General features: G+C 29.7%; 6 protein-coding genes across 8 annotated transcripts; 1 reads left to right on the forward strand and 5 right to left on the reverse strand.

Moving 5' to 3' along the window:
- Nucleotides 1–32,754: 32,754 nt before the first annotated feature.
- On the forward strand, nucleotides 32,755–38,219 carry ppk24 (pickpocket 24). Its single transcript, XM_065501814.1, has 10 exons — nucleotides 32,755–33,083; nucleotides 33,423–33,626; nucleotides 33,714–33,903; nucleotides 36,312–36,439; nucleotides 36,511–36,631; nucleotides 36,692–36,841; nucleotides 36,905–37,109; nucleotides 37,429–37,594; nucleotides 37,875–37,984; nucleotides 38,053–38,219. Exons 1-10 carry the CDS (start codon nucleotides 32,755–32,757, stop codon nucleotides 38,217–38,219), a joined length of 1,770 nt encoding a protein of 589 aa, XP_065357886.1.
- A 3,559-nt stretch (nucleotides 38,220–41,778) lies between these two features.
- On the reverse strand, nucleotides 41,779–46,376 carry LOC135952044 (pickpocket protein 11-like). The gene is made up of 8 exons (XM_065501825.1): nucleotides 46,360–46,376; nucleotides 45,861–46,050; nucleotides 45,660–45,793; nucleotides 45,313–45,580; nucleotides 45,035–45,245; nucleotides 42,278–42,446; nucleotides 42,044–42,156; nucleotides 41,779–41,972 (listed from the first exon to the last, which is right to left on the reverse strand). Exons 1-8 carry the CDS (start codon nucleotides 46,374–46,376, stop codon nucleotides 41,779–41,781), a joined length of 1,296 nt encoding a protein of 431 aa, XP_065357897.1.
- Nucleotides 46,377–46,797: 421 nt separating this feature from the next.
- Nucleotides 46,798–50,224, reverse strand: ppk22 (pickpocket 22). Its single transcript, XM_065515459.1, has 2 exons — nucleotides 50,061–50,224; nucleotides 46,798–47,008 (listed from the first exon to the last, which is right to left on the reverse strand). The coding sequence occupies exons 1-2, from the start codon at nucleotides 50,222–50,224 to the stop codon at nucleotides 46,798–46,800; spliced, it is 375 nt and encodes a 124-aa protein (XP_065371531.1).
- A 3,311-nt stretch (nucleotides 50,225–53,535) lies between these two features.
- gwl (serine/threonine-protein kinase greatwall) lies at nucleotides 53,536–62,771 on the reverse strand. 3 transcript variants are annotated; one of them, XM_065515456.1, is made up of 11 exons: nucleotides 62,316–62,771; nucleotides 60,783–61,269; nucleotides 58,106–58,264; nucleotides 57,888–58,033; nucleotides 57,651–57,815; nucleotides 57,447–57,578; nucleotides 57,039–57,172; nucleotides 55,511–55,606; nucleotides 54,845–55,429; nucleotides 54,652–54,776; nucleotides 53,536–54,448 (listed from the first exon to the last, which is right to left on the reverse strand). In XM_065515456.1, the coding sequence occupies exons 1-11, from the start codon at nucleotides 62,541–62,543 to the stop codon at nucleotides 54,183–54,185; spliced, it is 2,523 nt and encodes an 840-aa protein (XP_065371528.1). In that variant the 5' UTR covers nucleotides 62,544–62,771; the 3' UTR covers nucleotides 53,536–54,182. The 3 variants fall into 3 exon arrangements, with proteins under 3 accessions (XP_065371528.1, XP_065371530.1, XP_065371529.1); XM_065515458.1 differs by lacking the exon at nucleotides 57,447–57,578; XM_065515457.1 differs by lacking the exon at nucleotides 55,511–55,606.
- Nucleotides 62,772–71,209: 8,438 nt separating this feature from the next.
- CREG (Cellular Repressor of E1A-stimulated Genes) lies at nucleotides 71,210–73,896 on the reverse strand. Its single transcript, XM_065505551.1, has 4 exons — nucleotides 73,770–73,896; nucleotides 71,685–72,195; nucleotides 71,528–71,609; nucleotides 71,210–71,436 (listed from the first exon to the last, which is right to left on the reverse strand). The coding sequence occupies exons 2-4, from the start codon at nucleotides 72,171–72,173 to the stop codon at nucleotides 71,327–71,329; spliced, it is 681 nt and encodes a 226-aa protein (XP_065361623.1). The 5' UTR covers nucleotides 72,174–72,195; nucleotides 73,770–73,896; the 3' UTR covers nucleotides 71,210–71,326.
- A 9,489-nt stretch (nucleotides 73,897–83,385) lies between these two features.
- Nucleotides 83,386–100,579, reverse strand: Sur-8. Its single transcript, XM_065515460.1, has 4 exons — nucleotides 100,333–100,579; nucleotides 87,771–88,402; nucleotides 85,607–87,709; nucleotides 83,386–84,297 (listed from the first exon to the last, which is right to left on the reverse strand). Exons 2-3 carry the CDS (start codon nucleotides 88,195–88,197, stop codon nucleotides 86,265–86,267), a joined length of 1,872 nt encoding a protein of 623 aa, XP_065371532.1. The 5' UTR covers nucleotides 88,198–88,402; nucleotides 100,333–100,579; the 3' UTR covers nucleotides 83,386–84,297; nucleotides 85,607–86,264.
- Between the last annotated feature and the right edge of the window lie 10,325 nt (nucleotides 100,580–110,904).

Consider the following 110,904-nt stretch of genomic DNA (forward strand, 5'->3'; position numbering starts at 1 on the left):
CAAAAAATTTAAGTTATATAAGTAATTTTATTTATAGCAAGTAACCCTATTGCCGGCATAGGTCAAAATATTCATATAAAATTAAACTTTTTTAGTTTTATTAATAAGTTTATTTTTAAAAACGAATAACAATTATTAGTTATGAAATGATTTTATTTCATTATTATAAATAATTTAGTTATAATTAAACAATGAAATAAAGAGTAATTAAGCTAACTAACACTTGTTAGAATTTTGTGAATTTTTATTATGAGATTTTTAAAATTTATTTAAATTAGTCGACTTCAGAGTCTGATGAATCACTAGGAAGTAATGGATCCAACAAAAGTTGCCTAACATCTTTCGATAACGGTTCCACTTTTTTATAGCTAGCAGATGAAACTAGAGATGCTAATCGGGACTGATTTTTGAAAATCCCGGGGTTCGGGATTTGGTAAAGAATCCCGAAATCCCGACCCGGGGTTTCGGGATTTTCGGGAAGTCTAAAATCCCGAAAATTATAAGATAGAAACGTACATAATTATGTCTTTACAATTGAAAGAAAATTTTTTATTTAGCAATTAATTTTTATTAGACACCAAAAAGCTTAAAATACTTGCATGAGTACATTATATAAGAACTAACAATAACGATAGGTCTAAAATCAAATCCTATTTTGCGCATTTCGTCTTTTATCCAATGATATTTCAGTATTTTTTTATTGGAAAAAAGGCGAAATACGCAAATGTTATATATTTAATCTAAATAAAGCACTACCATATTTAAAAGGACTCATAATTTTAAGGCAAATTTGGTAGATGGGCATTTGTTTTTAGCAACTTGTAAGTAGTTAGAATTACATAAATTTCATTTTTATATAATGTAATTACCAATAGCACTTCTTATATACAATCTTAAAAAAATAAGGAACAAATTTAGTACGAGATTTTACATCGTCCCAACGAAAATAATTTCTTAAAAAAATTATATAAATTCACCTCGCACTTTTTCGCAGCTAAATTTTTTACCATATGTAGTCTGTAATATGGCCTTGATATTGATAAAAAAAATTAGGACTGCATCTCACAGCATTAGTAACTGGCAACCTTCCGAAAATTCAAAAAGTAACAAAAATAAAATTCTATAAGAATATGGCCATTGGTTATCACAAATAGTGGAAAATATATTTTTATTTTTCTGATTTACCAAGCCTCATATTCTATCTACATAAAAAAATGTAAAAATACAACTTAAAGAAAACCTTGTACTATCCAGCTTAATAACAACTTTGAAACCAATTCTTCATAAAAAAAAATTCTGAAATATTTTTTACATTTAAATAGTTGTCAATACCAAACCACTGAAGTTATTAATAAATGTTAAAAATTTTTAAGTACAGCAACAACTATAGATTGAAACTACATAACAATAAATCAAATATGCGAAAGTTTTTTTTTATTTTGCGCCACTAAATTGTTGATTTCTCCCACAGTGTAACGGCTCAATTCAAAATAATACATTTTTTTTATGAAAATATACGATGTATTTCTGTTTAAATGTTTGTATTAACTCAAAATAATACCTTTTTGTTGATACAAGGTAGTCACTAATTATCACGAAAATGGTCTCAAATGTGCTTTTCAAGATGAAAGAGTAATCGGAATACGTTGAAATTTTTACAGTAGATAGATATTGATGTTGTTAGTTGATTTCTTGCAAAAAGTGAATTTTCAAAAATTTTGAGCTAATACAGTATTGTTGAACGAGTGCGACATGTATAAAATAAAAAATATAATTGGGGGATTCAAACGGTCTCCTATTAGGTCGTATTGTCATAATGTCATAAAATATTTTTGTAGTTTAAACAAATTTTTGTTGAGTTTCAAACAAAAAAGTTATAAACTAATAAGACTTTTTGAACTATGTTTATTGGTTTGTCATAAAGTAACACTTTTTTTGCTTGCAGCACAACAAGAATTTGTTAAAACTAAAAAAATATTTTACGCCATTATGACAATACAGCAGACCGTTTGAATACCTCAAATATATAATATAAAAAATTAAATCAGCCGATTTTGAAATTTGGGCACCTAAACAATGATTTTTTTTTATATGTGGCAGGGATGTTAAATGAAGTTTACAATTTAGTACCACCCTCCAAAAAAAAATTGTACTTTTTGGACCTTCGCGGTACCATTTTTTTTACTTTATTAAAACATCAAAAAAGTGCATACAAATTTAATTGTACACAAAAAAACAAAACTTAACATTAACATACATTAAATTAGCTACTACCGACCAAAAATTGATAACTCTAAAACGGTTACTCCGATATTATCAAAATAAACTTAGAAAAATTTAAATATACATAACCTATATTCCGTTTAATCGGCTCAGTAGTTTCGGATTTATAATAACAAATCGAAGCAGAAAATATATTTTTTACGTGAAAAATCTAAAACGGCAGAAATTGTTCAGATTTAATGCTTTATCACAAAGCCACTTATAATAGCAACAAAATTTTAGTTTTTTGTTTGATATACATAAAATTGAGCAGTTAATATTCTTCTTTCGATTGATTGAATTTTAAAATAATTTTCCCCATGCTATGTACAAATTTTAAGGTATATATTGTGTTTCAATCGGCTCAGTAGTTTCGAAGTTATAATAACAAATTGAAGCAAAAATAAATTTTTTACGTGAAAATAGTAACAAAACACATGTAAAATTTCCACTCAAAGTTTCAATTTGTTTAAAACAAACAAATTTGCTATTTCACGTAAAAAATATATTGTTTGCTTCAATTTGTAAATCTAACATTTTCTAAGTTTATTTTAATAATACCGGACTAACCGTTTTTGAGTTATCATTAAGTATGTGTGGAAACGTCTAACAAAATTTTGTAACTTTACTAAAAAATTTCAAAAAAATCTCTCCACAAAATTGAAATATTTGACAATTTTTGTACTTAGGTAGCCATGGTGCATCAAATCTATATAGTGGTTATTCACGCCTTTTTTGCTGTTGATCTGTGTTATTGATTGAATCAAAATTTGCAATTCCCATTCGGGAACATTTTTACTAGTAGAGGTACAATACTACTTGAAATAACATTTGAAGGAGTAAATTTAAGGAACCACATTAACACTTTTTAAGGTTGACTTTAGTTCTCAAAACTCAAAATTTTATATAAAATTGTTTGTCATTTTCTTTAATTTCTTTGACAATATCAATATTGGTATTATGTTTACAAATTGCTTGTGGTTTTTGTAAAAGTTGTTTATACAAAACATTTCTAAATTGTACCAAATGAGTCGCGGTAGTACCACGGTACTTTAGAAGGTCAAAATGTACCAAAAAAAGTACAATTGTACCAACTTTAACATCCCTGATATGTGGTAGTGGAACTTATTTTCCTCATGCCAAAAGCTATCGAAAAATCGATGACAGAATATCAATTGCCAAATCGACCCACCCTATTACACACACTTAAATACATATGTATGTATGTGTGTATAAATGAGTATGTTATAAAAAGAAAGTTATTTTTTCAAATGCATACTCCCTACTGCAACGGTTCTCAATTGGGTGTCCGCAACCCTATGGGTTTCGTATAAACAGCTTAATATGCTTAATTTGCAAAAAATAATTTACTTATTGCTCTATTTTCATTTAAAATATCATCTTCTTTACATTAATATATTGACAGCACATGATTCTATTCTAGATAACTGGCATAATAATTTACTTCGAAGTCCTTTTATTATGTCTGTATATAAAGATATATTCCAAGAATGAATAATTGCAATAAAATGTAACTTGTGTGATAAACTGATTTTGAATCAGTTGAAATTGAAAATAAAGTTTCCCCGCATGTTGTCTCTGCAGCGTTGAAGCAAACTATTAATACAATGGTCATCGATATATTCTTGTAAAACTAGCTTTTTAGCATTTTTATCAACCAAAACAAAGAATCGATGAACACTGAGAATGATATTATAAGTGCATTATCTGATATATCAGTGGCATGTCACAGTGTCCATGGACATAATGACACTCCAAAAGTGACATTATGTCACTTTTAGTATTGTCATAATGTCCATGAACCCTCTTCACTTTGCGTATGGATATTATGACACTTTTGAAATGTCATAATGTCTCGCATGGTCAATTGTATGTCGCCTGTTCCCGGTCGGAAAACCATCAGAGCATTGCAATGAACGAAATTATGATATCACCGTAAAGCAATCGAAAAAAGTATTTCTTTATTTTAATTGGTTACCTAAACATCAATATTTTAATCAAAGTGTAAATAGAACACCATAAGATTCAGTGTATACATATATTCTCAAATCAAATGTGAACAAAAATTATCATTCAAAAATACGTTTTATTTTCTCTTTTTTACTATTATTACACATTTCAAACAGCTTCTCACTTTTTCACAAATCGAACACAAACATTTTTTCTAATTTGGACAGGGCAACGTCTGACGGCTCAGACTTTCACACATTGCATTTATTTTTACTTACATTTTATAATTACAATTTTCCATTTAATACATTAATGTCATAATACTATGGGCGTCAACAGCGATTAAACACCAGTGAAATATATTATTTTTTTTAAAGATAATGAAAAACATTAAAGTCCAACCCAAACATCAAATTTGCAACAGACAGAATCTATGCATGATTTTCATTATCTTAAAAAAATCAAATAATTAACTGGTGTTTACTCACTTTTGAGGCTTATAGTATGTCTACTTATTTATTTCAAATGTTCATTAATTTATACAGTCAAATTGCTCATCTTCCTGAAAATTGTAGTATTATGTATGGTGTGGTATGTATGCATATTTTAATTAATTTATCAGCAAGTATGTTAAAATATTTTCACTTTTTTTTCACCGATGCAACCAATTTGTATATATGATTATATGACGGAAATTATGCTCTAATTAACACATATGTATATACAGAGCAAATATTCTTTAATAAAATGAATGTTATAATATAATTTGAATAATAAGGACTGAGATCGAAAAAACCTTATCACACGTTTTTCATTATAACTTTTAACCCAAATATTATTTGATTTTTTTTTTTTGTTCAAGTTACTTTTGTAAAGTATGTCAGATTATGTTTAATGTCAATTATGTTCATTTGTTGTTTATCTGATTAAAATGAAGGACGAGAAAAAGTGCGTGTTTTGTTACAAAATGCATGTAATTGCTTGCATATTCTGTAAACTCTTACCATTCACAAAAGCAGCGAATCAATATGAGTGTTTTGAATATACGCAGAGTTTTTTGTGTAAATATTAGGGTATTCAATTAATCGGGTTTCTAGTTTAATCGGTTAACCGACAAATAATTAATCGGGGTTTAGATTTATTCGGTTAATAATCGGTTAATTTAAAATTATTCGATTAACCGAATAATGTCTATTTTAATTTTACATTGAAAATACAACCACGAATTTTGGGTACAAAAACATAAAAAACAAACAAAACCATAACAATTCAACCAAAAAATAATAGCAAATAAGGTATTTTAGATCCTTTTTGTATACAAAAAACTAAATTTTTTTTAGGATTTTAGTGAGATCTTCTGAAATAATGTTTTAAAAAAAAGAATATAATTTAATTTTTTTCCTCTTAAACGATTTTTTTTTAGATTTAATAAAACTTGACTTGGAAAAAACTCTCTGATTGTAGATGTTCGAGAAATCGAAAGCATGATAAAGAATATCCAATATCTCAGCTTTTTTAGTTTTTTCTAAGCATATCAAATATTTCGTTATATCATCGGATTGTTTTAAATATTGAATACTTTTGATAGTTTCGTTAAGTTCTGCCCATTTGAAAGTATTGTAACATGAAATTTATTGAATATTTAAACCTTTTTATACTTAGGTTTATTGTATTACTATGTAATATTATTTTGGACAAATTGGCTTTTTATTACTGAATAAAATAAAAATAAAATAAAAAAAGTAAAAAATAAACATGTAAATGCAAACAAAGTTTCAAATACATGTAAATTAAATATGTCAGTTGTTATTCTCACTAAACATTTTTCTTGGATGTTTGAAAAAATATATAATTTTAATTTGAAATTTGTATTTGAATTGAAATGGAAAAAAGGAATTTCGGTTAATCGACACAAATTAATCGGTTTATTTGTTATTTGAAAATCGGCAATTTTAAATTATTCGAACAGTTAACCGTCCAAAATTAATCGGTTAACCGATTAACGGTTAATCGATTGAATACTCTAGTAAATATACACTTTCCTATATGAGTATGTTTGAATTAATTTAAGACTGTATTTAGAAGCATTTTTCTTGCATAATTAAATTTTTTCAATATTTTTTATTATTTCGCAGTTCATTGTATCAAAATAAGACGAAATTTAGTTCTTGAACCACGCGCGAAAATTTATTTAAAACCAATTAATGCACTGATTTTGTCTTATGCATTCAACTTACCATCGAGCTTTTATGAATCATTTGAATGCTTTGCATACAAATCAAAACACAGTAATCATGTCTGAGAAGTTATTGTTAACGGCATTTAAAAAATGATTCTGTAAATGGCAATCAATTGTGAGAGTGCAAGCACTACAAGCAATATAATTTGCATTGATGATTCAAAACACAACAAATGCAGTGATTTCATTCATATAGAAAAAAAGCGAATCAACTCATGTACAACTCTGGTCCACAGCTCTTTCAAAAGAGCTCCCAACATATCCGGTACACAGAGAAAACAGATTCGTAATGGCAACCGAATTTGTTTCCAATCGAATGATTCGGTTGCATACATAGAATTTTTCGGCTTTAGCAACTGAAAAACAGTTGATAAAGAAGAATTTCGGTTGAAGCAACTAAAATTTTGTATCCACAAGTGTAAAATTCGGTCACAAAGGCAGAACCATTCGATTGGCAACAAATTCGGTTGCTACTATGAGTCTGTTTTCTCTGTTTAGCTCAGTACTCGGACTATTTGGTACGAAAAGTTAAATCCAATGCAAGTTTAGAAACAAACTAGGCTCAAAAAGTTCCTTATAGGAATTTTGCCAAAAACAGAGCACGGAAATTGAAGTCAAATTTTATACAAAAAATATACATATAATGGATGACGAAAAGTACGTATGGAAAATTTTTCGCAGCTTCTGGGTCAATTTTTTTATGTTGTAGATGCTCCAGGGAATGTTGAGAAAAGTTTAGGACCTAAAAGCAGACAATTTTTCCCAAAAAGTTCTTGGTATGGCAAGCAATATGCAGTTGCGTCAAAAAAAACAAACATTTGTCACAAAGGGCTCTATAAATACCGAAATTTACATCAAGGAGTGTTTACAAAAAAGTATGCTTCCATTCATAAGACTTCTTAATGTGTTCACTTATTTTTGTCCTGATTTGGCATATGTCACTATGGTAAGCAAGGTCTTGAGTAGTACAAGAAGAATAATGTGGTATTTATACCAAGAGAGGCAAATCCTCCAAACTGCCTGGAGCTAAGGCCAGTGGAGAGATATTGGGCTCTTGTTAATAACTACCAAAAGTGTGGTAGATTTTAAACGGAGATGGACTTCGTGTGCGAACAAAGTGACAGAAAGCTCTTAAATACCTTAATGGAAGGGTTTTCGGAAAAGGTTCATAAATTCATCACTATTGATTAGAACTATAAAAATAATATTTTTTGTAAATTGTAAAAATAATTTCAATCAAATAAAAACGAAATCAAAACTGTAAGTTTAGTGGTTTAATTTTTTTAACATATACATATATGTGTAACGATTTTTTCGACCTCAGTCCTTAAATACGAAAAAGTACAATTATTTAAGAGACTTTTTTATATAATCATAGTAACCTCATATGGATGCACATATGTATGTGAAACATACATATCCCTACGTACATTTGCCATAAAATGATTAAGTTGAATTATATAAAAAGAGGATTTCTACAAATATACAAAAAAATACACAAAAATTCAAAGAAACTAGAAAAAAAATAAGAAGGAAATAGAATAAAACTAAAATCCTTAGAATGTTGTTGAAATTATTCAACCAAAATAATAATTTACACTCACATGCCACATACACACGACTAATATTTATGTCGACACATACACTAGTACAATATGTCAAATATATTTAGTTATACCATTAGACTGCTACAAAAATATAAATTTTTCATAGAAACTCTGATTTTGTATTTATAGTATCTGAAGTTTGAAAATGCGCTTACATAGGAATAATTTTACTTCGGTAGAATGCTGTAAGCGACAAAATCAACATTTAATGTAACTGCGGACAAAATGGAAAATAATGAATCACAGCATGTCATCGCGAATATTCTAAAAATGCCACGAAATACAATCAGCAATGTTTTGAATAACTACTTTAACATATTCTCAATATAAAGGGGGAAAATCTTAATTAAAATGAGTTCAAGTTGTACTCAAAAACCTGTAAGTCTTGTAAAAAATTCCTCAGCTCAAACCATGTGAAATTTCGTAACAATATCTCCAATAGTTCCCAAGATACCGAATTATTTCCAAAAAAAAAGTTTTTTAACCACTGTGCGATGAGACATTAAGCAGTCAAGAGAGGAAAACTTCCTCCTTGCGTAGCAAATACCTTGTCAGGGAGGCAATTAGTCAGCCGTATGAGCTCCATCAAAGACGACGACCTGTTAGTCGTTTACTGCACATGTAAGATTCGATAACGAACATGAAGTCAAACTTGACCATCTGGTCAAAGTGGACCAATAAAGTGCACGGTCTAAGTATACAAGTTTAGATACAAGGTGTCAAAGTCGACCTCTGGTTAAGAAAACTTTGTTCAGCTTATAACTAGTACAGATGTATCTAATGTATTTTGTTTTTATATTTTTGATATTGTGCTCTTTTACTACATTACCAGGTTAAGTACTATACATTGTGAATACCGCTAATGTTTTTCTTTAATTTCTCTATCATCAATATCTCTTATGTAACAAAAATAAATTTGTAAAGAAAATAAAAATCATTCTTTAGTAATAACACATTCTTTAGTTTCTATAAAATGTATGTCATTTCTTTTACAACTTATAAAGAAAGTGGATAATTCTGCCAGGAAGGGGCATATATTGGGAGAGTTATGTGCAATCTCCATTGGATCGGAGTTCGTATTCGCAGCTTAGAACTTACAAGAACCTACATACATGTGTAGATCATCTTTATTAGTTGAAGAGATATTCAGGATTATTGATTATTTTTCAATTTTACTCGATCTTTTTATGGTTTTTTAGATATGGCGGGCATACGGAGGGTCCAATTTTTTATTTATATATTTCATTTAAAATGTATTACACCAAACTTTCTTTTATGTCAGTATGTGTTTAAATTCAAAAGTTACAATTGATATGTAAGTATACACATTTTGCATGAATTAAGTATATGAAAAAACGTACAAATTTGTCAAGGGTGCCAAGGTTTGTGAAACTTCTGAGGAGTAAATAAAGGCTTTTTATATAAGTATTTGATATTGGTGAAAATCTTAGGACTTGAAGACTGATATTTTAGTAAAATTAAATGATTTTATAAATTTTTGGGACCTTAAAAACTAAAAAAATTATAATATGGTGATTTTCCACGAAGAAAAATATAAAATGGAATTAATGGAAAATTTTAATGGTTAAAGATATCATAAGAAAATTTGGAACTAATATAGACTCAGATGTCCTTAAATAAATGGCATTTTGAAACTTTTTATTTTCAAATACCGAACTTATCTTTCCGGATAATATAAACATTGTATACAGTCCCGAAAATTCTATTCTACAAAAAAAATATATGGGATTTTTCGGGATAAAATGTTAAAAATATGGATTTTTTTACAAGTTTCAACTTTGGATGAGTATAACTATAGGGACGAGATAACTGTTAGCAAGTTTTTTTATTTAATTTAGAATTTTATCGCCATGATATTTTAAAAATAAATTTGGACCCTCCGTAGGGCCGCCATATCTAAAAAAAACATAAAAAAATTGAGCAAAATTAAAAAAAATCAATAAACCTGAATATCTCTTTAAGCGTATTTTTGTAGATCATCTCAAGGACTATTTATATTTAAAATTCCAGCTCATTCGGATTATAAATGAATATTTGGCGATTTTTTTTTTAAAAAAATTTAGACCCGAGCTAAATTTTAGGGGCTACGCACTGGCCCCCATTAGCACTAGGAAGCTGAACAAACGCAAATCAACTCGAAAACACCATGAGAAATTTTGTAACAATATCTCTAATAGTTCCCGAGATGCAGAAAAAGGCTATAGTCCTGCATAAACTTTGCTATCCCCAATTTAAGCACAATATATTATCATGATCCTAATGAGACCCCTACATATTCGATGGCCTAGTCACAAGTCACTTCATCCAATGAATTTTTTAACTAACCCTTGACCTCGATGCAGAACCCCAGATTACAAAATTGTATAGTGCAGCTAAAACTATACAATTTTGTAATCAAAAGAGCATTTTTCATTATTTCCATTCAAAGAAATATTTTCTCTAAAGAAATTATAGTCAACGTGCAAAACATGCTCATTTATGCACAGTTTAGAAAAAAAATATTGTTTTCTAAAAACTTGTTAAACATGCTAAAGCCTACTTTTCAAGATTACCCTGGTTATAACTATATAAGAAAATAATTAAATATTGTTTCTCCAAAACAATTGCCTTTAATGACAACAACAGGAACAATACTAACGGTTTTTTCTATTTCCATACAATTTTGCAGTCGTCTAATACACACTTTAATAATATTTACATCACCATGTAATAATGAATTACATGTGAATCTCTATGTGCTGGTTTGTATAAATGAAAAGAAGCTGCTTGTTACTATGACGGTATGTCAGATTCCTTTTCTTTAATAGATTGTTATTTCTATATACATAGGTATAGAGAAATTATATGCAACCAGGGAATATGAATGAGACACATTCAAGGAAATAGTAATAAGTCAGAAAATGTATTGCACTGGGTCTGCATCGATTATATTTCACACTGCTTTTACCAGAATATTAAAGTTACAGGTCTCTTTTCTATATAAAGAGATAAAAGTGGAAAATGATAGTCTATGATATTTCTCTACTGATTTCAAATGTAATTTTATGATATCAATGTTTTTGTCTCGGGAAGACCAATGTTTTGCTCTAAGCGCCATTGACCTCAAGTATCCCGTTCTAGTATTTAAAAAAATATTTTTTTTTTAATACAAATTTTAAAAAAATATCCTGCAATCATTATTTTTTCTCTTCAAGGCAGACACACCGACGGACATAGCTAGATCATCTTTATGTTTCTAAGGATCCAAAATATATATATTTTGTGAAATTTTATAACAACATTCGATGATTAAATATGAACTTATGATTTATTATCTGGGCCTGTATTTTGGTACTGCTGGTGCCTTGTATGGCTAGGGACTTTTCAATCCAAGTTAATATATGTAAAAGTTTTAGATAATATTCAAAACATTATTTCCTGTTGCAAACAGCATGTTTAACACATTTACTGTGTAGTTAAGTACTTCAAATCGCAGCGAGGAAGTGTAATATAATGTACGATGTGAAATTTATGACATTTATGAAAATTCTTTTGTGGTATAGAAATAACATCAAATTGAATTTGTATAAATATATGGGTTACATGTTGTAGTATGTTGGAATTCTTTAGTACACGAGTGTGACATTCTTAAAAGTCAAACATTGCCGTGATTTATATGGTTCACATGTAATATTATTTTTGATTTAAATAATATTTGCTATTTTTCCTATTTTCTTTGTAGCAAATATAAAAGAGACTTTATTAAAAGTAGTGGCATGTAAATATGAATATTAAAATCGAAAATGTGGTTTAACACATTGACTGCCAAGTCACTAAAATAAGATGCTGGTGCCACAGCAATTTTTGCGTAATCTCTCCGAAAACATCAATATTGGAATTTAGGATATTGTCAGTAATATTTAATGCTTAGAAACATATATTTTTTTTTATAAATAAGAGTGTCTTACGAAATGGCGAAAAGGAATTTTTTATGGGATTACAGAGTTAGAAACAATACTCTGCACAAGTTCAAAAAGTGATGAAGAATGTGAAGATTACAGACAACATCGAAAAAATTCTTAAACCCCAGCACTATTGCGTGACATGGCTAGAGAGAATAAAAGTCGCGTCGGACATATGTGTCTAGCGTGGCGTAAACCGCATAGTGCAGTGTTACACATATATGTCCGACGTGGCAGTCAATGTGTTAACAAAAAAAATTTTACTGCTTATTAAAAATTGGTTGCCAATGAGGTTATATTGTTGAGAATATTACATTGTCGAGCAAGGCAAACCAAATATCTCGAATTCCACCAAAGAATACAAAGAAAACACATACCCTTTGGAATTATTAGGATACTAGCTGACCCGACAGTCCCCGAATTAGAAAACATGTTTGTGTTCGATTTGTGAATTGGTCAAAAGCTTTTTAAAATGTGTAGTTAAATATAGGAAAAAAAACGTATTTTTGAATGAATTTATTCATATACATTTGGTGAACCCCCCAGTTTGGTGAACATTAGTAAAAAAATCATCCTGAAAAAATTTTAGGTAAATCGTTTGGGGTTAAGACGTGCCGCAAGCCCTCTGAAGTTTTGAGATGCATTTACAAGGGGAAAAAATGCATTTTTTCAGTTTTTGTAAAAATGTTGCCATTAAAAAATTACTTTTGTAATTTAATTTAAAAGAATCGAAATGTGTACGTAATTGTCGTTCTAATGAGACATGAAAAACAGAAATTGGTTTCCGATTTTAGTAAAAGTTTCAGAGTATATTTAGAATTATCTGAACTATAATATTCTGAATAAGTTTTGCTTAAAATTCATAAGAGTATAATTGGTTTTTTTCGAAAATTTCAAAATTTAAATCGCAGTTACGGAAAAACTATAAGAGATATTTTCATAATTTTTTCACATTTTTATTTCCTATTATATTCTTAATAAATCCCAATGCGATGATCAAAAAATTCTGAAATTTGTTTAACAAAATTTTAAAAAATTTGAAAATGGAGTTTTGAAACTGCCGTTAAAAAAAAATTATTTTTTTGTTCATACCTAAGAATAGGTTAACGGTATCCTACGAAGACATATACAAGTAGATATGGACATATTTTAAGTAAAAATGAGCTTTTATTTTAATATTTATCAAAATATGTTAATTTTGTTCGTACATTTCTTGTTCTAGTGGCCTGAGACACGTTAATGGCCTGGCGAATTTTTAATAACTTTAACATTTTTTGACCAATTTCTGTTTTTCATGTCTCATTAGAACGACAATTTCTGTTTTTTATGTCTCATTAGAACGATAATTACGTACACATTTCGATTCTTTTAAATTAAATTACAAAAGTAATTTTTTAATGGCAAAATTTTTACAAAAACTGAAAAAATGCATTTTTTCCCCTTGTAAATGCATCACAAAACTTCAGAGGGCTACGTCTTATCCCCAACCGATTTACCTAAAAATTTTTCAGGATAATTTTTTTACTAATCTTCACCAAACTGGAGGGTGAGAATGGCCAAAATCCAACTTTCGTTTATTAAGGGCCACCCTAATATACATATGTATTTGGAGTATGTTTTAATTACATTTGATTTGAAAATATGTACAATAGATCGATGTTCAGGTAACCAATTAAAATAAAGAAATACTTTTTACGATTGCTTTGCTGTGATACCATAATTTCATTCATTGCAATGTTCGGATACACGACAGTTTTTGTTTTGCTGTAGAATTTTTTCATTCAACTCAAGCCATAGTAGAATTATTAAGGTGTCTAACACTACAACTTTTAAAGATATTCATATTTAGCGAAAAAAACAATAATAGTGATTTAAATTTGTTTATCTAAAGTCTGATGTGAAAAATGTTTCTTTCGAAACTAACAACGCTTATTTTACAGATTCAACATATTCGAAATTCTTAATTTTTTTAATTAAACAATAGAATTTATTGATTTTATACTGACTAAAACTACTAGCGTGACAATACCGATCAAATGCAACTATAAAATTAGAAATCCTTAAAAAGGTTGGAACAACATTATACAACCAAATATAGTTAATTTTATACTTCTTTAAAACTTTTTTAAAATTATAAGACAATTTATTCCAAAAAAATATTTACTGGTTTTTGGTTTAATTTAGTATTAAGAAATTCACCGGAATTCCCGAGAATGAAATGATTTTTTAATTTCCTCAGGGAAAGAAAAAAGTCCGGGAAATTGGGAACCCTAACTATAACTAAATTTTGGCCCTAGCACCATACGCGATGGCAAATGTTGTGTTATTTACGGTAACTGCCACAAAACCGATTTTTTAAAGTCAAAATTTTCTAAAATTGTTATTAATTTAAAACAGCGGATTCTTTCCCGCTACCGCAAATTGCAAATATATATTCGATCCTAGCTTATAAAAAAGTTTTTTGGATAAAAAAAATAAAAAACTTCACCGGGTTTTGTGGGTGAACTTTTTTGACAACCGCGAAAAAGTAATACAATTTTATTAAATAACTTTCGATGGTCTATTCGACAATGCTAGGGGCCATTTTGATATTTGCAAAAAATGTAAAAAAGTTATCGCCCTAATGTCTATAGTTATCGTCCAAAATTCGACAAATTTTCAGAAATGGATCTCATTTTGTAAAATGATAGAAACGCGCTGAATAAAACAATAAAACAATTTTACCATTTGCACGTTGAATGCTACACAATAAATGACAGCCAATTCGACAGATGTAACCTCAACAATATGGCCGCTTTCAAAGTTCGGAAGTATTACATGGAAATCAAATTTTTTTCAAATTCTAGAAGTTTGAGTATTTTCTTTTTTGTTTTAAAAGATTTTTAAATTTACTAATTATTTAAAAAATCGTACCTGGCATTTTTCCGCTATTCTCTATTAATAGTCTTTAATTTAAGAATTACACAAAAACATTTAATTAAAACAAACTCTAATTAAAAATCCAAAGCAACTGCGGGGAGTGTTATTAAGAAAAAGAGAAGAATAATATTCCAGACACAACAACCTGATGCTGTTGATACTAAAGACACCGTCATTACAAAAAAAGTAGATGAAAATCCACTGTTGAATTCCGAAAAATGTAAAAGAAAAGAAAACAATAAATTTTATCTTGGCATCCACATAGAATTTTTATTTAACACTCAAGGTAAAAAAGTGAAACTTAAAAAGGAAAAAACAAAAAATACAATACAAAATTAGCCAACGGAATAAGTGTAAAGTGTTTTATAAGGAATGGCTGTAATCTTAGCTATGACTCCCTGGTTGTTGTTTGTATCTTAAATCTTGTTCACTATTTGTTGGAAGTTCCTTAAAGGGACACCATAACTACTTGCTACTTTTAAACTGGTGGTATTAGTATATATTTCAAGTTAAAGATTTGTTGAAATAAGTAACCCAGCAAAAAATATTCTGGATATTCCAATATTTAACATAGAAAAATGTACGTACTGATTCAAATCGTAAAATCTCGAACAAATATCATCAAGATCGGATTAATCTGAAGCATTTGCAAATTTTTGGGATCCACAAAGTTCAACCTAAGTGTTTCTCGGAAATATGACGCAATTATTTTCAGTATTTTAAGCTAAATATTTCATATACTATATACTATGCTGTATCAATTGTTGCTGCTTTCAAATAAGCCACTATGTTTTGCAGGGTAATTTGTTAAAAGAAAGTTATATAGAAATTTACTTGCAGTTACTATTTTGCATAAATATAAGAGCGATAACTTTTTTATTATTATCAAAGTATATTTTTTTAATATTGCAAGGTTATTTATTGATGAAATATGCACATTTTTAAAACTATGTTGAACAAAAATCTAAAAGATAACAAGTAATAAGTAGCACAAGAAATATATGAAAGAATATGATTGATACACAAAACCGAGAAGATGTTGCTTTGCTACTTTGAATTCGATAATTTGGGATATCGCTGCGACAGAATAAAAGCTTTTTTGTTTTGAAAAATATAAAGGATCTTCCAATAGGGACTTTCGAACTTTGTCAATTGATATCGGCCATATTGTTGAAGCTACATTTGTCGAATTATCTGTCATTTATTAAGTTTGTTTTGCCAAATCTCCATGAACGGCGTTCAACAACACGTGCAAATGATAAAATAGTTTTATCAAAATGGGTGTTCTTTCTGTCCTTAATTTTCATCAAAAATTCAGCTCACGCCACATTGGACATTCAAAGCCAACATAATCTTTGTCATCGATCAAATTCAACATGATTTTTTCGCCAGAATCATGGAAAATTGGACATTTCGGATGCAAAATAGCTTAGTGTTAAAGCTAAAGTAGCATACAAAAATAAGTGCATCAACAATGACAAATATTTTGTTTACAATTTTAGTCCGTTTTTCATTAAAACTTTTAACCCAAGTATTATTTTTTTTATCAAGTTACCTTTGATAAGTTTGTAAGTTATTATGTTTAATGTCAATTATGTTCATTTGTTGTTAATCTTATTAAAATGAGTGACGAGAAAAAATTGCGTACTAAAATTATTAAAAATTTTAAACAAAATCCAAATTGGTCCCACAAAAAGTTGGCAAAACAATCAAAGGTTTGCCGACAAACTGATTCCAATGTTATTAAACAGTATCGGGAGAACTTGTCCGTTGATAGAACATTTTTCGCAGCTTCAGATTCAATATTTTTATGTTGCTGATGCTGATGGGAATGTTGTAGAAAAGTTTAGGACCCAAAAGCAGAAAGTTTTCCCAAAAATGTTCTTGGTATGACAAGCAATGCAGTTGCGACAAAAGAAGCCACAAAGGGCTCTATAAATACCGAAATTTACATCAAGGAATGTCCACTTATTTTTGGCTGATTTGGCATCCTGCCACTATGGTAAGCAAGGTCTTAAGTGACACAAGAACAATAATGTGGTATTGTACCAAGAGAGGCAAATCCTCCAAACTGCCTGCAGCTAAAGCCAGTGGAGAGATATTGGGCGAGCACAGATAATTGAAGAGCACAACAAAGGTGTCCAAAAGTGTAGTAGATTTAAAACGGAGATGAACTACCTGTTCGAACAAAGTGACAGAAAGTGCCATAAAAATATTAATGGAGGGATTTCCGGAAATGGTTCATAAATTCATCACTATTGATTAGAACTATAAAAATAATATGTTTTGTAAGTTCAAAACTGTAGGTTTAGTGGTTTCTTTTTTATTAACATTTATGTAGGATAAGATTTTTTCGATCTCACTCCTTATGTAAAGAATAAGTAAAGAAAACTATAACAAAAACGATAAACAAAAACTAACAAATAAACTCAAAATTGTCAATTTTCAAAATTGGATTTTTCAATAGTTCTGCGTTATTATGGTATGATTCATACAAAGTATATGGGCAAATAAACAATGCTCCTGTTTAGGTATCATCAATATCTGATCAATCTGAAGCATTTCCAAATTTTTGGGTTGCACATATGTGTGCAACCCAAATATGTTTAAAACTATTCACGTTTTTTTGTATATTTTTATAACTAATAGTCCAATTTTATAAACTTATCCCCATATGCATAAACAATTTTTTAAATTTATCAAAGGTTTATGAAACAAAATTTCCATACAAAATTTGATTTATAAACCTAAATAAATAAATTTAACAAGTAAGAGAGCTATATTCGGCTGTACCGTCTTATATACCCTTCACCAAATTATACTTCAAAATACAAATTTTAAATATTTTTAGGTAAACAAAATTTTTTTTCCAAAGTTGGTTTTTAATTAGTTGGAAACAAATTTTTTCGAATTGTTATTTAAGTTTTTTTTTTAAATTTTAAAAAAAATATTTTGGTTTTTTAATTTTTTTTTTTGGTGATAAAAAAAATCGGTTTAAAAAATATTTTTTCCGATTTTGACCCATTGTAGGTCCAACTTACTATGGTCTTATATACGTCGTTGCAAATTTGTGGACCATCTTGCTGATTTTAAATAGGAATCTTCTCGAAAGCATGTCTGACAGAATTATTGAAGATTTGGATCCCGAAGATATTTGGGGTCTTCAGAAAATTTATTTCAACAGACAGACAGACGGACATGGCTTAATCGACTCCGCTATCTATAAGGATCCAGAATATATGTATATACTTTATAGGGACGGAAAATTATATTGTGGAAATTACAAACGGAATGACAAACTTATATATACCCTTCTCACGAAGGTGAAGGGTATAAAAATTATTTGTGCATATGGGAGATAGTCTTATATTAATCCTTACACAGACTATAATTAGTACGATAAGGTATCTTGAAGAATAATTCTCAAAATCAATATCCTTAATTCTTGCATTTTGTTTCCACAGAAATTTGGAAAAACATGCCAAAAATTGGAAATGAGATTCTACATAACTAATTTCTAATAAATGCTTACTTATAAGAAGTATATTTTATTCAATTTTTATACTTTTATCAATTTTTCTAAATTACATACATATGTATATCTAAAATATCATCCAATATGATAAAACGTGAAAAAATTATTCTAAAAATGTTTACTTAAAATTTAAAGATGAATAATCCTGTCTACATATCGAGAAAAATGGCTTTTAATTTTAAGTTGAAAAATTCGCTTGAGTGAAATGACTTAAGCCGATGAATATTTCCATTTTGATAGAAAACATACATAACTAAAGACCTTTATAGACGACATTCAAAATAATACAACATTTTTAACCATCCCACTATGGCAGAAATTCCAAATTTTGAGGCAAAAAGTCGATTTTTCAACATCATATTTTTAAAAATTTTTTATGGCGTTCAATTGTGAAAATATTGGAAAGAAAAAATAGATACAAATAATGAAAGTTAACAACCCATAATTAGACATAAAATGCTGATAATATGCAAATTTATTATAATTCGTGTTATCAATTGTGAAGCAATATAATTTTCGGAAAAATAAATCTTTGAATATGGATTCTATTTTTAACTGTTGTAAAGATATTTTGTAAATGTTTATATTTGACACTTATTTTGATGTTTTTACTGAATCATCTTTTTGGGAAATTGTGAATTGTGTTATCGTCTTTTGTGGTGTAGAACCCCCTTGTATAACAAACTTTAAAGGAGTATCCTACATGTAGTTGTTCGTGGGAGAGCAAGTTTTAATGCCATGTAAAATTTGTTTGCAAATAATTGCAAACTCACGGCTTAATGCTGCTTTTGCAAAAGGTAAGTTCATGGGAGCCCCACGAAAAAACTGACACGACTTTCATAATTTTGACTAAGGTTTATAGAAATGTGTCTATCAAATTATAAAGGGGGTGGGTGTTTTAGAGAGTAAGCATTAAATTTTTTCGAAAATACCCCTTATGGGCGGCCCACTACAAAAAAGGGGCGTGGACCGCCCATTTTTACTCAAATCGAATATTTTGACAGTAGAAGGCTGCACACCAAATTTGGTGAATCTAGCTTGTCGGGAAATAGTTTTTGCCGCTACTTGGGGTTTTTCGGCCATAGTGTATCAAATTGATATCAATAAAGGAAAAAGCCGCGTTTGAAAATAATCTATTCACTTTTTATTTTGTAAACATAAAAACAATATTAAATTCAAAGTATTTAAAAGAGTAATAAAAATTAAATTGCAGTAAAAAAATATTTTTATCAAACCAGCCTGCATCAACCAGATCAGTTGCGACTAACGGAGGGTTAAGAAAAATATTCATTATATAAGAAACAGTTTATAAAAATCGGACAACTAATTACAAAGATATGTCTAAAAATACATATATTTTAAGTTTTTTGATTATTTTTTGAAATATTATAAAATGTTTACTAAATGCTTATTAACCCGAGATCTACCCATGGTCCCACTCTGAATTTTGTATGTGGTGTTAACCACACAAAGGCCTTTAACTCAGGAAAATCTTTAGAAAATTGAAGACATCTTTTCTGAGATATCCTTTGTTCAAGGACAATTTATTGGTTTAATAACGTGTATTCAAAAGAAATGGATTATTAGAAAAATATATTGAAACTAGGATACATAAGCATTACCATGAGACCTATATTGTAAATTAAAAAGTTATATAGTTATGCTCAGTGGGGTGAAACTTCTTAAATTTTGTTCTTAAACTTTATGAAATACTTTCTTTAGCGAAAATACCAAATATTCAAAAATCTTGATACTGTGTTTGTCTGTATTAATTGGACTACTAATTTATTGTTTGTGGGCGTTGAACCTCCCATATAAAATAAATAGTTGTTATTTTAGATTGTCTGGAGAACTATAACAATGTGAGTATTCTGTGAGATTTTTACAAATAAAATTTTTTAACTATCGTTTCAACACATTCCTGTCACATTGTTAAAATTTCACTGTTTTATATACAAGAAAAGAGAATTTTATATATGTTTATGTTTTTAAGACATTAAAGAACTAACAGAAATGTTTTATATATTTTTATTATTTATAATTTACATGCATTTTTTTTATATACTCGTTAGTTGAGCATTTATGACTAAAATGAATAATTCATAAATGAATATAAAAGTAATTTACATTTATTTATGGATTGCAATTGGAAATAAGTTTCGATAAAGAAAATCCAACAGACATCATCCAAAAGAATTAGATACTTTAAATGATCATAATTACAGTTTGAATTTATTCTGTATTGAAGCAATATTAAAATACAAAATGTTTTTTGAAGATTGCACATTAAAGGCATATAAAATAATAATTATTTTTAGAAAATTATCGATCATCTTTAGTGATAATTACCCTTATCGTGGTTGGCGTAAACGTCTACGCCTACGACAGTTTCGTACTAGATTAAAGAAACAGTTTGCACTTTATCTTTAATCTAGTACGAAACAGTCGTAGGCGTAAGACGTTTACGCCAACCACGATAAGGGTGAATATGTTTCAAATCAGACCAAATGTTTGAGATTTATTGATTTTAGTCCCTAATTTAAAAAAAGCCTATTAACCGATTGATATAAACCGGTTAACGGAAAATCAACATATAGAATTAACCGGTTCGCAAAAAAAATTTGGTATAAACACTAATCATCTTTTCAAGCTTGCTGCCAAATTACTAACATAGAAAAATTAACATTTCGGCTACATTTATTAAAATTAAAGTGATTTCTTTATTTTTGTTTTCAGTAACTAATATTTAAAAAAAATGAATTCATTTTTATTTCAATATAAAACCAGGTCAGTCTTACAAAGAAATCGGTGGTAGAAAAATAAATAAAACAACACAATACATGTATAATACTTTCTTAAATAAACAATTTTATAAATGTTATCGCAATACTAGATTAATGAACACGATATTACATCCTTTTAGTGTTTCTAGCTCTCCATTTCAAATGAAAACAAATCCATCATCATCATCAAGAGAAAAAACAAAAAATCAACTAAAAAGTATCACAAATTGTTAATCTGTGTTGTGTGTGCAGTGCAGTGCAATATTACACAGAATGGTATTTCCTCCTTTTCTGCACCCAAAGCTACAGCAAAGCCTGTATTTAACTAGAATTGGAAGTGTATATGAATACGAATGCTGGCAGATGTTAGGTTACAGATGTCTATCAATATTCACTGCAAATACTGGTAGAAAAAGCATATTGTAAATGCTAAACTGGGCTACTACATTTAATTTTCCGTTTAATTCACTTTTTAATAAATATTACAGCTGGAGGTTGTTTGGGTTCGGTAGGGTTGAATATTAAAGGGACAACAAATTTAATAAATATGGGTCATAATGAGTAATTATGTTTACAATAAGTAATTCTTACTAAACATATTTTTCTTTTGTCCGAAAACGACGAATAATTCCTATAAGACATTTCGTTACCTCAAAATACGAATGTCGTATGTGAAATTTTTCGATTTTGATATTATTACATATTTATCCGTATTTTAAGGTAACGATTTGAACATGTTCGAACAATTCGTTCACACTTTTAAAATTAATAAAATTATACGAATAATTGAAATTTTTAAATAAAGAAATTCAGTTTTTCTTTTCGTCATGTCAAGTGAAGACACATGTAAAAACACTAGTTTACAAAATGTTTGTTCATGAAAAGAAACATATCGTTACCTTAATATATAAACGCCCTAACTCACAACATTAAATTGGTTGAAGACCTTCATAAAAATCTGTATTAAAAAAAATCGCAACTACAGAACTTTATGTTTTATTAAGTTGTTTTCTCCCCCTATAAAGTAGTTAGGGCCTTTATATATTGAGGTAGCGATATGTGGGTTAATTATTTTATACCGTTTAACTTCGGGAAAAATATTGAAAAAAATTTTGGACATTAAACTTTCGAGATATCTATGAAAAAAAATAAGAAAAAGCTAAAATTTGAACATATTTAAAAATTTTGTTAAAAAAGTTTCAGAATTTTTTTAATCATCACATTGGGATTTATTGAGAATTAAAATATGAACAAAGTATGACAATACCTCCTATAGTTTTTCCGTACCTGCGATTTGAATTTTGAGATTTTCGAGAAAAACTAATTTTTTGGCCATATTTTTCTTTACTGTTATGAATTTTAAGTAAAACCTATTCAGAATATTAAAGTCCAGGCAATTTTAAATGTAGTCTGAAAGATTTACTAAAATCGGAAAACGCTAACCCTTAAATCGTGAAGGTCAAAGGTCATATTTTTCAATATTAGGAATTTCTCATGGAAATATAGCTAAATGTTATATATTTTTGGGCCGATTTTGATGAAACTTAAGAAAAATAAAACATGAAGTCTAGTATTTATAATAACAGCACAAAAATTTAAATTAACCCTAAATGGCACTTGGGGTTAAAATGACACTCAACTTTTCAGGATATTTTTTTTACCAAACTTCACCAAACTGGGGGTGAGACTGGCAAAAATCCAACTTTTGTTTATTAAGGGCCATCCTAGTGTACAGTGTTCATTTTTTTTTATAAATATTTTCATTTGTCTCCCTGTCGACACTCCAATAATAGACTCCCAGCATATTCTGGTCCCAATATCCTTGATATTTGCGAACTTGTGAACTACTGGTACGATTGCAAAATGATGCTCAAACGAATCGTCCAGGAGCACATCATCTTTTAGAAAATTAAATTCTTAGCCACTCTGTTAGAATACAAAGTGAGATACAGGGTGTCAAAGTTGTCCATCTTTAGTTTGCAAGGATTTGTAGAGCTCGTAGCGTGTACAAATACGGGCATCTATTAGGGTCAAAAGCTCCGTGTATTTTTGAATGATACAAAGGTTATTGGATTAAAAAATATTTTATTTTTCAACATAGTCTTATTTGAGCTCTAAGAACTTTGTCAAACGTTCCTCCAAGAAATAGTCACTCGGGAGAAATCCAGAGAATAGGGCGGAAGAGGGAGCATTTCGTAGCCTAATTCAGGGAAACTGCACCCGATTGTGATCAAACTCCGCAGCCATCTTGCGGAAAGCTTTCTCATACCGAAGTGATCATTCCAATTTGAAACCACTGAGCCATGTGAGATGCCTATGGCTTGAACAATCTCTCGCACATTCAATTTCCGATCGGCCATAGAGACCTAAACTGGGGGTCCAAAACGTTCGGCATCTTCCGTGCTGGTACGGCCACAACAATAGTGGGGAGGTTACTGCCGATGTTTGTAACGTGCAAAAATATTGTCTCAACACCCACCTTAAAGTATACCAATCTGCTCAGGATCATTTTCTGAGTCGATTAAGCGATGTCCGTCAGTCCGTCCATGTAAACCTTGTAATGAAACTATAGGTTTCAAAGATATTTCTATAAAGTTAGATACAAGCATTTCTATTACCCCCAGAATGAAGCCTATTGAATTTGGCCCCCATACGATTGTCCTATCTTTAAATAGTTAAGTTCTCATAAATACCTTATTTACATATACACATCTGCTCAAAATAATAGATACACCTAATTGGAAAAAATTTAAATGGCGGTAACATTGAAAATTTCCTCGCAAGCGTTAAGAATACATCATATTATTAAAATTTCTATCTGGCAATGTCATGTCAGTCAAAAATCTGGCAACTATTTGCTTTCATGTTGATTTTTAAAAACGAATTTATTTGAATTACAAAAAATTATTTGCTCATAACAATAGATACACATCAGTAATTTGTAATTTGTTTATATACAATTTTTTTTTTTGTGCAATTTTTTGTTCCTATTTACGTGAAACAGTAAGTATAATTTAAATTTTAGCAACAATTTTATAAAAAATAGGACTCTTTTGAAGAAAATGGGACGAAATCATCATTGTACCGAAGATGAGAAAAAAATTGTTCAAACGATGAGAAATCAAGGAAAATCATTACGGGAAATAGCAAAGAGCATAGGAAGATCTTTACATTTTGTCCAAAATGCTTTATCTAAAAAACAAAAAAGAGAAACTCGCGGTAGACCAAAGAAAACCAGTCCAGAAACAGATAGGCGGATCGTCCTTATGGTTAAAAAAGACCCTTTCATATCATCGAAAGCTATTTCTGCGGAGCTATGTAACGAAATCAGTCCACAAACAGTTCGTCGTCGTCTTTTACAAGCTAAATTGCCGGGAAGAATTGCCAGAAAAGTGCCACTAATGCGCCAAAAAAATATCAAGACAAGATTAGAATTTGCTAAAGAGCACTTACAATGGTCCGGGTGTGAAGGCGAAAAAAAAAATGGAGAAATATTTTATGGAGCGACGAAACAAAAATAAATTTGTTTGGAAACGACTGCCAAAGAAATGTACGCCGACCAAAAGGAAAAGAATTCCACGTTAAATTTACAAAAAAGACGGTAAAACATGGCGGGGGAAACATAATGGTTTGGGGTTGCTTTTCATGGAATGGTGTTGGTCCGATATTCCGAATAGAAGATACCATGAATGCTAGTGGGTATAGAGACATATTGGAAAACGTAATGCTTCCATATGCATCGGAAAATATGCCATTAATATGGACATTCCAGCAGGACAACGACCCAAAACATAGTTCAAGATTAGTTAAAAACTGGTTCTTGGAGAATAACGTACCTGTTTTAAGCTGGCCCAGCCAATCCCCTGATTTAAACCCAATAGAAAACTTGTGGAGTGAATTAAAGATAAGGCTTTCGAAGGAAGTTTTCAAAAATAAAGACGATTTATGGGAGAAAACGCAAAAAATATGGTACGAGATTCCATTGGAGAAGTGTCAGAACTTGATATCCAGTATGCCCAGAAGAGTGGAGAAAGTTTTACAAAACAAAGGTGGATATACTGGATACTAGCTTTACTTTAATAATAAACTAATTTTTTTAAGATAAAATTTATTAGCTTTTGTTTAATAAGAATTTTTAAAAATGTATCTATTATTATGAGCACCAAATTTTTCGAAATTTAAGAAATTTAATTTACTTTATAATATTTATTATTAATTATGAAATATTTTGTTTTTGTTTTTTACTCTCCTTTTAACTATAAATAAAAATCGACTGAATTTTTTTTATAATTTTACAATATACCATTATTTTTTTTCGTTTTTAAAAAATAAATTTTGGTGTATCTATTATTTTGAGCAGATGTGTATATGTAGATATCCAATCCAAATTCTGCATAAAATTCATTTTAACGAGTATAGATTTCTTAAAAATGTTGGTATTCAACCAAAATTCAACACAAATAAGTTGTATATATACAGAAGACATGCCACGTAATTGTATAGCGATTTGTCCAAAATTAGCCATAGTTCCCATATAAATTTGTTGTGTTTATAATATAAGTGTTTATAATCATATTCTCAGTGTAGGGTATCATATGGTCGGGCTTGACCGACTATACTTTCTTACTTGTTTGCCATTGAAATTGATAGAGCAGAATTTCCATAGTATTTATCAAACTTAGCATTTATTTGTGTGATAGTTTTTTCCGCAAAAAATATTGCTTAATGAGCAGAAATTCAATTTCTGTCAAACACAACTAAATGACGCTGCTTGTTCAAATTTTGACAGGAGTCAACTGACACATGCTAAAGGCGCAGTGTTAGCCTTTCAATTAAGAGACGGGAAATTCTAAAAGGCGAGGACTTATTGACCCACCCTCATAAATAGGATAATAAAAAATCCTATTTATTTTACTTAAGGTATTTCTTATACTTTAAAAGATATTTAATTTCAATTTCAAAATTTTATTACTGACTTTATTTTGTTTTTTGCTAATATCTTTCGTAATAGTTCTCAAAAATAGTTTAATAATGCTTTAAGTATTTTATATCTAATAAACTCCAAAGTTTTGATTTTCAATTTCAATAATAACTATTCATAAACAAAACTTTTATTGCATTTTAAAAATTAAAATTTTTCAAAATAATATAGTAGGTCAAGCTATGTTTTTTGTAACTCTCTAGATTCTAAACATATAAAAATCATTCAAATCGGATCGAGAACAATAATATGGAATCATTTTTAATTCTTCATATATTCGAGATACCCTACTTGAGGCTCCACCCCACCTTAGTGTTTAAAGTCCAAATTCAAAACTTAAGCTCAGCTACACCTCCTCTATAGTAGAGCGAAATTTTATTAACATCGCGGTAATTACAGATTTATGTCCACTTTATTTTCATTTCCCCCACTGTGCGATGTCAGAAAATTTTAATTTTAATAATGCATATTTAAACGTTACCCATAGACATGAAATACAAAAACTATTTGTAATTAGATTTTTTTAATTGTTTTTATCCAAAACTCGAAACTTTAAATAAAATGTGCAACTTCAAAACGTTAGGTGACAGAGTATCAATAATAGAAAAACGTCCAATTTTAGGGCCGTCCTATTATACAGAGCTAAGAATAAAATATATATTTTTATCTCCACTATTACAGAAAATTTTACAAAATTACAAAAATTTACATACATATGTAAACAAAGTAAAAAACACCAGCTACTAGGTGCCTTCCATAAAATTTTTATTAATATTTCGATAAAAGTGTTCCTAATCCTGCTTTTTACATTTTTAATAATCATTTTTAATGTATTTTTAAACATTTTATAATGTTTTCATTAAAGCATGTCGAAACATTTAAAAATTTGTCACACCTAATTATTGTTATTAACATTCTGGAATTTATTTTTTTTTTCATTTAATGTGTAAAACGTGTCTTGTTCTTAAATGCAATTACACAGTACTTTATTTATACTTCCTCCACCTATAAAAAATGTGTTAAAATTTAAGGATTTTTGTTAATTCCCTTTTCAATTGTTAAGAAATTTAAATGTAAAATCATTCAGCAGTTTAACATTGCTCTAAACGACAAATAAAGCACCCTCTCGTTTTGAAGACTGTTCCTTCTTAACCTTTTTTTTGTTAAAATGAAAAAAATACAAATTCTAACAATTAAAAACAATTAGGTCTCTTAGCAGTTAATGTTTGGCATGTAGCAGTTAATGAGTTGGCAATAATACAAGAGGAAATAAACAATAATGAACACAATGAAATCCATATATACAAACGTACAAGTGTTCAATAGACCTGCCCTTAAAAAAAGTTATTTACTTTGGATGGACCTAAAATTAATTAGAACCCGTGCCAGAAATCAAAGTTGTAAAATTTGGGGGATTCAAACGGTCTCCTATTAGGTCGTATTGTCATAATGTCATAAAATATTTTTTTAGTTTAAACAAATTTTTGTTGGGTTTCAAACAAGAGACAAGGAGACCGTTTGAATCCCTCAATTGTATGTTTTTGATTTCATAAAAAATTTAGTACTTAAATATTTGGGGGATTCAAAATATGATAAATAATATGTATCTTTTATATAATAGATTAAAAGATTGTAATATATTTTATATATTGTATAAAAATATCTATGTATGTTTAATAAAAATTTATTAAAAAATATGCTATGTAGTTGCAAAATTAACCTTTATGACATCCCTACAATTCCATTTCCAATTTTCGGCATGCTTTTCCCAACGGTAAAAATAAATTTTTATAAAAACAAAATACAAAAATTATGGACATGAATTTGGAGATATCCTTCTTCAAACAAATTATACTCTTTCTGTAAAAATGTTCTTTGTTCTATTAGTTATAAAACTATACACAAAAATTTATCAGGACTGTCTCTTATTTTGTTCCGAATGGTTTCAATTCCGTAGTTTTCATTCCGATTTACCGCATTCGATATCGAGTAAAATTTATCGTAATTTTCTTATTTGAGATTATGGCATTCGATATCGAACAAGAAATTTAGTACATTTTATCATAATTTGATATCGAAATCATTTTTCGATACGATAGCTCATTTGATCTCGAATGCGGTAATTTGGCCCCAGAAACAAATATTCGTTTTACATTTTCGAAATATGTATTTAATTTCACTTCCGATCGGAATGCAATTCTGTGACAGGTCTGTATATATTTTCAAACATATCCCTAAATTTTAATTATCTCGAGAACCCTCCATGGTCTCATCCTGAATATTATATATGTTTTTGCGAGATGGCTTTGCTGAGATATCCTTTGTTCGAGAACGATTTTCCATGCTATAACCTGATGTGATGAAAAACGAATTCTTAATATGAGATAAAAAAATGGTAAAATCTGGGTAACAGCTCTAAAGTTATTAACAGTTTTACTTTAGATATAATCCACGAATTTATAACAAAATATGAATTTTGAACATGGAGAACCTCTGGAGAACATTAAATTCTGAATGGCCAATGAAAACATGTATACCAGATATTATAGAATATTGAAGAGTATAGGTTCAAAAAGTAATTTGTTCGAACGAAATTTTTCGTTTAATACCACCTTGTTCTTCAAATTATATCTGTTTACACGATTACACAACTTTCAATCGATTTCCGGTACGGTTTCTATTTATCAGGTTGGCCTCAAATGCCAAAGAACAAAATAAGACTTATCCAAAGCAAATCTCTTTTTTTGAGGGCAAGTCTAATGTGTATGTTGTTGTAGGTATGCGTGCATGCATAGAACAATTATAGGATCATATTTACATACTCCATGTAACCAATAAAGTTAACAATTAAACAAAAAATTACTATTTGTCCTGAACATTTAATAAGAAATACACGTTTAACATTTTGCAGCTGAAATAAATGGTGTAAATTGAAACCGCACTCTTGAACAGACACCCCCACAACTTTCGAAAGACGACAAATTAGTTGGTAAGGTATTTTCAGTGGGTATAAGGCGACTATGAATTACAGTTAAAAAAACAGAAGATAAAGAGAAAAATAAGACTCAGAAAACGTAAAGTTCTTCCGAGTTATTACATTGAGAGCATGAAGGATGATAATATATAAACGATCGTACTTTTTTGATACAATTTCATATTCCACAGTAACTTAGTACTCCAGTGACTCATTTGTTAAACTATATATTGACGGTTGTCAGATCTTACAACCGGAACTTACAATTTTTGTCTTGTAACGTTATCAGAAAAAGCATTGTCAGTACATTGTCAGTACATTGTCAGACATCAACCATGTTTATACATTACGTTGTCATCAAGGCGAATTAACAAGGTGAGTGCGTCCCGGCAACAAATACAACAAGGCAAAAACAACAGGCATTTTGTTTTTGTTCAAGGCGAATTAACAAGGTGAGTGCGTCCCGGCAACAAATACAACAAGGCAAAAACAACAGGCATTTTGTTTTTGTTCAAATGTAGACAATATGTCAAAATCAAGGCGAATTAAAATATAAACAAAATAAAAGCGAATTAAAATTTTAGTTTGAAATCGTTTGTTTTGATTCGTTTAGGATGTGAAAATAATTGAAATTTAAAATATTTAAGTAAGGAAAAGCACGTTGACCTCGGCTTCTAAACAAATGAGTTCCTTAGCACAATGAAAACTTATTAACTTGGCAAAATTTAAAACAGTGATTGCAAGAATCGTTTCCCGGCCTGTGGCTGCATGCCCGAATGCAATACTAGACAGAGTCCCTCTTATTTGGCAGTAAGTGAATGCGATTCGGATTTGTGTCAAGCATTTTGAAGAATTGGAAGCATTAGATCCACAAAATCCCACATCACGTATAGAAATTCCACGCCTCATAAAGTAGCAGTTTTCTAGATCTGTACGCAAATGGCAATTAATTTGTTATTGTTTGCTGTTGATTCCAATAGGCTAAAAAGGCAGCCAACAATGCAACAAAGTGAGTGTGGCATACCATATCCCAATTGGGTGTGAGCCAATTTAGTTTGGCAGGCTTGTATATACGGCGTGTTGGAGTTATACTCGATCGTTTATCGTTTCCACAAATGGCTTTGCATAAAAATATTTCATTGTATTATGAAAACGGTTAGTAAAAAATGTTTTAAATTCCTTCATTGAGCTCCCGGATTTTGTCAATCGCGTGGTGCTGATCAATTGACAGTAACAAAAATCACTTTCAAAAATGTTTGTGTAAGGTTTTGCGATTTTTAAAACAAAAATTAACATTTTTAATTAATAGTATCGTGATTTATTTAATCAGATAAACATTTGCTAATGGCTCCATCGGTTGTGGTGTATTAGTTAAGAATAGTGAAGAATGTATCACAAGATTAAGCTGTTCGACGTGGTAAAGTCTATGGCTAGTACATGAGCTCTTTACTGTTCAATTTAAATAATGATTTTGTTGTGGATGCTACACGTAAGGGAAATAAAATACGTTTTGACAATCATTACATCAATCCCAACTGTGTGCTAAAGTAATGAAGATCACGGGCTATCATCGTAATGGTATATTTGGTGCTATACAACCGGGCGAGGAATTGTAATTTGACTACAGATATGGTCCCACGAAACAATAGGAATTTGTGAAATGGTGAAATGCAAATTGTTTAAGTTTTTTTTTTTAAATTTTATTTTTAATTTCATATTTGATTGTACGCTAAATTTGGCGTAAAAATATTGAATAAAACTTTACGAAAATTACAAATTTTTGGCTACATTTGCTAAAATGGATTTTGGTCTAGATTTACTTATCATTCACTTTTTAGTCCTGTTTTGTTATCCAGCGCCACTGTGTTATCGAGTAGGGTACATTCTACAGTTTTGATCATAATGCTGGCATTTAAATTGCAACTTAAATCCAATTCTAGTGTATAAAAGCGGCCTCTACGGAATTTGGTTTTAGACAGAGGGCGTCTTAATTGGCGTCGATTTATGTCTATTGCTGTTGTTGGTATTGGTATTTAAAGGATGATGACTTATAGTACATATACTGCTACGGTAACTCGTAGTAGTTTGATCACTGCAGTTACTGCTGCTGATGGGGGTACTAACACCTCATCCACTCCGTAAGTAGTTGTTTTGAGAAAAAAAGGCAGTGGTTGAATGTATAGGGTGGGTTATATTGGAGGAGAAGGCAGGGTTAAGACTATTTACTGATGATGATGAACACACAGCAGTGCCATAAATTTCGTCAGAATGTTGCTGTTTTGTCTTTGAGAAGAACGAAAATGACTGCAGACAGTTACGTAGGCTGCTTTGAGATCAAGACATTCGGATTCGTCTGAACAATTGCCACGACATACAATATATGTTTTGCAAGATGTGATGGCCAATAATTAAAATTCTTTATTTTTAATTTTCACAGCACTTTTTAAATGTTAAATTTCACAAAATATTTGTATATTTTTTTAAATTACAATACTCGCTTGCTTTTTTTATTTTTAAATAAAAAATGTAAACATAAACAAAGTTTGACATATAGTCTACATTAAATTACGGCGAATTTAGAATCAGCTGATTTTATGCACTCACCTTGTTAATACGCCTTGGTTGTCATTGTCAGATTAATGTAAGATAATTTTCAGACACTTTTTATTGGCAGATGCCATTGTCAATTCGTATTAATAATATTAAAAAACAAAAGTGAAACAAAATTGGAAAACAAATTAAATAAAAAATGGATAGCGATATTTCAATTAATGAAACCTGCGTCACAGATTGCAGCCAATTGGCTTGACTTTTCTTATCCAGTAGCCAACAGACTCTGAAGGCTGTAAAAAATCAAGGCCCAAACAAAAATCCTACCGCTAAAAGATGGAATCCGTGTGGCCAAACGATAATATTATCAAACTTATTAAGGAAGTTGAGGCACGGTGAAATTTATGGGATGCTGGTTGCGCTGAGTATAAACTTCCCATAGATATGTTATGGCAAGAGATCGCAGATGCCATCCAGGTAAGTTTGAAGTATTTCAAAGGAAATTGGGCAAATCTCCGCACCTCTTTCAATTGCAATTTGAACAAATTCAGAAGAAACAAAAAGTCAGACCAATGCACTGATCAACAATTTCAAATTGTTTTCTATAAATAATCTACGCTCTCCTAGAATATTAAAACTAAAGCATTTCCAAGATTTTCAGAATTCTAAACCAAACGCCTCTAAATATACACATATGAACAATACCTATTATAGGGTATCTCAACATCAGCACGTATGTATATTTGTTGCGTCCATATACAGCATATAAGTATTGGCAACAAAAGCAATTGTTTGTTTGAAAGTCAACGGCAGTTGCAATTTATTGTTACTGTTGGATAGTAGTAATAATACTACAACTACACCGTTACTATTTGTATATTTTGTTGCTTTACTCTTTCAAACAGTTTTCATTTCAGTATTTTTTTGAGCCAAGTCCAATATCGACAAAAACCAGCGACTACTTAATAAACATGAAAACATATCCGTTGGCATACCAAAACCAACAACATCAGTTGAAACAACAACCCCAGTTAAAACAACAACGCAAAAAACGACTACTACAACGAAAGCAACAACAACAGCAGCAGCAAGAGAAACAGCAACCGAAACATAAAGTTGGTAAAGAGGAAACGGATGTTGCACTTGTTGTTGGCCGGGCAGCATGGTGGATTCCTGTATTGGCAACAAACAACAATATGCGAAATTTAACATTCGCCCAAGCATTGAGAGATTTTCTACAAAATGTTTCATTTCATTGTTATGGAAAATTAGTTGAAACAGGACGTCGTTATCAAGAGAGGTACGTATGTATGTATGTTTGTGAGTTTATGCACGCAGATAGATGTTTGCGAGATATCCACATATATAAAAGGAACAACAAATTGGTTATTTCTTTTTGTGTGTACTCGAATACTTGACGTTCGAAAGGATGTATTTGATTTTTTACACCAACGTAACACGTTAGTAATTGGCCAATACACCCACATTTTGTTTTCATTTCCTCTTTTTTTTTGCGTTAACGTTTCTTTTATATTGTTGTTGCTACAAATAACAACAATCCATTCCGTTACTCGTTTTTGAAAACAAGAACAATGAATGAAAGAAAATTAATTACATACTCTATTTATTTTGGAGCCAGACTATTTTGGTTGGTTTTCCATATAGCAGCATTGTCTACGCTAATTATTTTCCTTTTGAATAATCGCAATACTGGGGGTCAACTATTGGCGACAACCATATATGATCCATTGTATCCCATACGTAAGGTACCGTTTCCAACAGTTTCTATTTGTTCAATAAATCGCATCTCGAATGCCTCTGCCACACGTTACGCCGAAGAACTGTAAGTCATCATCAACAATGTTATCATGGATTTTAATTAGTTACTACATTTTATTTGTTGTTTAACATGCAATCCTCCCACTTTCAGCAATAGAAAGGATCCCCGCAAACGTGGAGTAAACTTTTTTTATGAGCAAATTAAAATGCTGCAATACAACTATTATGTACAAGATGACATAAGGGATTACTATAAGGCCCTCACATTTCAACGATTTTTGGACATATACGATCGAGAAGATACCGAATTGTTTTACAATACCAGGAGGCGAATGGCTAAGGTAAGCAAACAAGTACTAACATAATAGAGATATTTATTTAGAACGTACCTTCTGGATTTATAAATACAATTTGCAAAAATATACTGCATATTTAAACAAAAGTTTTGAAATTGTGGAATTTATATCCCTCATTTAAGTACTACAAGACTGCCATAACTCAAAATTCGTGTTTTTTGAACAGAATAATACAAAATGTACGCCGTTCTACTATAGTCTTTCATATACTATAGTTTTATCAGTTTTCGAACAAATCAATTATTTTTTGTATGAGAGTGTTTTTTTGTTGTAAACATCAAAACCATAATAGAACAATAAAAGGTAGAATCACTACAAAATATGTTCTCAATTCTACATGCCTTGAATTTTCAGACTAATATAAAATAAAAAATAAAAGTACAATTGAAAAAAAAACATCAAAAATTAACTAAATTGAAAAATATTTTAAATTCAATTTAAATGTTCATTTGAACAAAATGTTGTAAGATTTATAAAATGTCCTGAAAATAAAATTAAAACACTCACGGATTTGCATGCATCATTTCAATGACTCCGATTATATTGAACTGTATTTCAAGTATAAACAAAATATTTCTCAATTTTCATTTGTTATTATTCGTATTTTTGGATTTCTGTTTTTTATTTTTCTATTATTTGACGTAACAAGGCATAGCATTTTAAACTCTCTCCCTAGTGATTCTACCTTCTAATGGTTGTATCATGATCAAAACTAAAATTCATGTTTTCTCGTATATTTGACAAGTAAAAACAATTTTTGTTCGGTAATGAACGTCAAACTACATATAAAAAATTTTTCCGAACAAAAAATGTTTCACATAGAAAAAAATATTGCCTGTTTTAAATTAATGTCACTGCAAAATTAGGATATCTTTCCTTGTAAATTTTGAAAGATGTGATATTGCACATTATTTGATATAATTTTGAACACCTAATCAACTTAGAAAGTAACCGACCGAATTTCAATAAAATCGCATCTTATGACTATTATTTCAACAAATAGATATCTAGCATCCTTATATGGACCAGAAACAAATTTTGACATAAAATGTATGATAATTGCTTTGTGTACGCTCACGAAAAATGAGACACATGCATTTATCGCTTCAATTATTGGGCGTATATCTTAAAAATGCGGTATTCACAACAGATGGCGTCTCTTTGGAACGGGGTTTGTCTTTAATGAGTTATAAAACATTTTGAAGGGTACATATCTGTCATTTCTGTATTTATTGATCATTATATTGTAATTTAAACAACGTTTTTTTCGAAATGTCGAATTGTGTGCCAACAAAGCGTCATATGCGGGAAGTTTAAATTTACTTTTTCAATTTGAAAAAAGTTCCGCTGAAGAATACCGAAGCTATTGGTTAATGTGTTTCATCGGTTTCAACGTGCGAAAGATGGTTTGTGATGTTCAGAAGTGGTGATTTTGACACGGAAGACAAAGATCGTCTGGCCAGAACAGGGAACCTGAACCGAACGCAATTGATTCGTTTTGAATCGAGAATATGCAGACAGACATGAAACCGTAATGTTCCATTATGAAAAAACTCGGCCACATGGTGAAATACCTGCTAAAAACTATTTAAAAATAAGTGTTCACCCGTTGTATGTCCAGACCTTGTCCCATCTACTATTTGTTTCGATTGATGCAGAACGTTCTCTCTGGGATACGCTTCACTTTAGAACAGAGTATCAAGTATCTTTTGCCGCAGAATCCATATGTTGCACGAAAGATATGGGAAAGGTCATAGCTAACAACGGCCAATACTTTGAATAAATTTATATTGTACAAAATAAAAGCTAAAAATTTGAAAAATTCCCCATTTTTAAGTTATACACCGATGTAGCAAATTTACGAAAATAATAACTATTTTGGCTCTCCTGAAAATTTTTTAACACATAGCTTTTGCAGAGTAGCAACGATATATACATTAGAGTGCTCCAAGATTGTATGACCGAACGAAAATATTTAGGTACAACATTAGCATGTTTTGAACGTATGTATTTCGCAAAATCGCAAAAATCATAGTTTTCAAAAATTTCAATTTAATGAATTAATTTGCCTATTTTTATCAAACATTCAGTATATATTTATTTTGAGTTTGAATTGGGAGATAATCTCAGGACCCAAAAGATTTTTATTTTATTCAAACATTCAGTATATATTTACTTTAACCCAACCTCAGGACCCAAAAGATATAATTCCAAGGAGAGTTAGAGCCCATAGTTTCATGTTTATGTTTTTCATACCATTTTGGAGAAGTCTAGTTTATCCGTACTGGTCACTACTACATATTTTTACTCATGTCTGGTATATTTTATACAAATTTTATATATTTGTATATAATTGTACATCAAATTTTTTAAATAACTTTTTAACATTTTAGCTTACTCCCAACTGTTCAGATATTTTAGTACAATGTCGTCTTGGTGGCAAATACATTAACTGTGCTGAAGAATTTCAGGAAACATTTACATCGAGAGGCCTATGTTGTACATTTAATAACAATAAAAAGTAAAATATATACATAAATCTTGATTTCGAAACTAACAAGGCGAAATAATAAATTAATTTTTTCAATTAAGGTATTCGAAAGAACGCAGTTTTCGCAAACGTTATTTTGGAGAAAACCTGGGCCTAATATTATTGCTAAGTTCTCCACAAAAGGATTCTTTTTACAAAATGTTCACTCTAGATGGCTTTATAGTAAGATAAATACATATAAATATAAACAGGCATATAAAGTTTTTCTTTCATTTTCAATAGGTTGATATCCACTCACCAACATTATATCCTGATCACTCCTCGGGTGGTGTTGAAGAGCGTTTTGTGCAAACTGGCATCGATACGTACTTAGCAGTGACACCACGAATATTTCAAACTGTTAGTGAAGCTAGATTTTTAAGACCTAAAGCTGTGAGTATAGAATAGGTTTGAGTTGTACACATTTTAACTTAACATTTCTCTGACTATTTACAGCGAAATTGTTTATTTAATGACGAACTTCCTGCATCGTATGGGAATGATTATACTTTTAACAATTGTGTAACACTTTGTCGTATCCGCAGTATTTTTATACTGTGCGGTTGTATGCTGTTTCCAACACCTTATGAAAACTTGACCAATCCTATAGATACAGTATTCTGTAGTTTGCAACACAAAGAGTGCTTAATGCGTTATGACTGTAAGAATTTAGCTTGTACACATTTATGAGTTTTAGAGGAATTAATTCATTAATATTTGGGCCAACAAAACATATGTAATGAATCACAATTCTATAGAATATTACTAAGCATTTACTACATCATAATGTTTTGAAACAACTGACAACTTATGTGTGCTTTCTATATTAGTTTGGAATCTTTTACACTTTTTAATAGCAAGTTAATATTGTTAAATGAATTAATTCCTGGTAAAAACTGTACTCTAAATTTATAAACAATAGATATTGTGTCATTTGTATTATAAACATGGTTTTACAATAAACTCAAAATTACTTTCAGTTAAATGGTATAATGTCATAACACAAAGACAGAATATACGTGGTCTTGAACGTGAAATGGAAGATGCATTATATTGTCCAGATTGTTTACCCTCATGTTCGGAAACAAAGTACAGTGTACAAGTAATGGGTTTGCCATTAAACGAATACAATATGAAATCATTTCCGTAAGTATTGAAAGAAAAACACAAAAAGAAAAAATTACAATAAAGTACATTAGAAACAAATTTGCAAGTTTCAGTCAAAAATTAATGGAAAGTGTTCCTGTGGCGGATTTTTACAACTTGTGTGAAGTTTTCAAATCGAAAAAAGTTTGATTACAAGTCTATGTTTTGGTCTTACACATCTTATGATATTACCATAAAATGTGATAAACAAATTCACTAAAACCTATAAACAAGTAGTTGAATAAAGCAATTATTTTAATAACAATTTTTTCATTTTTAGTGAATACAAGAAAAATTACACCGATTTAGCTTTGGTGCGTATATTTTTCGGCGAAACAAGTGCCGTATTTTTCAAAAGAGTTCTAGTGGATTCGTGGTTCGAAATATTCAGTAAGTTTTATTGCATTTTACCAGAGTTTCAAACATGATTTTTATTTTTAATTATTATTAATTTTTAGGTCATGTTGGTAATATTTGTGGTATAATTGCTGGATTTTCATTAATTGGTATTTGTGAAGTGGTTTTCTTTTGCATACAACAATTATTTAGAGCCTATAAAAATGAAGTACAGTGGGATGGAAATCGTAGGGTTAATGCAGATCAACCACTTATGATATTACCATAAAATATTGGATCATATTGAAAATCAGATATCGTTTTTGTTAGACTACACTCTGAAAATTTTGAATACAATGAATATAATAGTACTTATTTTAAACGAGTAATACACAAATTGTAAAATAAGATAATAATACAAATTTATCATTTTATTAATGTTGCTGTAGTCAACCTTTGGTTAACAATTTTAGCTATGAATGTTTTTGTGTTTTTCTTTCTTTCATTGAATCAAACTGGAGATTGAAAACTGATTTTAGTCTTTTTATTGTGCCATGTGTATATTTTATTTATAGATTTTTGGTAATTATTCGAACTTTTTATATATGTATATAATTTGAAAATAAATTTTTTAATTAGGCTTAAGTTCATTTTTATTATAATTTATTTGTAATAATTCAAAGAATATCACTGAATACTAAAATTTTAGACAATTGGCAAATTGGAATGCATTTTCTACCCTGCCAAGGGCGTCATCAACAATCTTCATTGTCAAGGTCTATTTGTAAATATCATCTATTTAACTTACTATTATTAGGAATTAGAATATGGGAAGCCTAATTCATATTTATATTATTTGTAAATTAGACGAAATTTCAAATATTTTTATTATATATGTGTATTCTTATTATTACAAATTTATCATTTTATTAGTGTTGCTGACTACAGCAACACTAATAAAATGATAAATTTGTAATAATAAGAATACACATACATATATAATAAAATAATAATTTTTTATTAATAACAAGTGATAAAGTATAGTCGGTCAAGCCCGATCATATGATACACTACACCAAGTATATGATTATAAACAGTTTTCTTTTTAAATATATATGGGAACTATGAATAATTATGCTCCCATATGCATATCTTCTATATATATGAAACTTAATTGTGTTGAATTTTATTTGGATACCAACATTTTTAAGAAATCTATACTCGTTAAAATAATTTTCGGAAGAGGGCCTTAAAAGGGAGCTATGACTAATTATGACATAACTTTTGTATATACAGTGTTGGAAAAAATAATAGAAACGCGTAAAAGGATTAAATTTTTAGAAGCACATCTTTTTATTTTTTGTTAAAAAATTATTTTATCTCAATATTTTGTTGCTCTACCTTTGTTTTTCACAACTTGATTGCATCTGCTACTCATGGAATCAACCAATTTTTTAGCAAACGTCCTTGTCAATGGAAAATCACTCTTCCTGGATTTTTTCCCACAATTCGTCCTTATATTTCGGACTGAAACCCTCCAGGTTCCTCTTGAGCACTCCCCAAAAGGGGAGTTGTTTTTTTAATTTTTTTGAAAAAAAAATGTTCGAATTGTTTTTTTTTTAATTTTATTTTTTTTTTTTTAAATTTTAATTTTTTTATTTTTAAATTTTAAATTTTTTTTTTTGTTTTTTTAATTTTTTTTTAATATTTAGCGAAAAAAAAATTCCGGTTAAAAAATATTTTTTGCGATTTTGACCCATTGTAGGTCCAACTTACTATGGTCTTATATACGTCGTTGCAAAGGTCTTTGAAATATCTATCATTAGATATCCATATTGTCTACATTAATGACTTATGGGGTTTTTTTTTCTAAAAAAAAATGATACCTTATACATGTGTAATATTATTATCATGTTACACACACCCTTGCAAAGTGAAACATTTTTTTATATTAGAATGGAACAAAATAATTTCTTGATTTTACACTTAACACTAATGTATATTTAGCGTGCCAAATATTGAATGAATTTTGTATTAAAAAGCGATATTTAACACTGTTAAAGCGACTTTCGACATTCATTGTGTTTGTTTGCCAACAGCATTAACAACACTGATTGTCAATAATAGAAATCAGCTGCTATTATATACAAGGTTGCCAATTTAGCCATTTTCCGGCTAGATCTAGCGATTTTATTTTCATTTAGCCATAAAAAAATGGCTAGATTTAATCTAGCCGGAAGATCTAGCCATTTTATTTTGTCCTAGCCTTTTTTATTTTATACTTTTCTTGAACATTTTTGTAATTTTTTAAAAATAAAAAAGTATTTTTTATCAAATGACAAAGAAACTGTCTTTTTAAACAAATTCGTCTGTTGATGATTTGATGAGAATATTATTGGTTTTATGAAAACAGTAATATTCTCATTTTTTCAAAAATGAAAATTTATCAAAAAGGAAAAGAAAAATATTGATATTACAATCTTTAAGTCTGCTAAACCCCATTAACACGAAGTCGGTAAAATTTTGTTTTGAAAACTGTCAGTATAACTATTAGTTAACACATAATCAGACTTCGTGGTGATGGGGGGCAATAAATGTAATATTTTTGAATTTGTATTCAGTTATTTTTGGGTTTTAGCCATTTCTAGCCATTTTTAATTCAAAATATAGCCATTTTCTGAGCTGAGGAGTTGGCAACCTTGATTATATATATATTAATTCCTGTTGTTCCTATAAGGAGCATAGGGCCGTGCTGCTATTCAATTGCAAAAAATTACTTAACGCAGTTGCAAAAAAGGGTATTATCTCACCCTGAAATATAATTGAGGGTGAAATATGTAACATATTTACCACTTATTTATGCAACATAATTAGAAAGGAAAACGGCAACTATTCGCATGTTTGCATACATTTCTAGAATGGAACATACCCCTGCGCCAATGGTAACATAAATGGAACATTTTTCTCAGAAAAGAAAACACCATTAGGTGTTTTCCTGGTTTTTTCCTTATATCTTAGCGATTTATGGACCGATTTTAAAGCCGGAAGAATTCCGGAGATATTGATGTATGAATCGCGTAAGTTATTTGGGGGCTTCGGAAAGTTGATTTCAACAGACAGACGGATATGGTTTAATTGACTCCGCTAAATGAAATCAATGAAATCATATCATACTATTTATGTTGAAACTTTTTTCTGTGAGGTTACGCGCAGTAAAGAACCATTGATTCATAAGAGATAACCATAGACACAAATTTTATTATTTTTTTGTATTTACAAAAAAGCACTGACTGACTGACTAATTCAAAAGTTTTACTCTGTTATTATCAAGGCGTATTAACAAGGTGAGTGCATAAAATCAGCTGTTTCTTAATTCGCTGTGGTTTTATGTACACTATATGTCAAACTTTGTTTATGTTTACAATATTAATATTAAATATTAACATAATAATATTTTAATTCGCCTTGATTTTGACATTTACCGTACATTTTAACAAAAACAAATTGCCTGTTGTTTTTGCATTGTTGTATTTGTTGCCGGGACGCACTCATCTTGTTAATACGCCTTGGTTATTATTATGAAATCCAACTATCCATTTAGAAATTATGTTTTTTTTTTCCATTTTTTATATTAAAAGTCCAAAATAATATGCGTATGTGAGCTTAAAATCTCAATAAATGCACTTAAAGAGTAAATTTCTTCAATGACTGCTTAAATTAGTATGACCACTAACATATGAATGTTAATGTTTAAGTGACCAAACGTAGTTGTCTTTTAAACATTATAATAATTATGTACAGTGTAAGCAAAATAATAGACATTTAAAATCTTTATTTCAAAAAAAATTTCATGGTAAAATATACAATTTAGTGGATTTCGTTTTCTCTCTCTTGCCATTATTTAGTAGATGCGAATGATGATTACTATTGCTGATAAACATTTTCACAGCCATGAATAAATATTTTATAACAAAAAATAATATTTCAAAAACAGCCACCATAGAAAAGCCCAAAAATATTGAAACAATATTGCCAACAGTACCTTTGGAAAGGGAAATGCATGAATAAGACAAACAATTTTGCTTGATAAGCTTAATATATGTAAACACTTACTAAATGCCTCCTCCCAGGTATTACTAATCACACGTTTATAATAGAGAGCAGTAGGTTCACCAAAATAGACACGCAACACAGACAGGTCCTCCAGTTTTAAATTGAAATCGTCACTAAGCACAAAACGGAAGAGGAAATATAAAAGAAGGAAAGGGAAATCCACATAACGTGGTGGCGGTGTAAAGAATTATGCGTTGTTTTAATTAAATTTCATTGAATTTAATTTAAACTTACCCCACATTATTCGGTATCACCAGACGATCTGTAGGCAGTGACATCATAGAAATATCGTATTGTGTATCGTCACACGAAGGCAGACACTGAGGACAATATAAGGCTTCCTCTACTTCACGTTCTAAACCCAAAATGCTAATGCGCTTTGTAAGCACGTTACGCCATTTAACTAGATATGAATTTAAATGACAATTTAAAATACTACATCTCTTTTTTCTTCTTCTTACTTTTTCTGCTTTTAGTTTTGTACTTTAAACCAAACAGAAGCAGTGGGTTACATAGATAGAATAAGACATGAAGGTAATTATTAACATGTGTGTTGCTTAGAAATGATGACATTACATGTATCTACATACTAAGTATAGCATAGCTATCTACACATATGAGTCTAAGGATTTCCATATTAAGATGTGGAGTGTGCTGTGCAGTGCAGTGGTAACTGGTGTAGTCATATTATAAATGTGATATAAAACCATTAAAGGCAGAAACAATAGGTATAAGATACAAAAAAGGGGTAATGTTTATTATAATTATGCATATCGGTGGAAATGGTTCATTGATTTTATTAAGGTGGATATGCAGTGTATGTAAGCAAAACAAGTTCTTAATATTGAATTTATTTAATGAAATAAAAAAAGAGTGCAAAAGGTGCCAGAGCTATTAAAATACTAAAAAAATTAAAAAATTTTAGGAAAATATATATAAAGTTTATAATAGATTTTTTATAATTAGGTTATGTAAGATGGTTCGATGGCATTTAAGGCCCATGTAATTTTTAGGTTTAATGAGAATTATACATGTATAATAAAAATTGTCCTTCCAATCCTAACGACTTTGTAACTCCTGTGATAACTATTAGTACCCACCGGTACTTCCGACAAATTCGTCAGTTACACATCTCTTAGACAGTGCAGACCGTGAAAGTGGACCAAGAAATCTTCTACATAGCAGCGCGGTCACAAATGTTAGATAAACCATAAGTTCCGACATATGTCCATTCATACAAAGCACAGTGCACTGTGGTTCCAAATCAAAATCTAGGTGGACAAAATTATTTGGCGCTCTTTTTATATAGAATTGGTATCTCCGATTCCAAAAAAAATCCTTAAAAGATCAATATAAACTTTTTTCAAGTTACAGTAGGGTCTAGATATACACATAAAAAACATTAATAAAAAATTAAAATTTTTCATGTCTTTCTGAAACTAAATTTTTAAAAAGATCTGTATTTACTATATTTCAAGTTACAGTAGGGTCTAGATATATAAAAATCAATAATAAATAAAGAAATATTTCTAAAAATTCCATTCCGTAAAAATTAAAAAAAAAGTATTTCGGCGGGTGCTGGCTGCTACAATTTTTTTACAAAGACATTCCCCAGAAGTTTCTTTAAATGATGTATATAGTCATTGGACAGGCTTCGACGGTCTTTTTTTTTGGCAAGCTATATAACATTCTTAGAAAAAAAATATCAGTATATTTGAGAACCAAGTTTAAAGGACTATAACAGGAAAATGGAGAGGCCCATAAATATAAGATATACATTTAATAAAAGCCATTGAGATATATCTAATTTAGTAAAGCAGTAAAATATTAAAAAAAAATTAACGAAAATATGATTCAAAATTTGTTGAACTTCTGGCGCTTCTGTGAAGAAAACGAAATGTCCAATTGAAGAACCCATTTGTATTGGAGGAGAGCAGATTGTGAGCTTCCGAAAAAACTTAGTTTTTCCAAATTCTGAAGATACCTATTTTCATAATTTTGTCCACATAGATTTTGATTTGGAACCACAGTGCAGTGGTGAGAAAATATTGTTCATTTTCATATCAAAAATCAATATCTTTTTATTTCTCTATATACAATACTCAAATTTTAGATATGCATTTGCAAGACCTTATTCCGTCACATAAGACCTAATACAATTGAGTTTCATGGTCTTATTTTTCTCGATTTTTATTTTAAATATTTTTTCACTTTAGAAAGACTGGAATTTCAAGGGTGTTGGAAACACCAGGATGATGGAACAGTTAAGAAAAACTTTCTCTTTAAAAAAATAAGCTCTGATGTTTCTTTTTATGAAATGATTAATTTTGTGTACATATTTCATAATATATTAATTAGAATTGATGGTCAAATCAAATTCCAAAAAAGTCAAAACTTCTAATTTACATCTGATTGGTTAAGATCCATATATATTTTATTAGAAAAAAGATTATGTTCTACTTTGCACATATTATCAATAATAGGTTTATTTGTATTTGTTATAAAAGATAATAAATTGTTCCCGATGATAATTGATAAAATATGGAAAAAATTACAAATGTTTTTTCAAGGTAGTTCTTTTGTTGTTAACATTTTGAGATAACTAAAAGCCAGATTTTCAAATGGGGTTTTAAAGTATTAAGGCAAAACATAACGTAATTCAAAATAAAGACTAAAACACTAATAGCTCTAATTTTTTTCTTTGGGCCAGTGTCAAATTTTTGATGCAATTTCATTCCGCTTACGTTAAATATAATGATATACAATTAATTGAATTTACAAAGAACAAAGTGTTCAATTTAAAAAGATATAACAAAGAGGAGTAAAAGAGAAGTAAATCTACATCTATAAAATACAAATAATATCAAATTACCATGAGAAAGGGTCATGTAAACAATTACGATGCAGTGATATATAAATTGTTAAGGAGGAGTGCAATTTTTGTGTATTTAAAGCAAGTGTCAAATAAAGCTTTTAAAAATTAGAACTCACAATTATAACGATTCATACAAGCAACATGATGTAAACTACAATAAGGTTTTCCAACTTTTTCCATATATTCGATAGGCATATAAAATGGAACGCAACTACATAAGGCACCAATACTACGGATACGACAGCGTGTTATGCAATTGGAAAAAGTATATGTATTGCGTAAAAGTAGATCAGGATCGGGTGATTCATCATTAAAATAGCATCGACGCTAAACAATTAATAATAAACTTAAATAGCATTAAGAAAATACTATTAAAAAATAGAAAAATGCCTACATAAGATGGATCGAATGTTCTTAACTCTTCACCAGTATCCATAAACTTGGCTCTAATCGCTATAAAAGATTCTTCATTATTCATGGGAAACACTTCAATGGCACTGCCCGATATAATATCGGGAAAATCATTGGGATTATGTATGATGACAACGTAAGCGTCCATATTTAGCAAAGAAACTACATCATCATCATGTGAAGAATTTAGCAAAACCGTTAGACCCAGTTCAGAGGTTATTAAACGAAATGTAGAATTACGTTGTCTATAGCTAAATATATATGCACATAATTGATTAAAGATTGTACCAATTAAAAACTAACCCACAAAATGTCTCAAATAAAACATACCTATCTCTTGAATTGAATATACAACAAGGTCCATACATAGTGAGACCTTCTTGAAATGCATTTTCTGCAAAGCATTCAATTTCCTTGCCATTCAAAAAACATTTTGCAATCAAATCGCTACATTTTGGTGTAAGCTATTCGGGTTTTGAGATATGTAATTTAAGATGTATTCAAAAACGAAATATTTATGTTTCAACTTACCTTTTTAACGGTTCTTAATATATCATAGTAGGTTTCGTTTTCATCGGTTCCATAAATATCAAGAAAGGATTGAAATCTTTCAAAATTTTCATAATCATCAACTCTTTGAAATTTGTAATAAAGACTGTTGAAATGTTCGACGTATTTCATAAAATAATCTGCTGATCTATTACGAGGATCCTTAAGGGATCTGAAAAAAGTTAAAAATATAAAATTTGTTGAATTAAATAAGCATAATGATCAAAACAAAAAAGTTTTTTAATAAAGGGTCTTTCATTAAGAGCTTCCTATCTTTAAATTTATAAATGGGGGAAATTGAATCGAAATATTTTAAAAATTGTGCGCACAAAATTTCATGGTCAGCCAGCCAAACGGACGGACGGACAGACGGACATCGTTAAAGCGAATCATGAAGTGATTCTGAGTGGATCGGTATACTTTAAGGGTTTAGCGTATAAACATGCACTTTATTTAAAGTTTCAAATTTCTAAAAATTTACAACAGATAGGGAGCCATAGAATTTCTTTTATCGAAAAAAATCACAAATATTTTTCTTCTTTCATCTTTTGTTAAAATGTTGACATAACTAAAGGCCAGATTTTCAAATGGTTTTTAAAATAGTATGACAAAATATAACGTAATTCAAAATGAGTCCTGAAAACCCCATAGTTCAAGTATTTTTTCTTTGGCTTTTGTAAAAATGTTTGTTGCAATTTTTTCTACATACGTTAATTGAAAACATGTTCACCTTATTCTACTATTTGTTACTTGTTTAACCTTTAATTCAAATCTTGTTTGCGTCTATCCGAATTATAACAAACTTTATAAGAAAGTCTGTTAAATATTTAAAATTTAATTCGCATGTAAATATGTATGTACCACATATGTGTAATATTACTTTCCTTTCAATTTCTCTTTTATACTGTTAACTTAATACTTACAATTCATATGCATAGTTTTCTGCCGCCTGTCGTGATATGCGATTATTGGAACATATTGATATACCGGGAAATGGCATATTCTCTATTGGATACAGAGGATCATGTAAATTAAGTGCAAAATATTGAAGGACAAATTGATCCCATGTGTGTGACAGTATAGTTATCACAACGACCAAAGTTGTCACATGTAGACAGAACCATATTAATCTGTAAATAATAAAAACGAAAAAGACAACGAAAAACATCAGAGCTAGACATTAAATAACAGACAAAACTGAAAGAAATACAGATATGAAATAAGCATCAGCAGTTTATTTACAAAATAGATTAAGTCGCATTGTTATCGTTATCCATTAACCGTTTAAATTCTGTAGCCAACCTTACTTAAAAGTTTAAATCTCAAGTTTTAAATATTTACCATTAATTAATTGAACAAACTAAAACTGAAAATACTTATTTATCAAGAGCCTATATTCAAAACAAGCCAACACGAATTTTGTCAAAATGAATTATTATTTGCAAATAGCCGACTAACGAATCCCACATATCCGATATAAATATGAAAGCATAAAACTAGGTTTTGTGTTCCCCGTTAGGGTGTTGTGGAGAGACTCTGGTCTTTTTTACTACAACGTGATTATATATAATCACGAAGGCTACAGCCTTCAATACTTAGTATACTCGGTAAATTAAGTTAGAATATAATTTTAAAATATAATATGAAATCAACAATAAATTACTTAAGTTACTTTAACAATAAACGCTTCGATTTTGGGTTCTTTCAATTTGCAAATACTAGCAGTTGTTTAAAAGAATGATGTGATTTAATTTAAGATAAATGTAAATTAATTCGATATATTAAAAACCTTTTGCAAATGCAAATATGATAGTTTAGAAAAAGTTTTGGAGTTCGTGTTTTCATTCTTTGAAATATTATGAGACATTAAATATATCAATACATAAATTATGTATTAATGTGAACTTAACGCTCTTTATTACTTATATTCGTGGGTTCATCACTAATTTATTGAAACGATATTTCCAATTTTTTAACATTATTCATTTAACAACTGTTAGTTCACATAGATGATTGAGAAAGAATCACATAATTCCCATATAAAACTGTATTCCGTGTGGAATTCCTATCATCATACTAATTTTAAGAAAACGGTACTCCAATCCAAAGGACAATTTTAGCGGGGGCAGTTAAAATTCGTAATATGTATACTGTTACAAAATTGCATTATTAATTTGAATTTAACGGTTTGCAACGGCTGCTGTTATTAACATTGTTTATAAGTATGACATTAACTGTGAAGCAGCTTTAAAATGCTCTAGGTGATCATTGTGGAAATAGAACATTCAGGTTCATGAAACAACTAGAAGATGTCGGTCTTATATAAACATTTGTAGCGCGAGCAATAACCATTTAGTTCTTTGTGAATCTTGAATATATGAGCGGACCATTTATCGAAATAAATGAAAATCTGGACTTACAAAAAAAACACGAGTTAGGGATTTTCTATATTAAGGTAACGATATGAAACTTATTTGTGTTTCAGAAGAGATTTATGCTAGTTTAAGTGATTTTCGAAAGTGCGCCTTATATGGGAGCAACGATTAAAATTATGTCACATATTTGTGTTGAATTTGGATTGGATATTTAAATAACTAAGATATTTATGAGAGCTGAACTATTTTCAGTTAGGGCATTCGTATGGTGGCTAGGATAAATAATGTACCGATTCTAACCAAATTCAATAGGCTTTGTCCTTGGGAAAAATGAAAAGCTTGTTCCAAATTTTGTTGAATTATCTTTGAAATTGCGACCAGCTGCACATCAGCTGATGCTGATGTGCAGCTATTTTTTGATGCTTATTTGATGGTTTTTTGCGCATCATCTGTTTCACTGTTGCTTTTTAGAACTCAAGATATTTGCTGTGTTGCAACATTTGCATTTTAGAACGTACTGCGCATCAGATGCAGCGCAGTGATGCATTTCCGAACAAGCCCTATATGAACAAACGGACGGTCAGACTGACGGACATCGCTTAATCGAATCAGAAAGTGATCCTGAGCAGATTAGCATACTTTAAGGAAACTTTTTTATAGCGGGTTTTCTGCCAAAAGAAACTATAATTCAATCACCCCTATCGCGAATCAACATTTCACATGAAATATGTTCCCTTTCCCCATTTTTCGTTCATCAACTTTCACTTGAAAAAATTCCCCAACAGGGAAATTTTTAGATGAATAGAATTTTGTAAACAATAAACATCTGTTACGAACAAAATCAACTATTGTGAATGAAAACTTCATGGGAATATCACGATAGAAATTTTCCCTTCGATGGAAATGGATATTTCATGGGAACAAAATTTCACATGTTATTACCGATAGGGGTAAATATCACTTCACTTCTCATTTTTGTTAATAAGAGAAATTTTTGGAGAAACTTGAAGAACTAACATTAGTAAATAGCTACCGAGCGAAGCCGAGGCGGTAAGCTAGTTTATAAATAAGATGTTTGTTTCATTAAAAAAATTTTGAAAAATTATAAATTGAGATTGTGAAAAAATCGGGCTAAGGTATTGTTAAATTTAAATTTTCAAATGCGTATAACTCGGTAACTATAAAATATAAATAGTACACCAAATTCGCAAGCGTTTAAAACCATACCTTGAGACCCCACCGCCCGAGAAGGGACTTTGGGGTCCATCGTAAAAATTTGGACTTGAATACTCTTCTGTAATGCCCATGTGAGATTTCATGTCAATTGGATTACCCTGTTAGAATTTACAAAATATTTTGTTTTTGTGAGCACCGTTTGAGAAACCGAGGCCTTTGAATGTTTTTCACACAGAATTCTCCAATCCAGAACATTAAGTGCTTCAGATTCCAGATTGAAAAGAAACTAAATTATGTATAACTTTAATCACTTATATCTGTTTCGTAAGTGACACTACATTTACAATTTGTATATGTATCAAAATTAGCTTATTACGACGAACGGAAACGAAATCCTCACAAGTAACTCACAGTTAGTTGTGTACAATGCTGATTCTTAAGACTCACTTTCGAAAAAATCTACATTTTAATAATTAAAATTAATATGAATACTTATCAATTTGGCCACTCACACAAAAACAAACAAAAAACTTACAACAAACTCATACATACTATTGTACATCGTTACATCGAAGCGAAAGTATATGTATGCAAAATGTAAATAAATATTTAGCAGTGTCTACGTACGTACTTTTCATATAAAAATAATTCCGTTTCGAGAAGTTTATTGTAACCATGCATGGATATATTGCGAAATAAATCTGTCATATCCTGACACAACGTGGTACGACGTTCAAGTTCTTTGGGATGTTTTATCCACCATACGGCGTTCGAAGTGGATTTAATATCAACCATTGTTTCTATTTTTTGTGATTTCTCCCTTTCTCCTTATTGTTCTTTCAATATGGCACTTGGATAATGGGAAAAAAGTAGATGGCTTTAGTAAGACCTCCAACGGCACAAAAAATAAAATTTGCCAAAAAAAACACTTATCGAAAAAATCGACTTGCACGAAAAGCAAATAAAAGCTAGTAAAACGGATATGAACGAACGAACACAGGCTTCTGTTTTGTGAATTTGTTGTGTTGTTTTATATTTATAGACTTGAACACGATGTTTTTGTCGTTATTTTCCTTGTTGCTATTTGGTATTGGTTGTTATATCCTGTTGTACAACAGTTCATATGTTGCTTATATAAGGATTATTTGATGTCCTTCTTTTGCTGGTTTCCATACGCTGGATTTCCAGCAGACTATTCTGTCAGTATTTTGCTGTATACTGTTGCTGCTGCTGTTGAAGTGCGTACGCGTGCTGTTGACGTGTAATTGTGTCGCACAAAATGCAGTTAAATGACAACTTAACAACTTTGGTTACTTGATGAGTTGGTAACTTCCCAAAATATGTTCTCCGCATACGTTGGAACGTAGGCTTTTATAGCAAAAACAGCAAGTGTTAATAAAATATTTGTCCTTTTGTGTATTGGAAAACTTTAAATACACATTCATGAATAAAGCACATGTAGTGCATTTAACCAAACATCGCTTTATTAAAGACATTAATTAATATTAAAAGGGGGTGTTTTTACGGCAAAACAAACTTAATTAATTACTTGTAATGATGTTTAATTATACCTTAAGTTTATAGCTGGTAAATTGATGCATTACTTAAAACTTAATCAGCTTTGAAATTAAAGTGTTTGGCTTATTAAAGCATTGTTCATATAAATTCCGATCGCATAAATATTTTAATATTTATTTATACCACAAATTTATTAATGTTTAAGAAAAGCTAAATGAATATAAATATCTGTGTTTGATTTTTTATGGATCGCATTAACTTTTGCACAATATTTCGATCCACCGGTTGTGCATACTTAAGGTAGGTTCACACATGGCAAATATATCATGAAAAATATAAAATATACATATGTATTTTAATTTTCTGCCTGTTTCACGATGTCGAAAGAAAAATGATACGAACAAATTTGTATGAAAACTATTCGAAAGCATTTTAAAAACTGAGTGTTTTTCATACAAATTTTTTCGACTTATTTTTCTTTCGACATCGTGGAACAGGCAGTTTTTTATTTAAAAGAATCATTTTACTTAGGACAATTCAAAACAAATATTTTCTTTTATTTGATGTTGTTTGATTTTACAAAAGACTTGTAAGAGCAAAAAACGTCAAACTAATTTGTGCTAAAAAAAAGTGGTTACACTTTTTTGAAATATTTAATGTATTGTCTAGAACTACAGTACCACCCCTCTTTAATTTTCCTTTGACTATATCCAAATATTGCGCAGTGGTATAGAAAAAAAATAGAAGGAAATAAATCTGTAACTTCCAAACGGTTAGTCCGGTTTGAATGAAATTTCACGTGCACAAAGAGGAAGTGTTGGTCCAAATGGTGTATACGTGATGTTAAAAACATAAGATAGACATGTTATATATCAATGGATATAGGATTTTGTCTACTTTTTTAAAATGTATATATCTTTTAACAATTAAAAAATGCATGGAATATTTTTTTGAAAAATTGGACAAAAAGCTTTTTATGGATTTTTTGCATAGATAAACATTTTTCAAATTGAAATTAAATTTTTATTTATGAATATTTTTTAATGAAATTTTAAACTACAGTTATTATAGATTATTCTATTGAAAAAATAAAAACCAAATTTTTAAATTTGTTATCAAGAATCCAGCAATTCCCAAAAAAGATTTGAAGTTTTTTGGATATCCATCGGGTCGGTCGGGGTTATCGGAACCATTTACAAAATAATTTAGAACATATTGGGCCATCTAAAATGGGTTACTATATTTTGATATCGACTATGCGATTTGAGAATTTTTGCCGTAAAATTGAATTTTATATATTTTGGATGGATCTGGTCCCGGTATAAAGTTAGCTTTTCAAAAGGTATAAATTCTTTATACACCTTCTTAGACATTTTTTTAGATGAAATAAAAGAGTACTTTTTTAATTATTTTAATTCAAATGCATATAACTGCGGACTCAGTCATTATTTTTAAACAATTATATTTGTTTTTGTTATCCAATAAAGGAAAAATGGAGAAAATCGGGAAATATTTGCATCCGCTGTTATCAAAAAATTGGAGTAGGGTAGGTAACAGTTTTGAAAATTTAATTTTCAAATGCGAATATCTCCTAAGCTATAAGAATTTGATTTTTCATTGCTCAGCTCTGGTAGAAATATATTCCGACTGACTACGTTTTTCTTACAGAATCAAAGTGAGGCCGGATTCCATGTAAACAATGTAAAATTTGTATAATTTTATTCAAAAATATGTATAAAATAAACACTTTAAATTAACCAAACTTTTTAAAATCCTTTAAAGACCTTGCCAGATTAAAATATTTTAAAAATGAAGAGGTAAACATCTTTTCTAAACAATAATGACTTGAGCTCAAAATTAGGTTCCAATTGCATTATAGGGTCAATATCATTTCTTCGCAGTCTAGTTTAGATATTCAAGAAATTTGTTCAATTCTAGACAGACAATAAATTGTTATTCCCAAATTCAGTCTGAAGATCACATTAATTGCTTAGAAAACAAATTTCTTATTCAAGTAGTCTGAGACATACAACTGTGGAGGGAATTTGTAATAACTTGAATATTCTCAACCGATACCTAAGAAACATTCAACATTGATTAATTAAAAGAAATCTTAAATATTGCATTTAATTTGAAATGAAATCATTAACAAAAAAAAACATAAATCACTTCAATAAACAACTCACTCGCTCTCAGCAATTCCATTAAGTTAAACAAGAATATACAAAACAAAGAGAAAGACAAAAACTAACGCAAGTGATTTATGGAAATTCCATTTAAAGACAAGGGGAAAAGGAATGCTAATAGAACAATTTAAATAACTAAATAAAAAGCAAACATATGCAAATTTCCTAGAAAAACGTCAATAGATACAAAAGAAAGAAAATATCCAATACATAAACAGCAAATTGACCCCAATTGTTAAAAGTTAACAAACGAAAAAAAAACACTAGAAAATTGACATACTAAAGACAGAGCCACAATAAAAGGAGAAAGGTTATACAAATTGCATTACAGATGATTTATATTTGTGAAAGAATAAAACATGTTGTATTTAAATTTGTTTCTCTTAAATAATCATATATATTTTTTTGTTGTTTTATTTTCAATTTAAATTTACTTCCAATTTATACATGTTTTAACTATAAACTATATAAGAAATGAAAAACAAATGCCAATTAGTTTGAAAGGAAATAATAGGAATAAGAAAGAATATGCTCTAGAATATACTCTTAAACATTAAAAGAAAATCATAAAAATATATATTTTTTTTATAAAGTTATACATGATGTCTGTATTCGTGTATGCATTTCAATTAAATCATAAGTAATAAACATTTAATATAATCATAAAAAAAACTAAATGAATGTGAAAAAAAAACTGAAAAGAAAAACTTACAATGAACATAAAAACAATAAAAGTAAAATAATAATAAAAAAAAAACAAAATAAAATCATAATTAAATTTAAAATTTATTAATTTAAAAAAAAGAAACTGTTTTGTGTTTGCGTTCGTATGTCTGTGTTTTGTTAATGAGTTCTATGGGATGCAGCCTGGCTCCGGTTAAACGGTGGGTTTTAAACAAATAACAAAATACAATACATTTAAAATATTAAAACATATAATATAGTATAATTCTACTTATCACAATGTATAGTTTTTTTTTAATTTTAGCACGTTTGCTAATGAGAGAGAATTTAGTTAATTTAGTGCTTATTCGAACAGCATTAGTTATTTAGTCTTCAAGAGCAAAATTTGACAATTTTAAGTGTTGCATATTATTTCGCGCCTCAAAGTATGCAGTGTCTGTGGGATTCTCGGGATTTGGCACAAATGGTGGTTCTTCCGTCTCTAAATGTTCCCAATCTATGCACTCAAAGAAAGACATTTGCTGTACTTCTTTAGCTGCAGGTCTTTCGGTTGGATCCATTGTAAGTAACAGTTCGACTGCATCTACGGCATCAGGTGATAATGCTTCATCCCCTTCTGGCCATTCAATATCTACGGTGAAAATGGTTTAATAAGTGTTTTCTTAAAGAGCTAATTTTTTTTAATTTCAGTTCTCGGAAAGACAAGATGTTTGGTTTGATTTGAATTCTTTTTTTTAAATTTTATGTTTTTGTAATATCATGTCATAATGTCTATCATAACTTTTGAAATTATAAAATTTTAATAATCTCGCTCAGTACTGTTTTTCTACTCACTTTTGTTAAGAATGTTGTCAAATACTTTTTGGGGCGTTTCATCATTAAATGGTGGTATACCTGTTAAAAACTCATAAAAGCATACACCCAATGCCCACCAATCTACAGCAGGACCATGACCTTGTCTAAAGAAATGGCATACAAATGAAATAAAAATATTTCGTACATCATTCATACACAATTTAAAACTTACTTCAGCAATAACTCTGGCGCCAAATAATCAGGCGTACCTAGAATTCGTTCACTTGACTGACGACCACCTCTTCGCACCGATTTGGGTGTCCGGAATGGGGTATTAATATTTTTCGGTGTTTTTGGAGCCGAGTTTGTGTTTAAATTAATGGGTGACATAGTGGGATCGTCATGAGCCATTTTCAAATATTGCACACCTGATGACTTGTCAGCTGCATGTTCGCGTTTCTTGGTCTCTATGGACAGTGGCAGAGCGAAACGTGTTGCTTTCAATTTTCCCAACAGCCCACCATCACGTCTTGGTAACTTTTGAGACGAAACGGGTGTCGAAAATACCACATTAGCAATATTTTCATTAATCAATTGTGGCATCTCATCATCGGATAGTGAACGTACTTTCAATACGCCTCTAATGGGCGATTTGGCTTTACGTTTTTTCGGCGTACTCGAGCCAATATCCAAAATATCGATTTCTTGTGTTAAACCTGTGCTACCAGAGCCATTATTATAACCATCTGCATCATAAATTGAATTGTTTTCCGAACGATTTATTAAGTTTATTTTACGTTTCATGCCTCTAAAAGAGCTGAGAGTTGGGTAGCAAATAAAAGAAAATAAAATATTAGTTAACACTTAAACGTTATTTTATTCTAAAATTATTAAACACCTTTGAAAGTCTGGTCGTTTAAAATTCCTTGATATATTGCGAAATGGCGAATGCATACGTATTCCGCTTATTTCGTTTGTGTTGTTTATATTATAGCTGAGATATTGATGGTTAGAGTTGAAGAATATGTTGTTGTTGGTTAATATATATATGTATATAAAATGATGTTGAAATTGTATTAGTTATGAAAAGCTCAAGTTTTGAAAATATAAGAGGACATTTTTAAAATAGGGGATATTTTAATATATAATATACTTACTTTAACTTTATTATGTTTATGCTTATTTTTTTTATTACATCTAATAGCTATATTTTAGTTAAATTTTGGATTTTTCACATGTTTACAAATAACAACAGAATTTTAAATTAATCAAAACAATTTCTTTATTCATTAAACTTTCACTAAACTTTGATCTAGGATATGTTCTACTACATTGAAAGTTGAAAATATACGTACAACAAAATTAATTCACTATCCATAGTAAACAACCCTTGCAAAAGTAGCAAGTCTAGTAATAATGCTACAGTTTTCAAGACCACAACAAAAAAATATATGGAAACTCAGGAATGACAAAAGTGTTGTCAAATCAGTGTTTTTAGGGCTTTTTAAAAAGTTTGATGCCAAAAAATATTGAGACAAATCCTTTAAATAATTATTTACACAACACATAAAAACTCCATATTCTAGCAATACAGCCAGTGAAATATTTGAAATCGAACTTTAGTTTCAGAAAAAAATACGACCACGACTACACTTCAGCAAATTTGCAAACTAAAATTCATTGCAAACACGTCTTTTAAATACACAACAATACGATTATGTTAAATTATTTATATATCAAGCTAATACCTAGATGAGCAAATTTCTTTTAAATAGAGGACATCTAAATTCTAAGGGACCAAGAGCGTTTTCAGGATTAACCCAATTTTCTCGAGCCATTTATGTTCAGATTGTTTTTTGAACATTTTGCATTTATTAGTTTTACAGCATATTTTTAGATTTCAGATTTAACTTTTTGTCATTTTGTATAAATTTGTTTTGGTTTTTCTATCATATTATTGTTTTTAAATTTTAAGAGCATATTTTTCAGTTTTTACAGTATATTTTATGCGCATAAAAAACTTTTCGGTTTCCCTGATGATAACGAATTTTTTCTTGAGTAAGAATTTTTCCCCCTCCAGCGTTAATGGTTTAAGAATGCAATATTCATACATACATATTTAATATAAACCTAAATCTCAAATATTATTTCTTTGATATGTATTAAACAATTTAGATATAACAGAGAAAGCTGATAACTAAAGATTGTTTTAAATAAACATGTAATCAAAAATACTTAATTGCGTAAACAAACAAAACTAGCTAAAGCTTGTCATTTTAATAGACAGTTATTTTTGTAAATAAATTTAGTATTTTTAATGTCTAAATCAATCACTACAGGTTTAGCACATAAATCAACTAGTTCAATAATAAATAGAAACATGCTTTCTAAATAATATTTCTGAGTAATAGTACTATTAAACTTACCTTTTTGAATAATCGGAACAACTGAAATCGTCACGGGAATTGCACAAATTTTCTACTTTATCGATTGAAGACTCACAGTCACTTTTGCGACTTGAAACACCAGAGTCTTCTTGTCCTTTTGAAGAACGTATGCGCTAATGAAAACAAAATCAAAATGGAAAGAAAAATAGAGATTAATATATAAACAAATTTATAATAAAAAATATTTACACAAGTGTTATAAAATTAGAAAACAATTACAGGATTTAAACATGAAATGAGAATGACCATGACCATTATAAGACACCCATATATATATGTGTTTATGAACATGTGTTAGACATTTAAGATGAGATTAAACAATGACAAGAACAGTAACATGAAATGATATGGGAAAATACTTTAAAACAAGCACAAAAAAAAACACACCTCATCAATAGAACGACGACGCATCATAGAAAATTCAAACGAAGTATCGTCAGCATTTTCCACTTTAACTAAATTCTTATTACAGATGTTTTCTTTATCAAAACCCTTAGTATTATTATCATATTTGCAACCCTTTTGAAAATGGAAAATACGTTCAGTGGTAAAATAATGAAATAAGTTATGTTACGCATTATTAATACTTACATTGCAATAGTTTTTGACATCTATGGCTATATTATTATTTTCAGCGAATTCAACACGACGTTGTGTTAAAACTTTATTATTACACAAAGCTGGATCTAAAGGTGGCGATTGTTTACTCACATCCACAGAGGCACAAGTATGATACGAGGAGGAACTATCCATTAACTACAAAAATAATTTGTTAAACAGAATTTGATTATGAAATTTCTTGAATGTTTTGCTTTTAAACATATTTACATTGTTATTATTACACGTGTGAGCAATAGAGACATTTATTTCTTCGGCTGAAAAGAAAGGGGAAACTCCAGAAATTTTACTTTCATCTGTTTTCTCTGCATCGTTTAGAGAAGTGTCAGCTTCGCTATCGGAAGATTCCATTAAGTCTGTAGAAAAACCAAAATAAAACATACATGTTTAAATTTGTAAAATATTTACAATGTTGCTTTTGAACTCACTGTGTTTGTTAATGGCATTTATAAAATTGGAAGTTCCCGTTCCACATTCTAGTTTTCTTTCAGAACCAAATGATAAATGTGAAGTCAAAGACAGTAGTTGACCAGGTGTGCGAGCATTTAAGTTTGGAGAGCAATTGATGAGATCTGATATTTCCAGGTCTTAAAATAAATTTTAATTATGGAATGTTAGTTTTTTAAATAATGATAAATTTATTTATTGAATAGTATACAAAATATTGTAAAATGGTAACATTAGCTAACAAACAAAACAAAACAGACTGCTTGTAGGAAAATAAAATAAAATTAAGTTTAATATTTTTTATATGTATAACAATTTAGAATAAATTTACTTTCTGATTCAGTAACACGGACGGAAAATTATTACCAGGGTTTCGATATTCAGCTCTAGCAACATATTTCTTACATTTGACTAGGCAATAAATATGAAATTATCTCATTTCATCACAATCAGCTAATATAAATATTCATACTGTTCGTTCGTATTACTATTAAAATTGCAATGCTAGTCTGCAATTTTTAGTAGCAAACACAATCTATTGCATATCCACCAAAATATATGTTCGTGCTTTAGTACCACACACAGTTTTTCTGTCGTGCTAATATTGCACTCCATTCGTTTTATTTTGTTGTGCTGGCAAACTTTTCTAGCAAAAATACACACTTCTGTAGTTGTGCTATAGCACAATTGACATTTCTGCAATTGATGCTATCAGTTGCTGTTCTTGATAAGTGCATAACAACATATCAGTAAACACACCCAATGTACAGTTGGGCAGAATCAAAATTTTTTTGAAATATATCTGGCATTTCTAAACGGCTGATCTGATCAGGATAAAATTTGACGCGGGCATAGCCAAGGAGTATTCGAGTTTAAATTATTGAAATGGGACCTACAAATGCCTCAGGGGCGGCGCTATGGGGGCTCAGAATAGGGTACCTTCGTCATGCAAAATTTTTAAACACGTGCCATTTTTTTGTTTCCCATTCGATTTCAAAGAGTTTTATATGTTTAGAAAGCGCTCGCCTATGTCTTGAAAAAATATGCTTGTGTGTGCTATTTATCTCTTATACTTTTCGAGTTATAGGCATTTCAAAATTGAAATTTTAAAATTTTGCCATACCTTGGTCCGCTTTTTTAAAAATATAGGTCGTACTTTTGTACCGAACGGGCTCGATTTTTTTTTGTTAGTTAGACAACTAAATTATCAGTAATATACAAAATATTTCAGAGTAATATCGATTATAGATCCAAAAATAAACGATTTTCAATTTAAGAATTCAAAAAATAGTAGATTTTTGCTGTTTTTTGGATGAAAAGGTGACTTAAATCTTTTTTATTAAAAAAAAACTTTCTTTAAGAACATATAACAATTTTATGTTTTTCTGTAAGGTAGCTTTACAGAGAACATTTTGATATAAAAAACATGTCCTATTTTTTGAACATGTTGCCCTTTCGTCCTTCGGAATTTGACCTATTTTTTGATAAAAATTTCAACTTTGGGCCACATGTTCTAAAATACCAAAGTTGGGATCAAAAAACGGAAAGCAGCTTTAGAAACCTTGATTTGTTCCCTATTTATCCCCAAAGTATTTTCCCAGCCCCGAAGGAAATGTCGACCATATGGTTAAAATTGTAAAAAATACCATTTTCGGGATTTTCGCTTAAATTTTTAGGAATTGTGGGATTCCTTTTAACCTTTTGAAAAGTTTTTTTACACTTTGTAATTTGGAATGACAAATTTAAAAAACGTTGAAAATTTCATTGAGTTTTGCTAATAAATAAAGATTTTATTACAGATTACATATTTATTGAGTTTCTAAAACTAAAATTTTTATCAAAATTTTAATAGGATTGCAAATACATATTAGGAACAATTTGATCCACATTTATTCCGAACATTTTTTTTTCTTGTTTAGATATTTTAATTTTTGGTCTTACAAAAAAAATGCAAGTCAATATCTCAGTTAGATTCAAAAATATTTACACTAATGAATAATCGTTATTTCGTATTACATACTTGACAATAAAATAACTAGCAGCATCCAAATAGCCAAAAAACAAGAAATATCAATGCAACCATAGCAAAGCAACCAAAGAAATGTAAATTGCTGCCAGAGAAAATTGATAGCACAACAAAACAAAAACGAATGCTGACGCGCAATATTAGTTCGGCAAAAAAGTGTGTATGCTGCTATAGCACGAACATATATTTTGGTTGTTGTGCTACAATAACGAGTTGACAACTGGTTGTATCTGCTACTAGAAATTGCAAACTAACTTTGCAATTTGTATAGTAATATATGAATAGTAACAGCAATTTATATTAGCAGAGTTATACAAAATTATAATAGTAACTATATTTTTAGTATGCAGATTGATAAAAATGTATATTTACTGCAATTGACGGCTAATATAGTAGCAATTGTAAACCCTGATTATTACTTTACTTTATAAAATAATTAGCTACAATATTTTGAGAATTTACTTTACAATTAACAACTAAATAATTAAATAAAGAAACTACTAATATCACGGACAGAAAATTATTTATACAAGTTTGTATGAAAACTACTCAAATTATATTTAAAAACTGAGTGATAAAATAAATAAATTTTCCATACGTGTTTCTTTAATAATAAATTTAAGAATACTCACCTCTTTCTCCTCTTCTCATTTGGATTTTACTCAAACCGAAATCGGTTAATTTAACATGACCTGTTGCAGATATCAGCATATTATCGGGTTTAATGTCACGATGAATAATACCATGTTCGTGTAAATATTGCAATGCTAATGCCACTTCAGCAACATAAAATCGAGCTGCTGCCTCATCAAAATAGCCATACATTGCCAGTAGAGATTTTAAATCACCACCCACCATATATTCCATGACCAAATAAACATACGATACTGATTGCAATGAATAAAAGAGACTAACGCAAAATGGACTTCTTGAAAGTGCCAATGCATTCCGTTCTGTTATCACTTGGGAGACCATATTTTTATTGATCATCTCCGATTTGCGCATAACTTTGATGGCAAACAGTTTATTGGGATCATTATTTTTATAGCCCAAAAATACTTTGCCAAATGCACCACGACTTATGGGTTTAATAATTACAAAATCTCTTATAGTTGGTAACTGAAATAAATTTAAATGGAAAAAAAAGTTACATAGCTATATTTAACATTTTCGAAAAATATTATTATAATAGGTAAAAGTTGGATTAAAAAATGGAAATTAACGTAGTTGAAGGAAATATATAAGTAAGACTTGTCAAAAGAAATTATTAACAGGTGTTATGTTAAGTTATTGGTTTTAGATCATGATAGAAGTACAATTTTTAAGAATTTGAGCTCATTTACAGCGTTAAATCAATAAAATCTTAAATATATTATAAAATAATTATTCGATTTGAAATGTTTTGATATCATTTAAAAGGTATCTGTTTATACTGAACATCATGGTATATTTTGTTTTTTGTCGCCAGTTGATTTCCGATTTGGTCATGTATGTACCTAAATATATTTAAAATACCTTTTAGATGATACCTATGAATCTTAAAATTTTTGAACCCATTAGGGTTAAAATTTAATGTGTTAATAATATGGTATGCTTGTATGCAATTTCGAAAAAACTTTAAACGATATACCTACAAATATCAGATACATATAATAAAATTAACATTTCAACGTCAGAGTCCCATAACTCGGATGATTTTTTAAGTTTTTTTTTTTTTCCTTTCCCAAAAACTAGATGTGTTCCAAAATCTATGACGAAGGAAATATTTCCTGAGAAGACGGCCTTCCGCAGAGCCGGTTTTTTTACTCTTAATATCTGAAACTCTATTACACTGACAAACCAATTAAAAATCAGTGTCGAATATTAAAGCCAAAATAACATATATATTTAATAATATTTCTTATTCCTATTTTCATTTATTTTTCCTATTTTCATTTAATGGCAACTCTAGAAAAACGGTTTTTCCTTTTCTTGTATCGCAGCAACAACAAAAACTAAATTCTTAAACATCGCGTGTTTGTGTGTATATACAAAATACGTTTGTAAACAAAAACAACTACGCATTAACATGATTATCACATGAAAAAGTAACAGGACTTTTAACAAAACACACATCTTTACAAATGAATTTTATGGTTAATCCAGGCCTACCACTAACTACTTACCTTGGTACATGTGGAAGTATTTTCTGGCTTTGTTGTCAAAATATTTATTTTATCCAACAAACGTTCGCCATCCATTAATATCGACGATTTCTTGGGTGTTTTATAATCAATTGGTTGATTATTATGAAACACATCCGAATCATCCTTGTCCATAGCATCTGTAGTTGTATTATTGCCCACTTTGCTGCAAAAACTCTCCTCCAACAATAAAGTTTCACGTTCCTCCATTAAATTAAAATAAACCCGCGAATTTTCCTTTTTAGCTCTTCAAAAAAACACGCAGATATTTCTTTAACAATTGTTTGTTTTCTCTTGATATATCTATAATTTTATTTGTTCATATTCAACATAATATATTTTCTATTACTTTCACTAATTTAGTTTACTGCGATATATAAATTTAATTAATTTTTCTTGCTTTTAATAAGAAACTATTATTGAAAATGCACTTTTCACGTAGACGTTGGAAAATAAATTTAAGTTGTGTGCAGGGTTGCATATGGTTTAGTACATGTTTATGAATTTAGTACATGAGGCACAGAGTTGTAATATTTAACAACTCTGTTTTTACAGCAAACGTTTTTAAAACAGAGTCAGTACGCATTTAATAGGCTGACCCAAGATGTATTAATATGCCTTGGGCTGACCATGTTTTTCAAATTTAAAAGATACGGTTATTCACAAAAAATTTTAAATATATATTATATTTTCAATTAAAAAAAATTGTATGTAATAGTACATGTATCTAAATTAAGGTAATATATGTTATCAATAGTTTATTTATTACGTCCCCTTTTACAATGCAGAAATTGAAAGGCAGACAGACGAAGTTTGTTGGCAAGGGGTTGAAGAGGTAGAGTGTGTTTTACACAGGTTTAGGTTAGTTCAAAAGAGAATGAGAAAAAGGTCTGCCTTTCAATTTATGCATTGTAAAAGGCGACTAAGATGATGAAATATTTGTATATTCAATATTCACATTTTATTTAATGTAGGATCTTAATATTATACTTTTTCTGTATAGGTATCTACATTTTCTACTGTTAATAAATTTTACCACAATTGATGTCAGATGAAGGGTATTTTAATCAATGGTACCTAATTGTTCAGATAATTTCTTAAGTCATGTTTAGTGTACAATAATAAATACTTATTATTATTTCGGTAATTTCTGAAATAAAATAGATTCGGATTAAAAATATAAAACCCCGAAATTGGGTCCAAATGTGTATATCACATTTTAATGCTATTTTGAATAATGGCTTAATGCTACTTGTTACGGATCGGTTGGTCTGGCGAGGTTTCCCACTAGCTCTTGGCATGTTTGAACTCAGGCGGTTCCAACCCTCCTCACCAGCCGCGTATCCGTACAATAAATAAAAAGTAAACACTACAATGAACAGACACTACACTCACAATACCACACGAAGAATGTCCAGGGACAGGTGTTGGTCCCTATGATGCCCACCCAACCATGTCATAGGCGCATCCGCTTCACTATTCCTATGACCCAATTGACCACTTACCTCTCCATCATTACCTATACCATTTCCAATTTATAAACCCATACTGTAAATATTAAATTTTCTTATTATTCAATACATTATTTATTAATTTTTAGGGAATTTATAATACATAATAAACAATTAAAAAGGTAAAATACTCTTAAAACTAATATTAATTATTCTTTTATTTCGTATGCCTTAACTTCGTTTTCTATATCAAACATTTCTATTCCAACTATACATATCTTTCATTTCTTGATTCACCCTAGGCTCAAATTCTTATTTTTCCCCAATATAGGCTTTCGAAACTATTTTCTCTACTTCTAAAGGAGCTCCCTGAGATGTACAATATTTCTTTGTCAATCACTAGACACAACATATCTTTCACGCGTAAATTGGCCTAAGGTAATTATCATTTTTTTTTATACCGGATATATATATGTAATTCCCTTTATTTTCTTTTTAGGTGACAAACGAGGATTAAGTGTAACCAAATAAAAGAACGTTACATACACATAAACTATACATTAAACACTTCACTTATAATTTTGGTACACAATATCACAACTACACTTAATCTTAACTTAAACTATTGGTCGTTATATTGATTTCTAAAACATGTTGTAATGGATCGCATCTTATAGCGCTGAATATTGTCGACGTTAGAATAGCTATTCTTATTTTTGAGAGGACGTATTCACTAGTCATATAAAGTTATCACCACAAATTTTAGCACGTATTTTGTTTTGTTAATGTACCAATGGTTTGTAATTTATAATATAAAAATAGGTTACCTGGCTATTTTCCGGCTGTGTGTTTCTGGTCTAGGTATAGTTGTAACAATTATTTATTTCACGTGAAAATAGCCAGCTGTAAAAACATACAAATTCAGTTTCATACAAAATTATTTTTCCTATTTTGGAAACTTACGATTTTTTTTATTATTTTAATTATTTTATTGCCAGAAATTATTTTCTTCACACAGACTTATTTGTAATAAATGCCGTATCACGTCTTTCTCTGTTAACTTTATTATTGATTATGACAATTTTTACATATTTACTAGTTCAAATATTTTAGCGGTTTCTTATTTATTTACAGGAAAAGAACCGGTTGCCAATTTTCCTTTGCTACATTTTATACCAATATATATTTGAAAATTATACATATTATATATATACTCCGCTGACATCTTACATATTTATGAACACTCATTTATTAGCTTCCCCGCTTAAATTTCATATACATTTGGTGTCGCTTAATTATCTTCTAGGGACCTAAAGTCGCCCTCGAGCCCTACAAAATCCTATCTCTCATTATATACTACCAGGCTTGCATAAAATTCAGTACGTATCATAATTTCATTCATGTTTCACTATTTTTAATAATTTTTCATATTCAAATAGTTTTGAATGAAAATACAACACTAATTTTACACATATGCTTACTAAACACAGCCGAACATAATAGAAAACAAAACAGCTGACACACACACTAACATATTATAGTACGACAATAAAGAAGAAGAATTTGATAGTACAACATACATGAACATAAAACAAATAAATAAAACTACAATAATATTACACAAAATTAAATGAAAATCAACATAGGCGAGACATTAAATGGTTTTACAAAAAAAAAAATACACAAATATAAAAATAATTAAACAAAGAACAAAATCCGATAAAAGACAAACAAAATTGTTACAAAATACCCAACAAAAACAAACAATAAGGAAACTAAGAATAAAAAAAAGAACTAAAACACAATTATTCCCCGGACAGTGATTTATGGAATACTAGTTTCCAATTGGATAATTTAGGAACTTCACCCGCAACATACTTAAGTGCCTTCAAATTAGTTTTGGTAAAAAGGAATCGCAATACCATATTTTTGGATCGGTACATGATAGACTCCATATAAAGTTCTCTTCCGAAAACCACTTAAATACGCAAAAATCTCTTACAAATAACGTTATTAGCTAAAAATTTTAACAGAAATAATTTTTATACATATGAAAATCTCTGTACCGAAATAAATACTCATAAATCTCTAATAAATAAACCCATCAGCTTGAAATTCACTATAACTAATCCTCGTATATATCAAAATCACTGTACCGAATTTTATGAAGATTAATTCATAATTGGTATAGCTTCCATATAAGGACCTCTTCCAAAAAAACACCTCTAAAATGTTTTAAAAACATATATCGATATTGAACTAAAATTGTATACTGGTCAATAATTTGTAGCCATAAATCATATATTAGACCATGGCCTCCATATAAGATCCACTTCCGAAAATCACTTAAATATTTTCGTTTTTATAAAAATTGTTGTAGCGTATCTTATGAAGATTGGCTTATAATTGATAATAACTCCAATATAACAACAATTTCAGAAAAACATAACGTACAAAAATATCTAAAAAATATTGAAGTATTTCCGCAGTTATTATTAGAATTATAATATTATTAGTATTTCAAAATAATTGAAAATATTTCATGAAAAACTTTATTGCGTTTGTTGCTTGAACGTTAACAACCGCGAAAAAATAATACCCTGGTTTTTTTATATTTTTTAATGCTCTATTCGACTATGATATGCCAATTTGCATATTTTCAAAAAAATTCAATAGTTATATCCCTAATGAACATATCTTCTATGTAAGGCCTACATTCCAAAATATATACGCGAATATATCTGTAATTTTTCACTGTAAGGTACGAAATGCTGCGATATAATTGATTTTCATATGCAACATTTTTATTTCTTTTTACCCTTTTTTTTATACTCGCTTCCTTCACTTCTTTATACTTTTTGTTGAGCCAATCGGGTACCAATTGTTTAAAAGTAGAATTTAAAATAAAAAAATAGATCTAGATTTTCTTTTATAATACTAACCAAAATGTTATCTTTAACCCCGCTGTTAGGTTAAGCCCATTTGGTCCAATTTTTTAATTGTTTCCTTTGTAATTTTTGAACGGTGATATTATATACTGACTTAGTTTTTTAGCTCAGGTGGTCTTTTTATAAACCAATGCTATATAAAAAAATTCAAGGATCTGACTTAAACAGGACTGAGAAAAATAAAAATTACGAATCTTAGGTTAAGGGACCATTTGGTCCATAGTATATTTTCCTCGGTTTTTTTTTGATTTTTTAAATTTATTTAAAAAAAATAAGTATTTATTAATTGTTTTCATATGTTTTCTGAAATATAATCAACTTCCGAATCTGAAATATCGGAGTCACTTTCAGCATTGAGCAGTTCTTGTACTTCATATTTTTTCAAGTTTGCCATGTCGTAAGTAAAACACGTCTGTTTTTTTTTTACACGTCTGTTTTTTTACAAAAAAAAACTGTACAAAAACTGCTTCTTTACAACAGAAATCAATAAAGGGGAATCCCACAATTATCTATTACATATTTAATCTATGTTGATTAAAAAACATAAAAAAGTGGAATCCTACACTTGTTTATTTACATTAGCAGTTTATATGTACCAAATGGTCCATTAACCTAACATTCGTAAGTTGTTTTCTAAACTAACAGCAGGGTTAAGGAAAAATACATTATTGTAAAGTTGTTGTTGCTGGGTTGACAGTCCTTGGCCGAGTGAGCTCGGGTCATTCCGGTGCGTAGAACCGGCTGTCGTGGGAATGACATTCCGCCAGTAGCCAGTTGTCCAACAGGCTACCATCCCGACATTAGGACCTTACTAGATGGTGATACTCGTTTGGTCCTAGGGGATTTTAACGCTCACCATCAGCTCTGGCACTCAAGTCTTGGGGAAGACCAGAGAGGAGCGTCACTGGCGGAACAGATTGACGAATCCACCTTCTGCACACTAAATGATGATGCCCCCACACGGATTATGGGTAATTGCGCAAGTTCGCCAGACATCACCATAGCGAGTCCTGGTCTGATTAACTGCACAACCTGGCGTGCAGTTATTTCTCTAGGATCAGACCATTTACCCATAATCGTTTGTCTGGATAGACCCAACGATTTCATCGTCTCTGAATGCCGAACTTACATCAACCAAAAGAAAGCAGACTGGCACGGCTTCAGAGAATTTACCGACCGCATCTTCAATGGTCTACCGATTCCCTCCAACGTACACAAAGCAGAGAGGAAGTTTCGCGAAACCATCACAGCAGCAGCCGCTCGCTTCATTCCCGCTGGTAGAATATCCGTAGTGCGACCGCACTTCCCAGCAGAAGCAGCGGGACTCGCAGATGAGCGTGATGACATCCGAAGTACCAACCCTGACGACCCTAGGATCGCCCAGCTGAACCGCGATATCAGCAGGTTGGTAAATGAGGACAAGCGAAACAAATGGTTGGATCATTTGAAGAACTGCAACTTAAGTTCTGGAGTTGGCAAGTTGTGGTCCACAGTTCGGTCTCTCTCCAATCCGACTAAGAAGGATGATAGGGTCGCGATTAAGTTTGCAGATACCACCATATCCGACCCTAAACGGTGCGCGCGAGCTTTTTGCCGACAATTCATTGAGCACCCCGAGAGAGACAAGGCGAAAAGAAGTATTGTCCGCAAACTACACGATCTTCCAGTCTCGGACACACCACAACTTTACACGCCAACTGAAGTTGCAGAAGCCATCAACACAGCTAAGCCTTCAAAGGCAATAGGACCTGATGGGATATCCATGCTGATGCTAAAACACCTAGGCGAGCGGGGAGTCGAGTACCTGACAATGGTTTTTAATCTGTCAGTGAGGAGCTTAACAATACCCGATGTCTGGAAAATGGGTCGAGTGATCCCATTGCTAAAACCTGGGAAAATCGCGAGTGAGGGACAATCGTACAGGCCAATTTCCCTCCTGTCACCTGTAGCGAAGACACTCGAAGCTCTTCTCCTCCCCCAGCTGACCCGTCAACTACCAGCTGCTCGTCACCAGCATGGATTCCGTAAAATGCACAGTACCACCACAGCATTATCCGCCATAGTCACTCAGATCTCACAGGGCTTAAACCAGCAGAGGCCTTGTGAACGAACTATCCTAGTGGCACTTGACCTGTCGAAAGCCTTCGACACTGTCAGTCACGCCACACTCTTCCAGGACATCCTGCAGTCCACAATGCCCAACAACACGAAGAGATGGATAGTGAACTATCTGAGTGGCAGGCAGTCGTTCGTGGAGTTTAGAGACAAATGCTCAAAACCCCGTAGAGTTAAACAAGGAGTCCCTCAGGGCGGGGTCCTGTCGCCGCTCCTGTTTAACTTCTACCTCTCTAAACTCCCAGTGCCCCCACAGGGCGTAGAGATAATCTCGTATGCGGACGACTGTACTATATTGGCAACAGGTCACAACGTTGATGAGCTTTGCGGTATGGTAAATGGTTATCTCAATGAAATCCACAATTTCTTCACTGCACGTAACCTGCAGTTATCACCAACGAAGTCATCAGCAACACTCTTCACCACCTGGACGAAGGAGGTAAAACTGAATTTAGGCATCATGGTCGACGGCGTACAAATTCCGACAGTGAACCACCCGAAAATCTTGGGTGTCACTTTTGATAGCCTTTTTACCTCCTCAGCACACGCCACTGCAATCACGCATAAACTGCGAAATAGGAACAAGGTCCTCAAAGCACTAGCCGGCAGTACTTGGGGTATGGACAAAGAAACCTTGCTTGCTACCTACAAAACGATTGGCCGGTCAGTGGTCAACTATGCTGCTCCAGTGTGGTCACCTTCGTTGAGTGATACCCAGTGGAGAAATATTCAAAGCTGTCAAAACGCAGCCTTAAGGACCGTCACAGGCTGCCTTCAAATAACCTCCGAACACCACCTTCACGAGGAAACCAAGGTTCTACCGGTCAAGGAACACAACGTCATGTTGACGCAACAGTTCCTTCTGGGATGTCATCGGAGGAGTCATCCAAACTTCAACATCACACAGTTGGAATCTCCCCCGAGGCATGTCAGACAGGACCTTCGGAAATACGAGGAGAACATACAGAGGTATGTGCAGGATCCATTTGATCGCCGCTCGTATATGACAGCTTTGAACGACATTCACAGAGACGCCATCAATTCCGCGGTAGCAGGATACCGTATGAATGTCGTACTTGGAGGTCGCCCACCACCGATAGCAGACGCCGAGAAGGTTCTGCCGCGTGGAACAAGAGTCGTTCTGGCACAACTTAGATCAGGATGGAGCAACAGGCTTAATGCCTTTTGGTCTCGCATAGACCGTGCCGTCCTTAACTTATGCCCAGCATGTGGTCAGGGTCCTCATGACACCCTCCACATATTTAACTGTTCAGCCAACCCTACTTCACTCAGTCCAATGGATTTATGGACTCATCCTGTTGAAGTAGTTCAATTTCTTGGACTTGAACAACATGCAGAACCACCAGAACATCCAGATTGATTATTGTAAATTGTTCATGCTGCTACAACAACAACAACAACAAAATACATTATTAATTTTCTGTATACATAACTAAAAATTAATGTAAGTACTTTTTTCGAAAAAAAGATATTTTTTTTAAATATATTTACTTTAAATGCACATAATTAGAATGTCCGAAAAAGCGTGTTTTTGAAAAAACCTGGGGGGTTATTATGTAACTCATTTCGAAAAGAAATTCGTTCGAATTTGTATACTTTATACATTGTATTTCGAAGGTGTTTCTATTCGAATCGAATTACATAATAACCCCCTGGTTTCGGTTAACCGGTTTATTTCCGGCAATCCTGGTTTATTTTCGCCAATCCTGATAAAATGTTGCACAGTTCTAAGTATTCTGAAAATTTACTGTAAAGTATGGCAAAAATTTGCCTCGGAAAATGACTTGAACATTCATAATTGTCTTATAATAAGGTTATATATGTATTTCAAAAAAATGGAAAATTACACTCTGATTTTTTTACACTTTAATCAAATCAAAAACATGAACAAAATTCCACAAATAAAAATACATCTTTTTTGTTTATTTTTTCTTGGTTTTATTTTTTAAAAGTGTAAAAAAATCAGAATGAAATTTTTAATTTTTTTGAAATGAATACCCTCAATATTTAATATTGTAATGAAATTGGACATAAACAAGTTGTATATGAACCTAAATCTTTCTAACAACTGACACTACCTCCCATAAATAATTTATTGTCACATATTGATGGTGGGTATACAAGATTCGGCACAGCCGATTATAAAACTCTTACTTTTTTTTATTATTTTTTTAGAATAATGAAATAAATAATAGCAATAAATAAACTTTTTGGTTTTAATTTCATGTGTAATTTCATTCCTATCATAAAAACAATATAGTATCCGATTTACATATTTAAATACTAATATTAAAATTTAATCGTTATTGTTATGCCATCCTATTAAAATTTGTTGGAAATATTTAATTTTTCGATATATCTAACTTTTATTGAAAGTTAAAACTCGATTTTTATTATTTTATTTACAGAAAAATTTGTAAATTCAGAAATAATTTTTTAAAATATGTATATAAACATGTTATGGCGTTGTATTATAATATTCGGTAATATTGATAGTATGTGGTCCACCATAATAATCCAATACAAAAATATTCGTAATATTCAGTTCACATAAGTAAAAGTTGTGTTCTGTAAAAAAATTTAATGTTAATAAAAACTTTTTCTTAAATGTTTAAGGTAATATTAAAATAGCCAAACAATTTCCTTAATAACCGCATACCTTTAAGCCAATTCTTAGCAGCAGGATGTCTTTGAACAAATGATACTAAAGCGCCGTCATATTCATTGCCGTTTCTATTCATCTATGAAATTATAAAAAAAAGGATTTTAAATTGTAAATTAAATTAAACCGCGTAAGTAAAATTTAAATTATGTACCTTATTAATTTGACCACTTATAATAGTGCGAGCACAGGTTGGCTCCATGGGATCAATTGGATCCTCATATATCCAACTATTTCTTTTAGTACAATGCATTAGTTGCTCATCCGTAAACAAAAATGTAGCCTTATTATTATTCTGCCAATCGGGTCCAGTAAAATCCAAATCAGTTAAAAGAAACTGTATGCGTCCAGTCGATTTTCCAAAGGGATCATTATCGTTCACTGAGATAATATTAACCATCGGATAGTCTTTAATGGCGCTATTTACTGAAACAGTACCAACAGAAGCCCAGTTCGCTTGGTTCACCAGTCGACGAGCAATTTTGACATGATTTAAATCCGGTGCGGATAGTGTTGCATTGTGACGTAGTTGTCGTTTATGTTCTCTTATTATGCGAGCATCTCGAATTGCTGAATAACTTGTACCAAATTCAAGATATACACCAACTAACAAGAGAAAAATTGTAAAAGTTTTCCCCAGCATTATAGAATTATTTTAGCTGCAGCTGTAAAAATATTGAAAATATTATTGAAAAAAATAATTACAACTTAGTATCGTATGGAAAACCGCCCAACAAGACTTTAATAATAGAAACATTAGATTTGTTTTAAAATTCATATAAATTTTTGAAAATAAAATAAGAAGTTATATATTTAAAAAATCGAAGAAAATATACATATCGTCCCCTTAATAAAACAATAGTGTATATTGTTTTTTGCCATTTCGAAATAACTTTGTGGAATTAGAATTTCACCAAATTATGACCACATATAGAATCAGTTATGAAGATTCTTATTATGCAATCAAAAATATTGTTTTATTGAGGGGACGATATATGTGAGTATATTAAAAATTTATTAAAATAATTTAGGTACAACAGGTAGTCAAGGTTTAAAGTAATTAAATTAATTCTATTTATTTATTAATTTATTGAGCTTTAGGTGACTTTTATATTGGCGTAAAAAATATTGGAAATAAAATAAACATTGTTTATTATAAAAGTGACAGATAATATTTGCAGCTTATCATGTTCCTGCAGCAGTCCCAGATTTGTTCTCTCGTAAAACACTTAACTCGCCATTACAGGCAATTTGAATAATTTTGGAAACTAATCTTTATATTTATGATATCAACATCTACAAAGAGAAAACAGATTCGTGATAGCAACCGAATTTGTTGCCAATCGGTGATTCTATCTTAGTGACAGAATTTTACAGTTGTGGCTACAAAATTTTAGAAGTGGTAATAAAATTTTGGTTACTTCAACCGAAATTTTTCTTTATCAACTGACTTTCTGTTGATAGAACCGAAAAATTCTATGTGTGCAACTGAATCATTCGATTGGCATAAAATTCGGTTGCTATTACGAATCTGTCTTCTCTGTATAACTATAATAATGGTTAAAATTTGTTTATCTACAATCAGATATGAAAAATGTCTCTAACTACGTATGTTTTATATATAAACAAAGAATTTATTGATTTTATACTGATTAAAACTACGACTGTGAAAATACCGATAAAATGACACTATTAACATTGTTATTTTATATGTACTTCTTTTAAAACCCTGGTACAATTATAAGTCAATTTATTCGAACAAAAATTTCTGGTTTGGTTTAATTTAGTGTTAAAAAATTCCCGGGAATAGAACGATTTTTTTAATTTCCTCCCGGGAAAGATAAAAGTCCGGGAAATTAGGAACCCTAGTATGTCCATAACACTAATCAATACTGTTGCATTTTATTTTGACTCACTGTAGGGGTAGAAATGTATGTACATATGCCTTCCATTTATGAACACGATCAATTGTTTTTTCTGATAGCAAAAAATTAATAATCCCCAGCGTATTATCAGCTGTTGCCATTATCTATACGTGCGCTTTGGAACAGAACATACATTTTTAATGATTAATATTGTTTTTGCGTATTTAAGAATATACCAATGAAAGTTTCTTTAAAAAATCACAAAAATTAATAAATGTACGGGATCAACGGTTTTCTTCACAATTTTTTAAATGTTTATTAACTTTGTTTACTTATAGCTTTACATACATATGTATGTATGTAGTTTTACTTACTTGGTTTGGAATGAAGTAGGTAGTAAAAATAAAATATTAAAAACTAATATTTTATTATTAAATTTTCTAACCGTCCAGTTAAATTGTCATTTTGTGACTGAAGTTTAGTGCCGATTTTTATAACACAAGGAAATGGATCTTTGACTAAATGCTCTTTGTTCGCACATTTTGTTTAACAACAAAAATTGTGTGAATAATAGGGATGCCAATCCCGAAATCCCGATCCCGAAAATCCCGGGATTTTTCGGGATCGGGATTTCCCGAATCCCGGGATTTGTGAAAAAGAATCCCGGGATTTTTCGGGATTAACAAATCCCGAAATATTATGAGATTTTTGATATTTTAGGAAGATTTTTGAAGCACCCAAAATATATAGAAAGCTAAATTTCAGCATATTTATAATACTAATCTCGCTTCAAATCCAAACGCAGCCAGATTTTTTCATTTGCATCAGAATCCCTTGCATTGACGAAATTTATGTTCAAGTTAAGTTAGGGGCAAATGTAGTCCGATTTCCGCAGTACTCTACAGTATAATTTCAGAGTACTTACAACTTATTTTGTGTAAAATTTTATAAGGATTGCCGCATAATCAAGATATTTATGACTGCTCAAACAGTACTCCGGGGGACAATTGTATGGAGCTAGGGTAAATCATGGACCATTTATTTTAATTTAATGCATTAGTTTTTGATTTGTTATATTTTTACTTAAATATATTAATGAAATCAATAGTTTTTATTGTTGAATTTGATGTTTTTGACGTTTAACTAAAATCCCGAAGTCCCGAAAAATCCCGAAATCCCGAAAAATCCCGGGATCCCGAAAAATCCCGGGGTCCCGAAAAATCCCGGGATCCCGGGATTTACATTTCTAAAATCCCGAATCCCGGGATTTGTAAAACCCAGTCCCGTTTGGCATCCCTAGTGAATAATATTTATTGTATGTATGTATGTTAATGTATGTACTTACAAAGCACAACAAATAATAAAGAATATGAAAATAATGCAAAAAGGAAAGTGCAAAGAATCGGCCGATGACGACTACTAAGCACAGTGCCCAATTGAATTGGACAGAAATACATTTTCTAAGACCTAGTATTTGGGATAAAGAAAATAAATTTTATTTTGTTTTTGAAAAAGCAAAGTCATAGATAAATACACATAGATCGAAAACTCTCCTGTCAAAAACCTAACTGGTGATAATCTATTAGTAAAAAACAAAAACAACACTCATATGTCATGGTAGGCGTTCATATTGTTCAGGTTACGATGATTTTCGTCAAACAACCCGAATGTGAACAAAAGAGCGTAAAAATACACACAATTCACTCAGTTTCTTGATGTTGTTGTTGTTTTTTACCCAAAAGAACACATAAATTAAATGCCTCTTTTTGCCTACCAATGCTCATATGTGTGTGTTTTTTGAGTAAGTTTTTCCTTACTGACATACCACTTATCCTAGAACAATTAGCACACGTACATTATTTTGTTGCTGATCATACTTCTATGTAACCCGAATGTAAATCCAATTGGACGAGCTATCAATTGAACCCCTGCTTAGCATACCATGATTTTCACAATAGCATACGCATTTTGATTTCAGGATCGTGGATATGCCCATATGGGCAGACATCGTTAAATCGACACAGAAAGTAATATACATAAGTGCGTAACAAACATTAGCTCAAACACAAAATATCTCCTCCACCTATTAATACAACAACCGGTGCTTTAAAGTCAGCTGTTGAAAACAGGTACACAACAAAAAAGCGTGGCTGCCAACTTCGTTGGTAATAGTTAGACTTGCCAACCGTCCCGTTTTCGACGGGACAGACCAGTTTTAGAGTCGAATGTCCCGTGTGCCGGCGGTACTCTGAACGGGACGCCATTTGTCCCGTTTTGATTTTGAAAAAAAAAAAAACAACTTTTTCATTAATTACCACAAAAAATATAAAGAAATCAAAAATTGGAAATACCAATAGACAAGGATGCTTTAATTTCTGAAATATAGTATTTTCTCAAAAAATCACTATTTAACAACTTAATCTTACTCCATATTCATATTTTAAATTTATAAAAGCTTTATAAAATAAAAGTTTCATACAAAATCTGTTTTATAAACCTTTAGTGCATTAATTTCTATGAGTTCCGAAAAAACTCATTTAATTATATATTAAACTAGCTGTCCCGACAAACGTTGTTCTGCCATAGCTCCCACAAAGTTTGAAGACTCCCACTATAATAGTACTCCAGATATGCATTAATAAATTTTTACTTTGTATCGGAGGTGCCATGCCCATTGTACCTATATAGGTCAATTGTGAATCTAAACCATCCAGGGACTCACTCAAACACACACAACAAATTTCATCGAAATCGGCCCAGCCGTTAAGGAGGAGTTCAGTAACTAACAGACGTACAGAAGAATTATATAAATAAAGAAGAAGATAATGTTTACAGTATACATTCATGAAACATAAATGACACGATACTCGTTCTAGTATGCTTGTACCTTTAGTTAAAGCTGAGTTGTTGGTCCATTCCAATTTCAGAGCTAAGATGTGCTAAATTTGTCGAGTTTATTACTTCAAATAAAGATTTAATAAAAGCTGATAAAATTGATTAAAACTATATATTCAAAATTATGGACTGAAATAATTAAACTTTATTAAAGTTTATCGTAGTAAAATAAAAAAAATCTAAAAGATTTTATAAACAATTTTTTGAAACAAATTAGATAAAATTATAAAAAATAAATTTTCAGACAAAGTTTGAAAATCTCCCAGTCTTAATTATCCAGATATTTAAAATTGACTATGTACTTTGTATGGAAAGTGCCACACCCACTGTTCCGATCCAGACCATTTTTAGCTAAACTCCGTAGTAATTAGAATTTGATTCATACTTAGTTTAAATACATTACAATTATAGTACTCCAGATATTCGAAATTATGTATTTACTTTGTATGAGAGGTGCCACGCCCACTAACACAATACCATATTCACCCAAACTATGTAGAATAGTAAGGGTGATATTAGGGAAAAATTTTAAGACTTCCACTATTCGATAATTACTATTTACACTCTATGAAAGGTGCCACACCCCCTATTCCGATCAGTCCCATTTATGGTAAGACTTCATACACAGACAAGAAATTGGCTCGTATAAAGTTGTAAGACTTTCATAGTTATAGTTCTCCAGATATTCGAAAATAACTATTTGCTTTGTATGTGTCACGCCCATTTTTAGCCAAGATGCGCACAATTATACCGAAGTAAATTCTGCGAAGTTTTGCGGCTTTCACAGTTATAGTTCATCAGATATTCCATAATAACTATTTACTTTGTATGGGAAGTGCGACGAACACTTGAATTTTTAAAATAGCCTATTGGTCCAATATAGGGGAACATACATAACAAATTTCAAGACCATCGGTCCAGTGGTTTATTCTGCTATAAGTCACAAACAAATAAACATATTCCTTTAATATTAACTATTCCTATTTTATTTACGTTTATGTTTTTTTAAAGTCTAGATTATTGACTTTAATAAATAGGACAATAATTATAAACGAATTTATTTGAATTTTTCCCAGATCATTTAGTGGTGTCCCGTTTTGGAAATTTCAAAAGGTGGCAGGCAAGTCTAGTAATAGTTGCAAGTTGATGAAATTCTGTATTTTTTTTTTTAAGAAAATCGGAAACTAGAAAAAAATTCAAACAAAAAAATTACTCAAAATAATCACACATAAGAGTCTTGTTTTTATTTTATCATAGTTTATTTTACTAATACATTCTCACCACTTAGGTTTTTGACAACTGAGATAGGTCTATGACAGCAGAGTTTCCGATCTATGTGTCATAAAGGGTGAATTCCAAAATGTCTGTATGCAATGCAGTCATATCTTTATCAAGACAAAGCAAGCAAACGCGTAGTTAAAATTAAAAAAAAACTTAGCATACTGCCTGTTTTTACTTTTTCATACATTTTTCGATATGAAACATTATCAAAGTTTACACGGTTGCTTTTTTAAGGTTGCATTGCATACAGACGTTTTGGAATTCACCCAAAGTTTATAAAAATCACCATTTTCAAATAATTTTTGAGTGTGTTTCATACAAAAATTTTAAAATTTTTTTTCGCCCGTGCTCCTGAATTTATTTTACTCATTTTTATTTATTTTTTTTTGAAAACTAGAAAAACACGTTATTGTACGTTCTAATTATTCTTACCATAGAGAATAGACATAGAGCGGAAACTCTCCTGTCAAAGACCTAACTCAGTTGTCAGAAACCTAAGTGTTGAGAATGTATTAGTAGAAAAAACTATGTGAAAACAAAAACAACACTCGTATGTGTGATTATTTTGAGTAATTTTTTTGTTTGAGTTTTTTCCTAGTTTCCGCTCCATGTTTCTCTATGATTATTACAATAAAATTAATTTAAATTTTTCCAGTGCATTTCCAGTTTTTTTTGAATATCCATGTGTATTCTAGTTGTTTTGTAAACAAGCAAAACAGTTCATTTTCATGCATAAAACAGAATTTTTAAATAAAACACTCAACTTGTATTCCATTTAATTATAGACATTTATTTTTTATTTATTGATTTTTAAACTCTTTCTTGTTTATTAATTATTTATTAATGTTTTTATTAGTTGTTCATTAAAATTATTTTTTCCCCAATTAATATTGTTTAATGTTAACATTTATACAATACAGTTTTTGTTTTGTTAATCGTATTATTTAATGTATGTATTTGATATTTTATTCTAATTTCTTTTAAATATATTACTTTATTATGTACTCCTTTAAATACAATAATTAGTATATGATATTAAAGTTTTTATATTTATTTGATCAGAAAAATAATTGCTTAAAAAATAATAATAACTTTTATTTGTTTTATAACAGAGTTTATAACATTTTGAATTTACGTTTATAGACTCGAAGGTGAAGATTTTAAAAATGTAGTATTATAAATAATAACAACTTATTGACAAATTTTAAAGATAATTTGTGATAAAATTGTGAAATAAGCCAATTTAAATATTGTCAAAATATTTGTTGGTTTTAAAGAATTTATATGTTCCTAATATATTACATATAACTGAGAGTATTAGACAATTAAAACCATTACAAGAAAATAATGCTTAGGGCAAAGACCACTGATTACAAAATAACGAAATTGAGATGAAAATTTTAATCAACACTTTGACTGAGTAAGTAACCACAGCATTATGTATGAGAAACTATTCAAGAATAGAGGGTTCAGAAACACGGACAAAAATGTTTGAGGACCTGATGAAGATCACTCAGTTTTCAAATAGTTTTTGAGTGTTTTTCAAATAAACATTTGAAAATTGTTTTTCTTTCGTGTTTCTGAACCATACCCATAGAGAACATAGAGCGGAAACTAGAAAAAACTCAAACAAAAAAATTATTCAAAATAATCACACATACGAGTGTTGTTCTTGTTTTCATATATTTTTTTCTACTAATACATTCTCACCACTTAGGTTTCTGACAACTGAGTTAGGTCTTTGACAGGAGAGTTTCCGCTCTATGTCTATTCTCTATGATCATGCCCTTAAACCATAGATAAACACATAGATCGGAAACTCTCCTGTCAGTAACCAATTTTTTTTTGAGTTTTTTTTTTCATACAAAATTTGAAAAATAATTTTCCGGCTGTTTTCCTGAACCAAGCAGAACATTTATTAAGACTGAATAAAACTTTCAATTTAACTACACCACGTCAAATTGAATTAAACTTGAGAAAATACTAAATGAATGGTCAGCATTAAATTTGTTTAAAAACTTTGTCAGAATTGTTGTTTTGAATCTGTAATAGAGTTTCATATTTATTTCTATAAAAACATAAAATGTTGTTATATTGCTTTAAAAAACAAATAAAATAATTTACAAAAATATATACTCTATATATTGTATATAATATATATATTTTTTATCTTTTATTACAAAGTGTGCGTGTTTTTCTTTATACTTTAATTAAATTTAGTTTCTTTTGTTGTTTTTTCCTATATACTGTTTGTTTTACATTTTAATATGGCATTTTATTTTCATTATTATTGAATAATAATATTTAAGACAAGTTTTATTTGAAATATTTTGTGTTTTTGTTCTTGTATTTAAGTAGTAAGTTTGTAAGTATTAACTATTATAAGTATGATATTTAAGAGAGTTTTGTTACTATATTTCTGGGTGGTTACAAGTGAATTATTTAATAATTTTTATTGTATTTTTTAACATTTCTTTGTTTCGTATTGAGTTTCGAGTTTTTGTACCAAAAATATTGTGTACTTTTTTGATGAAAAAAATCGATATTACCTTTTTAATTTTAAAAGAAAAGTTATATTAAAAATAATTAAATGTACGTATAATATAAAAAAACTGAACTTAAAGCAGTATTCGTTGATTTATTTCTGTTTTGTTTTGTTTTATTTTAATTTACTTTTATTTTAATTTTTTAGTGAAAATGTTTAAATTTAAGCTTAAATTTTAAAGTCATGTTGTATAAAAAATATTAACTTTTTCTTTTGTGTTTTATTTTTCTTCTTTATTTAAAAATTTTTATTTGTGTTGTAGAATTTTAAATAAAACAAACTTAAGATTTACTTCGATTTCTTTATAGAGAATGAAAGCTTAGACAGTCATTTAAAACGTAAGGGTTTTTTTCCTATATTTATATTTATGTATGTATTTTATTTTTAGTTTATAATACGTTTTGTTTTTATACTTAATTACGAGACATTAATACATTTATGATTTATTCAATTTTATTTGTGGATTGAGTTAACCACCTTTAGGGATTTGTAATATGGGAAAGAAAATATGAATATTTAAAAATTAGAAATTTAAAAATGATTTAAAAACAAAAAATTATTTCTAGGAATCATTAACAGTGATAATAAAGGTAGTTAAAATGTCAAAATTATATTATATTATGTTTAATAACAAAAAACTATTACGAATTATTTAAAATTTTTAACAAAAACAATTTAGTTTTTTTGTCCGAAATTTTAATTTATATTTCTATATCTACACCATTTTCAAATGTATTTCAGAAGTTTCAATTGTATTTCAGAAATTTCCAATTATAATTCAGAATTTTCTAATTGTATTTCAGAATATTATTTAAGAAGTATTCATTTCCATACAAATGGTAATTTCTGAAAAACAATAGAAAATTCTGAAATACAATTGGAAATTAGACAATTTAAGACAATTGTAAAACAAATATTTATAATACAAAATAAAATAAACCCTCCGTTAGTCGTAATAATTTTCAATTGAGACTAGTCGCAATGTATCAAATTGATATAAAAAAAAGGCGCGTTTGAAAAAAATGTCTTTACCTATTATTTCGTAAACATAAAACCAATATTAAATTCAAAGTATTTACTTAAAAGAGTAATTAAAATAATATTGCAGTAAAAATATATTTTTATCAAAAAATAGCTTAAAGTTTAGGGTGTTTAAAAAATTAGCAACAAAAAATGTTTTGCCTGTATCAACCAGATCAATTGCGACTAACGGAGGGTTAAATACTCCCATGTATGAAGTTAATTAATAGATCTATAAGCTGCAGTAATAAGTGCACCAAGTACCGTTACAATTTTATAGTAAAAACAAATATAAGCTCAAATTCTAATCGTCCGTATGTTTACAACAAACTCCCGCGGAATTTTTTATTCATAATTGGGCTGATTAAGTTTTTTTTTCTATTTGTATACTGTGGTATGCAAAATTCAAAGTCTCTCCACAAGTCGTATTGAGTCCTCCATTGTCTTTTGACAGCAACTTTAGTAACAATAGAGACTTTAAATCAAATAACAAACAATCAAAATAATTGTACAAGAAAATCATTATAAATCATACCAAATAAGTAAACAAAAAATGGAATTATATAACGATATGAAATTGCGATTGAACTAATTTGCGAGCCTAAAAAACATTGTTTATCGTTAAAAATGTAAGATAAAACCTAATAGTTTTTTATTTAATTCTGAGATATAAAAACATATAATTACTTGTCAGTTAAACGTAGCTTAACACGCTGTTATATTAAACTTGAAACATATTTAGCCGGGATTTAACCAATGATTGTGTTTCTCACTAATGGATTAATTTTGTTAGCATTTACATACTTTTCAGTCAAATCACATGTGCATTCCTCAAAATTGTTCATATAAATATGACAATACTTTTACAACCTCGTACTACATACTAAAGTCCTGCACAAGACAACATTTTGTAGAAAAATGTCTTACTTCAAAATTTGATGCTTTGTTTTGTTGTGTCGACGCGCACATCATGTTGTTCAATGTCATCGTAGTACATACCATACATTTTTTTTTTTGAAATTTTAACTTTGTAGAAGAAAAAATTTAAAATTTTCAGCTGTTTGTGCTTTGGCATTTTATTCTTACGTTTAACTCGCCAATGATGCTCAGTTAAACCTAGATTATATACTAAATAAACAAGTGAGAAACACAATTTTTAGTTTAATCTATGTTTAAACGAAGAATGTAGATTATCTTTATCCCAGAAACTAGCTCTAAGTATTTTAATTAAAAAATTTTAAAAATTATTTGAAGGAGGTGAGTCACTGATTTTAAGTAAGCGTTTTAACAGCTTGGAATACTTCTCTATTTAACCTTCATCCTAAAGGGAGTTACTGATAACTTTATCAGATAACAGCCAGTTGTGCACAGAGAAGAAATTGTAAATAACGTGTAAGTTAAAGTATGTTCTCCAAAAAAGTGGTATGATTGGATAATATTAAACCGGGGCACATTCAAGGGTAAAGAAAATTATTTTTTTCAGTGATTGCTAAACAATTATTATTAAATGTTTATAAATTATTATTAAAATAAAAATCTTAGAGATCTTGGTAGCTTTAGTACATTTGCTAGATTTGTACATTTGCTAGATTGTTAATGATTCCTTTGACATTAATATGTAGGCGTTTTTATAATCACCCTTATTCTATTTGGCGTCATCGACATCGTCGTCAATATTGAGTCAAAAAATGGTATATGTTACGCCGATATCGATAACAATTGGAAACTTTTGACAGAATTTTATACTTTTATAAGTCGTGTTAAAGTAGAAAACGTTGTCAAAAGTTTCCAATTGTTATCGATATCGTCAAAAATTGTATATGTTACATATACAATTTTTGACGACGATGTCGATGACGCCAAATAGAATAAGGGTGAATATAAACTGTTTAGATGTTTTTAATCAATGAAATAAACGGAGGCTATGTGGTTAAGGGAATATATTTTAAAAGACTAAAATCGTACATGTATTTCTTGTTATATTTTCTTATGTTTTAATTGTAATACATTAAATGTTCTTAATTTTTGTTGGTTGTTTGTTTAATACGTGTTTGGATAACAATTTAAGAACATTGTTTATTAAATATGATAATTGCCAAATTCTATTAACTAAACATATAAAATTTATGTATGTATATAATTCAGGGTTTATTACTTTATTTTAGTTTGAAACTCACATGTTTTAATTTTTATTTTCATTTTATTATATAATTTTTGTTTTAACACATTTAACATATAAACATCTACAATTGTTTTTTTTTTTTTTTGTTAAGTTTAATAATGTATGCTTTGCTGTTGATTTGTTTAAAAAATATTTTCAATAAACATAAAAAGACAATATTGCTCTCTAAAACCTGGAAGTGTCTGTTTTATATTGTTTTTGGTAAAGTCATGTTAAAATAAATTTTTTAGGAAATTAGTTCCCTTTTTTTTGTAACAATTTCTATAAGAATATGTATGTCTATGTCTTAAATGATTTAAATAGTTTGGTTTATTTTCATTGTACAATAGTTGTTTTGAATTTTAATTTGTTGTCAATTTAGTTTTTGTTTTTAATTGCCGCTTAAAAGGCAACATTGTCTTTTATTGTAATATATAATAATAATATTTATTAAATGTGTTTTATAAAGTTTTTTATGAGTTTTTTTTTTAATTTACATACAAATATAACTAACAGGTTTTTATTATTACTTTTTTTGATTTCTTATAAATATATATATTTAATGTTTTTTAACAATTCCTTGGCGCGAGTTTTTATTTTGTTAAATAATATGTAATTAAAAAAAAACACATATAAAAATAATAATTTGAAAATTATTTGTAAAATTATATTTTTAATATAAATATTTAAAGCTCCGTTGTTTTTATTAAAAAATAAATACATATAATTTAATTTTAAGAAAAAAATTCAAAAATTTTTGTAAAAGAAATAATCAATTTACACATAATAATCTCGTTATTTATTTAAAAAGTGACTAGATTTTAAAAATTATTATAAATTGTAATTTTTTATTGTTTTAACTTTGAAATGCAAAAAAAAAAAAACAATTGTTGTCTCCATTGGAAAATTTTTTGTTGTTGTTCGTTTTTAAGTGAAAATACTTCAGTTGTAGTGTTGTGGGAAAATAATATTTTTTTCTGCAGCTATCAAAGTCTGTAAACTGTAATAAAATAAATTTGGATTATTTAACATTGTATTGTTATTATTTTAGTACTGTTAATTTAATCATATTTTTAATTTCAAAGTAAACTAAAAAGTTTTACGGAAATTCATTTTTGTTTAAATTTTTTCTTTCACTTAATATAAAACAACGTTTAATACACATTCAAATTTTATACGAACGAACGAAGGATAACTTGATAAGAACATTAAAAAATAAACCACATAAAATGCTTTATTCGGCAGTGCCGAATTCATATTAAACCTCTGCATGAATGGATTTGTTGTTAAGTACTTGTAAAGTATGTAAACTTACTCGAACTATACATTAAAATAATGTTCATATTTATGAGAACAACAAAATTACCGAGTATGTATTTGTTGTTACTCGGCTTTATGTTTACTAGTTAAGTACAAGTTTGTTTACGTTCGCACTCTCAACATACATGAAGAGAACATATCTAGTATCAAGCGACAACCAAACTTCACGAGGTACTTTCAGTACTACGTGAAGTTTGGCAAATACAATTTAAATTTAATATTTTAAGTAATGAAAATAAATGAGGCTAGTTTAAAATATATTTTGTTATTTATTCACTTATGCATATTTTAAAATTGTTATTTATTAAAAATATAGAAATATATTCTTAAATCTGATATTAAATCTGTATTACTTTTTATTTGTATATACTTGCAGTACCACATGAAGAGAACATGAATTTTCATTTTCATCATGTGTACTCTATTACTAACTTCGTCTACTTACTTGTTCGTATTTAATAAGCAAACATTCTCTTCACTTCCCTACTTGTGCTCTGAATATGAGTACAAATAAATACTACATTCGACATCGAGTTTCACACATGAAGAAAAAGACTTACTCGCTGCAGATATCTAATTCATATGTAGTTTGATTTTGTTTAAAGTTTATTTTTTTTTTCTTTATAGAACACTATATGGTTGGTTTCTGAAACTAACTTCTGAAAGTAACCCACCGGAAATCGTTTGAGAGAATCTTATGGTATTCGGCACTTGTGATTACAGTTGAATAAGCATTACACCTTCAAAGTTGCTGTTTGCCACGATGAACTGGTTGCCTACTGGTCTTATATCCAAAGGAAATCAACAGATTTCAATTTAAATATTATAAATGTGTGAACTATTAATTTCGTGTGCACTGCTTATATTCTATTCTATTTACTTAAGAAACTGTTGCTTCACAACAAATTCAAAATATGTAATTAAAATTGTAAACTAAAGAAATTAAAAAAATTATATATTTTACTATAGAAATAAAATTCAACACTTACCCTTATATTGATGACTTTGAAGATTGATGATTAAAAGTTTTCTTTTTAAATAGATTTTTGACGATTTTGCAAAAGCTGAGTAAAAATTGAAAGTACATTTATACTGTTACGTAGTTAGTTGAAAAGTAGTTCTATATAATACGTTTTTTGTGACGATTTTTTTAATTAGTGTTTTATCGAATTTAAGCTGGTACTTTTCTATATTTCTATATTTTACTTAACAAATTAAAGCTTGATAATTTTTTTTAATTAGTATGTATTTAAGTTAATTTTAATACACTTATTGTAAGTAGAACGTTTGTTTTAGTTGAGTTTTGATTAAGCATTCGTTCGTTTGGTTTTATAATTTTTCTTTTGTTTGTTATTAGTTGATCGAAGAACCGAGTTTTGTTTCTATTAATTAAATAATTCATTAAAAAAAGGACAGTAGATATCCCAATTTAATATAAATAAAATAATTGTTATATTGTTTTGAAATAGAAATAATTCTCTAAGATATGAATCAAATTTCATTATAGATGTTATAGACGCATACTCATGTAATTACACACTTTTTCCTGGTTCTCTGTTAGTTTTGATCCTCTGGTTGGTGTTGCGATGGCGAATTTTGATAATAATATGCATTCCCTACGTAATAAGTACGTATAACACCATCCACTCACATTTGCCTGTACGGCGAATGCATTTTTAGCCACTGTAAAACTAATGAGGGCCCTCCCGCCTGTATCTCGGGCGGTATGGTGCTCAAAGGACATTTATCGATGTTAAGGTATTTAAGGTTTGTGCACAAAGCCAACTCGTAAGGTAATTTTTCCAAACAAGGATTTTGATTGATATAAAGATTTTCCAAATTTTCCAATGAACCAATCTCTTCGGGCAAAAATTGTAGATTGTTTTCGCTCACCGACAAATGAGTTAAATTGTTTAAATGTCCTATGCTACGGGGCAGCATAGATATTTGATTTGTTTGCAGTATAAGTTTTTGCAATTCATGCAAAAGACCAATTTCATTGGGCAGCACCTCTATACGATTCTCTTCCAAGTCTAAAATTCGCAATTTGCGCAACTGGCCGATTGTATTGGGAATTTTTTTGAGCATATTATTGGAGAGTATTAGAATCTCAAGATTTTGTAAATTCATAATATCATCAGGCAATTTTTGTAAAGCATTTGTGGCCAAATTCAATTCGACCATATTCACCCAGGTGCCAACATCCAGGGGTAATGCCGTCAGGACATTTTCCTTCATATTTAGCTTAGTTAAGCCCTTGGCTCTGGAAAATATGCCATAGGGTATTTTATCTATGCGATTATGTTCCAAATTAATACTATAAACATTGGTAAATTGTGCAGGACCACCAGTGGGATAACTGCTGAACGCATTGCGTGACAGTGTGATGGTGGTCAAAGCACTCAGTGATGCTAATAAACCGTCTGGCAGTTGCGTAATACTGTTGCCCTCCACATTAAATTCATCCATGCATTTGCAATTCTTGAGCGAATTCGGCACCGAACTCAAGCGATTGTAACGCAATCCCAAACGCACTAAATTCTTTAGATTTCCTATAGACTCGGGTATGTCTAGTAATTCATTGTGCTGCAAATCCAAAGCACTTAAATTAACACAATTTCCAATATCTTCGGGCAAATGTTCCAAATGGTTGTGAGACACATCCAGAGTAGTCAAATTAACCAAAGCACCTATACAGTCACCCAATTCTCGAATTTTGTTTTCTCTTAAACTCAACATCGTTAAATTGGTTAAATTCCTTAAATCATTAGCCACCAAAGTGATGCGATTGAATCTCAAGTACAGAGTAGTAAGAGAGCGCAGTTTGTAGATGACAGGTGGTATTTCCGCCAGTTTATTGTGTCTTAAATCCAGCACCTTAAGTTGTTTGCAATTTTGCAGTGAATCGGGTAAAAAAGTCAAAGAGTTTTCATTCAAAGCCAAGGTTTTTAAATTCACTAAGTGACCGATTTCTTGTGGCAATTGACCGATTTTATTACTATACAAATACAATTCCGTTAAATGTACACAATCTTTAACACTGGGTGGTATAACTGTTATGGAAGATTTACTCAGATCCAAACGTTTTATGCCTGGAAAAAAAAGATATATGAAAGTTATAAGAAATATAAAATATGGCTTTTCAATACTCACCTTCATCTCGACATCTTTGCAGTGCTTTGATAACATCTTGATCAGCTTGTATTGGTTTTGTTTTTTTCATTGTCGGTTTTGGTTTATTCGATTCTGGGTGCTTGACAGTCACCACTTTAGGTCTGGTTTCCGGTGGCATTTCGTTGTTATTTGAACTACTATTTCCCTGATTGTGATGTTGATGATGATGATGCGAACTTGACGATGCAGATGATGTGTGTAAACTGGGCGTTGTTAAATTGCCAAAACAATGTGTTGTCAATGCTACAGCACCGCCACCACCACCGCCTCCAGCACAGGCAGATGAATTTGATGCACTACCACCACCACCACCGCCACCACAGGCAGTTGTTGTTTCTTGTTGTGAATCGTCCGATGCTAACGATGTCGATGATGCTGTTGCACCCACCGATGAACACAAGTTCATAATTTTTCCCAGTTTTACGTTTGGTAATGACAATTTGCTGCCCAAAACGACGCTGTTCTATATATTTCGATAACAAAAGAATATAAGAAAAGAAAATAAACAAAGATTGCGACGACAACGACGTGGGTTGTACAACTACACTTTGGTATTTGAAGATAATTTGTGGTAATTCAGTTGTATTTCCTTTTTTCTGTTGTTAGGAAAGCTGTGATGAAGAGAAACAGAGATAATAATTTAGTTATTGGAGTAAATGAAGTAGAGAATACAGATTATGGCCATTAATTATTTTTCGATTATTGATTTTTTTAGCCCCAATCGAACTGGACAAATACCGGGATTCGCGATTTTATAAATGTAAATACCAGTGTGTACATCACACTTTTTTATTTGTACATATTTATGTAAAAACATAACAAAACTAACATTCACACAAAATATATTTCATATTTAATGTAAATATGTTTGATAACAAGAGGAATAAAGTTAATTATGTACTTCGAGGTACCCTTATGGTCCCACTACAGATTTTTTGTATTGAAGAAAATAAATTAAAAATGTTTTTTGAGATATTCTTCAGCTAAAGTTATATAAAATTTAAACTGCATAATTTTAAAATTTTTTACCATATCCAAATACTTTGATTAAAGAAGTTTTGACTATTTTTCTATCATTTCAAACAACTACAGTAATTGAATATTAAATTTTTTTAATACAAAAAAAGTAATTGAAAATGTTATTTTGGTAATTGAATATACATTTTAGTGTTTTCTGTGTACGACAAGAATGAATATGAATAACATAGAAGGGACGGAGAGGGGAATGTCAATGAAGAAAACATAAACAAAATTACTCTCTTCTCACACCTACAATACCAAAATAAATGGCAATACATTCTCATGAATTAGGTTTTGGCTTTAAGTTACCTATCTAGTTGTAATCTATGATACATAAAACAGATTAATACAGATATGCAACAAATGACAGTTGTCAAAAAAGTGATATCGAACCGTATGGTTATTTTGACGTACTACAAAAAATGTTCAATGGTTAAGGTTTGCAGAGCGAGAGAAAGAATAACATTTTCCATAGGCAACGAGTGTGATATATGTATATTTGCCCCCTTTCCATAGCCATTATTTTCTATAGCTGACGAATTAACCGATATGTAGTGCAGATTCTATTGAACTGTGTAATAATGATATACAGAGAGCCTCAAAAGTGAGTAAACACCACAAATTATTTGATTTTTTTTTTAAGATAATGAAAATCCTAAAATCTATCCATCGATTATAATTTAAAAGTTTTGGTTTGTTGGAGATTGGGCAATAGATTCGGTTCTGAAAAAAAAAAGATTTCAGTCGGACTATGATGATTTCCATGATCTTAAAAAAATCAAAAAATTGATTGGTGTTTACACATATTTGAGGCTCTCTGTAAGTCTCAAGATGATATATTTTAGCTTACAGACAATATCTACGATTAATACGGAAAAAAAAATTACTTCAACTCTTAATTTACATGATGAAGACAAACAAGTAAATTAATACAAAAAAGGGTAGATACACTGAACAAAATCACTGAATAAAGATTTTGTAAAAATATCCATATGTATATGTATTCTACACTTAATGATGTATAAAGTTAAAGGCAGTTTTAAATTTCTAAAATTCTCCAAAAATATATTAACAATTTTCTAAAAAAAAATTAAAAACATTGATTATACACAGTGCAGTGTTAAGTTCGAAAAAAATAATTATTAAAAAAAATATGATTTTCATTATTTGTGCTAATTACAAAGTGAGTAAACTAAAAATCTACGAATACAAGCAGAAATTGTTAATTTTTTTCACTCATTTCCAAACCATTAAGGAACTGACCGGAAAATGATTTTATTACCGTGTTGAAATTTAAGTCACACTTTTTACGAAAGACAGAAAAAAAAACAAAAAACACTTGTGCTTCATTAAGCATAAAATGCAATTAATTTAAGGCCAATATTTTCATTGTGTTTTGACTCTTAATACTACCAATATTATAGAATTTTTAATGCAAGAAACGTGATCATATTACTTAATCAAATAGCAAAAAATAATAACAAGAAAAAAAAGACAATCGAAAGAAAAGAAATGAATAATGAACAAATTCACAAAATTTAAAAAGATCCATAAATATAAATTATCAAAATATAGTATGAATAAACATTTCACTAAAATGTGAATTTTTTTACCAGTTAAAGGAGTAGGTCGGTCATTAAACATTGCTTTGTTTTCCTTTTGTAAAAAAAATAAAATGCGTCAGAATATGAATGATTGTCGTCACAAATGTTTAAATACTTGCCATGGCTGGTAACTATTGTCACTTGATTTGGTAAACAATTGACAATAATACCAACAGAGCTTTATACACACATAGCGACTATATAACAGCATTAATATAATAACAAATAAAAAAGTATAGTCATTAAAACAACGGTGGCCAAACATCACAGCAGTTCTAGGAGACAGTACAGAACTAGTGATTTTACCCATCATTTAGGGTGGGAGCTAGTTACTTTAATAGCCACGTGACTAGTCATTTCAACACGGGCATGTCCTAGGCAGGGGGTCAATTGTTTCTTTGGATTCACATACTGGTTACATAGCGTCTGTTACCTTGCTAGCTTTGTAACTGGTTACTTGATCAGCTACTTGACTAGTTATTTTAACACTTGCAGGCGGTCAATTGACCCTTTTGATTACAATGTGACTATCAGATAGCTGATCGAAAGTAGTCCACGCATCTTGTGGGTAAAATAAAGTGCAGTACAAAAAAAAATTTGAAGTGACTTCACCATAGGTTACTAAGAGACTAAAACAAAAATATAATTTTTTTCGGTGCAAAGTACACACATATTCATTTGTGTTCTATTTTATATTTTACACTACACCATATGAATTTTAAACACTCTCTTTCTGGCCACCGCTGCATTAAAATGATTTTCGGAAGTGGGCTTTATATGGGAGCCATGACTAATTATGGACCGATCGTTGTAAAATTTAGTGATATGACTTTTGTATATAAATAAATTATTTGTATTGAATTTTATTTAAATACCAACATTTTTAAGAGATTTATGCTAGTTATAGAGTGATTTTCGGAAGTGGGCCTATATGGCAGCTATGACTAATTGTGGACCGATCATCACAAAATTTGGTGAGGCGAGTTCGGCTTATATAAAACTTATTCCTGCTGAATTTGGTTTGGATAACTTGGAGATTTATGATAGCTTAACTATTTTCAGATAGGGCAATCGTATGGGGGCTAGGATAAATAATGGAGCGATTCTAACCAAATTAGGCTTCGTCCTTGGGGCAATAGAAGAGCTTGTACCGAATTTTGTTCAAGTATCTTTGAAATTGCGACCTGTAGTTTGATTACATTGCGACCTGTGGTTTCATTACAAGGTTTACATGGACGGACATCGCTTAATCGACTCAGAAAGTGATCCTGAGCCGATTGGTATACTTTAAGGTGGATATTGAGACAATATTTTTGCACGTTACAAACATCAGCACTAACCCAATATATATAATAAATATTGTCTCGTAAACTCAATTGTAATAAGTATTTTGTATTTTTTTTTTTTTGTTATGTGTTGTTATATGCTTTAGTACATAAATGGCGGCATTGATTTGCGCACTAACTTCATACAATTGATTTTAAAATATGTACAATGAATCTTAGGTCACAGAATAAAATATATGTACATAGAAGCGTTACTGAACAAATAACCTAAGTCTGTTGTCGATTTTTGGAATGATCGCAGATCGAGCTCTGTTTCTTGATTAAACGGTTATTGGCCAAGTTATTAGCGAATTTAGACATTTTGGTTTTTTGTCAGAAATATGAGTGATCGCAGATGGGGCTCTTTTTCTTGATTAAACGCTTATTGACCAAGTTTTTAGCAAATTTAGATATTTTGAGGTTTTTTTCAAAAATCGATTTTTATTTAGAAATATGAGTTTTTACATAAAAAATCTATTTTTGTTCAGAAATATGAATGATCACAGATCGAGCTCCTTTTCTTGATTAAACGCTTATTGGCCATATTATTAGAGGATTTAGAATGTAGACGACACTGAAATACATACTTTTAATTAGATTTTTAAAGTTTAGAGAATCCCCTTATATAAAAAATATGTTTACATCCTCTAAATAAATTTTTTTGTATGACAACGAATGAGTAATTTTATTTGTTATGTAATTTTATTTCAATTGATATTTTCTCGTAATCTCGTTTACGAACTTTAATTAATAACACTCTGCTACAAAATAACACTTTTTGTCAGAGCATGAAAAGCGACCTAATGGGGATTGTAGGTCTAGGTGAGGTCATACTAAAACCATTTTCAAAGATTTTGAAACACCCTTAAAATCTTGAGTTATTTTGAAAAAACTGTTTTAGGGTAGGTCCTAGTACTTTAGTACCTCTAACTCACACATTTTTATACCGATTTAAAAATACTAAACAAGAAGATTACACCTTTAAATTAGCATTAAAAATCTTGGATCGTATAGCGAAGAACAAGGATAACGTTCCATCAAGATTTAAAAGTGATATAAGGTATATACCAAGTTCGCCGGGATGAACATATGATGGCAAATTACTGTTGGAGTATCACACGGGTGTTTCCTAATGACCTCCATCGAAGAAATTCTAAAAAAAAACTTCTAACATGTAAAATAATTTAATACAATGTTGTAAAATCGTTTTTTTTCAAACTTTTCTTTAATTTTTTGAAAACTCCATTTGGCTCAAATGTTCATATGTATTTTAGACCATGGGTGCATCGTAAAATCGCAATATAAGGGCAACCCTAATATACATACATAGTTCATGTGTCTCCTGCAAGCCGTTTGTGACAAGCATGTCACGTAATTGCAAGGGTATCACTTTACTCCTGTTTCCTCTATCGTGTCCTCTTACTATATTTTCAATTTCTTAACTTATAATACATATTTTGTGGTAATGGTGGTAGGAGGTCTCGAGAGGAAATGGTAGTTGTTATGAAGTTGTCCTACTGGACTTTGTATTTTGTTGTTATTCATATTCATGCATACCATTAATATAGCGTCACTGTCAAAGAAACGAACAATCTAATTAGATGCATTATAAATGAGTAGTAAATATGGATGTATTATGTATGTAAAATAGAATATTGAAAATTGATTGTTTGTTAATGACGTTTTTGTCTTCTTCCAGTTTATACTGGTTATTTGTGACGTACTTCTGTGGCAGATGATGATGGTAGTATTTTATAATTTTTGGTTTAGTTGCACGCACAGAACCATATAAAATAGTTATTGGTATTATGATTGTTCTTTGTGCTTTAAATACTTATTGATTGAACAAGCAATTAGTTTAAAGGTTGAAGTAAATAAATAGGAGCAAATTTATTTATTTATCTCGTAAACTATTAAAGATAAAATAATGTTATGATAATATTTTTTGTAGCTCTCTTCTAGTAAATTCCACATATATACAAATATTTCAAATCGGATAGAGAAGAAAAATTTTGCATCATTTTTAATTTGTAATATACCCGAGACACCCCAATTTGGATTCTTGATACTCCGCCCCACCTTAGTGTTGAACGTCAAAATTCAAAACATAAGCCTAACAACACCTCCTCTATAGTCGTGGGAAATTTTATTAAAATCGGATTATTGGTTTACAAGTTTATTTGCACCTTTTTTTATTTCTCATTTCCCCCACTCTGACCCAAAAGATCGGGTTGAGGTTCTCGCACAACCACAATATGAGATTTTGTAACCATCCTCGGGTGTAGTTTATTGATAATCTCCTCCATTTGCAAAGATTCATCTTTTTTTCCATTCTTACCTTTCGAACAATCCCAAACATAGTCAAGTTTCTTAAAAGGCTTAAAAATATAAAATACGATAGGAAAATTTTCGCGTTAAAAATGGGAAGCTCCATTTTGATTTTAGACCCATGGTTTCTTCGGCAAACATTCTTAGAATTCATCGTAGATTACGATTTTGATAACCACTTGTTGCATTTTTTTGGCTCCATACAAATTGACCCACTCTAATGTACATGTCTGTCCGTCTGTAAGTTGAAATCAACTTTCCGTAGACTCCAAATACAAACATTATTAATACATCCAAATATCGGAAATTCCTCCGGTTCGGTTGCTATTTAAAATCTAAAAAATCGGACCACAAAGCGCTGCGATATAAGGAAACAACCAATGCAACCACGATTTTTGATCTATATCTGTATTACTAAAGGTAGGGTCACACATGGCAAATATTTACTCAAAAAAGCGTAACCAATTTTTTTTAGTACAAAATTGATTCTTACAAGTGTGTCGTAAGATCAAACAGTATCAAATAAAATAAAACTAAATATTAGGTTTGAATTGATTTAAGTAAACGAAGTTTTTGACAATAAATAAAACAATTCAAATATATTTTATTTAGGGGTTACGTCTTTCTCGTCAAATATTTGCCATGTGTGACCCTACCTTAAGACATTAATATAGACAATATCCAATAATAGATATTTCAAAGGCCAAATTAAGTCGGACCTACAATGGGTAAAAATCGGGAAAATATTTTTTTACCCGAACTTTTTTTCACAAAAAAAATTTTTTGTTATAAAATTTTTTTACAAATAACATAAAAATATTCCAGGTTGTCATAGAATCCAGTCATTGTCGGAATTGGTTTTTAAAACGACAAAAAAGTATTTGACTTATGAAATCGAATGTAATTTTTTTTTAATCGATAAAGAATTCAATTCTAGATCGAATATAAAACCGATAATTTACTATTCCACGAAACCTATGTACTTTTTCTGTCGTTTTCAAAACCGATTCCGACAACAATTGGTTTCAATGACAACCCAGATTTAAAATTTGTATTTTAAAGTATAATTAGGTGAAGGGTATATAACATTCAGCACAGCCGAATATACCTCTCTTATTTGCTTTTTTATAGATTCCGCTTTATGTAACAATCTTTTTTAATGTCAAAATATATTTCGATAACTTTTTTGTAAACTTGTGGAATTTCAAAATAATGTTTACAAACGGATATGTACCATACGAATTATTCTTAATTCCTTTTATAGAGTGAGTAATATGCAAGATTTTCTTTATAATTTCTAGAATTTCCAAGGTCTTGTTATATAATGTACAATGTATTTCAATAACAATTATAAGGAAATCTCTGATAATGAGTAGAGTGTGTAAAGTAATCAACATACTGCTGGTTAGACATGGATCAGCAGCATAAACGAAAAAAAAAAAACAAGAAACACACAGCACAAAAATAACGACAGCACATTGTAGTTGTCAACAAACGCAGCAATTAAGTTCATTCTTCATTCGAACAACAATAAATGTGTGTAAAAAAACATATTAAAATGAACAAGTAAGCGTGTTATTTTCGGCTGTGTCGAATCTTATATACCCATCAGCAATATAAGACCGACACCGATTTGTGTACTTTTATTTGTATCTGATGTTGCCTATTTTCAATACCAAATTTTGTATGGATACCAATATTCTATACACATTTATGTCTCATAGAACCATTTGTACTAGTGCTAGGAGTACTTACTATTATCAACACAAATTGTTCTTTTATAATAGGTATACGGTTATTATCCCGGAAATTCTCGGGACAAATTTCTTGTGAATTTTGAAAATCGTTCACTAGTCAATTCCCGGCATGTTTAAAACTGATGAACACAGAAAACAAGTTGGAATACATTTTTTCAATTTGTATACAAAAATGGAATTTAGACCGACATAATTAAATATAAAATATTTAGCAGGAAAACTAACCGAAGAAAATGTTATTTTGTAACTCGGTTCGAAAAGAAAATCTTTTGAAATCTTGTATGTTTAATACACTGTAATTGAAATAAATAGTAAATACACTGTGTTTCAGAATATTTTCTTTAGAATCGAAATACAACAGGTTGTTATTGTGTACTTCGATTCTAAAGACATCAAAATTTAGATCCTAGTAACAAAAAAAGTTTCCTTTAGATACCACAAGGATATACTTAACCGTATTAAGACACTTTAGTCATAATTGATAATAAGACAGGGCAAATCTGCCTATTAATAGAATTATAAGAAAAATTTGTACAAATTGCAACAGGATGTGGCCAATTGGACAAACAACAATGACAGACTATTAGAGTGATTATGTTTTGTAGACATTGTATGAATTCATAATCTTCATGATTTTGTGAATAAAAACCATCTTTGCTTTTTCTGTCATTGTGTTTTTGAATAGTTATTTGTGAAAAAAACGAAGATGTGAATGATACCGGGGAATGTACGAAAAATTTTACAGATTCCCGGGAATCAAAAAAGGTCGGGAAGTTAAGAACCCTAAATACGAATAATGTGTGCAAATTTTTAATGTATTATCTGAAATTTATAAAACAATTTTGGTCAATAACTCCATTTCTACTGGACCGATTTTGAAAATTTTTAATACCAAACATTTCTGATCAACAACATCCAGTGCCTTCATTAGACAGACGGATAAATTTCATAAGGACCAAGAAGTATGTGGATATGCGATGAATATTTCAATGTGTTACAAAGAGAATGACTAAATCAATATACCCTCATTATTTTGGTGGTGGATATAAAAATATAAATCAAAACAACCCAAAAAAAAACATCATGTATTTATTAATGTTTATACATACATATATTTATACTTAAACATTTGGTTATATACATATATTTAAAAAAAAAGTACAACTGAATCATCATCAACAACATTTTCATCACAACAGAACAAAAATTTCACTATTATTAATTTTTGTTTCTTTAAGAAAGATATGAACAACAACAGCAAACATGATAATAATTAGTGGGAATTCATAAATAAGCCATACACAAAACAAAAATATTAAACATATACATATGTATGTATGTATATGTATAATAATAATATAGTATAATAAAGAGTTGCAGTTGAGGAAAAATGGGTTGAATATTGAAAGCTCATATATGACAAAACCAAAGATTGGGGGAGATATTATAGTGGTTAGAGAAACACGATCATTGTAGAATGCAACAAAATCACAAATCAAGGCAATATTGAAATGTAAATAAACAAACACAACAATAATAACAACAAAAAAATGAATAATACATCTTTTCTTTTCTAATAAACAAATAGATAAATAAACGACAACAACACGATTACAGTTATGGGCAATTATATATTAATTAAATTTAATTGCAGATTTTTAAATCAATTTATTCTTATAAAAATGTATGTATAATAGACTTGCCATTTTAAACATATCACTTGTAGCCACTTAATTATATGGGCAAAACAGTTTTTTCTCTATGAGGCCGACCTTCGTTGTTCATTATTTCTTAAGTGTTTATGATTTTGACAAAATTGCTAATCTTTATCATTATTAGTTATAGTTTAGGGTACATACAAAGGGAGGACAACTCATGGACGGAGTCTAGCTCAGAGATACTCTCCCTTCTTATGGAAACACACTTTCCAGGCTTGAAATATTCTGTTATTAAGAATGAAAAATTCTGTTATTAAAAATTAATCAAATTTTAATTTTATGTTCTTAAAGGAATTACTAAGGTGCCTAACTTTACAACTTTTAAGGATATTAATATTTAGAGAAAATAATAACAACAATAGTATAAATTTGTTTATCTAAAATCTGATTAGAAAAATGTCTCTTTCGAAACGAACTACGCGCGTTTTCTAATTTACAATAGTCGGAATTCCTAAGTTTTAGCATGAGAAGTTAGATTAAAATTAAAATCACAAAAAAGGTTTTCCGACACTTAATAAATTAATTAACTACTAAAAAAACTAAACTTTTTTGAAGCAAAATGTGTTCAAAATGTCATAGAGAAATGACGAACAATTACTGTCTCGATGTCGAAAGAAGTAAGACTGAATTTGTATGAAAAACACACAGATTTTAATATTCAGATTATTAATACTCATTTGTCGGACGCTATTTCTACAGCAAATTCTATAAAAAAAGCATTTTGTCTGGACATAATATTGTGCAGCGACGACAAAAATAGTAGTTTTATTCAAAATTGGGATAATAGGATAATAAAAGATAACAAAATATACACTCTGAATAAAATTTGCAAAAATATGCACTAACAAATTGATGCCATTTTAATGCAAAATGCGTTATTCGAATATAAATATATTAAATACATAATATTTGGACGTTAGAGAAAAAATATTCATTTGCATATAGATAGATTGAGTTACAAAACTTATGGGTATATTATGAATGGTAGCCGAATTAAAGTTGCGTGATCAGTTTCTAAAATGGTAATACAGATGTCAACTGACAGCTATAATTTTCTGTTGGCAAATTGGCAACCAGAAATTTATGGTTGCCCTCTGTCAACGTAATTGAAGTTCGGTTGCCAGTCATAAGCGACCCATAAATGTATGGAATTTGCCAAATAGTTTGCTATGTACCTATCATTATTCTAAACATCTGAATAATACTTATTTATATCATCGTATAAATACCTACTTTCATTTAAAATAAAATTTTAAAATATACTTTATTTGACTTTATTAACATAACAATACATATTCATACATTTAGGTTCTGAATTTTGATCGTATTGAAATATTCTGATTCACCATACACATCTTTTAAGGACAATGAAATGTGAATTTAAGACAAATTCTGCGATGTCAGTATACAGTGTTTTGTGTTGAATGAGTGTATACTATACACTCATTCAACACAAAACACCCAGCAGTTAAGCAAGTAGTCAATGTATCCCTTAAAGACAGTAATTGTCACAAATGTCTTATCACTTGGCTGACTCCATTTTATATATTTTGGTCATTTGACACGTGTGTGCACTTTGTAGTGCAGAGAGAAGACAATTGGTTACTTTATGCATCCCAAGTAATCTAGCGTGAAGACAATTGTCACTTAAGTGTCTCTAAGTAATCTAGAGTGTAGTCACTTTAAACGTTTTGTGAGTAATTCGTACAAACTGGTTTTTTACAAATTGTGTTAATATAATTCTCATACAGTTTATTTTTGTTTTTGCTTAAGTATACTGATATCGCATGTAACATAGCATGAAGTCAATAGTCACTTTAGTGTCTCTTAGCAACCTATGGTGAAGTCACTTCAAACTTTTTTTTGTACTGCAGTTTATTTTACCCACCAGAAGCGTTGACTACCTTCGATCAGCTATCCAATAGTCACATTGTAATCAAAAGGGTCAATTGACCCCCTGCTTAGGACATGCATGTGTTAAAATAACTAGTCAAGTAACTGATCAAGTAACCAGTTACAAAGCTAGCAAGGTAACTGACGCTATGTAACCAGTTTGTGAATCCAATGCGTTGCCTACTTTGGACCAGCTATTAGACAGTCCCATTGTAATCAAAAAGAGACAATTGACCCCCTGCCTAGGACATGCCCGTGTTAAAATGACTAGTCACGTGGCTATTGAAGTAACTAGCTCCCACCCTAAATGATGGGTAAAATCACTAGTTCGGTACTGTCTCCTAGAACTGCTGGGCATGGAATTACCTTACAACTACTAGCACAAATGCAAAGCTAATATTGGATTCACACGTCACAATTCAATCTATAATCAGGACTAACACATTTGGTCCAAAAAAAAATGCCAATTTCTTAAACACCAATAGACAGAAAACCACATTAATTTGTAATCGTGCTATATTATTTAACACTATTTTATATTGAATATAATTGTTTTGATTTATGGGGGAGTTGATTATTTTGTTATTGTTCCTTGTTTTGTATTCTTTTGCACTTTATGAGACTGCCCATATTGTACAAGTTCTATTGCTTGGATACAAACAAAAATATTATTGGAGGAGATTTTTTGCAGACGCTCTTATAGGCAATCAGCCAACAAAGAATATTTTATACAAAAATAAATTTTAAAAAAAGTGTAGACAAATAATTTGTGCAAGAATTTCCGAATATTGCACGTTACAAAGTGAACAATAAATAATATTACATGATTTTAGTAGACTATAAGCACATACATATGTTTGTTTAATAGATTAGTTTTAAATATTTTTAATTCTTACTGCTATTTTCTGGCAAAATAATCCATATTTTTTGTTTGTTTCGTTTATAAAATTTCTTCTTTTGTTTTAGCACTTTTCTACATGATTTTGTCAGTCTTTCTACTATTAATCACTTCAATATGCTGAATTTTTATTTGAATTTATGTTCACTATTTTTAAATGTTTTGTAGTTTTCTTTTATAAATTTCTTTATTTTGTTTCACTAAAATTTCTTTTTATTTTTCTGTCTCTCTTGTTTACGTTCTTGTTGTTGGGCTGTCTGCTGTTGTCTGCGTTTTTCAAACCAGTGATGGTAATTCAGCTATTCCCGTATCAAATCTAGCGTTTTTGAAAATAAAGTAGAGAAATCTAGCGAGTTTTATGGCCAAAAAATATTGTTCTTTTTTTGAATTTAGACATGTTTTTTAGTGTTGAATTACTGTTTATTTAATAAGTACAATTTCAAATCTGCGAGCAATTGTTTTTCTATGTAATATATACAAAAATATTCATTCTAGGCAAGTTTAACTACAAAAATAAAAATAAAAAAAGCATTCAAAACCAGCAAAATATACATATATGGTTTTAATAGGGAAAATCACAAAATTAGTATAACTTCATTATTTTCCATAATGCTTAAAAGACATTGGGCACTGCTACACGTTCAATATATATTGACCGAGATCCAGTATAGCTATATTTATTGAACGTGTAGTATTAAAAACATATATGGTTTTAATAGGGAAAATCACAAAATTAGTATAACTTCATTATTTTCCATAATGCTTAAAAGTCATTGGGCACTGCTACACGTTCAATATATATTGACCGAGATCCAGTATAGCTATATTTATTGAACGTGTAGCATGCAGTATTGAATAACCTAATTTTGCGTGATCCATCACACTGCCCATAGAATACAGCAGGCTACCGAGCAGAATCTGTCAAAATTAAAATACACACTTTTATAAGTAGACGATTATTTTAACGTCATCACAGCTACGCGGCTACCGTTGTCGTAGAAGCCAGCTTAAGCTAATTTCTATTTTCATTATACAAAAAATTTCCTATAGATAATTGTTTAAATGAAAATATTGTTATATACAAAATTATCTATAACAAATACTGTTATAACAACAATTTTCTATGAAAAATACTGTTATATATAAAATTGTCTATGAAAAATACTGTTATACACACAATTTTCTATAGAACATATTGTTGTACAGAACGTTTTCAATAGAAAATATTGTTATACATACAATTTTCTATGGAAAATACTGTTATAAAGAAAAATTTCTATAGAAAATACGTTAACACTCAAAATTGTCTGTAGAAAATACTGTTATGCAGTATAATTCTGAGATTTTGTGTATCAATTAACATCGAGTTTTTCAAAATCCCACTTTTGATAAAAAAAATCAGCTGCTCATTTACGTCAGTCCAAGTTCTATCCATGGAACATTTTAAAGTTATGGCACAAATAAAAAGTCACAAACTTGAAACATTGGGAAGTCAATTAATTTTTTAAGATATTGTTATTATTATATACATTTTCTATAGAAAATAGTATGCTATATGGGGATTTCATGTCAAGTGAACCAACTTTTGAAATCGATGTCTTCCGATCAGACACAACTCTTCAACAAGATCGGTTAAGAATTCTCTGAGTTAGAGGGGTCAAAATTTGACATTTCGGGAAAACAGGTGTTTTTTCTCATCCATGTAACTTGTTAGCAAAATGTGTCCCAAAAACTTGAAACATTGGGAAGTCAATTCATTTTTTAAGATATTGTTATTATTATATACATTTTCTATAGAAAATAGTATGCTATATGGGGATTTCATGTCAAGTGAACCAACTTTTGAAATCGATGTCTTCCGATCAGACACAACTCTTCAACAAGATCGGTTAAGAATTCTCTGAGTTAGAGGGGTCAAAATTTGACATTTCGGGAAAACAGGTGTTTTTTCTCATCCATGTAACTTGTTAGCAAAATGTGTCCCAAATAGTTTAGATAGCTATTTCTTTCATCTTCCAAAAAATAAAAAACAAATACAATTCACCGGAAAAAGAAATTCGTAATTGGAATGATTTTTTTTAAATATATATTTGTGAACATGATTTGTTTCGCAATTGACAGGAATGACACGAGAGTATACAGATTATCTGTTTAGAAGATCTTACTTATGCCTTAAGTACTGAAGAGGTAATTTAACTTCCCCCAACTCCCAGTGATTTTTATTATGAGTTTAAACATGCAAATGACCTCACCATCCATTAAAATAAAAATTTGGAATGAGTTTAAGATAAATTCGTGCATGACATAAGGGCCCTTTAAATATTCAAAATGTTCAACTTTCATTTTCGACATGTTACATATGGAAACTTTTACTTTTGCTTGAACCTTGTCTACAGAGACAGACAGGTTTCCAAAATAAGTAGAAAGTATGTTTTTAGCATTCGTTCTTTTTACTGTCCTAGACAACATGATTTTGTAAGGCACCGGATATGCGTGTATAATAAAATGTCAAAATTAACATAAAAAGATTTGTTGTATATTTTTTATATTGTTTTCTTCCTACTTCTTCTACACGATTATATATTTTTTTGGTCGTTTTTCCGAAAAAAAACTACCCTACTTGAAAATATGTGGGTATAGTAAAATGTTATACATAAATTATGTTGAGACATCATAATTTTTAACAAAATTACAAATTGTTAAAATTTTTTTTCATTGTACTTTATGATAATAAAATCATATAATATAGTTATACATTATTTGTCAAGTAAACAGACTTACTTTTTTAATTTGTTATTTTCACCCAGTAAATATTGTCAAACAAATGGCAAAACTTCTTTTTTTCTCACTGCCACACAACTTTCTCGTTCAAATGAAATTGAATCTGATGGAATTTTTAGTGGTTTAATTAAGATTTATTAGGTTTATTACTTATTTATTATTTTTCTATGATTAAAGGTGAACTATTTATTTAACTTTGCTCTGGTTATTTAAAACATTTTTTTAATTTGTTATTTATATTTATTTTAATAAAAAAACTTTGTGCTTTTCAGATTTAGAAAAAAATATTACGTGGACTACGACAATCTGAAAATTTTACTGTTATTGTGTATTAAAAAAACGACATAGAATCCTGTCAGTTGTTTTTGCGTGTGTTTAAATGCGCAGGTCCTGCAAGGAATGTCAGGATAAAGAATGTTTAGAAGACAAAAACATGTCCAATGTGAGAAAAAGGGTTGGTGTCTTTGGTAATATTGTGTTGATTATTTGATATTGACGTAGTCATCCATGGTAATGCAGTTTCAATATTATACAGCCAAAGAATAGGCAACAGAATTCTTTGATGTGTGTGAAAAATATTTAACTTCCGTTTTTTCACATTTTTACTTAAGGTTTTTTAAATAAAAATAAACACTACGGTTTTCATTTCAAAAAAGGGAAAATACATAACACTCTGATTTTTTTACACTTTTACACAACAAAAACATGAACATATTTCTGACCAAAAATCGATTTTTTATATAAAAACTCAAAATAAGCGTTTAATCAAGAAAAGGAGATCGATCTGTGATCACTCATATTTCTTAACAAAAATCGATTTTTTATATAGAAACTCAAAATATCTAAATTCGCTAATAACTTGACCAATAAGCGTTTAATCAAGAAAAGGAGGTCGATCTGTTATTACTCATATTTCTGACCAAAAATCGTTTTTTTTATGTAAAAACTCAAAATATCTAAATTCGCTAATAACATGGCCAATAAGCGTTAATCAAGAAAAGGTGCTCGATCTGTGATCACTCATATTTCTTAACAAAAATCGTTTTTTATATAAAAACTCAAAATATTTAAATTCGCTAATAACTTGACCAATAAGCGTTTAATCATGAAAAGGAGGTCGATCTGTGATCACTCATATTTCTGACCAAAATTCGATTTTTTTATAGAAACTCAAAATATATAAATTCGCTAATAACTTGGCCAATACGAGTTTAATCAAGAAAAGGAGCTGTATCTGTGATCACTCATATTTCTGACCAAAAATCGATATCTAAAATCGTTAGTAACTAATAAGCGTTTAGTCAAGAAAAGTAGCTCGATCTGTGATCACTCATACTTCTGAACAAAAATCGATTTTTTATATAAAAACTCAAAATAAGCGTTTAATCAAGAAAAGGAGGTCGATTTCTGACCAAAAATCGATTTTTTATATAAAAACTCAAAATATTTAAATTCGATAATAACTTGGCCAATAAGCGTTGAATCAAGAAAAGGGGCTCGATCTGTGATCACTCATATTTCTGACCAAAAATCGTATTTTTTTTATACAGAAACCCAAAATATCTAAATTCGATAATTACTTGGCCAATAAGCGTTTAATCAAGAAAAGGAGATCGATCTGTGATCACTCATATTTCTGACCAAAAATCGTATTTTTTTATATAGAAACCCAAATCATCTAAATTCGATAATAACTTGGCCAATAAGCGTTTAATCAAGAAAAGGAGATCGATCTGTGATCACTCATATTTCTTAACAAAAATCGATTTTTTATATAGAAACTCAAAATATCTAAATTCGATAATAACTTGGCCAATAAGCGTTTAATAAAGAAAAGGAGATCGATCTGTGATCACTCATATTTCTTAACAAAAATCGATTTTTTATATAGAAACTCAAAATATTTAAATTCGCTAATAACTTGGCCAATAAGCGTTTAATCAAGAAAAGGAGGTCGATCTGTGATCACTCATATTTCTGACCAAAAATCGATTTTTTATATAAAAACTCAAAATATCTAAATTCGCTAATAACTTGGCTAATAAGCGTTGAGTCAAGAAAAGGAGGTCGTTCTGTGATCACTCATATTTCTGACCAAAAATCGATTTTTTATATAGAAACTTAAAATATCTAAATTCGCTAATAACTTGGCCAATAAGCGTTTAATCAAGAAAAGGAGATCGAATTGTGATCACTCATATTTCTGACCAAAAATAGTATTTTTTTTATATAGAAACTCAAAATATCTAAATTCGATAATAACTTGGCCAATAAGCGTTGAATCAAGAAAAGGGGCTCAATCTGTGATCACTCATATTTCTTAACAAAAATCGTTGTTTTTATATAAAAACTCAAAATATCTAAATTCGCTCATAACTTGGCCAATAAGCGTTAAATCAAGAAAAGGTGCTCGATCTGTGATCACTCATATTTCTTAACAAAAATCGTTTCGATAACTAGGCCAATAAGCGTTGAATCAAGAAAAGGAGGTCGTTCTGTGATCACTCATATTTCTGGCCAAAAATCGATTTTTTACATAAAAACTCAAAATATCTAAATTCGCTAATAACTTGGCCAATAAGCGTTTAATCTAGAAAAGGAGCTCGATCTGTGATCACTCATATTTCTGACCAAAAATCGATTTTTTATATGAAAACTCAAAATATCTGAATTCGCTAATAACTGGCCAATAAGCGTTTAATCAAGAAAAGGAGATCGACCTGTGATAACTCATATTTCTGACCAAAATTCGATATTTTATATAAAAACTCAAAATATATAAATTCGCTAATAACTTGACCAATACGAGCTTAATCAAGAAAAGGAGATGGATCTGTGATCCCTCATATATAAAAATCGATTTTTTATATAAAAACTCAAAATATCTAAATTCGCTAATAACTGGGCCAATAAGCGTTTAATCAAGAAAAGGAGCTCGATCTGTGATCTTTCATATTTCTGATCCAAAATTGATTTTTTATATAAAAACTCAAAATATCTAAATTCGCAAATAACTTGGCCAATACGACATTAATCAAGAAAAGGAGCTGGATCTGTGATCACTCCTATTTCTGGCCAAAAATCGATTTTTTATATAAAAACTCAAAATATCTAAATTCGCTAATAACTTGGCCAATAAGCGTTTAAGCAAGAAAAGGAGCTCCATCTTTGATCACACATATTTCTGACCAAAAATCGATTTTTTATACAAAAACTCAAAATATCTAAATTCGCTAATAACTTGGCCAATACTAGTTTAATCAAGAAAAGGAGCTTGATCTGTGATCACTCATATTTCTGACCAAAATTCGATTTTTTATAAAAAAACTCAAAATATCTAAATTCGCTAATAACTTGGCCAATACGAGTTTAATAAAGAAAAGGAGATGGATCTGTGATCACTCATATATAAAAATCGATTTTTTTATATAAAAACTCAAAATATCTAAATTCTCTAATAACTTGGCCAATAAGCGTTTAATCAAGAGAAGGAGCTCGATCTGTGATCGTTCATTTTTCTGACCAAAAATTGATTTTTTATATAAAAACTCAAAATATCTAAATTCGCAAATAACTTGGCCAATACGACTTTAATCAAGAAAAGGAGCTGGATATGTGATAACTCATATTTCTGGCCAAAAATCGATTTTTTATATAAAAACTCAAAATATCTAAATTTGCTAATAACTTGGCCAATAAGCGTATAATCAAGAAAAGGAGCTCGATCTATGATCACTCATATTTCAGACAAAAAATCGATTTTTTATATAAAAACTCAAAATTTGTACATTTATTACATGTATTCTGTTGTTGCAAGACTTAGGTTTTTGACAACAAACTTAGGTTCTTTGTCTCTCAGTAGCGCTTCTATGTATATTTTATTCTATGTCCTATATGAATAAAAATTATCATTCAATAATACGTTTTTTTTAAACTATTTTTACCCTTTTCAAACCACTTCTCACAAATTCAGAAATCGAACACAAGCATTTTTTTAACTTGGACAGGACAACGTCTGTCGGGTCAGCTAGTAAATATATATTTTAAGATCATGGCCTTCGTCTATTTCAACGTAATCATTATAAATGTCATCCTCAATATCACTTTCGACAACCGTTTCAAAATCACATTCGTCATCACTTTCAACACCAATTTATTCTAAGTTAATATTTTGATTATTAATTGCGATTGTGATGATATTTCGCCAGCGTATGTTCACACCACGGCCGCTCGTCATTTTTAGATGTTAAAATGTTTGTTTGTTTTTAGAATTGTAACTTCTTGTAGTAATATTTATATATTTATAGAAGGAGCTATCGGAACACTCATCTACAATGATCGAAAGACTCCCTTTATCTTTAGTTATTTGTCGAATTTCAGAAACAATAAAATTTTTTTAAGTCATTATTAGTTATTTAAATTTGGAAATATGAAAAATTTTAAGCATTTTAATAAATTTAAATATATATGAACATTTATTCGTTTTATTCGATTATTCTACATAAAATTGTTCGAATTATTCGTTATTCGAAAATGGTAATTTTTAAATTGTACGAATAATTATTCGTAAGAAATTATTCGATTAATCAAACGATCATTACTGGAATGAATACCCTATTACTTACAGTGATCATTGTGAGATTTTTTCCCTACAAATTCTAAATTAAACTAACAAATATCTCTTAATTACAAAAACTACTTTACAAAACGTGATGATTGCATTAAGTAATAATTACACACCAACAAAATAAATAAATACATAGATTCAAAAACAAAAAATAAAATATCTAGGTGGAATTTCCTTATAAAAAACCACCAGTTAGAACGTTTCTCCTAACAGTCACAAAATGAAATTTAACGGTTTAATAACTATTTTCGCGCTTATCGTTTTATTTGCAATTTGTTGTTCTGGCCAGGAACCACCAAATTGTAATAGTAATGTCGCGGTTTTGTGTGCCGGTGGTGGACCAAACGTTAAAGCCCGAGCTGGTCAGGGTCAATGTGAAACGTTTGACAACAAGTGTTTGGTGGAGCAATTGAATTGTATTCGTTATCGCAGCGGAGAACCACGTAAGTAGTTGAGAGAGCTAAAATAATTTAAACAAATACATATACAATAAAATTATTTTATTTTCTTTTGCAGTATTGACACCATGTTAAACAAATTAATTAATTAATTTATTTAAGAAATACAATTTTATAAAATTTTTGAATAAATTTAGCAACACGTTTGTTTGATTAAATTACTTTATTATCATTCAGGCTTAAATTTGAAAAGCTGCTGCTGACATAGAATTTTCGGTTTGAACCTACATATTTGAAATGAGCCGAAGACTTTTGTATATTTAAGTAAATTTTATAAAAGATTTTTATACAGAATGTTCTTCTTACTACACCATTTCCAATTGTATGAGCCGAAGACTTTTGTATATTTAAGTAAATTTTATAAAAGATTTTTATACAGAATGTTCTTCTTACTACACCATTTCCAATTGTATGAGCCGAAGACTTTTGTATATTTAAGTAAATTTTATAAAAGATTTTTATACAGAATGTTCTTCTTACTACACCATTTCCAATTGTATTTCAGAAGTTTCTAATTGTATTTCTGAAATAGAGATGGAAATTTCTGAAATATAAATGGAAATTTCTGAAATAGAGATGGAAATTTTTGAAATTCAATTGGAAATTTCTGAAATACAATTAGAAACTTCTGAAATACAATTGGAAATGGTGTAGTTTGGTATTGAAAAATCAGCAAAATAGGTTCAGTAGAAAAAGTTTGTGGAAGATGTCTACCGATTTGAAACGGTTAAAATTGATAACTTCGGTAACGGTATTTTGATGGTAACGATATTTGCTGTTATTTAAATAACGGCATTTTAATTTTTCACACGTTATTTATAGGAAGTGGTCCATGGTGATGAAATAGGGGCTGAGTCACCTCCCATTCAAAGTTAATAGTTATTTCTAAAAATCATGCGACAATAATTGCGAGATTCTTCAAACCGAATAGCTCTCTTATCATTTTACATAGTTTGGCTGAAAATGGTCTGGATTTGATTAGTGGGTGTGGTATCTCCCAAACAAAGTAAATAGTTATTTTCGAATATCTGGATAATTATAATCGTAAAGTATTTAAATTTCATATGAATCAATTTCTTATCAAAAATGGATCACTCACTGGATCGGAACAGTGAGTGTGGCACCTTTCATACAAAGTACATAGTCAATTTTGAATATCTGGATTACAAGAATTGCGAGATTCTTCAAACTTTGTCTGATTTTTTTTTTTATAATTTTACTAATTTGTCTGAAAATGTGCGGGTTATTATTAGTATACATGGAACCTCATATGAAATCACTTTCTTGTATTTTGACGATGTTAGAACTGTACGTTTTGAGAACAACAACAACTGAACGTAGTTCGGAACAAGGGAGATGTTTCCTCATATTTAAAAATAATATTCGTTATCGAATATTTCGGGAACTACTATAGTTTTAAAGTGAGGGGGATCGAAACACATTGGGGAAGCCTTCACACATTCGGTTAATTGTTATTAATGCATATCAGTATATATATAATAGTTTGATTCTCAATACTTTGCATGTGTTATTTTGGTACCATTTTATGTTTTGCAAATGGGTTTATTTATTATAATCATTTAATTTTTTATAAAATCCTTGCTCATTTTTCTATTGTACTACGATAGGGTTAGCGAAGCGCAACGGGTTAAACTATATCCTATAAATATCGAAATTGAAACATGCTTCATTACATTTTTTGGCGTTATTTGCTTAAAAAGTCATCCAATATCAAATAAGAGAGAATTGAAAATAGTGGTAGCGAAGGTAACACTAACATTTTTTATTTTTCTTCAAGTATAAAATTCAAAACAAAGGCAATGAAATTTTACACAGTTCTCAATTAATAAACCATTTTTAAACTTCAAAAACTTCGCTTGGCATTTTCCTAATAAACAAGAAACACTATTATTAATAACATATTATTAAATTATTTTAATTTTACTAGAAGTAATAATAATGATATTAATAATTCAATATTAAGTGATTAATACTTTTTTGTACTTAGTTTGTTCTCTAAAAGTTCTAAGAAAAATTAACAAACAAATACTTATCTCATATTACATCTTTATATACAAACAAAAGTAAAACCTGATGATCACATTAATAATTGTAAAAACCAAAAAAAAAAAAAAAACAAATAGGTTTCGATATACGAACACGACGAATCTGAAATACCTTACAGTTTGAGTAACATAAATTACACTGGTTTCAGCATTGATGTCCATCCTCACACCCAATCATACGTAGGGTAACTACAGGGGAAAATGTTTGTCGGGAATATTAGGGAATTCCTTTAATTTAGTCCTCCATAGAATCGATTTATTTTTCTGTTTCATGCCAAATATTTGCCTACATTTAGAAAATGTTAAAAAAGTGATTTTGAGTTGATAGCTCACACAAAGTTTGAAGACTCCCACTATAATAGTACTGCAAATATGCAATAATAAATTTTTATTTCGTATGGGAGGTGCCACGCCCATTGTACTTATATAGATCAATTGTGAATCTAAACCATCCAGGTACCCACTCAAACACACACAACAAATTTCATCGAAATCGGGCCTGCCGTTAAGGAGGAGTTCAGTTACTAACACACGTACAGAAGAATTATATATATAAAGATAAGTTTATGAGAACCATATTGTTATAAAGTTGCATTAACGAGTTGAATTTATCCATCTGTAAGGGTTGTTTGAAACAT

The sequence above is a fragment of the Calliphora vicina genome, chromosome 1 (assembly GCF_958450345.1).
Source record: "Calliphora vicina chromosome 1, idCalVici1.1, whole genome shotgun sequence".
NCBI lineage: Eukaryota > Metazoa > Arthropoda > Insecta > Diptera > Calliphoridae > Calliphora > Calliphora vicina.

What these genes read in the sequence shown, in the direction of transcription:
- CREG (XM_065505551.1), bottom strand. Translation starts at nt 72,173, where the DNA reads ATGCTGGGGAAAACTTTTACAATTTTTCTCTTGTTAGTTGGTGTATAT. An exon ending in TAAGTGGTCAAATTAATAAG is followed by an intron (nt 71,610 to 71,684) that starts GTACATAATTTA and finishes ATAATTTCATAG; the next exon opens with ATGAATAGAAACGGCAATGA. An exon ending in TGCTAAGAATTGGCTTAAAG is followed by an intron (nt 71,437 to 71,527) that starts GTATGCGGTTAT and finishes ATTTTTTTACAG; the next exon opens with AACACAACTTTTACTTATGT.
- ppk24 (XM_065501814.1), top strand. Translation starts at nt 32,755, where the DNA reads ATGAAAACATATCCGTTGGCATACCAAAACCAACAACATCAGTTGAAA. An exon ending in ACACGTTACGCCGAAGAACT is followed by an intron (nt 33,627 to 33,713) that starts GTAAGTCATCAT and finishes TCCCACTTTCAG; the next exon opens with CAATAGAAAGGATCCCCGCA. An exon ending in ACATTTAATAACAATAAAAA is followed by an intron (nt 36,440 to 36,510) that starts GTAAAATATATA and finishes TTTTCAATTAAG; the next exon opens with GTATTCGAAAGAACGCAGTT.
- ppk22 (XM_065515459.1), bottom strand. Translation starts at nt 50,224, where the DNA reads ATGGTTGATATTAAATCCACTTCGAACGCCGTATGGTGGATAAAACAT. An exon ending in GAATTATTTTTATATGAAAA is followed by an intron (nt 47,009 to 50,060) that starts GTACGTACGTAG and finishes TATTATTTACAG; the next exon opens with ATTAATATGGTTCTGTCTAC.
- gwl (XM_065515456.1), bottom strand. Translation starts at nt 62,543, where the DNA reads ATGGAGGAACGTGAAACTTTATTGTTGGAGGAGAGTTTTTGCAGCAAA. An exon ending in ACACGTGTAATAATAACAAT is followed by an intron (nt 57,816 to 57,887) that starts GTAAATATGTTT and finishes TTATTTTTGTAG; the next exon opens with TTAATGGATAGTTCCTCCTC. An exon ending in AAACGACCAGACTTTCAAAG is followed by an intron (nt 55,430 to 55,510) that starts GTGTTTAATAAT and finishes CCCAACTCTCAG; the next exon opens with CTCTTTTAGAGGCATGAAAC.
- Sur-8 (XM_065515460.1), bottom strand. Translation starts at nt 88,197, where the DNA reads ATGAACTTGTGTTCATCGGTGGGTGCAACAGCATCATCGACATCGTTA. An exon ending in GCAAAGATGTCGAGATGAAG is followed by an intron (nt 87,710 to 87,770) that starts GTGAGTATTGAA and finishes TTTTTTTTCCAG; the next exon opens with GCATAAAACGTTTGGATCTG.
- LOC135952044 (XM_065501825.1), bottom strand. An exon ending in TATTAAGAACCGTTAAAAAG is followed by an intron (nt 45,794 to 45,860) that starts GTAAGTTGAAAC and finishes AAACCCGAATAG; the next exon opens with CTTACACCAAAATGTAGCGA. An exon ending in TACCTGGGAGGAGGCATTTA is followed by an intron (nt 41,973 to 42,043) that starts GTAAGTGTTTAC and finishes CCCTTTCCAAAG; the next exon opens with GTACTGTTGGCAATATTGTT.